A 115,299-nucleotide genomic window follows, 5' to 3' on the forward strand; every position below is an offset into this window, starting at 1 on the left:
CTAATCACTGACCCTTGTCTTTTAATGGTGTTCCCCTACTATCAACATCCTGGGGGTTACCATTGTCAGAAACTCAACTGGACTCACCACATAAACACAATGACAACATCAACAGGTCATGAGCTAGGAATACTGCAGTGAGTAACTCACCTCCTGACTCCCCAGAATGTATCCATGATCTACAAGGCACAAGTCAGGAATATGATGAAATATTCCTCACTTGCCTGGATGAGTGCAGCCCCAACAACACTCAAGAAGCTTGACACCAACTGGGACAAAGCAGCCCGCTTGATCGGCACTACATCCACGAGCATCCACTCCCTCGACCACTAAAGCTCAGAGCAACAGTGTGAATTGTCTACAAGATGCACTGCAGAGATTTGCCAAAGATCATTAAACAACATCTTCCAAACCCACGACCAGTTCCTTTCCAAGCCACTCGCCATACCAACTTGGAAATATATCGCTGTTCCTTCACTGTCACTGGGTCAAAGTCCTGGAGTTCCCTCCCTATGAGAATTGTAGATCTACCCACAGCACATGGACTTCAGTGTTTCAAAGAGACAGCTCACCACCATCTTCTCAAGGGCAACTAGGGATGGGCAATAAATGCTGGCCAGCCAGCGATGCCCACGTCCAATGAATGAATTTTTAAAAATCCACAATATCTTGAGGTGACAGGGAAGGCCAGTAGTTTTTAGTTTAGCTTATGTTATTTAGGACAGAACAATATGAAAATAAATATAAATTAGATCTGTATAGACTGCACTGGGCCTTAGTATTGTTATAATTCAAAGTATTGTGGCCTCCAAAGCATAATAGGGAACACTGGAGAAGAGGGCGGCCAAGTTGGTTCTAGGCTTGGGATCTTTGTGATGGAAATAGACTCGATGAATTCGAATCAATTTGATTGGAGAAATAAAGGTTTATAAGAGATACAGCAAATTTTCTTTTAAAAAATAGTGAAAAGTCGATCGTTTGACATGGATGTGGTTGGCTTAAGTCAGATAAAATACATGAGTAAAACGTTAGGTTATTCTTTTCACAGGCACCGTCCATGGCCACAGACTGTCATTTGGATCCCCTTCAAAAGGATCTGGACAAGTTCCCGAGATGGAATGATATTTCAAGTGATAAAAAAACAGGATGTAAGGTGGCCGAGAGTAAGGAAATTAGAGTTGTTAACTTGCCTTAGGGGATTTTTAAAAACCCAAATGGTTTTGGTTCTTCTAAATTTTTTTTACCTTTCACAAGAGGTTGTGTCACTAATAGAGGTAAGTTATATGCTGAAACATTGGAAACTCTTTACACAACCTTTTAGTTGAACACTTAACAGATACAGCAGTTAAAACTCAAACCAGGTTGTGTATTTTTAATCGTTTTTCTTCCCCTTATTCCTGCTCCGCGAACTGCCTTTGACTTTCTTCTGCATTAGCCTTAATTCTGTTTTGTTTCCCTCTTCGTATTGTGTCACAAATTTAAAAGTAGCAATACATAATAAGTAAGCTTTTCTGTCTCAGTCTGATCAAAAGGCCCTGTCAGCAGCCATGGTAAACTAAAGGTCTACTCACACCATGTACACACATCATCTTATTGACTGCTTCGTCATGACAAAGTGAAATGATAAACCCTTGAGATTTTGCCAGTGCTATTACCATGGCTGCAGCTACACCGGCAAGTTTATCAGAAAATTATTGCTGCACTGGTCGCAATAATTCCATCCATGCAACAGAAAATCACACTGCTCATGATTTTCTGTTAAACTGCTTCTGAGGGTTTGTTAATGCTGCTAGGTTGTGAAATGTTTCATCTATCATTTCCCAGTAACTAACTTCACAAACATCAAAAAAGTGCATGCTCTACAACTCTTGGCCATCAAGTCCACATGGCTTTAGACTTAAAACTCTCGAGCATTGTTGTTTCCAAGAATGAAGAAAGGTACGAATGGATAAAAGCTACTTGCTCACTTTATTCAAGAAAGGCTGCGAAGAGGAGCCTGAGATCAATGGTGGGTGGGTTGTAGAAAGGGATTCTGATAGACAGGATTTACATGCATTTGGAGAGGCAAGAACTGATTAGGGATAGTCAGCAAGGCTTTGTGAATGGGAAATCATGCCTCACAAACTTGGTTGAAGATCACTGAATCATGATCGTAGAATCCCTACAGTGTGGAAGCAGGACATTCAGCCCATTGGGTCCATGCCAAATGTCCAGAGGGCATTCCACCCAAACTCACCCCACTACCCTATCCCTGTAACCCCATATTTACCGTGGCTAACCCATCTAACCTGCACATCCCTGGACACTGTGGACAATTTACCATGGCCAATCCACCTAACCTGCACATCTCTGAGAGAGGAAACTGGAGTACCCCATAAGAAACCCATACAGACACGGGGAGAATGTGCAAACTCCACACAGGCAGTCACCCGAAGGTGAAATCAAACCCAGGTGCCTGGCACTGTGAGGCAGCAGTGCTAATAACCACTGGGCCACCAATAGATGAGGGCAGAGCGGTAGATGTTGTCTACATGGACTTTTATAAGGCCTTTGACAAGGTCCCACATGGCAGACTGGTTAGAAAAGGTAGATCACATGGGATTCAAGGAGAGCTTGCCAAGTGGATACAAAATTGGCTAGATGATTGGAAACAGGGTATGGTACTGAAGGATTGTTTGTCAAACTGCAAGCCTGTGACCAGCCGTGTTCCGCAGAGATCAGTGTTGGATTCACTTTTGTTTCTCATTTATATACACAATTTGGATGAGAATATACAGCATGATTAGTAAGTTAGCAGATGACACTAAAATAGGTGGTACAGTAGACAGCGAGGAAGATTATCTAAGATTACAGAGAGGTTTTGATCAAATGGGCCAATGGGCTGAGGAGTGGCAGATAGAGTTTACTTTAGATAAATGCAAGTGTTACATTTGGTAAAAAGGTCAAAGGCAAGATTTACATAGTTAATGGTAGGGTCACTGGAGATTGTTGCAGAACAGAGGGACCGAGAGGTTCGGGTACATAGTTCATTGAAAGTGGCATCACAGGTCGACAGATTGATAAAGGTGTTTGGCACCTTTACTGCTGAGACCAACATGTTTAGGAGTTGGAACGTCATGTTGCGGTTGTACAGGACACTGGCGAAGCCACTTTTGGAATATTGAGTACAGTTCTGGTCACCCTGCTTTAGGAAGGATATTATTAAATTGGAAGGGGTGCAGAAAAGATTTACAAGGATGTTACCAGGACTGGAGTGACTGAGTTATGAGGAGAGACTGGATAGGCTGGGACATTATCCACTGAAGTGCAGGTGGACGAGGGGTAGCCACATTGAAGGTTGTCAAATCACGAGGGGCCTAGATAAGGTGAATAGCAAAAGTATTTTCCCAAGGGTTGGACAGTTCAAAACTAGAGGGCATAACTTTAAGGTGAGAGGAGAAAGATTTAAAAGGGACCTGAGGGACAACATTTTTACCGAGAGTGGTTCGTATGTGAAATGAATTGCCAGAGGATGTAGTAGATGCAGATAAAGTTACAACACATAAAAGACATTTGGAGAGGTACATGAATAGGAAAGGTTTAGAGAGATATGGGCCAAATGCAGGCAAATGGGTCTAGTTTATTTTGGGAAACTTGAACGGCATGGATAAGTTGGAATGAAGGGTCTATTTCTGTGCTGTATGACTCTATGATTCTATTTACTTCCACCTTAGCCTTTAGGATATTGGTTTTGAGGATTATGTTGCAAGAGTGACAAAAAGCATAGTTCTTTGTCCCAAGGCTGGGACTACAAAACACTGAAGGGGAGAATACAGGTCGGACAAGCGTGTTCAGGAATTTATAACAGCGTGGAACTGGAGGAACACAGCAGGCCAGGCAGAATCAGAGGGGCAGGAAAGTTGTTGTTTCGGGTTGGGACCCTTCTTCAGAAAGCCTATTTCTGAAGAAGGGTCCCAACACGAAATGTCAGCTTTCCTGCTCCTCTGATGCTGCCTGGCCTGGTGTGTTCCTCCAGTTCCACACTGTGTTATCTCAGGCTCCAGTGTCGACAGCTCTTCCTATCTTTCAGGAACTAAAAGTAAGGATATTAATTTTGAATGCATTGTGCTATGAAGTAATGGAAGTGGGAAGATTGGAAATGATGAGAAAGCAGAAATTGAGCTTTGGTGAGTCAGAGTTTATTTATAGGAAAATTTGGGAAGAAAAGGATTTGGAGAAGCTAAGCTTTGGGACAATGAAGACCATAAGACATAGAAGTGGAAGTAAGGCCTTTCGGCCCATCGAGTCCACTCTGCCATTTAAATCAGTTAAAGACAAAGGCTTCATTTGAACTGGAAATTAAAAATAGAGCTGACGTAAGGGATGTTGCAAAAGGGGAGGAAAGCAGTTTTGTGAAGAGGTGAAAAATATAATATGAAGCTCAAATTAGCTTCAAAGCACATGAAGCTATTGTCAATTGCCCATCTTGTCCTCTAATGGCCTTTAAGGAAGAAGATCTGATGTCCTTATGTGGTCCGGCCTACAGATTCCAGACCAAAAGCGATGTGGTTGCTTCCTAACTGACCCCTGAAATAGCCTTGGAAACCACTCAGCTGAATGGCAATTAGGATCAGTCAGCAATGCCGACATCAAATAAAACATACATTCTTGGGTTCAATCTGATGAAACAATCAGAGAAGAGGATAAAATCAAGGGTGAGAGTATAGTACTTTTACCTTTAAGCTTCCTAATGTTAATTTGGATAAGTTCTGGCCGTTCTTATGAAGCTGATTAGTGTCAGCATATATCTGAAAGCTGACTCTGTCTCCATAAGTCCTTAAGACATTGCTTCCTGCTGCCTATTGGTACCACAGTAGCAGCTGTCTTCCAGCACTCGGTCCAGTGCAAATGTGAGCTTTGATCGAACCTGTCCTCAGTTAGGTCCCCAAATACAATCGTATCCAACACGGTTTATGTTACTCGCCTGCAGCAAACACCAGATGATCATGGAGCTCTATAGAAACAGCCTCCACCAATTTTATAGAATATCCCAAACTGTTGCCCATATGAGGATCAGCAAACAAAAGAATTCTTAGAAAATATATCGTGACTCTAATGTTGATAGATCCATCAGAGATGAATGAAAACGGTGATTGGAAGAATACAAAAAGCATGCTCTTATGGCAGGTGTTAAAATGGGAATGTGATGTGAACAGGCAGTGGAGCTCAGTCTGAGCGGCAGTTGGATCAAGAGCAATCAGTGCGAGAGGGAGACGGAGGAGATAGAGCTCAGTGCGAGAGGCAGAGGGAGGAGATAGAGCTCAGTGCGAGAGGCAGAGGGAGGAGCTAGAGCTCAGTGCGAGAGGCAGAGGGAGGAGCTAGAGCTCAGTGCGAGAGGCAGAGGGAGGAGATAGAGCTCAGTGCGAGAGGCAGAGGGAGGAGATAGAGCTCAGTGGGAGAGGCAGAGGGAGGAGATAGAGCTCAGTGCAAGAGGCAGAGGGAGGAGATAGAGCTCAGTGCGAGAGGCAGAAGGAGACAGAGGAGATCAAGCTCAGTGTGAGCGGGAAAGGGAGCGGATTGATCTCGGTGTGAGCAGGAAAGGGAGCAGATCAAGCTCAGTGTGAGCAGGAGAGGGAGCAGATAGAGCTCAGTGCGAGTAGGAGATGCAGAGTGAGCGGATGGAGCTCAGTGCGATAGGGACAGGATTGAGCTCAGTGGGAGGAGGAGAAGTAGCGGCTCGAGCTCAGTGTGATATGGAGTGGGAGCAGATCGAGCTCACTGTGAGAGGGAGAGAGAGAGTGGATGGAGCTCAATGCAAGAGGGAGAAGGAGCGGCTCCAGCTCAATGAGAGTGGGAGTTGCAGAGGGAGCAGATCGTACTCAGTGCGGGAGGGAGAGGGAGCGGAGCAAGGTCAGTGCGGGAGGGAGAGGGAATGGGAGCGGATGGATTTAAGTGGGAGAGGGAGTGGGAGCGGATGGAGGTCAGTGGGAGAGGGAGAGGGAGCCTGAATATACCGAGCTCAGTGCGAGAGGGAGCCTGAATATACCGAGTTCAGTGCGAGAAGGAGAGGGAGTGAACCGCGCGCATGCTGAGAGGTAGCGGTAGAGGTAGAGGATCATGATCATTGCAAAAGGAAGCGAGACTGGATAAAACACAATGTGAGAGGGAGAGAGAGAGGGAGAGGGAGAGGGAGCGCATTGAACTGAATGCAAGAGGGAGAGGGAGCGGATCGAGCTCAGAGTGAGAGGGAGAGGGTGTGGATCGAACTCAGTGTGAGAGGCGGAGGGAGCAGATTGAGCTCAGTGCGACCGGGAGAGGTAGAGGGAGTGGATCGAGCTCAGTCTGAGAAGGAGAGGGCACGGATCGAGCTCAATGTCAGAGGGAGAGGGCACCTATTGAACTCAGAGTGAGAGGGAGAGGGTGTGGATCAAACTCAGTGCGACCAGGAGAGGCAGAGGGAGCGGATCGAGCTCAGTGCAAGAGGGAGAGGGACCGGATCGAGCTCAGTGCGAGAGGGAGAGGGAACGGATTGAGCTCAGTGCGAGAGGGAGAGGGTGTGGATTGAGCTCAGTGCGAGAGGGAGAGGGAGTAGATCAGGCTCAGTGAGGGAGGTAGATGGAGTCGATGGAGCTCAGTGGGAGAGGGAGAGGGTGTGGATTGAGCTCAGTGCGAGAGGGAGAGGGAATGGATTGAGCTCAGTGCGAGAGGGAGAGGGAACGGATTGAGCTCAGTGCGAGAGGGAGAGGGAATGGATTGAGCTCAGTGCGAGAGGGAGAGGTTGAGGGAGTGGTTCCAGCTCAGAGGGAGAAGGAGCGGATCCAGCTCTGAGATGGAGAGGGAGAAGAAGCGGATTGAGCTCAGTGCCACAGGGAGAGGGAGTGAGAACTGAGTGATCTCTGTTGGAGTGGAAAAGGGAATGGATCGAGATCAGAGTGAGAGAGAAAGGGAGCGGGTCGAGCTCAGTTGGAGCGGGAAAGGGAATGGATCGAGCTCAGTGTGAGAGGAAGAGGGAGAGGGAGCGGGAGAGGGAGTGGATAGCGGTTGTGTGATAGGGACAGGGAGAGGGACAGAACTGAGCTGAGTGGGAGGAGGAGAGGTAGCGGATCAAACTCAGTGCGAGAGGGAGAGGAAGCGGATCGAGCTCAGTGAGAGAGGGAGAGGGTGCAGATCGAGCTCACTGTGAGAGGGAGAGGGTGCAGATCGAGCTCACTGTGAGAGGGACAGCGAATGAATTGAGCTGATTGGGAGAGGGAGAGGGAGCGGAGGGACCTCAGTGCGAGAGAGAAGGTGTAGGTCAGGCTCAATGTGAGAGGTAGAGGGAGTCAACAGATCTCAGTGCGAGAGGGAGAGAGAATGAGTCGAGCTCAATGCGAGAGGGAGAGAGAATGAGTTGAGCTCAGTGCAAGATGGAGAAGCAACGGATCAAGGTAATTACGAGAGTGAGAGGGAGCAGATCAAGCTCAGCGTGAGAGCAAGAGAAAGGATTGAGCTCAGTGGGAGAGTGAAAGGGAACGGATCCAGCTGTGTTTGAGGGGCAGGCGGAGAAGAAGTGGATTGAACTCAGTGCCAGAGGGAGAGGTAGTGGGAGTGGAGTGATCTCAGTTTGAGTGGGAGAGGCAGTGGATCAAGATCAGAGTGAGGGAGAAAAGGAGCAGATCGAGCTCAGTTGGAGCGGAAAAGGGAGCGGATCAAGTTCAGTGCAAGAGGGAGAGGGAGAGAGAGTGGATCGAGCTCAGTGAGGGTGGGAGATGCAGAGGGAGCGGATCGAGCTCAGTGGGAAGGGAGAGGGAGTGGATCATGCTCATTGCAAGAGGGAGAGGGAGTGGGAGCAGATCGAGCACAGTGTGAGAGGGAGAGGACATAGATCGAGCTCAATGCGAGAGGGAGAGGGCGCAGATCAAGCCAAGTGGGAGAAGAAGAGGGTGCGGATCGAGCTCAGTTGGAGAAGGAGAAGGAGCAGATCGAGCTCAGTGCGAGAGGGAGAGAGAGTGGATCGAGCTTAGTGTGAGTGGGAATGTGAGTGGACTGATGTCTCTGCGAAAGGTATAGGGAGAGGGAGTGGATTGAGCTCAGTGCGAAAGGGAAACGGAGAGGGATTGGATTGAGCTCTGTGCGAGAGAGAGACGGAAAGGGAGATAATTGAGCTCAGTCTCAAAGGGAGAGAGAGCAGATCGAGCTCAGTGCAAGTGGGAGATGGAGAGGGAGTGTATTGAGCTCAGTGTGAAAGGGAGAGGGAGTGTATTGAGCTCAGTGTGAGAGGGAGAGGGAGTGTATTGAGCTCAGTGTGAAAGGGAGAGGGAGTGTATTGAGCTCAGTGTGAAAGGGAGAGGGAGTGTATTGAGCTCAGTGTGAGAGGGAGAGGGACTGTATTGAGCTCAGTGTGAAAGGGAGAGGGAGTGTATTGAGCTCAGTGTGAGAGGGAGAGGGAGTGTATTGAGCTCAGTCTGAAAGGGAGAGGGACTGTATTGAGCTCAGTGTGAAAGGGAGAGGGAGTGTATTGAGCTAGGTGTGAGAGGGAGAGGGAGTGTATTGAGCTCAGTGTGAGAGGGAGAGGGAGTGTATTGAGCTCAGTGTGAAAGGGAGAGGGAGTGTATTGAGCTCAGTGTGAGAGGGAGAGGGAGTGTATTGAGCTCACTGTGAGAGGGAGAGGGACTGTATTGAGCTCAGTGTGAGAGGGAGAGGGAGTGTATTGAGCTCACTGTGAGAGGGAGAGGGACTGTATTGAGCTCAGTGTGAGAGGGAGAGGGAGTGTATTGAGCTCAGTGTGAGAGGGAGAGGGACTGTATTGAGCTCAGTGTGAGAGGGAGAGGGAGTGTATTGAGCTCAGTGTGAGAGGGAGAGGGAGTGTATTGAGCTCAGTGTGAGAGGGAGAGGGAGTGTATTGAGCTCACTGTGAGAGAGAGAGGGACTGTATTGAGCTCAGTGTGAGAGGGAGAGGGAGTGTATTGAGCTCAGTGTGAAAGGGAGAGGGAGTGTATTGAGCTCAGTGTGAGAGGGAGAGGGAGTGTATTGAGCTCAGTGTGAAAGGGAGAGGGAGTGTATTGAGCTCAGTGTGAGAGGGAGAGGGAGTGTATTGAGCTCAGTGTGAGAGGGAGAGGGAGTGTATTGAGCTCAGTGTGAGAGGGAGAGGGAGTGTATTGAGCTCAGTGTGAGAGGGAGAGGGAGCCAATCGAGTGAAGTGCGAGAGAGAGAGGCTTTGGATCGAAGTCAGTGTGAGTGGGACAGGGAGCAAAGTGAGATCAGTGCAAGAGGGACAGGAAGCGGAGTGAGATCAGTTCGACAGTGAGAGGGAGCGGATCAAGCTCAGTGCCTGAGGTACAGTGAGCAAATAGAGCACAGGGGGACAGGGACAGGGAACGGATCAAGATCAGTGCCGGAGGGTGAGAGCAGCTCGAGAGTGGAGAGGGAGACGAAGCAGTCGAGATCAGTGTGAGTGAGAGTGAGAGTGGTTCGAGGTCTCTGCGAAAGGGAGAGGGAGCGGGAGTGGATCGAGCTCAGTGTCAGAAGGAGAGGGAGTGGATCGAGCTCAGTGCTAGAGGGAGAGGGAAGGGGAGCGGATCGAGCTCATTGTCAGAGGGAGAGGGAGAGGGAGCAGAAAGAGCTCTGAGCAAGAGGGAGAGGGAGCGTATCGAGCTCAGTGTGACCAGGAGAGGGAGCAGGAGTGGATTGAGCTGTGTGCGAGAGGGCAAGGGAGCAAATCAAGCTCAATATGAGAGGGAGAGGGAGCAGGTCAAGATCAGTGCCGGAGGGTGAGAGCAGATCGAGCTAAGTGGGAGAGGTAGAGAGAGTGGATTGAGCTCAGTATGAGCAGGAGATGGAGCGGATCAAGTTCAGTTTGAGAGGGAGAGGGAGTGGATCAAGATCAGTGTTAGAAGGAGATGGAGCAGATCGAGCTCAGTGCGAGAGGGAGAGGGAGCGGAATAAGGTCACTGCGAGAGTGGAAGGGATCGGATCAAGCTCAGTGCGAGAGGGAGAGGGAATGGATTGAGCTGAGTGTATGAGGAAGAGGGCGCGGATTGAGTTCAGTGCGAGAGGGAGTGGGAGCGCGAGTGGAATGAGCTCAGTGTGAGAGGGAGTGGGTGTGGACATGATTCCAGAGGCGGACATGAAGGTGACGAAGTTATAGTGATGTCAGGCCAGAGGATTGGATGTTCTGGAAGCAGCTTTAGAGATTGAGTGAGTCATACTTTGTGGGTGGTAAACTCATTATGTTTGATATCTGCTGTTTGTGAAGAAGAGCTGCACAGTGGTTCAATCTTTCGCACTTCTGGCTCACAGCGCCAGGGACTGTGTTTGATTCCACCCTCAGGAGCTTTGCTGTGTGAAGTTTGCAGATTCTCCCAATGTCTGCGTGGGTTTCCTCCCACAATCCAAACATATGCAGCTTAGGTGAGTTGGTCGTGCAAAATCAGCTAATAGTGTCCAAGGATATGCAGTTGATGTGGATTAGTGATGGGAAATGCAGGGTCACAGGGATAGCATTGGAGATGAATCTGGATGGAGTGCTCTTCAGAGGAGTAGTGTGGACCCCTTGGGCCAAATGGTCTGTTCCCACACTGTAGGGATTCTGTGATGAATGAAAAGAGACAGAGTGAGAGAGGGAGAAATCTGGCTTGGTCAGCAGTGGGTATGTTTGAGAAATTGCTCGTTTATGGTTTGTCACTTAGAAGGTTCACCATGGAGGAAGAACTTGGTTGTGTGGAATGCGCCTCCTGCAAGAGGTGGGAAATCCTGTCCAGTCTCCATGGTGACCGGATAAGCAGGAGCTGTGTTCAGCTGCAGCTTCACATGGTCTGCACAGGGTCGCCTGGAGATGGGGATGGACCCACTACGCAGCATCTGTGAGGCTGAGGGGCATGTCATGGCTAGCACATTTAGTGAGCTGCTCACACCACAGGTAGGGGCTACACAGACAGAGAAGCATTGGGTGACCACCAGGAATATGAGTCAGTGTGGGCAGGCAGTGCAGGAGTCCCCTGTGGCCATTCCCCTCTCAAACAGCTAACCCGTGTTAGGTACTGTTGGAGGAGAATGGCTCTCAGGGGAAAGCAGCAGCAGGCAAAATTTGTGGCACCACGGTTAGCTCTGTGGCACCAGCAGGAGAGGAAAAAGACTGGAAAGAGCTTTAGTGATAGGGGACTAGATGGTAAGAGGAACTGATAGGCCATTCTGTAGCAGCAAACAAGACTCTTGCATGGTGTAATATAATAAAATGTGAGGCTGGATGAACACAGCAGGCCCAGCAGCATCTCAGGAGCACAAAAGCTGACGTTTCGGGCCTAGACCCCTTCAGGGGTCCTTCAGGGTCTAGGCCCGAAACGTCAGCTTTTGTGCTCCTGAGATGCTGCTGAGCCTGCTGTGTTCATCCAGCTTCACATTTCATTATCTTGGATTCTCCAGCATCTGCAGTTCCCAATATCGCTCTTCCATGGTGTGTTGCTTCCCTGGTGCCAGGTCCAAGTGGCTGCAGTGCGCTCTGAAGGGGGAGCCAGCCATTCTGGTACATGTCAGTAGCAATGACACGGGTATAAAAGTAAATGAGATCCTGCAGCAGGAATTGAGAGTTAGATGGTAGATTAATGAGGAGCACCGTTAACATTGTCATCTCCAGATTATTTACAGTGCCATGTGCTACTGAGTGTAGGAATAGTCGATAGGCTGGGGCTATTTTCCCTAGAGTGTTGGAGGCTGACGGGTGACCTTATAGAGGTTTATAAAATCACGGGGTGCATGGATAGGGTGAATCGACAAGGTCTTTTCCCCAGTGTTGGGGGGATCCAAAACTAGAGGGCATAGGTTTAAGGTGAGAGAGGAGAGATTTAAAAGTGACCAAAGGGGCAACTTTTTCACACAGAGGGAGATGTGCATCTGGAATGAGCTGCCAGAGGAAGTGGTAGAGACTGATACAATTACAACATTTATTGGGCATCTGGATGGGCTTACGAATAGGAAGGGTTTAGAGGAATATGGGACAAATGCTGGCAAATTGGGCCAGATCAATTTAGGATATCTGGTCAGCATGAATGAGTTGAACTGAAGGGTCTGTTTCTGTACTGTACATCTCTACGACTCTATAAAAGGTAGGTCAGATGAACACTTGGTTAAAGGGATGGTATAGGAAGGATGGCTTTGCATTTTTAGATCATTGGGAGAGTTTCTGTGGTAGGTGGGACAGATTAGACAAACTGGACAGATTGCACCTGAACCAGAATGGGTCCAGTATCACTTGCTCCTGATGTTGGAAAGGTTTTAAACTAATCTGGTGAGGAATAGGGCACAGAACAGCTGTAAAGTCAGGAGCAAAGTCCAGTCAGATGTAGAAGGAATACCAGGGCAGTCCAGTAGGTGGAGAAGACACGGGCATGACAAGGCAGTGATAATGGGAACTGCAGATGCTGGAGAATCCAAGATAATAAAATGTGAGGCTGGATGAAAACAGCAGGCCAAGCAGCATCTCAGGAGCACAAAAGCTGACGTTTCGGGCCTAGACCCTTCATCAGAGAGGGGGCTGGGGAGAGGGAACTGGAATAAATAGGGAGAGAGGGGGAGGCGGACCGAAGATGGAGAGTAAAGAAGATAGGTGGAGAGAGTATAGGTGGGGAGGTAGGGAGGGGATAGGTCAGTCCAGGGAAGACGGACAGGTCAAGGAGGTGGGATGAGGTTAGTAGGTAGATGGGGGTGTGGCTTGGGGTGGGAGGAAGGGATGGGTGAGAGGAAGAACAGGTTAGGGAGGCAGAGACAGGTTGGACTGGTTTTGGGATGCAGTGGGTGGGGGGGAAGAGCTGGGCTGGTTGTGTGGTGCAGTGGGGGGAGGGGACGAACTGGGCTGGTTTAGGGATGCAGTAGGGGAAGGGAGATTTTGAAACTGGTGAAGCCCACATTGATACCATTAGGCTGCAGGGTTCCCAGGCGGAATATGAGTTGCTGTTCCTGCAACCTTCGGGTGGCATCATTGTGGCACTGCAGGAGGCCCATGATGGACATGTCATCTAAAGAATGGGAGGGGGAGTGGAAATGGTTTGCGACTGGGAGGTGCAGTTGTTTGTTGCGAACTGAGCGGAGGTGTTCTGCAAAGCGGTCTCCAAGCCTCCGCTTGGTTTCCCCAATGTAGAGGAAGCCACACCGGGTACAGTGGATGCAGTATACCACATTGGCAGATGTGCAGGTGAACCTCTGCTTAATGTGGAATGTCATCTTGGGGCCTGGGATAAGGGTGAGGGAGGAGGTGTGGGGGCAAGTGTAGCATTTCCTGCGGTTGCAGGGGAGGGTGCCGGGTGTGGTGGGGTTGGAGGGCAGTGTGGAGCGAACAAGGGAGTCACGGAGAGAGTGGTGTCTCCGGAAAGCAGACAGGGGTGGGGATGGAAAAATGTCTTGGGTGGTGGGGTCGGATTGTGAATGGCGAAAGTGTCGGAGGATGATGCGTTGTATCCGGAGGTTGGTAGGGTGGTGTGTGAGAACGAGGGGGATCCTCTTCCTCCTCTCCATTTTCTCCTCTTTGGTCCAGGCTCCATTTTCTCCCCTTTGGTCCAGGAACTCCCCACCTACGTCCGTGACACCACCCTCTACCTCCTCCAGGACTTCCAATTCCCTGGCCCCCAACACCTCATATTCACCATGGACGTCCAGTCCCTATACACCTGCATTCCGCATGCAGATGGCCTCAAGGCCCTCCGCTTCTTCCTGTCCCACAGGCCCGACCAGTCCCCCTCCACCGACACTCTCATCCTCCTAGCTGAACTCGTCCTCACCCTCAACAACTTCTCTTTTGACTCCTCCCACTTCCTACAGACTAAGGGGGTGGCCATGGGCACCCGCATGGGCCCCAGCTATGCCTGCCTCTTTGTAAGTTACGTGGAACAGTCCCTCTTCCGCACCTACACAGGCCCCAAACCCCACCTCTTCCTCCGGTACATTGATGACTATATCGGCGCCGCCTCTTGCTCCCCAGAGGAGCTCGAACAGTTCATCCACTTCACCAACACCTTCCACCCCAACCTTCAGTTCACCTGGGCCATCTCCAGCACATCCCTCACCTTCCTGGACCTCTCAGTCTCCATCTCAGGCAACCAGCTTGTAACTGATGTCCATTTCAAGCCCACCGACTCCCACAGCTACCTAGAATACACCTCCTCCCACCCACCCTCCTGCAAAAATTCCATCCCCTATTCCCAATTCCTCCGCCGCATCTGCTCCCACGATAAGACATTCCACTCCCACACATCCCAGATGTCCAAGTTCTTCAAGGACCGCAACTTTCCCCCCACAGTGATCGAGAACGCCCTTGACCGCGTCTCCCATATTTCCCGCAACACATCCCTCACACCCCGCCCCCGCCACAACCGCCCTAAGAGGATCCCCCTCGTTCTCACACACCACCCTACCAACCTCCGGATACAACGCATCATCCTCCGACACTTTCGCCATTCACAATCCGACCCCACCACCCAAGACATTTGAGAGGAGGAAGAGGATCCCCCTCGTTCTCACACACCACCCTGCTTTCCGGAGAGACCACTCTCTCCGTGACTCCCTTGTTCGCTCCACACTGCCCTCCAACCCCACCACACCCGGCACCCTCCCCTGCAACCGCAGGAAATGCTACACTTGCCTCCACACCTTCTCCCTCACCCCTATCCCAGGCCCCAAGATGACATTCCACATTAAGCAGAGGTTCACCTGCACATCTGCCAATGTGGTATACTGCACCCACTGTACCCGGTGTGGCTTCCTCTACATTGGGGAAACCAAGCGGAGGCTTGGAGACCGCTTTGCAGAACACCTCCGCTCAGTTCGCAACAAACAACTGCACCTCCCAGTCGCAAACCATTTCCACTCCCCCTCCCATTCTTTAGATGACATGTCCATCATGGGCCTCCTGCACTGCCACAATGATGCCACCCGAAGGTTGCAGGAACAGCAACTCATATTCCGCCTGGGAACCCTGCAGCCATATGGTATCAATGTGGACTTCACCAGTTTCAAAATCTCCCCTTCCCCTACTGCATCCCTAAACCAGCCCAGTTCGTCCCCTCCCCCCACTGCACCACACAACCAGCCCAGCTCTTCCCCCCCCACCCACTGCATCCCAAAACCAGTCCAACCTGTCTCTGCCTCCCTAACCGGTTCTTCCTCTCACCCATCCCTTCCTCCCACCCCAAGCCACACCCCCATCCACCTACTAACCTCATCCCACCTCCTTGACCTGTCCGTCTTCCCTGGACTGACCTATCCCTTCCCTACCTCCCCACCTATACTCTCTCCACCTATCTTCTTTATTCTCCATCTTTGGTCCGCCTCCCCCTCTCTCCCTATTTATTCCAGTTCCCTCTCCCCATCCCCCTCTCTGATGAAGGGTCCAGGCCCGAAACGTCAGCTTTTGTGCTCCTGAGATGCTGCTTGGCCTGCTGTGTTCATCCAGCCTCACATTTTATTATCTTGGATTCTCCAGCATCTGCAGTTCCCATTATCTTTGTATCTACTTTAATGGCTGAAGGAAGAACAGAGCTGGCAGCTCAACATTCCAGGGTATAGGAGTTTCAGGCACAATAAGGGGTAAGTGAAAGAGCTGAGTGCATTGCCTCAGTGATAAAGGAAATCATCACTGCAGCAGTAAGGGAAGATGTTAGAAGGGTCTTCAAATGACACCGTATGGCTAGAGCTTCGAAATAAAAAAAGGGGTGATCAATTTACTGGGATTGTACTATAGGCCTCCCAAAGGTCAGGGGGAGATAGAGAAGCAGATATGTAGGCAAATCACAGAAAGGTGAGCGAAACAGAGGGTTATAGTTGTAGGGGACTTCAACTTTGTTAACATTAACTGGGTTCACATTAGTGTGAAAGGATTAAATGGAATTTTGGAATTGCTTCCAGAGACTTTCTTGTGCCAGTAAGCAGACAGTCCTACTAGGGCTGGGACAGTGCTAGACTTAATCCGAGGGAATGAAGCCAGTCAAGTGGTTACAGTTTCAGTGGGTGAGTATTTTGGGGATAATGACCATAACTCTGTAAATTTCAAAGTCATTATGGAAGAAGATAGGGACAGAGCAGAAGTTGTATCTCAACTGGGGAAAGGAAAATTTCAGTATCATTGGACAGGATCTGTCAAACATAGACCGGGAGCAGCTACTTGCTGAGGTAAGTCTAGTTTTGGAAAATTGGAGTCTTTTAAGCATGGTATAGTGAGAATTTGGGACCAGCTATGTTCCTCTACGTCTGAAGGGCAAAGGCAGCATGTCCAAGGAATCCTAGATGTCAAGGGATATTGGGAATTTGATAAAGAAAAAGAAAGGAAGCATATGTCAGGTACAGCGCATTAAGTACAGGGGAGGCTCTTTAAAAAGTATGGAGAGTGTAGGAGGTTGCTTGAAAAGGAAATTATGAGGGCAAAAAGGGGCTACGAAATAGCTTTGGCAGATGGGATTAAGGAAAATCCTAAGGCATGTTAGAAGAACATTAAGAGTAAGAGAATTACCAGAGAAAGGGTGGAACCTGTGCATAGAGCTAGGGAATGTCGGTGAGATCTGAAATGGATATTTCTCATTTGCATTCACAGAGGAGAAGGAAATTCTAGCTAGGGATTTCAACTGGGGTGCTGAGGTTCTAGAATGCTAAGAGTAAAAAAGAGGCAGTATTAGATATTGTAATGGGCATAAAGGTGCATAAATCCCCACAGCCTGATGGGATGTAGCTCAGCACGCTGGAGGAGGCAAGGGAAGAGATTGTTGGAGCCCTCATGAGAATATTTAATACTTTGCTGGCCACAGGTAAAGTGCTGGATAACTAGGGCATAGCTAATGTCATTTCTTTGTTCAAGAAGGGCAGCAAGGATAGGCCAGGTAATTACATACCAATTCATCTGACGTCAGCAGTAAGGAAATTATTGGGAAAAGTTTTGAAGGTCAGAATTAATCAACACTTAGAAAGGCAATGATTAATTAAGGATTGTCAGCTTGGATGTTTAAGAGGGACATCCTTTCTAATTTAGTAGAGTTTTTTTTGAAAAGATGACTGAATACATTGATGAGGATAGTGCAGTTGATGTGCTTTACATGGACTTCAGTAAGGCCTTTGACAAGGTCCCACATGGAAAACTGGTCCAAAAGATAGGAGTCCATGGGATTCAGGGCAAGTTGGCAAACTGGATCTGGAATTGGCTTGCAGGTAGAGAGTAAAGGGTGATGCGGGAATGTTGCTTATTGTAATTGGAAGCCTGTGACCGGTGGTGTTCCACAGGGGTTATTGCTGGAATACTTGCTGTTTGTTATGGACATTAGTGGTTGACGTGAATGTAGAATGTGTAATTAGTAAGTTTACATATGACTTTAAAATTGGTGGTGTGTTATTAACAGTGAGGAGTATGGTTTCAGGCTACAGTCTGATATTGATCAGCTGGTAAATTGGGCAGACAATGTCAAATGGAATTTAATGCTGATGATTTTGGGAGGTTAATAAAAGAAGGATGTGCACAATGAACAATAGATCCCTTGGGAGTAGTGAGGGACAAAGAGACCTTGCTGTACAAGTCCATAGATCCCTGAAGACATCAGCACAGGTAGACAGGTTGGTGAAGAAGGCATACAAGTTGCTTAGAGATAGTAGGAACTGCTGATGTTGGAGTCTGAGATAACAAGTTGTTGAGCTGGACGAACACAGCAGGCCAGGCAGCATCAGAAGAGCAGGAAAGTTGACATTTTGGGTCTGGACCCTTCCTCAAAAAAAATTGGGTCCAGACCTGAAACATCAACTTTCCTGCTCCTCCCATGTCTGCATGGGTTTCTTCCAGGTGCTCCGGTTTCCTCCCACAGTCCAAAGATGTGCAGGCCAGGTGGATTGGCCATCCTGAATTGCCCATAGTGGTCAGGGATGTGTGGGTTATAGGGGGATGGGTCTGGGTGGGATGCTCCAAGGGTTGGTGTGGACTTGTTGGGCCAAAGGGCCTGTTTCCACACTATAGGAATTCTATGATTCTCTGATGCTGCCTGGCCTATGTTCATCCAGCTCTACACCTTGTTATATCACACAAGAAGCTTGCCTTCATTCACTGGAACAGAGAATGTAGGAGCAGGAAAGCGTTGTTTTAACTTTATAAACCATCGGTTAGGTCACAGATGGAATACTGTGCACAGTTCTGGTTGCCACACTGTAGGAAGGATGTAACTGTACTAGACAGTGTGTACCAGATATTCACCAGGATGTTGCCTGAAATGAAAAGTCTAAGTTATGAGGAGAGGCTGTGTTTGTTTTCCTTGAAGCAAAAGAGGCTGATGGAGGATCTCATTGAGGTTTACAAAATTATTGCAGACATAGACAGAGCAGATTGTGAGAATTTCTTCCCCATGGCAGACATAATTAAGACCAGAGGGCATTAGTTTTAGGTGAGGGAACAAATGTCGTAGAGGAAATCTGAGAACAATTTTGTTCATCCAGAAAGTGGCAGGCATATGGAATGTGCTGTCTGAGAGGGTGGTGAAGACAGCTACTCACACAACATTTGAGAAGCTTCAGGATGAGCACTTAAAGTGCCAGGGCACAGTAGGCTATGGCTCAAGTGCAGGTAAATGGGATTAGTGTAGTTTGGCGCTTGTTGGTCGGCATAGATATGGTGGGCTGAAGGGTCTGTTTCTATGCCATATGACTCTATGACATGGATAAGAATTCTCAAGCATGATGCCTCAGCGTGGACACCAGCACAGAGGAATTGAGATTCTCAAAAGCCACAGCTAGGAAGACAGAGACTGTCAGTGAATGAGGAGGGATGACATTTGTAAGGTTGGGAGAGCTGAGTAAGGTGATGAAGGAATGACAAACATACAGATTTTGATGGGGTTGGGGACTAGAAATTGCCCTCTTACATTCCTCCTCACTTGTCTGTTGAGAAATCCTCACACACATCATCCAAACGGGAATACTCCAGTGTGTTCCTGGACAGAATGCTGGTCTCCATGTACTGGGAACTTCATCCTACACTCTGCTGACTGTGCGCTAACCTAAGCAAAGTACCTTATTGCATTGCAGCAAGAACAACAGAAGAGTGTCAGAGATTGATTGTGCAGTCACATTTCATAAGCATCAGCGAAAGTGAAGATAATCCAACATAATTACCAATCTTAAGATTGGGCTCTTTTGGTTCAAGACAGGGAGAGAAATCTAGCTGGACAAAGTCAAATGTGGTGTTGAGGGAAGAATGAGAATATATTTGGGCATGTTGTCCATAGGCGGTGGAAAATGATAGGGGGTGTGGTTGTGAAGAATACATGGACAGAAGGATCAAGGTTGTATTTGAAGGAGACACGAAGGTGAGTGTTGTCTAGAGAGAGACACAGGAAGTACTGAGGTAGTCTGGAAGCCAGGAAAGGGAGTTGCAGTCCAGAAAGGATGGAGTCAAAACAAAGATGAACTCAGAAGCATCACAGCGGAAACGACGAGAAAACTGGCTGAGGAGGTCGGCTGAGTGTGCTGGTGGGAGAGGAAATTCCAGGAAGGCTGCAGAAGAAAGCAAACAGACGATGTCAATGACAGTGGCAAAGTCCGCAAAGTTGTTTGTAGCCAATAGGAAATCTTATTCATCCACTTACATCAGGGGTTCCCACGTTCAGATAATGTCACGACCTACCGAGTTTCATGGGAAGGAAAGGGGACTGACGTTTGATATTTAAACAAAAATAAGTGGGCACAAGTATTCTAATTTCAGAAAGGGCTATTTTGAGGAGTGGATGTAGACAAATCCCATCCAATGAAGGAATCAGCCCGATTTCGCAGGCTGATGACATCAGACGGTGCAAACCTCTTTCATTCCAGCCAAATTGCAGATGCCGTTGCATTTTTTTTGCATTTGGATATTTGTTAACGTCACTGATGCCGAGACCGGTGTTCTTTTTCTACTTTCTAACAACCCACGATTTCTCAATTTAACTACTGCAAACCTTAACCTAACGCGAAATGTTTCAACTGACATATTTGGCAGCCTTTCGATTTAACATGTGCCTCAGCAAATGTTGATTCTAAATTCCAGCCAAGTAGGAGCCGCTAAGATGGTCCACATAAACGCCACTTTTTAAAGCACTTGAGTCTCTCTAAGGCACGGAGTTGCTGAGTGCAGTGCTGTAGCTGTGTGTGTGTGCGCGCACTGGGTGTTATATTGTTTAGAGAGAAGGGGATTTCCAGAGGCAGAGGAAGTGATATTGACATAAGGGGCTTTCCAGCGAGAAGAGTCAGTCATTGCAGTGAATGGATCCGTGCTAGCACCAGCGGCAGAAAAAAAATGGGGAATTTTAACATTGTGCAATCGGTCATTTTCATTACAAGGCGTTCAAAATGGCAGCAATGAATCAGAGGTGCTTTTCGACTACATTTTTACCAGAAGACGCCGTTTTCCGGTTGGCTGCTCCGCGAAACTGACACGTTTGGGTCCGGGACTGAAGGATAGAGAGAGAACGAAGTGAGTTCGAGGGGGAAGGACTAGGAAACACAAAGGGGCCGACCGTGACTCGGCGCTCGGATGAAGAGCAGCATTTGGGGTTAGTACCGGTTCATGGTCAGTCGGGAGCTGAGGGGTGGCTGGTGGGAGGGGAGTTTAACGTTGTCCGAGCCGCACTGGGAGCTGCCTGCCGCCTGGCAGAACAGGACATTTCTCGCTCGGTTCAGCCAGGCATTTGTGCGGGGAGACTTCTGGGTCCTGTAGCTTTGGTAGGCGGACTCTCTGGCTCTTTACATGAAATTCAAAAAAAAATAACAGACCAAATAGAGAGACCATCATTTATTGAAAGCCCTGTCCGCTCTCCATGGAATTTGGTTTAAATTGTGCTCAGGCTCAACGTTCAGGATTCATCCATACCGCCGTTCAATACCTGTTCTGTTTGAAGCCCTAAGTGCGAACTGAAATTAGATATACTGTAGTGTACAGAATGAAGTGGCCTTTTAAAGATCAGACATACAAGTTACACAGGCTGCGCTCTGTTAAATGGTAAAATGATGTAATGTGAGTGTATCGATTTTAAACATATGTCTGAATGTTCCAGCTTGACCTTATGGTGAAACTTGCCCGACTTTAATTACTTAAAGAGCAGTAGTTAAACAGGGAGGTGAGTGAGGTGCTCTGCATGGAGCCTGTGCCTGGCACTTTGTTGTTAGGTCTGCTCCTGTTACCCCTCCCGCAGGATAGCTGACAGTGCCCCCACCAAATCGCCCTACATTGCTCACTGAAGATGTATCCCCATGTCACATACCTTTTCATCGCTCTTCAGAATCTTTGACACCTGTATTATCAACCAATTCTCTGCATAAGGCCTTTTGCTTTATTTGGAAGGAGTTGCTAATTATCAAGCCTGTGAGATTGCTTTTTTAATGGAGTTGTTGCTGGATCTTGTAAATAAATTGAGGATTCTGCTTCATCCCGAATCCAGTTCATTCCCAGAACAAGTAGAATCTATTAACTCTCTGCACACAGCTCCAGTCTTTATGACACAGATTTGACAACATTTTGCTTGCAAGTTTAATAATGGTGGGAAGAGGCACTTGTTGTTTGTATCCTGTATGCATAGGTACAATAAGACCTGAGATGAAAACTAAAATAGCCATATAAGTAGAATGAAAGTACTTATACTCCAAGGCAAAGAAAAAAATTTACAAGTGGTCCCTCCTTCCTTCTGTCATTGCACCCCCTGCCTGAAACATTCTGAATAGAGTTACATTTTACTGTTGCTCTGTGTTCTGTTTTAAATATATTTAGCACTGGGGATTGCTACAAACTTTATTCGCTACGGTGCTAGATTTCTTTTATCAGCAAAATTTGAAAAGCTAAAGGCTTTAGCAGACTAGTCAGCCTCAGTGATGACAAAGGAAGAATGACCTTTTTGTCAATCATTAACACTTCAGTTCCGTCTATAAATACTGCCTGTCATATTGTGGATTTCCTGTAGATCCTTCTTGTTTCGGTTTTCATATGGGTTAGGAGAGTTTGAAATATGTGGATAGGCCAGGAAATAGTCTCAGGTGTTGAATGATCAATTAAATTTGTTGCGGCTTTGTTTACGGGCTTAATGTTGTCAATCAATCTGGTTCCACAGACAGTACCTGAGCTGGAGATCATGGTGCAAATGCTTGCATTGAAGTTCAATCTTTAAAAATTATTGTTGGTTTTTCCTCATATTAAGTCCGATTTTGTTTTATCATTAGCATTACTGTGTAATAAAATTTGGCAGGGTCATGGATCATAAGTTACAATGGTATCTGGAACATTCAAACACGAGAAATCTTTCCCCTCTTCTCAAACTTTGCCTTCTCTGTGGGCTGTATTGATGCTTTGCATTAGTATAGGTTTGTGTGTGTTGGAAGAGGCCATTTAAGGAAAATTCCAAGCAAAACGCTTGATGGTGCTACTGATCTCTTAGTAAGTTCAGTTTTTATCAGAAGTTGGCGTTGAATTTTCCAGTCAATAGTTGACTGTTGACATAGTCAATCTCTAGTGGATGAAACTTGAACATGACTAATGTTGGCTGATCCAAAGATTAATGATGGAATTAGGATCCATGTGTACAGGTCAGATTGCCTGTTCCTGAATTTGACAAGTAAAGATGGAAGAAATGAAGCCCCAAAGGTTTTGTCAAGGTCAAAAACTCAATCTTTTTAAGTTTACACATTTTCAGGAGGAAGTAAGTTTCATTTCACTAAATGGTACGTTTTCCCTAGTTTTGTATTCTCCCCTCTCTTTCTTTTCTAGCTCTGGTGACTTGTCTTGAAGTAGAGTTCCACAGGTACCACAGTTCTCTGCAGCATTACTGCACAATTCAGAAAAAAGTATTCCTTGGTTACTATTCCCAGATATCTTGTTCCAAATGCCATTTAGTGGAGAATCCTAACACTATATTGGAACAACTTTCAGATTTCCCTATGGCCAATTTTAGTCAGAAAGATGGCACTTTTTGTTGGGGCCAAGTTTTTGTTGTTTCTGATGGTGAAGGGAAAGAAATGTTAAGTAGTTATCTGTTGTCATTCTTTAAATTTGAATCTACATTAGACAGTGTGCAGTTTTTTTCGTTCACTTATGAGACGTTGGGCATCACTGGCTGGTCAGCATTTACTACCTGTCCCTAGTTGCCCTTGAGAAGGTGGTGGTGAGTTGCCTTCTTGATCCACTGCACTTCGTGTGCTGTGGGTTGATCCACAATGGCCTTAGGGATGGAATTCCAGGATTTTGACACAGCAACATTGAAGAATGGCAATATATTTTGAAGTCAGAATGTTAAGTGGCTTCACTGGGAACTTGTAAGTAGTGGGGTTCCCATGTATCTGCTGTCCTTGTCCTTCTACGTTGAAGTGGTTGTGTGTTTGGAAGGTCCTCAATAAGGATGGTCGGTAAATTGCTGCAGTGCATCTTGAAGATAGTAAACACTGCTGCTACTGAGCTTTGATGGTGGAGGATGTAGTGCCAATCAAGCGAGCTGCCTTGTCCTGGATAGTGTCAAGCTTCATGTGTGTTGTTGGAGCTGCACATATCCAGGCAAGTGGGGAGTATTCCATCATACTCCTGATTTGGGCCTTGGCTTAGGGGAGTCAGGAGGTGAGGTGCTTGCTGCAGTATTCCTAGCCTCTGACGTGCTGTTGTAGCCAAAGTGTTTATGTGACATGTTCATTTGACTCCAGTATTCTTCAGAGCTTTATTCTGTGTTTACCAAACATTCTCACAGAGTCGCTGGGTAACAATCAGGATCAGAAATTTTTTTTTTGTCTTCTCAATCCTGGGGACGCTGATGCTGGATTGCAACATCTCACTGCTTGCTATGATCTGCTAACTCAGCATGAAGTTGTGTTGAACTTGGGACCTCTCTGGGTTTTATTGTGTGTTTAATCTATTGGGAAGACGGCGGTTAGTTTACATTTAGAATAAAAACAGAAAGTGCTGGAAATACCAACGATGCCAGGCAGAATCTGTTGGGGGGAGAAACAGAATAAATTATTCAGGTCAATGACCTTTATCGTCAGAATTGATGAAAGGTCACACATCTGAAATGCCAACCCTGTTTCCATCTCCAGACTACTGCCAGACCTGCTGGGTGTTTCAAGCATTCTCTGTTATTTTAGATAGCCACCATCTGCAGTACTTTGCTTTTGAGTCTGCGGTAGTTATATTGTTGAGTTGTATAGAAAGAACATAGATTGTTCAGTTTCATAACTTGGGTTTTAGTGCACAGGGAATGTGAAGTGTAGCAGTCTGTAAAAGATGGTGCTTGTGAGCGGCAGCTCAGACCCGAATGTGTCTACTTCTATTAATTAGATGGGAAAACAATACACTTTATATTTCAGTGTATTTTGTGAAACACAAGCAAAACCAGATCTGCTAACTACTATCATGTAGGATTTTAATATCCATGTCTGGTATGTATGAGCAACTTTTAAATTTCTGTTTAGTTTGTTCAATTTATTTCAACCTCTTTCCTTGTAAGTCCAAGACACAGTGTTGTCACTGGAAGTATCTCACAGAGCTGTCAGTAATAGTAAGTTGAGCAAGAAGATTATTCATTGGTCACAATTCCCAAAATAATGTTTTTCACCTGATGTGTAAAAAACATGATTAAACAAAGATTTAATCTGGTTCTTTAGCTAAAAGCTGACGTAAAAACTAAAAATCCTTCCTAATCTTTGGATCCTATTCTTGTAAAGAAAGAAACTATATATAAATACCTTTCACAATCGTGGAATATCTTAAATGTTTTACACCCAATGACTTTTGAAATGTAGGTACTGTTGTAATATGGAGAGATTCAGACGTCAAGTTGCACCCAACAGATCCCATATAATAACAATGGTGTTGGTGAAAGTAGTTGAAAGGCAAATATTGACTAAGGCACCAGAGAGCACTTCTTATCTTTTTGCCAAATGATGCCATGGGATCATTTACACACAAAACGGCAAACATTGCAGCATTGCACTCAAATGACAGCATATAGATCCAGTTCTCTGGAATGGGACTTAAATTACTTTGTGAGGGTACTTTTGCTGTAATTGGCAAGAAGTGTACGTAAGGATAAGCAACAAAAGAGGAAACCATAATTGTTGAGAAATCTTCAGTCACCAATATTGAAGGAAACTTTAGATTATGTTGCTTTTACACAATTTATAGTATTTTTGTGCCAGAATGGAGGGAGAAATGATTTCAAAGAACAGGGGTGTCTACTTCTTTCCTGTGGTGAGTACCATATATGCGAGCTCTCTCACTCTCTCACTATTTCACATGAAATGAACATTTCATATTACATGCACGTACTGTGTACACTTCTTGTGTGTACACTTAGCGAAACCTTTAATTAGTGGAATAGTTCTGTGCTGTGCATTCCAGGAAAAAACCCAACCGCATTCCTATATCTATTGTGGTTATATGGTCACCGTTGCAGTGATGGCTGATGCATTGTAATTTGCTTAAAAACAACAGAGTTTGAGATTGATGTACAAAATTGTGGAATTTTCACTTTATCATTATCTAATGTCCTTTGGTGAGGTGCTTGTGAATGTTCAGCAAGGTCAGGATGTGCTTTTGTTCATAGTAGTAAAGTCTTCACTAGACTTACTGATTGAAAAGTTACTTTTTAACTGAGATGCTGAAGAGCAGCTCATGTCTCTGGAACCTTATCTTGAAATGTGCCGTCACACTCGAGGGAGAACATTGGAAGGAAACAAATGAAATGAGGAATATCTCATATTTTAGAAGCTGTGCTGTAGCAATTCAGATTGATCTGTGAAAATCACAGTATTAACAACTGTAATTTACCGTTTAACATTGCTTTCCATTTCCCTCTTTCCATGATCTTTGGTGTTCTGTTTTTCTTTTAATAATGTGCACTATTAATTGGAAAACATTTGAAACTTAGTTTCTGTTGTGGCATGCAGTATTGTGGTGTTATGACAGAAATTTAAAAAGATCACTCAGCCCCTTGTGCTTTATTAGGACTGATTTCCCAAAAAAACTAGGGTCATAGAACCTTCTGAAATGGCTAGGATTTTTTTTCATCAATAGCTTGGGGAAGATTCATGTCTTAAATCTTTACTGAAATGCAGTTAGGACAAGAAGTTTGAGACTTTTCAAATTGGTTGACACTACTGGTTAGTGGTAAATTGTTGCAAGGTACATTTTGCTTTTAAAAAAAAGGGTAAAAAGAACAACTAGCTTTTATGAGAAGTATATAAGCAGCCTAGAATAGGGAGAAATTGCTAATTGTTTTTCGCCAGAGTTTAGAAGGACTTTATCAATTGGTACTTTATCAAGTGCTGAATTTGTTATTCTTGACTGAGGTACCTATCAGGATGCCACAACTGGCCAGAAGAGCTGGTAGTGGATGGTGGGAAAGTCAAAGATTCCAGTCTTCTCCTTGAGTTATAATCTTTGGCAAATGTGACAACCAGATAAAATAGCCTCATGATGCTTGCTGAAGAGTTTCCAAGATGAAGAATAGTTATTTGATTGAGGTGTAATGGGAGACTGCTTACATCTGAGAATTGTGCCCTTCAGGAGAAAGGGAAGAAGAAAGAAAAGTGAAAATTGTTTGCACTATTCTGGAATATTGCTGCACCAACTGTGTCATGACTGTGGTACTGATTTTGATGTGTTGATGTTGACTGTGTCATTGAATTATACTGCAACATTTCACTGATAACTGTTGAACTCTGTAACCAGTGAGACTATTTCTGAGTAATGGATCAAACTCTGAAACTAGGGAAAAATATTTGCCTTGTATCTGACATGATTTCTTCTGATCATTTCCTGCTTTTCTCCTCATTGCTACTTTCTTCAAAAGGAGAAGAGCTTTGCCTACCAGTCACTACCATAACTAATTTTCTTGTCCAGAATGCATAACAAAAACTGCTAAAATGGGTGCTGTCTAGATTTTTTTTTTCTCCACTCTTGGTTGCTGTAGGAAGCATTTTAGTGATGCTTGGCAGTGTTCTGAATTGACAATCCCACTTACATTCTAGCACTGGTGACAGCCTTAGAAGCTGGGGTGAATGTGAAATCTCCAGAAGGGGAGAGAGCCTTATTGAGGTGGCTTCCCCAGGATCATTTGATATGGTTTTTAATTGGCACAAATTTTTAGTTCCTTTCTGGCCACAGTGGGGTGGAAGTGCCAGAGGACTGGAGGACAGCAAATATGGCTCCATTTTTTTAAGAAATGTGATAGAGATGAACCAGTAAATTACTAACCGATGAGTCTCACATCAGTAATAGGGAAACTGTTGGTGAAAATGCTGAAGGAGCAAATTAATACCCACTTGGAAAGGCATGGGTTGATCAGTGATAGTCAGCATGGCTTTGTCAGAGGGAGATCGTGCCTAACAAATTTGTTAGAAAACTTGATCGTGTGTGGATGAGGGAAGTTCAGTTGATGTAGTTTATGTGGATGTTAACAAAACTTTTGACAAGTTCCCACATGGGAGATGGATTGAGAAAGCTAAAACACATGGAACTGAAGGAAACTTGATGAGATGGATCAGAAACTGGCATAGTAATAAGACATAAAAGGTAATGGTAGGCTGTTTGAGTGATGGAGGCCAGTGTCCATCAATGTACCACAGGGATCAGCACTGGGACCCTTATTGTTTGTTATATACATAAATGATACAGATGAAAATGTGGGAGGAATGTTAAGCAAATTTGCAGGCAATACCAAGATTGGTCGAGTCATTAATAGTGAAGACAACCGTTGTAGGTTACAGCAAAGTATACAAGGGTTGGTCAGATGGGCAGACCAGTGGCAGATGGCATTTAACCCTGATAAATGCCATGTGATGCACTTTGGATGAAGAAATAAGATGAGTGAGCATTAAATGAATGGTAAGACAGTGGGTAGCTGAGAGGAACAGAGGATTTTGGGGTAATTATTCACAGATACCTGAAGTTGGCAGAATACATGAATAGAATAGTTGAGATGGCATATGGGGACACTTGCTTTCATCAGTTGTGGCAGAGAATATAAGAGCGAGGTGGTAATATTACAGTTGTAGAGAGCATTGGTTAGGCCAACAGCTGCAGTGCAGCATACTGTTTTGGTCACCGCACTGCAGTAAGGAAGCGATGGCATTGGAGTGAGTACAGAGGAGGTGCACCAGGATGTTGCCTGGGATGGAGAAATTGAGCTAGAAGGAGACATTAGGTAGGCTTGGATAGTTTTCTTTAGAGCAGAGAAGACTGACAGGGAATGTGATTGATTTGTATAAGATCAGGAGGTATATTATCACGGTACATAGCAAGTACCTGTTTCTCTTGGTTGAGGGGTCAGTCACGAGATGGCATAATTTTAGGCGAAGTGACAGGAAATTCAGTGGGGATTTGGGAAAAACTTTCACTCATTGAGCAGAGGGAGTCAGGAATGCGCTGCCTGGGTAGGTGTTGGAGGCTGGGAAACTTACAGCCTTTAAAAAATATTTAGATGAGAACTTCAAATATCATAACATTCAGAGATATTGGACAAGTGCAGGAAATTGGAATGAGTGCACTTTTAGTTGTAGTTATTGTCGGTGTAGACTCAATAAGCTGAAGGGCCATTTTCTGCGCTGTATGAAACTATGGTTAGTTGTGGGTAATATAGCAATTACAGCTGGCAGTGGAAGTCTGGCTTTCCAGCAGCAGTCAGCAAAGCAATTTTCTCCAGCCACTAGAAATTTTATAATGTTTTTGACTTTCAAACAATTGTGGAAATCCGAGTCTGAGAGAGGTCACTGTGCAGGCTACAGGAAATCTTGAAGAGCCAGATCAGGACAATATTAAAGAGATTTGGGGGGAGGGGGTAAGAAGGGGGGAACAAAAACAGGCAAATGAGACTAAAGAAACAGCTGGCTGTATTTACAACAGTGGATTTGAATTATGTATTCTATTCAATTCAACATCAATTGAATTCAATATATCAATTCAACATAACTTGTATTCTTGTGATACCTTTTACGTCATTGCTAAGCAAGCTCTCAACCTCTTGTTAAGCTGATGCACAATGCATTCGGTTCAGGTATATGCAAACCTCCTGAATAACTTTCTTTGAATTCCTCTGCATTGAGATCGCACAGCAAAGTACATATATATGAACAATTCATTGGGAATTGATGTGCATTGTAGTGATATTGACTCAGTGGGGGATGGCTTGAGAAATTTCCCTTGTGTTATTCCTCATATTGAGTTTCTGATCTCTGATGTAGTGAGGTACTATACTATTGAGATGGAGAGAAATTAAAATAGGGATGTTGACTAACCGAATGGAACGCTTGGTAGCTAAACTTAAGAAGTCCCATTAACTGAAATCAGCGATCAGTTTGCATGACTGCAGTTTCATTTGAGGAAGCATTCGAGGCAGAGAGGATTTGAGAACAAGGCAATTGCTTCTCAGAAGAGTACAAGAACAGTGGTGTTGCTGTTAACATTTAATTATCGCACAAGGATCTACTGAAGGATCTCTCACTTTATAGTTCTTCACCTGTCGCCAAGAATAAATGAAGCTAATATTGACCACAAAGCGTAGGGAACTGACCCATGCGTACTGTACCATAAAGTGCATTTTTGCTTGTGGCTCGAAGCTTCAATCTGTATTGGAGCCTTGCTTCGGAATCTGTATTACACCAGTAGAAATTGTATGGGAGGTGTCCAATTTGAATTGACAGTACTGTATATGACTCTGACCCTATAATAGGAGTAAGTGGGACAAAAGACATGCTACGTTATCCTGTTTGTAGACATGACTTATAATTCACATGATTTTGAACCACGCATTTGTGAACTGAAAGCAGTTTTTATTTAAATGGTGCGTGTTTACCTTTGCTATTGTAATAAAGAAACCTACAAAGAACCTACAGCACAAAAACAGGCCCTTCGGCCCTCCAAGCCTGCACCGATCAAGATCCTCTGACTAACCTGTCATCTATTTTCTAACGGTCTGTGTCCATTTGCTCCCTGCCCATCCATGTACCTGTCCAAATATATCTTAAATGACGCTAACGTGTCTGCGTCTACCAGCTCCGCTGGCAACGTGTTCTAGGCACCCACCACCCTCTGTGTAAAGAACTTTCCACGCATATCTCCCTTAAACTTTCCTCCTCTCACTTTGAACTCATGACCTCTAGTAATTGAGTCCCCCACTCTGGGGGGAAAAAGCTTTTTGCTATCCACCCTGTCTATACCTCTCATGCTTTTTTAGACCTCAATCAGGTCCCCCCTCAATCTCTGTCTTTCTAATGAAAATAATCCTAATCTACTCAACCTCTCTTCATAGCTAGCACCCTCCATACCAGGCAACATCCTGGTAAATCTCCTCTGCATCCTCTCCAAAGCATCCATATCCTTTTGGTAATGTGGCGACCAGAACCGCACACAGTACTCCAAATGTGGCCGAACCAAAGTCCTATACAACTGCAACATGACCTGCCAACTCTTGTACTCAATACCCCGCCCAATGAAGGAAAGCATGCCATATGCCTTTTTGACCACTCTATTGAGCTGTGTTGTCACCTTCAGGGAACAATGGACCTGAACACCCAGATCTGTCTGTTCATCAATTTTCCCTAGGACTTTTCCATTTACTGTATGGTTCGCCCTTGAATTTGATCTTCCAAAATGCATCACCTCACATTTGCCTGGATTGAACTCCATCTGCCATTTATCTGCCTAACTCTCCATTCTATCTATATTCTGCTGTAATCTCTGACAGTCCCCTTCACTATCAGCTACTCCACCAATCTTAGTGTCATCAGCAAACCTGCTGATCAGACCACCTACACCTTCCTCCAGATCATTTACATATATCACGAACAACAGTGGTCCCAGCTCAGATCCCTGTGGAACACCACTGGTCACAGGTCTCCAATTTAAGAAACTCCCTTCTACTACTACCCTCTGTCTCCTGTTGCCCAGCCAGTTTTTTTTATCCATCTAGCTAGTACACGCTGGACCCCATGTGACTTCACTTTCTCCATCAGCCTGCCATGGGGGACCTTATCAAACGCCTTACTGAAGTCCATGCATATGACATCTACCGCCTTTCCCTCATCAATCAACTTTGTCACGTCATCAAAGAATTCTATTAAGTTGGTAAGACATGACATTCCCTGCACAAAACCATGTTGCCTATCACTGATAAGCCCATTTTCTTCCAAATGGGAATAGATCCTATCCCTCAGTATCTTCTCCAGTAGCTTCCCTACCACTGACGTCAGGCTCACCGGTCGATAATTACCTGGATTACCCTTGCTGCCCTTCTTAAACAAGGGGACAACATTAGCAAGTCTCCAGTCCTCCGGGACCTCACCCGTGTCTAAGGACACTGCAAAGATATCTGTTAAGGCCCCGGCTTATTTCCTCTCTTGCTTCCCTCATAAACCTGGGATAGATACCATCCGGACCTGGGGACTTGTCCACCTTAATGTCTTTTAGGATACCTAACACTTATTCCTTCCTTGTGTCAACTTGACCTAGAGTAAGCAAACATCTATCCCTAACTTCAACATCCGTCATGTCCCTCTCCTCGGTGAATACCGATGCAAAGTACTCATTAAGAATGTCACCCATTTTCTCTGAATCAGTGCATAACTTTCCTTCTTTGTCCTTAAGTGGGCCAATCCTTTCTCTAGTTACCCTCTTGCTCTTTATATATGAATAAAAGGCTTTGGGATTTTCCTTAACCATGTTTGCCAGCAATATCTCATGTCCTCTCTTAGCCCTCTTAATCCCTCGTTTCAGATTCGCTGTACATTCCCGATATTCTTGCAAATCTTCGTCTGTCTTCAGTCACCTAGACCTCATGTATGCTTCGTTTTTTTCTCTTGGCTAGTCTCACAATTTCACCTGTCATCCATGGTTCCCTAATCTTGCCTTTTCTATTCCTCATTTTCACAGGAACATGTCTCTCCTGCACCCTAATCAACCTCTCCTTAAAAGCCTCCCACTATTCAAATTCTGCCTATAATGTTGAAGTTAATGCAGAACTGGTATTTTCAAACAACGGATGCTTATTGCTCTGACTTTATATTCTTAGAACAGGATAAATCAGGACATGTGGCACAAGTTTTGATTTTTAAAAAAAAGTTGGTCCAGATAAACAAAATGTTTAACAATCCTTTTTATATAATGAGATTTACTGACACAGAAGGTTAAGTATTACTTTCCTTGGTTAAGTGCCAGTCATCATAGAATCCCCATGTTGTGGAAACATGCCATCAGCCTAATAGGTCCACACCGACTCTTCAAAGAATATCCCACCCAGACTCCCACCCCCACCCTATCCCTGAATTTCCTACGGCTAATCCAACTAACTTGCATATCCCTGGGTGTTATGGGCAATTTAGCATGGCCAATCTGCCTAACTTGCACATCATTGGACTGTGGGAGGAAACCGGACCACCGGGAGGAGACCCATGCAGTTGTGCTGAGTTCTTTGGAGAATTTTCCACCAGGAGGCCTAGCAAGGTGTTACGCTGTATCTGTTACATTCCAAGACGGATTAGGAGGCTGAAGTGTTTAATAATAGGATCTTTATGAAGATGATACTCACTTTGTAGGCAGCAAAATTAGGCTCCGCTGTTTCGCATCATTTAATGGCTGATGATAGTGTCTCTTCAAGCAATAGTCCACCATACTCACCCACAAGTATCTTACCAAACTTGTCTCAGTAGCTAAACAAAAAAAAACCCCAAAAACTGCAGATGCTACAAGTCAAGAACAAAAACAGAAGTTGTTGGAAAAGCTCAGCAAGTCTGGCAGCATCCGTGAAGAAAAAAAAAATCAGAGGTAATGTTTCTGGGTCCGGGGACCCTTCCTCAGAACGGGAGGGGCTCACCTGGGGAAAGGTCACCAGACCCGAAACGTTAACTCTGACTTTTTCTTTGCAGGTGCTGCCAGGCCTGCTAAACCTTTCGGGGAAAACTTCTATTTTTGTCTCAGTACCCGGCCCCTGTGGTGTCCACTTCTCATCCAACTGTAGACCAATATTACCATATGCCACTCTCATTTCTTCTCTGAGAAGCAGTTCCGGTTTCCCCAGCATCCATCATATCGCCTCATTGCCTGCAGAGCGCACTATAGCAGGATGATATAACGTGCTGTGTCCGGACTACACTGGAGGAACCCCAGACGCCCTGGAAGTGTATCTTCAGCAGCCCCATCACATGTTCCACCACGGTCCTGTTTGCAGCCTGTGCGCCAATCTGGTGAAGGTGTGATGCTGGCTGAATAACTAACAATTTTTATATTTAAAAGGGAGTCTCAGTTGCACTCTGACCCCTTCCCTTCCTAGACCTACATCAACCATTCCATTTTTAATTACATTCAGTACAGTCCTTTGTCATATTTTCGTGGCGTATGATGAATGTTGCCCTCCCACAGCATCCTCAAGCAATAAGATGTTCTTGTACAGTATTGATTTCATTTGAGGTCTTGATGCTGACTTCTGCATCTTTGAGATGACAGTGTCAGATTTACAAATGCCAGTAGCATGGTGCAAATCACCAGCTGAAATGTAAGCATGTTAGGTCTTCATGCATTATAAATAGGCAAGGAAATAATTGCACATGAAATGTAACTGGGGCTTGCAAGCACATTCTTCATGAATTTGCCACCTTCAGTGTTCTGGCGTCCAGCTGGTATGGATCCTGTGCTTTCGCCTGTGGGTGACTGCATTCAGCCCAGGCATTATCCCAGCCATTTTCCAGTTGCATTTCACATTTATTGAACAGCAATTGAAGGCAGGGTAAGTAGCATATGATAGACACCATTAGCATTGAGCTCCACCTGTTCATCAAGTACACCTACTCCCCTCTCCAGAGTCTCTACTTAGATCTTGCTGTACCCCAACAGCCGATTTTCATGCATCCCCCATTCACCCCATACTGATGTAGAGACCCACCATATTTAAACTGTGTCCTCCTCTTCGATCAGTGCTAACATCCCTCTAGACTCTCCCCTGTGGATGCCATGGCAGTGGTCACTGACAATAATTCCCCCTCCTGTGGCCTGCCATGCCTTCTGCTATTCCAATGCCTCAAGTACCCCCCTGCCATCACTGCCGTCTTCTCCACCCTGATATGTGCCTCCCCTTTACCCCCTGCAACAATTAACAAATAGCCCCTGAACTGTAATTGCCCCAGAACTCTGACTGACTTTATTGAATAGCGCCTGACTGTGGTGTTTGCAGCTCCCCAATAGACAATTCCCTTGATTACTTGTGCTGCAGCACTGCCTGTTCACCCACTCCCTGTACTGTAGTCAGAAATGTCTCCTGACAGTAGCCAAGGCCTTGGACTGTGTGTGTGGGATGCCCTAGCAGACAGTCTACCCCTCTCCCTTTGATGGACTGAGGACTTTCACCTACTTTCTGACAAGGTCATTCGGTTTAATAAACATGTTTTCAGCCTGGGCAGCTGGCATTTGCTGTAGGTATGCCCTGATGTGCCATAAAGTACGATGTCCAGCAGCCCTTCTCCCCCACCAATAGATCTCTACACACAAGTAGCCTGAATCTATGACTGTGCAAAAGAGCATGTTAATACTGAAGTGACAACAAGCTACCTGGTTTGGCATGGCCTGAATACTGCAAGCATGTGTGCTGGTGTTAACCAAATAAGCAAACAAACCTAAAATGTTTCAGAGATAGTAGGAACTGCAGATGCTGGAGAATCTGAGATAACAAGGTGTAGAGCTGGATGAACACAGCAGGCCAAGCAGCATCAGCACCGTTCCGAAGAAGCATCTAGGCCCGAAACATCAGCTTTCCTGCTCCTATGATGCTGCTTGGCCTGCTGTGTTTATCCAGTTCTACACTTTGTCCTAAGATGTGACCTAGTCTAATCTGCGAACAGTGTGCTTGTTCCTGCACACACACATCTTTGCTGCAGCCTTTCAATGCTAGTTGTCATGCACCCTATAATAAAACCCTAAGTGTTCTGCAAGTGGCTTAGAGGGGTGCTCAAAGGATTGTGTGGGGAGGTCAAATTTTGGATGCCATTGGCTGTGGATGAGGGCTGCTCATGGATAATGCCCTGAGATGATATTTGGTGCTGAGCAACACAGAGGCACCTCACAACTACTAGTGACCTGAGGTCACCAAGTACCAGGGATTAGAGAACTCTTGAAGTCTAGCACATTTGGTGCATTTTGATATGATAAGAAGGTAAATATTATCAAGGTAAGTGTTAACAAATATTAATGCTGTTAATAAAGTGTTTAGCTATCTCTCATCCCCCTAAAGTGGCAACTCCAGCAGCCCGGCAAGAAACCCGCCTTGCCATTTAGCAAATGGATAAAGATGGAGCAAGCTGCTTGTGAACTCAAGAGGCATAACGGGACTTTCCATAATGACTCTGCAACAAATCTTGCCATTGTCCAGTATCTCTTTCAGGCCCCTATGAGATAGTGCCCAAAGTATTATAGAAGTCATTTGCTAGCAGCTTTTTGTTTTCCCCAACTTGTTGGTCTCTTGGAAGGTTACCATTTAAGTGTTCAGAGTGTTTGGTAAATTCTTTAGCGCTCGAAAGTTATGAATATTATGCGATTCTTTTAAAATTCGTGATGTGGAGGTGCTGGTATTGGACTGGAGTGGACCAAGTCAAAAATCACACAATACCAGGTTATAGTCCAACAGGTTTATTTGAAAGTGCGAGCTGTCAAAGTAGACTTCACCTGACAAAGGAGCGGTGCTTCAAAAGCTTGTGATTTCAAATAAACTTGTCAGACTATAACCTGGTGTCGTGTGACTTCTGACTTCTAAAAATCAGTTAACTACATATTAAGCTTGAATTAGGGTTGGACTTTGGGAATTGTGTAGTTTCTTTAGAGCTGTTATTGATTCATGATTTCTTTGTGTGATGTAAGCCTGTAATTCACACCCAAACATTTGTATGTCTCGCAGAAAAATTGGTGTCGTTTTGTGTTATAATGATCTATGATCATAGAGTCAACATTTGTATGATATGTACTGGCGTAATTCTATTTTGCATTATCGATTTTATCAGAATGGTGTTGATAACAACAGTGGAAGAACTCCTGCTAGTTTAGGTATAATGGACTGAAAGACATCCCACTGTTTCTAGGAGTAGCATCCTGAATTGATATTTGTGGTGAATATTTTTATCTTGAGTATACCTTCAGTTATGACTAGAGTCTGACTTCAGGATTTACATCGAATGCCAAACATTCTTCTCTGTAGGGTGTACTAGCATGTGGGATTATAGAGTTCATTCAACTCTTATCTGAAGGATACTGCAGTTGTCTCAGACTCTGGAATAATGTCGCATGGCAAGAACATCCAAAATAATTCACTCTCAATAAGGAGTAGAGTTATCCTGTGGAAATGAGCCAGATGACACCATGGCAACCTCATTAATATGCTTGATAGTAGTTCATCAGTTATATCTCACCTGTCTGTATTAGTGGAATTTAACTTGTTAAAGATTCAGTGATAAGAAAGAGTTTGAGACTCAAAGGAAGAGTGAGTTCAGGAAATAATTTGATTATGGTTTCCCTCTGAATTTTGTATATGCGTTAAAAAAAATGGGAAGCAAAAGTAGTGAGTATTATGCTATATTCAAATGGTGGGCTAAGTCACAGACTTTATTTAATGGTGTAGCTGTTTTTGAACCTTTTTTTTTGCTTTTGAGGACTGTGGACTAAAATGGGACAGAACTGTTTTAAGACCAGTGTTTGAAAGTCAAGTAACCTGGCATTGGTTGCAGGTATCATTTGAACAAGCAGCAATTGACGTTTAAGTTACAGATGATTTGCAGCTGAGAACATTACTGATGCAGTTTTTGCTGGGAGCAAGAAGCTGATTGGTCTATGGAATAGTGGCCAGTTATAAATTAGAGTTTTACACCTGTCAGTTGTGTGATTGGTTCTCAGGTGTCTGAACAGCTTGGAGATGAGAAAAAGATATATTGAGAAAATTCTTTGCCAGAAATACATTTTTGTGTCTATTTCTTCCCCTCCTTGGAAACAGTCTCTCTGTTCTCTGCAGTTAAAACTCAGTGTAAACCCAAAGAAAACCAACTTATCTTTCCTGCAATTGCTGTTGTAACTGTGACTTTTAACTGGTAAATCTTTAATGGATGAACCAACCTTGTTTCTTACCAGCAGTGGATGTATATGGAGAGATGCCTGAAGCAACATGTTGGCCAGCAGAGAAATCATAAGAATTATCCCAAAAATAGAATGGGAACAAAGATTATGGAACCATCTTTCCAGTCATTCCCCTTTGTCCATAAGCTATTTTATTCTGTCTGTCTGTGTGTATAAGAAGGAGTTTGTAAGGGCATTGGTGATCTAATTAATAGTGTGCTGTCTGTTTATAACTGTTTACCTGTAACTTAAGTCTAATTACTTGTAATAAATTGTTAAATACAGAAAACTAGTTCATGCTTTCTATTAATCTAGGTCTGAAGGTCACATACATGGGGAACTTTGCAAATGTTTTAAAAAAACCTTTCATTTTTGTGATGTCTTTGGGAGTAGTGGGATTTGATTTCCAGTGTGCTATTAAGTGAGTCGTAACAGGGTTGTCAGCTTTTAAGACCATAGAAGTAGAAGCAAGAATGGACAGTACAAGGTCCTGGTCGATCTTGGGCTTTTATTCCAATTTCCTGTTCTCTTCCCTTGTTCGTCTGTTGGAATTTTCAGAAACACTCCCGAATGATTCAGCTGTGGGCAATATCCGATTTATAGCAAAGTTATAACCATATGGTATAATAGTTATGGCCTATATGTAAATGTGGCATTACTGAAATTAATTAAATAATGCAGTTCAACACACATGTCTGATGCTTCAGATGGATAATCTATATCCAACAAATGATTCAGTTAGAGCACAGTACATGATTTGTAAGTCCATGGAAGACAATTAGGAGATTAATGTACTTGTTCACTTGTTAACTCCCATCTACAATATTTGAACTATTATCCACATTTCCAGAATAACCATTCCAACCAGTGATATCCTAAAGGCTTTATGTCTGTGGACTTTGTTCATAGTTTTGTGCTGCTTTGGTTGGAGTATAGGTAAGGTCACATCAATGATTGTTTATGGCAAACATAGTGAATTTCACTATTTCCGTGAGGTCATAATGCTGAAGTACTATCATCTGAAAGGAAATATAGCAGTGGTCAGCATTTAATACTTTCTTTGTAAATATCAAATCGTTTCAGACAGCTGTTTGTTCCCGTTGGATTAAACCCGCTAGTAAATTCATCATTTAGCTGAGGTTCACAAATTGTGTGAAGAAAGGTTTGGCATTTTATTGCCTTATAGAGTCATGAGGAAAAACTCTCTACATTCTGTCTGTGATTATGCAATCCTCTGGGAACCAAAATTTGGAAGGTTTGCTGGCTACTATTTGTGTACCAACTACCTGAGGCAATTTCGATGCTTTTGTAATCAGTTGAGCAGATTAAGTTGTTTTGTGTTCAATCGCAGAAAGATGTATTTAATTCTAGAGGTTTTGCATAACTCTGGTCCAGATTTGTGCAGAATTTTCACCTGAGAGGGTGAAGGTTAATTTAATGCAACTGATTTTATTGAAACTTGTTGCTTTGCTTTTCAGTTCCCTTTCCATATTAGTGCTTGATGCATTTGTTTGTTTAGAGTTCCATTGGAATCATTAGCAATCCTGAAGTAGTTTGTTCGTTCCTAATTTCATAATGGATCTTTTATAATTCACTGTAAGATCCAATAATCAATTTGATTTTTTGTGCAAGATCTCTTCGAACTACTGTTAATGTCCAAACATAATGAATTTGTTAGTGATAATGGCTTGCAGCTAAAAGTTCTATACAGAACTGTCCAGAAGTTTTATTTATAATGGTTAACTTACCTACAGTGTAACATTCACCACAGATAATCTATTTAAACATTCAGCATTTGGCTAGTGAATGCCACTCTGAATGGGGTACCCTTGTAAACTGCAAGACTGTGTAATGTGTATTTCTGACGGCTAAAATCAGTGGTACTTTAAACCTTAAAGTTTAGGCAAGTTAAATTTATTTATATTAAAACTTCTATGACACATTGACCAGTCGTAACCTAAATGAGTAATGGGATGATGTTCGTCAAACCACTGTGAGGAATTTTCCAGTGATATTCAGCTACACTTTCAAACCTGGTCTGAAACTAATGCAGGGTTAGTTCATAACTGTTACCTTATGGCAGATGACCTTTTTTGAGATGCTTATCCTGTAAGTTGAAATAAAACAAAACAAAACAAAGTTAAGTCTTAGAAAATGGTGATGCATCTTCATATCTGTACTCTAACCCACTTGCGACTGCACAGTAATGTATGATCCCAGATTGAAATAAGATGTTTTCCATATCCATTTATTAATCAGACTGATCAACTAGCATGAAATAATAGGGCATGGGTTAAAGCTGTTTTACTCAATGCTGTGTTCATTGTACTTCAGAGGTAATTATATCCATTTGATGTTTTGCCTGCACTTTATAAGTTCAGTCCCTAGCTATTAATTTTGGCAGAATGTTTAATTCCATATATGCATCTTGTAAGTATGGCACAAGAGACATTTTTCCTTTTTGAAATAATAATTTTACTCCAGTCCTTGCTAAACTCCATTGTAATTTGAAAGTTGTTCTATCTGTAAAACCCAAGAAGCGTCAATTGAAAATCCCAGTTTGGATTCTTTTTGAGAATTACCTGTGAAGCTGTAGAGCTTCTGATCATTTTCACTGAAGACTTTTTGGTGAAATTTTAATATTTTATTCTCAAACTTATTAATTATATTAGCTGGAGAGAACCTAGTACTGTAATGAATAGCAGCATGTTAGGAATTTTTTAGTCCCCAATTATTTTAAGCAAGTCTTTTTTTTTGAGAAAAAGCAGCTATTTAATAAGATTGGATAACACTCGAGGTTGGATTCAGTCTGCTGCAATAGAACTGGTTCCAGTGGGGATGGAGCAGTTGAGTAACAGCCTAGAAATGGAAATTGGATCAAATGAACATTTATTCTCAACAATTTAAAGTTTATTATCCAAATCAGATTGCATTATTTATGGCATGTAAATTGCTAATGGATTGTAAGCCTGGAGTGATTTTTTTTTAGAAAAAAACTGTAGGGGGATGACTGTATGGAAATCTTTCAAAAATAGGCTTATTGAAAACATCATGAAGGATTTGCAGAATGTTTGCACCTCAAACAGGTGAATGAAGCCCTAAAATTCCGATTTTGTTCCTAGCTCCTTCATTACCCCTATAACCCGTCTTTTGTATCCAGTTTTATTAGACCTTTTCAATGAGAATTGGAAAGCAGCCTTTTGGTCAATAACAGAAGTTGCATTTATTTAATTAATATTAGTTTCATTTAGATAGGTGCCTTTTATTGCTCCAGATGCACAATATAAGGCCGGGGCAATTGGATTCTCAACCACAGGAGGAGATATTGTAGAGAGGAGACTTTGTTTTAAAAAAAAGACCTGGAGCGGTACAGGGTTTAGGGACAGAAATTTGGAGCTTGCTGTCTAGGTATTGAAAGCATGGGTGCAAATGTTGCAGGAATGAGTGAGGAAATACCTGTGAGGCTGAAGTCATAAACTTTCTCTCCAACATTATTTTGTGCTTCAGGAATGATACTGTGGAGGGAACTGAAATGTGCCAGTATAAGTCAGCAAAGATTGGGCCATTGTGTGAGTCAGACTTGACATAGAAAGCAATTCTAATAGCAATTCTGAATAGTTCAGAAGGTGAAGGATAGGATGCTAGACAGAAAAGGGCTAGTTACATGTTTTACACGATCATAGAATTGTTAAAGCGCAGAAGGAGCCAATTTAATCCATATTGCTTGAACTAGCTCTTCAAATGAGCATCATTACCTCGTGCCAATCTCCTACATCTTCCATATTTGCACACTGTTTCTATCCAAATAATCGTCACATGCCCATACCTCCACCACATTTCCAAGCAGTGCGTTCCGTATCCTAATGATTCACTGTGAGAAATTGTTTTTCTCGCATCCCTCTCGATGTGTTAAAAAAGCGTTTTAAATCTATTCCAGCTTGCTCCAGCTCATTTTACGAGAGGGAACAGTTTTTCCCCATCTATTTCTGTCCGGCCCACTTATGATTTTGAAAACCTGTATCAAATTTTCTTTCAGCCTTCTTTTCTCCAAGGAGAACAATCCCAACATCTTCAATCTATCCTTCCAACACTAAAGATAAATGAAATCTGTCATTTACTGAAAGAATGAAGCCACAAGATTCCACCGCTTAAAAGAAAGGATTTTACAATACAAGAACTAAACAAAGCAAACAGTTCCCAATAGCTGTTCACCTTGGATTATCTACTGTATTTTACCGTGAATCGCAGTATTTTACAATCACTTGTACTTCAAACCTGAAATCCTCTCAACCTGTTCCTCGCTCCTGGCTCAACACTGTGGGTGAAAGTCCCTTCATTTACTACAATTGGTTCTAAACATTTTCAACAATATCTTTTAATGTTTGAAATTTTGTGAACCTTCCTTTCACAGGTACTTGGTAAGTTGATTGCTTTTAAATTATGTTCAACCCTTTGGCACAAGCATGACCCATCCTACTTTCTTTCTTGCTGACTCCATCTCAGAAATACTCTTGATCAACTTCTGGCCTCAAGTTGCTTGGCAGACTTTCACTCTCACTGCCTGTTCCCAAGCTGAAATGTTTCTTAAACGCATAAGTAAACCTCACGCAGATTGCAGGGACCTACATTTCTATCATGGTGTCAATGTAGCGCATCTGGGATGTTCCAAAAAGAAATTTAAGTTAATTATCTTTTACCGTCATAAAAGTCTTTTGACTCAGTGACCCACATGGCTTATTTTCACTTCTAATAGAACTAACCACTCTTTTCTTCAGATTTGCTGATTCCACCCAGAAATACTCATGTTTACAAATGTCCATGCAGACTCAAAATGAAAATACCTGATCCTGAGTTCCACAATAATAATGAACCTCTTGGAAAAAAAACAGGACAATATGGCATATCACTGTCTCTGGTATTCCATCTAATTGAAAGGCATTTGATTATTTAATGGGTTCTACCCATCTAAATCTTGGGGACCTCGAGGCATAGTTGCAACATCACTGGACAAGTAACTTTGAGGCCTTGCCTAATGGTTTGTGGATATGGGTTCAAATCCCACCGTGGTGGGTGGGGGAATTTAAATTTGATTAATACATTTGGAATTGAAAATCTCAGAATTGGTAACTGTGAAGCTATCATTGTTATAAAATAGCATCTAGCTCACTAGTATCTCTCACCTTCACCCAGCCTGGCGTACGTGTGGCTGCAGACCCACAGCAGAATCGTTGACTCTTAACTACCCTCTGAAATGGTGTAGCAAGACATTCAGTTCAAGGGCAATTAGGCCTGGGTAATAAAAGCTGATCTTAGTAGTGATGCCCTCATCCCATTTTAAAAGAAATGTTCTGACACCTGAAAGAACACTTACTGCTATATACTTTGGGTGGTCTAGTAAAGTCTGACTTCCGGAAGCTCAGTTACTTTGCACCTAAATAATTTCATTTTTTCGGAACTTTAAAAAAAAAACTTTTAGATAGTAATGTGAACCATAAAACTAGTTGATTAAGACAGAATAAGCCTTTAATTGTCAAATTAAGATTGTCTTCTTGGATCTGTTAACACTTTGGCTTGATCATCTGTATGTGGCAAATAATTTGGGTCATACCAAAGTTTGATTGCAACAGGTAATGATATTTCAGTATTCTTTATTTGACCCACAGTCACAGTCAAACATTACAATGAACCATTTACTTTCTAGGAGGAACTTAAATGATTTTGTGAGACAAAGTGAAACAAAGTGCATGAACAAACAGGGAGGACTTAATATGGAAATCTTTCACCAATAATCTATCAATTCGATACAACAATTGAAACACAAATGACTATGATGAATGTAATGTCAAAGAGGCTGCTGAATGGAAATCCACATTGATCAGGTTAAATATTCACTATTGAATGTTATCTGCTCAGTGCTATGTCTCCAGTTGTTCTCACTTTGTCCACCAGCTGGCATAAATTAACCAATATGGCTGATCATCTTGGAAAAGTACGCCAATCTACAATGGGTTACCCTTGTTATTGGCTATTGCAGTTGCTTTAACTATGTGAGAAAAGATAGTCGAACAATAGGACTTTTTTTGTGTGTGGCAGAGTAGAAAGAATTAATCTAGTCATTGACTCTGATTAAAGTATCTATATATATCAAGAAACCAGACTAAATGACCTTCATAAAATGTCATTAGGTCTGAACATGGATTGAATCTCGGACCTGCTGATTATTGTAAGGGAGATTTTTGAGATTCTCAGTGTTCAGCCACACCATCCATTAAAACAAACAGCCTTATTTTGGCAAAAAAAAGCAGTGACTATGCAAGTCCTGCGGAAGGTAGTGTTTAAGTGAGTGATTGTGAAAGAGCACTGTGACCTTTACATGAAGGTTGGTGCCTTCCCCTGCAGATACTTGGAAATAGCGGGATGAAAACTGGAGACCTGTGGGAAAAAATGCTTCTTTGTTATTTAAGACAATAAAAAAAGACTTATTCTATACAATGGAATAATTGTGTCATCTCAGCTGCCAACTGATACTCCTGGCGGTATGTTGAAGGGTATGTTTGTGGCCTCTTGTGCACAGTACTCAAATCTGCTATGAGCGTGGGTTGATTTCTTGCTGAATAAAATATTTCAAACTGGTATTGGTGTGTTTTTCAGTTTAAAGCTGAGAAGCATAAGCTGACAGCTGATAGAATGGACTTATTTCACATGTGTAATCTTTTCACAGAAGAGTATTTCTGGTCTCAAGGATTATACTCTTTATTTACAATGATACAAACTTCAGTAGAAGGCTTTGAATTAATATTAATTAACTACCTTCATCCAAGTTTTATTAATCATGACAATTATATTCTCAGAAGGATTTTATAATAAGACAAAACTGTCATTAAATGCTCTACATGTATTTAAGAGATTATGCATCTGCAGCTGTTACTATTTCCATTCAGGGTAAGAAAGCAATTAGGTTTGTGGTTTCCTATACAGAATAATAAAGAGACTTATTCTTCACCTTGTTTTTAGTAAAACCTACCTTTTCATTCATTTTGCCTTGAAAACAGCCACACCCCCTTAACCTTTTGGGCATAAAATTTCCTTTACAACAGCAAACTATTTTCCGTCCTCTAACAAAATAACGAACATTCTCCCCACTGAGGTATTTCTGTTGATACTTTACAAAGGACTTCATTAATAATTAAGATTTCATTTTTTTAATGCTTCAAAGGTGTTGTGCTGACAAATAATAAAGGCACACAAATACTTATGTTCAAAAAGTTTAGGTGGGTGCTGTGTAAGTGTGTTATTGAAACTCCAATTTCAAAATCTGATTTTCCTCCACTGTCTCTAGAATCTTCTTTTTTTTTAAAAGGGAATGGTAGATTTTTGTGGCCGTTAAAGCAGACTTCAATGGTGAGCCTGAGAGTAATATGTTTCCATTTGACAAACAAAAGGAGGTACTTGCATTTCGAGATTGGGGATTTAGTATTGAGTGCCTTTAAACATGAGAAAAAAAATGATTACTACAGGTAATCTAAAATGTTGTATTATTTCATGTCATTTCAAGCCTACCTTGGAATAAGAAGTTGTAGTTTTAGGTCACATTTGAAAAACCTGAGCACATTACTGTAGATTGACAACCAAATGGAGTACTGTGGATATGCTGGCCTCATCCTCTGTCTCACTCCCCCAAGGCAATTTCCCATACATTGCCTGTAACCCATGTCCATTCACCACCTCTTTCCTTACTATCTAGGTCAAGCAGCATTTTATTTATGATAATAAAATGTGAGGCTGGATGAACACAGCAGGCCCAGCAGCATCTCAGGAGCACAAAAGCTGACGTTTCGGGCCTAGACCCTTCATCAGAGAGGGGGATGGGGTGAGGGTTCTGGAATAAATAGGGAGAGGGGGGGAGGCGGACCGAAGATGGAGAGAAAAGAAGATAGGTGGAGAGAGTATAGGTGGGGAGGTAGGGAGGGGATAGGTCAGTCCAGGGAAGACGGACAGGTCAAGGAGGTGGGATGAGGTTAGTAGGTAGGAGATGGAGTTGCGACTTGGGGTGGGAGGAAGGGATGGGTGAGAGAAAGAACAGGTTAGGGAGGCAGAGACAGGTTGGACTGGTTTTGGGATGCAGTGGGTGGAGGGGAAGAGCTGGGCTGGTTGTGTGGTGCCGTGAGGGGAGGGGACAAACTGGGCTGGTTTTGGGATGCGGTGGGGGAAGGGGAGATTTTGAAGCTGGTGAAGTCCACATCGATACCGTTGGGCTGTAGGGTTCCCAAGCGGAATATGAGTTGCTGTTCCTGCAACCTTCGGGTGGCATCATTGTGGCACTGCAGGAGGTCCATGGTGGACATGCCATCTAAAGAATGGGAGGGGGAGTGGAAATGGCTTGCGACTTGGAGGTACTGTTGTTTATTGCGAACCGAGCAGAGGTGTTCTGCAAAGCGGTCCCCAAGCCTCCACTTGGTTTCCCCAATGTAGAGGAAGCCACACCGGGTACAGTGGATGCAGTATACCACATTGGCAGATGTGCAGGTGAACCTCTGCTTAATGTGGAAAGTCATCTTGGGGCCTCGGCCCAGTTCGTCCCCTCCCCCCACTGCACCACACAACCAGCCCAGCTCTTCCCCTCCACCCACTGCATCCCAAAACCAGTGCAACCTGTCTCTGCCTCCCTAACCTGTTCTTCCTCTCACCCATCCCTTCCTCCCACCCCAAGCTGCACCTCCATCTCCTACCCACTAACCTCATCCCACCTCCTTGACCTGTCCGTCTTCCCTGGACTGACCTATCCCCTCCCTACCTCCCCACCTATACTCTCCTCTCCACCTATCTTCTTTTCTCTCCATCTCCGGTCCACCTCCCCCTCTCTCCCTATTTATTCCAGAACCCTCACCCCATCCCCCTCTCTGATGAAGAGTCTAGGCCCGAAACGTCAGCTTTTGTGCTCCTGAGATGCTGCTGGGCCTGCTGTGTTCATCCAGCCTCCCATTTTATTGTCTTGGATTCTCCAGCATCTGCAGTTCCCATTATCGCAGCATTTTATTTATGTTCCTTTTAATCTGAGCTACTGCATTCACTGCTCCCAACATGGTCACCTTTACATTGGTGAGACCAAACATAGACTGGGTGATCACTCTGCCAAACACCTCTGCTCTGTTTGTAGGAAATACCCTGCCCTCCCAGTTGCTTGTCATTTCTATAAATCATCATGCTCCCATGCTTACAATTCTGTCCTTGCCCTGCCGCAATATTCTAACGAAGCACAGTGCAAGCTCAAGGAATAGCACCTTATGACTTTACAGCCTCAAAGCCTCAACATTGAGTTCAATAACTTAAGAAACTGATCACATTGTGTCTGTTTTTCACTGCCACCAACCGCATCCCCCTCCCCAACCCTGCCAAAAACCTTGCCTTGTTTCTTTTGTACTTATTAGAGAGCATCCGTTTGGTCCCTTTTGCATCTTCATCTACACCAATTGCACATCTCTTTTTCTCTTTCACCAGCATTAACATCTCCTTTATCTTTTGCACTGAACCTGTACGCTATCTGACCTCGTGCTGTTCAAAAATGTGTACATAAAATGCTTCTGTCAAAAATATGTGCACATAAAATGTTTTTTTTTTAACCCTGTCAGTTCTGAAGAAGGGTTATACTTGACTCAAAATGTGAACTCTATTTCTCTGTCCACAGATACCTCCATACCTGCTGAATTTGTCTAGCATTCTCTCAGATTTCCAGCATCCAAATGTTTTACATTTGTTAAAATGTAACTTATTGGCTATGAAATATTTTTGGGCAAATGATGATGTGAATGTTATATAAATACAAGCTCTCCCTTCCTTTTTTTTCCCTAATTCCAAGAATGGTTTGGTGTCAGATATTCAATGCAAAGTGTCGGCAATACCAATTGAGGAGCGACATGAAATTAGTGAACACCTCACGTATCACAGATTGAAATGTACAGGATTTCTAAGCAGAATAAGAGAGGTTGTGATTCAATGTGGAATGATATCTCTAATATGAAAAGCAAATGACATGTAATAGCCATTAATGTCAACAAACAAGCTAAAAATGAAGCTTTTCTTGACTTTTAAGTCTAGATACATTTATCAATATTCATTTCTAAATTATGCAAAATGGCAGAGAAGTAAATGACAGTAAGCAAATATTGCAGCTACCTTTTAAAGTTCTCTGTATCTTTCCAGTTAGTTCTGTCACTGGTTTCTCTACTGTGCAAGGGAGAGAGACCTTTCAAACTTGTTTTCAGTTCTACTAGCAAATCCTCTCTGTTCTGCGTCCTAAAACCCCATGGAATAGCAGTTTGCTTGCATTTTTCCATTTTTACTGAATTAATATTTCAAGTTTGATAATTGCAGAGAGGCTTCTGCTTGAAAGAAAACAAAACTGCAATGTGGAAAAGATTACTGAAAGCGGTAAGACAATCCAGAAGTTTGGGAGAAAGCTAACAAAAAGTAACGAGAAAAAAAGGGAGAACATAAACTTGCGAGTAATACAAAGATGGTCAGCAAGAGCTTCTAGAAATATATGAAAAGGAAGAGAGGAGCCAAAAATAACATTGCCCCTCCGACAACAAGAATGGGAAAATGGCAGAGGAGTTGAATAAATACTTTGCTTTAGACTTCAGTGTACAAAACACTTATAGCATTCCCAAAATAGTAAATAATCAAGAGGCAAAGGGAGGAGACTAAATATGAACATAGGAATGAGGGTAGGCCTCTCAGCCTTTTGAGTCTGCTTTACATTTCAGCTCTGCTGCTGATCTGATTTTAACTTCAACTCTACATTCCTGCAAATCTCCTGGAAAGCTTCATCCTCTTGCTAAGCAACACTCCTCTATTTCCCTCTGCCTTTAAAGATGTTTCAAAGATGCTGCATGCTCTGACTTTTGAAGAAGTGAATCTCAAGGGTTCACGACCCTTGGAGAGGAAAAATGATTTCTCATCTCTATCTTAATTGGGTGGCCCCCTATTTTTAAACTATGACACCCAAGTTCTAGATTCTCCCACAAGAGAAAACATCCTTTCAACATTCACCTGCTGAAGTCCAGAAACAAATACAATAACTATAAATAGAGAAATAACGCTGGGGAAACTAATGGAGCAGAAGTAGGCCTTTGAGCCTGCTCCATTATTCAATATGATCATTGCTGATTGTCAATACCGTATTCGCTCTTTCTCTCCATACCTTTTGTTTCCTTTAGCCCTAAGAACTAAATCTAACTCCTTCTAGAAAACATTCAGTGTTTTTGGCTCAACCGCTTTGCCTGGCACAGAATCCAATAGCTCATCACTCTCTGGATGTAGAAATTTCTCCTTGTCTCAGTCCTAAATGACCTACTTTGTATCCTTAAACTGTGACCCTTGGTTTTGGACTACAGTCATCAAGGATAGGTTATGTTTAACCTGTCCAGCCCAATTAGAATCTTATCGATTTCTATGAGAACCCCTGGCATTCTTCTAAACTCCAGTGAATACAGTCCTAACAGTACAAGTTTCTCTTCATACATCAGTCCTGCCTTCCTAGGAATCATTGCACTCTGTCCGTAACCAGAAAATCCTTCTGTGGATAGAGGTGCATTTGTGATGCCAAGACATTCAACACAATGGGCCGAGTGCTGGAGAATGGGATTGGAATAGTTTGGTGGGTTTCTTTTGATCAGCACAGATATGATGGACTGAAGATCTGTGTTTTAGATTGTTCTGATGAGGAGACTTGGTTTTTTTTTTGGAAAAAAAAGAGTTGCCCTACTCTCGCTTTTGGATTTTTCATAACTGTCTAATGTTTATGACTTCCAATTCTAGGCTTGAAACTTGCCCGCCCAAGTGCAAACGTCTCTAGAGAAAAGACCACCATGGTCTATTCAATGTTTCCTAATAGCTTTCAGCTTTGCTGTATGCCTGTCTTCCCAATGAATCTTTCTCTCATGCTCTTTAGTACATTTGATGCGCATTTTCTTTGGTGACCCAGGTCAGGAAAACTCCTCGTGGGACTGCTTTTTGGCAGCAGCCTAGGTAGTCATCAATAGGTCCAGACAGTGAGCTTTTTAGCTGACTCAGCCTGACATTCTGCCTATGTTCTATGTTCTGTCAGGATGCTCGAAGTCTTCTTTGATAGGTGTGTGCTAGGAGTTGCTGTGGAGTCTGATCTATGGGGATTTCAATTGAGTTAGTAAGTTTCCTTTGGAATATTAGTTTATTCTGTTACAGTGGGTTAGAAGTCCACCTTTCAAATGGGCACTTAATTCATTGTGTCATCCCAAAGAGAGAGAATACTGAGACCAGAATGGTATGCAGTATGACCAAATGTGATCTCACCAACAATCTATTCAAATTTACCAGAATTTTTCTGCTCTTCCAATTTGCTTCCTCTAGAAATGAATTCTAGTCCGGTGAGTTTTTTTTTCTTGAGCTAATTAATCTTTGCCACTACTTCTACTGATTTTTGTATTCACACTGTGGTTCTTTAAAAATCTTGTTTGAAAAAATGCTCATGGTTAAGTTAACATTAGCCCTTTCATTAACTTGCATTCAGTCTGACTCAATTTCTAGGGCACATTTCAAATAATTCTTAGAGAATTTTTGTAACATGATCCAAACCACAGAGAGCTGCCACCAATATGAGACTTCTGAATAATTACCGTACTGGTGATTAATTAAATATTTTACTCTCCTCAGTTTGCTGAGTTAATCTTGTGCTTAAAGGAGGAAGAGGAACTTAAGTTTAGATAGCACCTTTGATGACATCAGAATATTTCAAAGTGCTTTTTGCCAATAAAGTATTTTTTTTGAAGTGTGGTCATTGTGGTAAAATAGGGAAACACAGCAGCCGATTTCCCACAGCTCGGTCCCACAATCAGCGTATGCGCCAAATGACCAAGATTTCTATTTTAGTGATATTGGTTGGGGAATGAATATAGGTTGGAACATTAGAAGATCTGCATTGTTCCTTTTTTTTGTTTTGAATGATTTTACACGAGAGGGCATGTGTAATCTAACTGCATCAAAAGGTGACACCTATAACAACGCAGGGATCTCTCAGTATTATGTTTGAGCCAAGATCTATGCTCAAGTCTGAGATTTGGTTTAAATCTACCGATCTAATGAAAGGTACCATTAAGCAAAAAAAAACTGATTCCTGCATGTGTTAAATATTTATTTCATAAATGCAAGGTTTGAGTTGAGCTGTTTTCTGAAAGTTTTGTGAATCTGGTGAGTGGGAGTAAACAGAACTGTGAATTATTTCTACTGCATACATTTCTGTTTTAAAAGATTGCTTCTGTTTTTTTATTAGTTTACACATAAGGTTGAATTTTGCTTCCCTGGAACTGACAACCTGTTTATTGAAATGGAGAGAAGAAAACGTGTCTGTAGATTGCTCAAAGTGTAATATTAATGGTTTGTTTAAATGTATGTTGAGCTGCAGGGAATTAAATGAAATGGTCATTCGTAGAATAATGTGAGTGAAATTGTTTAAAAAATAAAATAGTTGTTTCATTAATACTCTGTCAATGGGAACTTCTTTAGGATCTTCGTTCACTTGTATTATTTATATAAAGAAATCTAAAGCAAGTAATTACTTTGAAACTTGTCAATTGGTTAACTAACATGGTAATGGTGTTAATGTACTAATTACATGGAAAATCCCCAACAGTAAAAATATTTTTAAAAATTATATTCGATCTTCAAGGTAACCTAGAGGCATTATTTATCTTGTGACTATTTAAATGTTAATACTCAGTTGCATGTATGGGAGATGATTTGGCACCTGGCATGTCAAATTGTATGCCACTAGAGAATAAACTTACCTGAAAGTAGGGATATCTCATAAATTACTCTTTCAGTATTGTCCTGTGCTAGTAAGGGCAGGAATAGATCATATGGCCCCTCAATTCGATAAAATGGTGGTTAATCTGATCTTGGCCTCAACTACATTTTTTTCCTTCCCAGTCCGTATCACCTTTAACTCTTCAAGTATCAAGCCAATTCAACCTTGAATATGGTCAATGCTTCTGTGGGATTGATTCTTTGGGGTTGAGAACTTCAAACCCCTAGCAATCTTTAAGAGAAGGAATTCTTCGTGATTTTCATCTTAAATGAGTGAACCCTTATTCTGAAACTATTATCACAGCTAATTCGATTACTCCATGTACCCCAATAAGAGGGGTATCCTGTATAACCAATTTATTGGAGTTCTTTGAGGAAACAACCTGAGCTGAGGATAAAGTGAAACCGGATGATGCAGTGTACTTTGATTTAGCCTAATAAGATGCCTTCTGGAAATTTAATGTTATTGCGAAAGATAATAGCTCATGGAGGGGTGGGGGGTAACATGTTGGCTGGCTAACAGGAAACAGAGTTGGCATACATGGGTATGCCATTTCTTTATCTAGAAGGTTTTACTTCAGCTGTAAAAAAATTAAACTATTCCCTTCCTGTAAAACTAGCAAAAGCAGAGGTACGAAGAGTCCTAACCCTTTGTGAGTAAAGTAAGTTCTCCTCCTCTCTATTATAAATGAACAATCTCTCTTATTTTGAAACAGTGAGCTCCAGTTCTAGATCCTCCCACAAGACAAAGCATTTTTTCCATGTGTAGTATTTCAAGATGTTACAGGGTCTTGTATGTTGTAGTCAGTTATTTTTATTCTTTTCAAGCACCATACGATACAGGCCACTGCCTGTCCAACCTTTCCTCATTAAACAATCTTCCCATTTCAGGTTTTAGTCTAGTAAACCTTCTCCGAACTGTTTCCAATACATTTACGTCCTTCGTTAAATAAGCAGATCAATACTGTACAGTCCACCTGATGTTGTCTCAACAATACATTACATAACTGATTCATAACCTGTCTTTTGTATTCAGTTCCTCTGGTGATAAACAATAACGTTCATCTTCCTGATTGATTTCTACCTTGTTTTGTGATTCACGCACTATGACATCCAGATGCATCTGCATCTCAGAGATTTGCAATCTCTCGCCATTTACGTAGTATGCTTCTCTTTTATTCTTCCTGGCACGTTTACACTTTCACTTGTCACATTTTTGTCCTCTCACTTAACCTATCTTTACCACTTTGTAGCCTCTTTGTGACTGCTTCACAATTTAATTGTTTACCTATCTTTGCATCATCGATAAGTTTTAGCAGCAATACCTTTGGGTCCTGTTTTTTATAAGTTGTTTAAAAAAAAAGTCGATGTCCCAGCACTAATCCCTGTAGCATACCATTGTTACCACTTGCCAAATAGAAAGTGACCCATGTATGCCAACTCTGTTTCCTGTTAGCCAGCCAACATATTACTCCGCACCCCTCCATGAGCTATTATCTTTTGCAATAACGTTAGATTTCCAGAAGGCATCTTATTATGTTAAATCAAAGTACAATGCATCATCCGGTTTCACTTTATCCTCAGCTAAGGTTGTTTCCTCAAAGAACTCCAATAAATTGGTTATACAGGATTCCCCTCTTAAAAAGCTGACTCTGCTTGATTATCTTGAATTTTTCCGAGTATCTTGCTACAACATGTTTAATAATAGTTTCTAACATCTTCTCTATAAAGACATGACGCTAACTGGCCTGTATTTTCTTGCTTTTTCTTGTGTCTCCCTCTCTCTTTTTTGAATAAATTGCATTTGCAAATAGAACCTTTTTGCAAATTGGGGGAAGTTAAAACTGAAGTATCAATTGCCTCATTAGCTACTTCTTTTGAAATCCTAAGGTGAAGTCCATGAGATGTCTGTGACTTGTCAAGTCGACAGCTGCAAAGATTTGCCCAGCACCATTTGCCTGGTGATTATCATTTCCTTGACATTCTCTTTAGCTTCCAATTCCTGATTCACAAACTCTGTACGGTCATATTCCATACAATAATACCTTATCCTATTCCCTTGTGGAAGAAACAATTGACTATTATGAGAAAAAAATGTTTGGAAAGTATTTGCGCGTCAAATTATGGAAAAAAAATAGTTTTCAGTTCTGACATTTATGTATTCCAACAGAGAGCATAAATGGAAAAGTGTGTTTGTGCCCATGAGTTATAAAGTTGCTGAAGAAATAGATCACGCTGCCGGTAAATATGATATGAGAAATGTTCCAAACAATCCTTCAATTAGAAAGTTCATTGCACTTTTAGGAAATAGCTCCTAACATTTACATTTCTCTTGACAATGTGGAGCTCTTGATCATACTCTAATATAGTTAACGGCATTTCTTGGATAAAAGTTCAAGCTGCAGAAGAAAGAGCTTATGTTGCTCTGGGAACTTTCCCCAAATAGTTTTTCTGGGAGTTTTTATACAGGCCATCCCCGGCTGTACCAGGAACTGATCCAGCCTAGGAAACTCCCTAATAAAATTTCTAACGTCTCTGAAGTTCTGTTTATTGCTCTGTTTCATCGGGTGGAAGTGCAGAAAAGCAGTGTCTTCATGGTAGTGTTTCCAGGTCAGTACAATTTTTTAAAATAATGAAATGTTGCTTAGCAATGAATAGCCTAGGCTAGAAGAATGCTGGATTGATTAAATATTTGTTACTAAGCTTTAATTTGCAATTCAATAGTTTTTCCATATGATGTATGCAAATTCAGAGGAGATCCTGTAATCTTTTCTTAAATCCAGGCTGGTGCGTGTAAAGATTTTCTGTGACATTTCTGGTTGAAAAGAATGTCCATAGTTTTCAAAACTTAGCATTCCTTTGAAAAAGCTACTGTATTGTTTTACATTTAAATTTTACATTTTACATTTTTTAACTAAATATGAAACTGTGCCATGCAGGGGTGATGAATTAACAAAGAAGCAACTGGCAATCATGTATTCTTCATAATAGTTGACCCCTAACAGATTGAACACATTTTTGCCACTGAATGTCAAACACAGAAAATTGCAGCATTTCCATTAGATTGGAAACACATTTAAAGGGTGTGACATTACAACATGATTAAATTCCTAGATTGGATTTGGGTATCTGAGTTAATCTAATGCCAGTAAATTAATGTGTTGACGCTGGTATTAAAGCAAGTTTAAGCCTTTGACTATTTTTAGGTAGCTTTCTGTTAGATAACTTCCCATCAAATTCAATGTGAGTTGAGCACTGATGTGAAGTGATTTCAACTTGACGTGAATGTTAAGTATATTCACATCCAGTGCTAAAACCTGAACAATTAAAGGCTCCTTCCTTCATGTCAGGTCAATCAGTGCATGATGTAAAACTGAATTTATACTATAAATGTTGTGTCAAGGCAAAGCAAAATGACTGCTGTGTATATGCTAACGTTGTAATATAAATTGGACTAATGTAGTTCAAAACTTGATTTGATGTTTTGAGTTTGTCTTATTTAAGGTGTTTTAAATGGCACTGAATTGAGGCAACGTCACTTCCAAATTGTTTTAACATTAAATCAGTTGTTTCTGTAGTGGGGTCGGCTTTATCTGATCAGACAATTACTCACAATGTACACTGACTACTTTTGGTTTTTGCTGTACTTCATGCAGATACTGTCTCTTGCTACATGCATTTGGAATAAAGCCTTTCAACCAAGTGACCTTAGAGTGACTTGATGAAGATACCTGTGTGCAATATAGACCAGGGAGTACAACTTCTTCACAAGAGGGGCTGCATGCAATTCAATAGTCACTCAAGGGGCTGATAACCAAATTTTGGAACAAGAGGTTTGGCACAACAATTATACACGCGAGTTTCAAGAAACAAGCTTGAGGAATGATGAAAATGTTCAAAACCTGCTGAAAGAAAGACAAGGCAGCAAAGTAAATTTTTTTTCAAAACTGAGTAATTAATCAAGATGACCATTTAAAAGTGCAAAGCTAATGAATAGTACTGTTTTTTTTTAAACCTACAGTTTAAGACACGGAGCTAGAGAGAGACAGACTCAGCCCAAGTTCTGATCATCAGGGACAGGAATGGAACTGGGACCAGGGGCAAGCTCAGGAGTTGGAGTTAACTAACACTGCCCTCATATTTGCCTCTGGTGGCGCAAACTGAGAGTTGGCCTCAGTACAATCCAAATGAAATTGGGGATTGGAAACAGACCACCTTTTCAGCCTTGGTTCAGCTTTTTTGCCCCGTTTGGACCAAAGCTGTAATGAAATCAGGAGTGGCCATAACTGAACCCAGTTGAACATCAGTGAGCGTGTTGTTGCTAAGCAGGTGCTGCTTGATAGCACTGTTGATGACCGAGGGTAAACTGGTCATGCAGTAATAGGCTGAATGGATTTGTCCTGCTTTTTGTGGACAGGACATGGGCATTTTTCACATTGCTGGGTAGGCACCAGTGTTGTAGTTACACTGGAACAACTTGGCCAGAGGCCCAGCAAATTCTGGAGCACAGATCTTGTACTATTGCCAGAATGTTGTCAAGGCCTGTAGCCTTTGCAATATCTGGTGCCTCCACCTGATTCTTCATATCATATGAGAATGAATTGAATTAGCTGAAGGCTATAACTTTTGAAGTTAGGATATCTGGAGGAAGCCAAGAAGCACCATCCACTTGGAGCTTCTAGCTGAAGAAAGATGCAAATGCTTCAGCCATGTCTTTTGCAATGATGGGTGCATGTATCTTTTAAGAATGGAATTTACTGCACCATTCCATTTCAAAAGTGCCATCATCAACTCCTCTTTCATTAGAAGGCACTGCACCTACCTTCCACTCTCCAAAGTTCCTGAACATGGCACTTTCTAAAGCCAAGTCTATATTTCTTGGAGTCGGTTCAAAGGAGGTTTACTCGATTGAGTAAACTGGAATGAATGTAATGACTTGTGAGGAAAATGTGAACAGGCCGGGCTTCTTCCCCTCGGTGTTTTAAAGAGCAAGGGGTAACTTGATTGACGATCCTCAATTGTTTCAAAATCGTTACAGTGCAGAAGATGGCTCCCCAAAAGTGCATTAAGACATTGTGCCGTCGTCCTCCCCCTTTCCCTATAACCCTGTAAATAATCATCTAATGCCCTCTTGAAAGTTCTGGTTGACTGGAGGCGTGGTGGAGGCAGCTGCAGTGTGTTCCAGATTGGAAGCATGCAATGTGCGATCAAGTTCCTTCTCACGTCGCATTTGTTTTCAAGCGACTATAGATCTGTGCTGCCTTGTTCTTGATCAGTTGACAAGCAGCAACAGATTCTCTCTGAATGCTCTTTCCAGGTGCCTTATGCTTTGAAAACTTGAATTAAATTTCTCTTGACCTTCTCCGCTACTTTCGTAACTAAAGCTTCTCATCTTTGGATTCTTGTACATCTCTTCTGCACTCTTCAATGCATTCTTGTCATTCCTAAAGTGTGGCACTCACAACTGCACACAGTATTCCAGCTAAGTTCTAACCAGTGTCTTGTGCAGTTCAGCATAACCACCTTACTCTTGTACTTTTTGCCACTTATAATAAATCCTCTGATATACTGTGCTTGCAACCTATCCTGCCACCTTTTTAATGACTCCCACACATATTGTTCTTTGCTCCTACGTACCCTTTTAAGGTAGTATCTTTACTTTTTACATTCTCTCCATGCTCCTTTTACCAAACTTACCACCTCACACTTCTGTGCTGTGAACTTCATCTGTTCCCTGTCCACAGTGCTATCAACTTGTCAGTTTCCTTTTGAAGTACTGTGCTTCCAAGTTCAGCATTATCAGAAAACTTACAAATTGTCCCCTGCACTCCAAGGTCTAGATTATTGATGCAAAATCGGGAAAAACAATACCGATCCCTGAGAAATGCCGCGAGAAACCTTTCTCCACCCTGACAAATACTTATTAATCTTTGCTAAATAAAAATCAGAAGAACTGCGGGTGCTGGACCGGAAACGTTAACTTTGATATTTTCTTCACAGATGCTGCCAGACCTGCTGAACTTTTCCAGCAACTTTGTTTTTGTTGTTGTTGGATTAAGCATTGCTGTCTGTTTCCTATCACTCAGCCAATTTTGTATCCACCTTGCCACTGTACCCTTTATTTCATGACCTATATGCTTGCTCACAAGTCGGATATGCAGTGTTTCCCACTGACAGTACAACATTCCAAATTGAACTGCACTGACTAGAATGATTTGGGGATTCTCTATGCTGCATTAGCTTCTGTTTGCTGATCACTATCCAGTGCCTTATTGAGGTCTTAGATGAAATCGCTATTTGGATGGGTGGGGTGGCAGAGGGCAAAAAGTGATGTAAGAACATAAAATGCTGTTGAACAACCCCTGAGGTCAGTATGGAAATTGGACTTAAAAATTATTTAGTTATAAACTTAGTATAACTGGATCAGCACGGACTGGGGACTGAACAGAGATTATTAAGGGAAAAGCAATAAAGACAAATTCTGACCACAAAATTCAAAGTCAGGAGGAGTTGGTTCATTTGGCCAGAAAGTAACTTTCAATTCTGCTCAAACTGTGTCTACAAATAGCCCCTTCACCCTCCACTGAACAGACCAGCCATAGTTATTTTCACAATGACCAAATTACAAGCAGAGGGGAATCCCTTCGGATCCATAGCACTGAATTATGGTAACAAGCACAGATTTCCGAGCACTTCAACTTTTCAGGTACAATGAAACAAAGCAGGTTTGTTAAAAGCTTTACACTCCATTCAGCACATCACACACTACCATGTGGTCATCTGCTGCTTGTTAGTATTATGCTTGGGTATTAAACTTATTTTTAGGCTCAGTTTGCCCTAATTATTCAATCACTTAATGATTGATGGACAATTTAAGTTTAAACTATTATCAAATTAAGAATCCCAATTATTTATTGCCTAAAAAGCTTCAAAAGGTCCAATGACAGATTTTGCACCATAGAAAAGACAAATGATGAATGTTGACATATACACATGATACTAATTGATTCCATACATACTTGTTAATGCTTAATGACACTTTAGGATGCTCCATATAAACAAGATAACCCCATCTGTCAAGGAACAAGAAAAGTGAGCAACAAAGAATCCCATCAATAAGCTACACTCTGATAGTCATGTAAGAAACTAAAGAAATACACAAAGATTTGCTAATGGTTATAGACTTGAGAGACTAAACGGCTTGTTCCTATTCCTAAATATTTAGAAGGCAGATCCTTAAGCCACAAAGGGCCATAATAGGAATATCATTGGTTTAGGTGAATGTGTTCCAGCATTAAGCAACTCAATATTTCGAAAGGTTAAAGGAAGAGCTCTGGCATTATTCAAGAGATGGTTAAATGTGAAGTAGAGGGCACAGTCTGTTCCAAAAGGATGAACAGGATGAATCAAATGCCTTTTTTGTCTGCACACAAAGACAAATATCAGTTTCATAAATATGTTCATGAACTTTAATACTTCATTGCCAAGTGGTTAAGATCATGGAGTAGCACAGTGCAGAAGCAGTCAATTAATAGAAGCTTTTGACTTGGGCATAGAAATAATTTTGTCTGCTCTATTTTCAAAATGCTATGATTTATGCAGAGAACTTATGATTTAGACAATTAGTACTTGCATAGCATCTTCGAGATACCAAAATGCCCCAAGATTCAAAGCTAGACTTAAAGCAGGATTAGAAAAGAAATTTGAGGAGGTGTCCAAAAGTTAATGAGTTTAACGTAAGATAGCTATTAGTGAAGTAAGGAAAGATTGAAAGAGGATGGCATTTTTTTTAGTTATTTAGTCCTGGGCTGAGGCGTCACTGGCTGCACAAGCATTTATTGCTCATCCCTAATTGCCCTAAAGAAGGTGTTGGTGAGCTACCTTGCTGAAATGGTGCAGTTTTTGGATTGAAGGGACACCCACATTTCTTGGTGGAGGGTGGGTGTGGGGTTACAATTTTTACCCAGCAATCATGAAATATTTGTGATATAATTCAACTTCAGTGTCAGCTCAACAATGTTGTTAGATAGGAGGTGAGATGGACCTTAGGATTAGGGTAAAAGTTCGGCACAACATTGTGGGCCAAAGGGCCAGTACTGTTCTATATTCTATGTTCTAATATTGTGTGAATATTGTCAGGACCTGTAAACTTTAAAATATCCAGTGTGTTCAGCCATTTCTTGATATCATGTGGAATCAATAGAATTGGTTGAAGCCAGGCATCTGGGGTACTTGGATCCTTGGGAGGAGACCAAAATGGATCAACCACTTGATAATTTTGTCTATAGACATATGAAAGAAACCCAGTGAAGCAGTTTTGTATTTGGAGAATGTCAGTAGCTCAAGGAGATAGAAGAGCAAGGAGTAAACATCCTTTCTACATCCACCTTGTCCACACCATTCAAGATCTTGTATACTTCAATCAAATCAGCACTGAACTTAAGTGTAAACAAGCCCAGCTTGTGCAATCATTCCTTATAGATAGCCCACTTATTCCAAGTATTAATCTAGTAAATCTCCACTGACCTGCTTGCAACACATTTATGTTCTTCTTTAAATGGGGAGACCAAGACTGTAACACAATATTCAAGCTCTGGTTTCACCATTGCCCTATATATCTGAAGCATAATATCTTTACTTTTGTAATATGCCATCAGCCTTCCTGACTGTGTGTGTTGTACCTGCATACTAATCTTCTGTCACTCATGAACTAGAACACATATGTCTCTCTGCACCTCAAAATTCTGAGGTGCATTCTCAATGTAAGCCTCATCCAAAATAATGATGTTATCGCTGGAGTCTTCATAATCAATTTGCCACTTGCACAATGAAAGGCTCAGGTTTATTAACTGTCTTGGCAATCATTCATTTGATGTTGTATGTGTATCTGCTCCCACAAGTGTATGAAGCTGAAGTCCCAATAGTGAAAGTACCTGAATTGATTGCAGGAATGGAAGAATGGCTTGATTTCATTCCCATGTGGGATTCCCCTAGACTGATATGTATCAATACTGCATTAGCCAAATACCTTTGAAATTAGAACAGGAGCCAGCTTGTCTGGAATATTTTTAAGCATTCAAACAGCACAAGTGGATGGATTGATTTTTTTAAAAATTTCTTTCTACCATTGGAAACATGCTGTATAAAACAGGTAACAGGAATTATAAACTAGAACTGTGTGTTTGTAATGTATGGTTCAGGGAGCAATCAAGAAAGCCAAGACGTTTGTTGGTTTCTCATCTCCAGTTCAAGAATTTGTGGCAACCAATTTTATGAAAGTTCAGTTCTATGCTAGGAATGTCTTAACAAACGAGTAGCTGTAATTAGCAAGCTCATGAGAAAATAAAGGCTCTGAGTGTTTTCTTAAATTTCTAAAATTGTGAAATAAAGTTTTAGAAAGGATGTTTCATGAAGTTTGGAAAGTTGATGGTTGCTTACGTTGGTTCTCTCCATTGTTGTGTTATGCTTTCTTTGGATTTTGTAATCTCAGGAATAGCAGCAGTGCTTTGTCTGGTCTCCTGTCATTCCTGAAAGCTTCTGTCTTGGATATTCGGGGAAAGTAATGCCACTTGGACAGTGTTGCTTTCTACATAAAGTGCATTTCCTATTGACATCATCCTGAGCACGTTAATTCATTAATATGTCAAGTGTATTGATAATCAAAATAGCGTTGGAGTCTCCAGGTCAGTGTCCCAGACATTGCTGTGAGTGAGGACTGTAGGACCTTCAAACAATGAAGATAGAAAATGAGGCTGTTTTACTGACAATCACACAAATGGCCAGCAAACTGCGTCCTTGTTTTCTATTTAGTGTGGGAAAGTGGAGTGTTCTAGTGTAGACATATTGGAATGCAAGCGGCTGGATTGTGGGGGTGAAGTAGCTGGAGAATTGAGTGGAGATTTGTCCTTGAATTTGACCTGACATTGGCAGCCCTACACTACACTGATGTGAATGAGGCAATGATCAGTTAGAGTATTAGCAAAAGTTCCAGTGTTTTGAGGTGGACGGAGGAGGGAGATAATTACAATGAAGGAGAAGTTACAGAAGACATTCTGGCACAGAGTGATGAAATCTTGTACACACCTGGGACAGTAAATACATCTTAGCAGCACACAGAACAATATCTCTACATGTTCATCCTCAAGAAGTACCTGTAGCAGCAGTTTTACAGAGTTAGTTTTTTTTATATAATCTTCAATGTTTGCATTTTGTTTTTAATGACCTCTTTGGAAACCTTCCCACTGTTGCCCATTTGGTCTTAATCCTGTTATAAAAGTTTCACAAAGGAATTTTGAAGACTGACTAATCGATAAATTGTTGTTTTTGCTTTAGTTGTTACGTTGAGTTCCAGACAATTAAATGAACTTTTATCAATTCACAAAGGAATTGTGGAATTACAGCCAGGTGAACAGTGAAAAGTGTCATGAAAATTTTCATGCTTTATAAAGCAAATAAAGCATTTGCAATTATACAACCAACAAAGACTTCACAAAACACTTGGTGGGCAGTTAAGTACTTTTGAAGTGTACTTATTGTAATGTAGGAAAGCGAAGCAATGCATCTGTGATGCTGGCTCTCAAAAGCAGCAATGTGATAAATTGAAACAACCTGTTTTATGATGTTGGTTACTGTTGTTTAACACTGCCCCAAAGTGCCAGGAACCCAGGTTCAATACCACCCTTGGGTGACTGTCTGTATGGAGGTTGCAGGTTCTCCCTGTGTTTGCATGGGTTTCCTCCAGGTGCTCCAGTCTCCTCCAACAGTCCGAAGATTAGGTGGTTAGTTAGATTGACCATTGCCCAAAGTGACCAGAGACGTGCAGGGTAGGTGGATTAGCCATGGGGATTGCAGAGATAGGATAGTGGCGTGAGTCCGGATGGGATGATCTTCAGTGTGGACATGATGGGGCCAAATGGCCTGTTTCTGTACTGTAGGAATTCTATGATTCTGTGAATTAATTGGTCAGGGTACCAGGGTGAACCACTATGTTCTTTGAGCAGTGTGACAGGATTTCTTGTACTTATCTACCTGAAGGAGAAGATGGTATTTCAGTTTAGCATCTTGTGTGGAAGACAGTTCTTCTGTCAGTGCAGCACTCTCGGTGCTGCATTCGGGTTTTGTGTTAGATCTCCCAGGCTTTTGTAATGTAGCTCGAACCATTCATAAATGTTATTTTAAAAAATTATCTTCAAACATTAATTCATTGTAGAATATGTTTAAAGCCAGAAGCTTTTATCCATAATTTACAGTTCTTTACTTGTCAGTTAAGTAGTTGCTGCACATTTGTAAAAATGAAAAAAAAATCTTTTGCATTTACTGGAAAGGTTACAAAATTAATGATGTGTCAATGTCTCCTGGGGCAGTAAGTTCTGATCTACCTCAGCCAATGCAGTAAGTGAACTCGGAGGGGCTTTCCCATTCCTTCCCTTTTTCTGCCTCCAACTGTACACAGCCATCATCTTCCTCCTAAAGGTTTTCACATGAATGCAGTCCACACCAATGCATTTGATAATAAGGAGATTATTATTTTATTCTATTTTTCTTTTCCTGTTTGCCCATTCTTCCCTGTAGTCACTGGGTGACTCATGCAGTCCAAATTCTTGCAAACTGTTTGATCCGGGTGAATCAAGACAATGGGTTTGGTGTGGTCTCCCAGCTGAGCCTGTTCCTTCCGTAAGTCAATATATCCCTGCACAGATATCGTAGGAATTGCAGACGCTGGAGATTCTGAGATAACAAGGTGTGGAGCTGGATGAACACAGCAGGCCAAGCAGCATCTTAGGAGTAGGAAAGAGATCCCCTGAGGTTTGGCTGGAGGGAGGAGCACAGATTGCAATAAGGATCACTGGATGTAGAAATTCTTTCTGACTTTCTTCCCCCTTCCTTTCCCACTCAGCTTCCTAATCCTGAGAGTAGAGAGGTCATTTTGAGTTTTCCACTCCTGTGTTTGCTGAGTTTGGCTAATATAATGCTGGATAACTTCCTTGTCCTTCATGACTCACTATTTCACCAGAAATACACCATCCATACTAATTATTGGGGAATCCCTATAGCTATAGGTTCAAACTTACTGCAGGGGAAGAAGGACCATGTTGTGAATACTCTGCACCAGAGGGGGCAGAAGTAGCAAAAGTGGGAGAAATGGGAGGAATTAAAGGTGATGAGAACTGATCCAAGATCACAGAGCTTCTGAGTTAGCATTTGAACAAGGCTGAGCATTATTGATTACCAAGTGTTAGACCTCATGTTAATCGGATTTCATTTCATTTGTTCGGAGAATGTGAGCACCACTGGTCAGGTCAGCATTTATTGCCCATCTCTCATTGACTCTCAAATGCCCTGTCGGCACCCTCATTGCTATGGGTCTGCAGTTACATGTGGGCCAGAACAGGTAAGGACAGCAAATTTTCTTCCCTAAAAGACTTGAGTGACCCAGCAGGGTTTTTATAACAATTGATTGCCGTTAGGCCAGATCTGTCTTTTAAATTTTGCTGAATTCAAATTTCATCATCTGTTATGGTAGGATTTGAACCCATGTTGCCAGAATATTGACTGGAGTTTGTGGATTGCTAGTCCATCACCGTGCACCCCCTCCCCACCCCCCCCCGCCTTTGAATTTCCTGTCTCCTTAGCAGGACTATGCCATTAACAGGAGTGATGTTTGAAAAAGGGTGCAAAGTTAGTGAGCATAAAATCCTATAGGACTAGGAAAATTTAAACGTGAGTGAAAGCCTACTCAGTTGTTTGGAGTGTGGTCCTCGGGGTATATACATCCGAGCCATGACTAAATTACAACAACACCAATAAACCAAGAAAAGCTGGAGATGTAAATAAATGTTATTAATACCAGAGCGCTGAGTAATGGGGAAGTAGGAAACTTACACATTATTGAATGCATTCTACTACTCCTTACTTTGTAACCTTGATTTAAGATCAAGTTAACTCCAAGTATGATGTGTACAAGTAGCAGAAAAAAAGTAGAGCATGCGCTATTGTAATCCATGATAAATTTGTTTTGCAGTTGTATGGTTTATTTTGGGATACGGGACTTTCCTCTTGCAACTTTTACTGAGTCCTGGTATTTAACTGTGGAAATCCAGAAAGGCATTCTGCCAGCGAGGCTGAGTGTTCAGTAGATTTTGAACATGATACAAGTTCCTTGTTAAGTCAGCTCACATTCAATTGAGAGACTAAGGAAACTGAGAGCTAAAGAAGTATCTGTCTGGTAGGGAAATCTACATATAAATGGAACGTATGGCTGCACTGAAATTACAGGCTGTGGAAAGTGATAATCTTTGTCAAGTTATTCTAGTGATTTTTTTTCCGTAAAGCAAATGATTTGAGTGTTTGCTAACTTGTAGGTGCTCAGATATCATGTACTATTTTAAAGTTAGAATCTATTAGCATTGGAGGGTTTTCTGTAAAAGTTCACTGGAGTTAGATAGGTAATGAAAGGAACAAACAGCCTATCCGTGCACCTCCAGGACCTGAAATTGAATCAGTGGAAATCCAAGTTTTAAGGAAAACGTGCTTTGCACTTCACCCGTAAGGAACAAGCAGTATGAGCTGCTCAGACTTCGAACATTGTGTTCAGCTCTTGATACCTTATTTAACGAAGGATGTTAAAGCCCTTTAGAGAAAGGAAAAATTAAGACAGGCTGGGCTTATTCGTCTTGGAGCAGAGAAGGGTAAGAGGCGACCTATTTGGAGAAAATTATGAACAATTTTGACAAAGAAGAACATTCTGTTTCCACTTGTAGAAATGTCAGTAACTAGGGCTCACGATTTCAAGATTGTCAACTAGGGGTGAGATGAGGAGAAACTCATTACCCAGAGAATTGTTTGGATTTGAAATGCACAGCCTGAGAGAATGATGGAAGTGGAATCTGTGATAACGTTTGAAAATATATCTGGATATGTATTCGAAAGTGATGAATTTAGAGGGTTGTGGAGATAGGCCTGGAGAGTGTGACAAGCTGGGAAGCTCCTTCTGAAGCTGGTACAGACACATTGTGACTCAGGCTATCTTGCGTACTGTTAAATTCTATGATTTTTCTATAGTGTTGAAATGAAGCTATTGTTGAATCTGTATCACTGCTTTTAAATGTTATAAAATCACATTTGAACACATATCTCTACCACATTTACCAGGCAGTATCCATTTGTTAAAGTGTAATTGGAACCCTACTGCTCGTGTCTAATCTCCACTGCTGAAAGTTCCCATCCCTGTTTGTTTGCCGACAAACAGAGTAACACGGAGGGCTGGATGTTAAGCTTCCCAACCGAAGGATCAGCACGGAAAATCCAATGTATTTAATCCCATCCACCCTGACCAATCTGTATTTACCCTGCCCTGCCACCTTCCCTGTTATTTGTCAGGCAGACTGTCCAACCTTGGGCCTGATTGAGGCCCATGAGTGACCATTTGATGGCTTTGTAAAGGCCACCTCCCATTCCTACTAGTATTTTACCTACTCAGAGCAAGATCTAAGCTATGTGGGAGGCTGGTGTTAGGCCAGGAGGTGAGGGATCATCTTACTCAGGTCCCGTTTATAGACACACCCGCCATCATGTTGCTGCTCCCTTTAGTCCTCCTCCTGGCCTCCTGAACCCGATCCCACCTGCCAATCTTTGCTCTGAGACTCTCAGCTCCTCATTGTGGTGGAACTGCAGAACTGCCAACCATCCAACCGATTAATCATTCTTTAAGGCTGTATTTCCTCCATCAATGGGTAGAAAAGCCTCATCTTTGAAGTGATTTGTGAGATGCAGCCACCAGCATTAACAGCAGGGTTAAACAGCACCTCCCCTGCCAACCTCCCGACCTTTAATTGGGGTGTGAGAGAACTGCGGTGCTTGGTAAAATCCATGCCTGCCTCCAAACAAAGTGGACAGATTTCAGTGAAATTTGATGCACAGGTCAGGTATCATGCAAAAAAAAGGATTGATGTTTTTAGCCAAGATGTGAGTTTGTATCTAGACATAGTTTTTAAAAGATCCATTAACGTTGTGAGATAGTGAATTGACATTTTTTTAAAAAAAGTTGCATTGTTTTATTTGCAAAATTGTTTCTTGTTTTTTGTATTTTGTGAACGGCCTTGGCTAATGTGTTGAAATTTGACATGTCAAAATGAGTGTTGCTGAACAAAGACATTTGTCGAAGGAGGAGAAGAATGTAAAGGAAAAGATCATTTAAACTGTGTGAAAGGAGAGTGCTGGTTGTTTGGCAAGTGGACTCTGATTAGTAGAGGTCAGAGATAATGGGAACTGCAGATGCTGGAGAATCCAAGATAACAAAGTGTGAAGCTGGATGAACACAGCAGGCCAAGCAGCATCTCGGGAGCACAAAAGCTGACGTTTCGGGCCTAGACCCTTCTTCAGCCTCTGATAAAGGGTCTAGGCCTGAAACGTCAGCTTTTATGCTCCTGAGATGCTGCTTGGCCTGCTGTGTTCATCCAGCTTCACACTTTGTTCTATGTTCTACTAATCAGAGATAACACAGAACATAGAACATAGAACATTACAGCACAGTACAGGCCCTTTGGCCCTCGATGTTATGCCGACCTGTCATACCGATCTGAAGCCCTTCTAACCTACACTATATTCCATGTACGTCCATGTGCTTATCCAATGATGACTTAAATGTAGCTAAAGTTGGCGAATCTACCACCGTTGCAGGCAAAGCGTTCCATTCCCTTACTACTCTCTGAGTAAAGAAACTACCTCTGACATCTGTCCTATATCTTTCACCCCTCAATTTAAAGCTATGCCCCCTCGTGCTCACCGTCACCATCCTAGGAAAAAGGCTCTCCCTATCCACGCTTTGATTATTTTATGTGTCTCAATTAAGTCACCTCTCAACCTTCTTCTCTCTAATGAAAACAGCCTCAAGTCCCTCAGCCTTTCCTCATAAGACCTTCCCTCCATACCAGGCAACGTCCCAGTAAATCTCCTCTGCACCCTTTCCAAAGCTGCCACATCCTCCTTATAATGCGGTGACCAGAACTGTACGCAATACTCCAAGTGCGGCCGCACCAGAGTTTTGTACAGCTTCACCATAACCTCTTGGTTCTGGAACTCAATCCCTCTATTAATAAAAGCTAAAACACTATGCCTTTGTAACAGCCCTGTCAACCTGGGTGGCAACTTTCAAGGATCTGTGTACATGGACACCGAGATCTCTTTGCTCATCTACACTACTAAGAATCTTACCATTAGCCCAGTACTTTGCCTTCCGGTTACTCCTACCAAAGTGCATCACCTCGCACTTGTCTGCATTAAACTCCATTTGCTACCTCTCAGCCCAGCTCTGCAGCTTATCTATGTCTCTCTGCAACCTACAGCATCCTTCGTCACTATCCACAACTCCACCGACTTTAGTGTCGACTGCAAATTTACTAACCCATCCTTCTATGCCCTTATCCGGGTCATTTATAAAAATGACAAACAGCAGTGGACCCAACACTGACCCTTGCGGTACACCACTAGTAACTGCTCTCCACGATGAACATTTCCCATCAACTACCACCCTCTGTCTTCTTTCAGCAAGCCAATTTGCAATCCAAACTGCTATATCTCCCACAATTCCATTCCTCTGCATTTTGTACAATAGCCTATTGTGGGGAACCTTATCGAACGCCTTGCTGAAATCCATATACACCACATCAACCGGTTTACTCTCATCTACCTGTTTGGTCACCTTCTCAAAGAACTCAATAAGGTTTGTGAGGCACGACCTACCCTTCACAAAACTGTGCTGACTATCCTTAATCAATTTATTCTTTTCTAGATGATTATAAATCCTACCCATTATAACCTTTTCCAACACTTTACCAACAACTGAGGTAAGGCTCACTGGTCTGTAATTACCAGGGTAGTCTCTACTCCCCTTCTTGAACAGGGGAATCACATTTGCTATCCTCCAGTCGTCTGGCACCATTCCTGTAGACAATGACGAGTTAAAGATCAATGCCAAAGGCTCGGCAATCTCCTCCCTGGCTTCCCAGAGGATCCTAGGATAAATCCCATCCGGCCCAGGGGACTTATCTATCTTCACCCTCTGTAGGATTTCTAATACCTCTTCCTTGTGAACCTCAATCCCACCTAGTCTAGTAGCCTGTATCTCAGTATTCTCCTAGACAACATTGTTGTTTTCTAGAGTGAATACTGTTGAAAAATATTCATTTAGCGGTACATTAGTAAGTGGTCTCCAGGATGAACATTTCCCATCAACTACCACCCTCTGTCTTCTTTCAGCAAGCCAATTTCCGATCCAAACTGCTATATCTCCCACAATTCCATTCCTCCGCATTTTGTACAATAGCCTACTGTGGTAGAGGTATTGCCATGGTGAATGCATTGGTTAGATGATGAGTGACCATTAATTGTCAAACGCTGGCACACTTTTACAAAAATATAATCCTTTATCCAACTTTGACTGTAAATTTCGAAATAAAAAAGCCCTTAGAATTGTTCATTTTTGACTCAGGCACCCCAACTCATTAAATAATCTATAAACAAGGGCATATTTCCTATTTATTATAAAATAATTTGTGGTGTAGCTCAGTATTATTCTCAGATACGCAGCGAAGTACAAGATCCTCAATGGTACGTTAGCTCTTATTTTATACTTTTCAAATATAATAATAATCACTGGACAGGCTAACAGGGTTGGTTGATATGTCCCATGTGTCTGATGGGTTGTATTCTTGTATTTTATAGTCCCAGAGAATTGAATGATGTGACATCCTTAATCAAAAAAGGAGAGAAATGAAAAACGGGTAACACTAGGCCAGTTATCATAGCATTTGTATTTCAGAGAATGTTAGGGTTTATTATAATGGAGGTAATGGTAGAGCATTTCAAAATACATAATCGAATGATTCATTCTAGTTTCATGAATGGAAAATCATGCCTGACAAATTTATTAGAATTCTTTGAGGAATTAATAGGCAGGATGGATAAAGGGGAACCAATGGATGTAATATATTTGGATACCCAACAGCAGGGAGAAGTCGCCTTATGTGTGGTACCTTAAAAAGATCAGATTCTAATGTGCTGGTGATAGTATACTGTATTATATTGGCTAACTAATAGAACAAAATGAGTTGCGATAAGAATTGAACTTGCAGGATGGCAACTTTTAACTAGTGGAATGCCATAAGGATCAGTGCTGGGGCTACTGTTATTTATGTATTAATGACGGTGCAGGGAAGTCAATGTGCAATAGCCAAGTTTGTGGACAGCTCAAAAACAAGCAGGAGTGCTAGGTGTGACAATAAAGCAGAATATGGACAAGTTAAGTGAGTGGGCAAAAACTTAGTAGTTGGAATATAATGTGGATGATGTGAGCTTATGCAATTTGGCAGGAAGAATAGAGGAGCTGAACATTATTTAACTGGACTGCAGAGAGTTACAGATCAGTGTAATTTGAGGTCCTCATGCATTACTCTCAAAAAAGCAAGCATCCAAGTTCAACGAGTAAGAAGGAAGACAAATAGACAGTTGGCCTTGTTTCCAAAAGGAGTGGAGTTTAAAAATAGGATAATCTTGCTCAGACTATACAAGGCATTTGTTAGATCACAGCTGTGAACAGTTTTGTTGCCAGTTTCTATTGTCTTAGGAGGAGGGGTTGAGTAGTTTGGGCTTGTACTCAGTGTTTAGGGGAATGAGAGGAGATCCTTATTGAAACATGTATAAAGTTCTGAGGGGGTTTAATGGAAATGATGCAGAGAGTTGCTTTTCCCTTGTGGGGAAAATCTAGGATCAGAGGGCTAATCTCAATGTTAGGAGTCACTCGGTAAAGACAGAGATGAGGAGGAATTTTTCTCCGAGGGTAGTGAATCTCTGAAATTGTTCTTGGCAGAGGTTTGTTAAGTATGATCAAGGCTAGGAGTGACAGATTTTTAATCAGCAAGGGAATCGAGAGTTATGGTGGTATGGCAGAAAAGTGGAGTTGAGGGCTATCAAACTAGCCACGATCTCATTGAATAGTGAGCAGACCTGATGGGCTGTATGGCCTACCTCAGCTCCCATGTTTTGCTATATTTTTGTTGCTACATTGCTGATGAGCAACTTTATTTTTCTCAGAGACGGTACTCGCAGGGGCAGAAAGCCTAGCAATGTGTTCCCAGAAGGCCATGTTTCCGGCATCACGTTTGATTAAGTCAGTGTCTTTAACATTTTACCTACAATAAAATTTTTATCTTTGGTACGGAGTTTAGAAGAATGAGGCATATTGATTGAAATATATCAAATCCTGAGCAGCTTTGCCAGGAGAGATGTGGACAGGGTGTCACCTTTTGTGGAAAACCTTGAATAGGAGCCACCTATTTCAAAATAAGGGGTCACCAATTTATAACAGTTATGAAGATAATGTTATTCTTACAGAAGGTCATAGGTCATCTAAGTTCTGACTTATGGAGCTGAGTGGCCCACCCCTGCTCCTTGTTTGTATGCTGATAAAATAGCCATAACATAGAATTGTTGCAATAAGGTGCTTTAACACTGTTTAATTGACTTGAGCTTGCTTCTATATAAAATATAAAGTTTGCATTGATTTTAGTTTGGAGAAGAAAGAATTGATTCGGGCAATTGTATGTAAATTGTGCATTTTTGCTTTTGTTTGTAAACACTTTGTCAGAGTAAGACTGTGCATCCAGTGACCATTTGTGTCAAATTTATAGAGTCCTAGAGTTATACAGCACGGAAACAGATTCTTCAATCCAACATGCTGACCAGGTATCCTAAACTAACCTAGTCCCATTTGCAAGCATTTGGCGCATATCCCTGTAAACCCTTCCAATTCGTATACCCATCCAGATACCTTTTTAAATATTTTAATTGTATCTGCCACCACCACCTTCTCTGGCAGCTCATTCTGTACACGCACCACCCTCTGCATGAGAAAGTTGTCCCCCACGTCGTTTTGTTAGGTCTTTTCACTCTCACTTTGAACCTAGTTTTGGACTCCCCTACCCTGGGAAGAAGAGCTTAGCTATTAGCCCTATACATACCCATCAAGATTCTACAAACCTCTGTAAGGTCACCCCTCAGCCTCAATTCTCCAGGAGAAAAAAATCCCAGTCTATTAAGCATCTCCCAATAGGATTTGTTCATTAATGGTTTATGTTCTTTGAGTCTGTGCATCAGTACTGGAATGAGGTTTAATAAAGTTTTCTATTGCCATATCTGTTAAATTCACTAATTGAAGCTGAGAAATTGATCTTTCACTTTAATGTTTACATTTTGATCACTGCTATGAAACCATGCTATTTTGAGGAACGTGCAGTCATTCTTCAAAACAATATTGCATAAACTGTGCGACCAACTAGAAAGGAATCCCTAAATTAGTAAGACTGCTTTTTCCTTTGTTCCATATCCCTGGAGAAAATTCTAACCTAATCTTTATTGTTCTTCTCCTCTCCCTGGTATTTTGTATTAACCAGACAGGAACAGAGAAGCTTCCCTGGCTTGAGTCAATTAATCGGAATGATATAAACCCAAGCTCAATCTTTTTAGTTTCCTGGTGACTTTTTAAATACTTGAGATAAGGGTGACCCAAAATGTGGAACTCAGTAAAGCGTAGGATTAGTTGATGCAATGCTCTAGGAGAGCTGCCTGTACTAAAAGCATATTTTGTTACAGATCTGGACGGCCATTGGCCATGGCAACTGCAAGAAACATAGAGTCATCAGCCCCACAACTCTCCCTGATGCAGCAGGCCAATGTGGCTAATGTTCTGAATAGCAGGCTGTCATCTCTAAACATTGAACCAGAAGATGGGGGCTTCAAGGAGAAATTTGTGCTGAAACTGGAAAATAAATATAAATGTGAATATTGTCATCTTGCACTCTGCAATCCCAAACAGACTGAGTGTGGCCACAGATTCTGTGAAAGTTGTGTAAGGAAAATCATTGGGTAAGGAATTCTTTATTAGAATTTCTGATGTATAATTTTGATTAAAACGAATGACCCCCCCCCCTCATGTATTGCAATCATAGTTAGATGTGTTGACTAACTTGACATATTTCAACTTGAACTTATCTGAATAAAAAATTTACAAACATTTTGCAAACTAGTATCTATGCGATGGTGAAAGTGAAATACCAAGTTGAACAAGGAAAGATGTCAATTATTAAGTTCTTGTTAATTGACTGACTGATTCTTGGGAATGAATAATAACAGTGTGATAGCAATCCAATTTCATGAGGAATAATTATTCCATGATTTCTTTTGGAGTCAATTGGGACTAATAGTGGAACATCACAACTTTGAGTGTGAGAAAATATCATTCAGACCAAAGGCTTATCTTCTGTTATTGAAAATATTGTACTTAGTATTTTTTCTAGGGATTTATTGGGGATTGATTTACAGTTTACATCCATGGTCATAGTTTTAGCAGATTTAAAACAGAGAGGAGGAGAAATTACTTCTCTCAAAGGACTGTGAGTGTATGGAATTCACTCCCTCAGTGTGGTAGATGTTGGGACATTGAGCAAATATTAAGAAGGAGACAGACAGATGTTTAATTAGTAATAGGTGGAAGGGTAATGAAGAGCATGCAGGAAAGTGGAGTTGGGGCCAATGTGAGATCAGTCATGATGGTATTGCTTGGTGGAGTATGTTTGAGGGGCTGATTTGTCTACTCCTGCTCCTAGTTCCTATGTTCTTATGAGGGGTAATTTACTTGTCAAGTTTTCAAAGAAATAACAATTGAAAATGAGAGATTCTGATCTAGACCTTCAAGAGATAGATCAAATCTAGAACATAGATGTATTAGCATTAAAATAAATATATAGATATGGTGATAGGAAACCCCTACAGTGTTTTTTGATGCACTAATAGAATCTAGAGAGGAATGTTTCTGGTAATTTTACTTGAATAGTGCTACAGAACTAAAAGAAAAATGTGCCCTTTTGTATGTCTGAGTTATGTAACCAAAACATAAACTCTGTCTCTCTCTCTCTCTCTCTCACACACACACACACGCACACAGATGCAAACACACACACACACGCACGCACACAAATGCAAACTCTCTCTCTCACGCACACGCACAGATGCAAACACTCGCGCACACACACGCACACAGATGCAAACATACTGTCTCTCTCTCACATACACGCACACAGATGTGAATACATACAGAGATGCAAACACACACTGTCTCTCACACAGACGCAAACAAACACACACACACGCACACACATGCAATCTCTCTCTCTCTCTCTCTCTCTCTCTCTCACACACACACACACGCAATCACACAGACGCAATCACACACACACACACACAGACGCAATTTCATGCATGCACAGTATTTCTATGCCATTTAGGATTTAAATTACAGTGGCTATTTATGTTTATTTGATGTTTTATATTTCTAGGAGTCCAAAACCAGTTTGTCCAGTGGATAATGTGCCTTTATTTGAGAATACGGTAGGCAATCAAGAGAATTGTATAATAGTTCTTAAATTCAATTTTGCTATTTAATCTAGACTAATTTTGGGACATGGCATGTCATTTATTGTATTTTCAAAGATTTTCAAGGATATCTGCTGTAAAAAAGAAGTTCTTGCACTTCACATCTTCTGTAGGAATGAGTTAAATGGCTGCAAGAAACAGCTACCCCTTGGAAATCTTGAGGTAAATGATATGATTCAGCATCTAACAACTTGAAAATTCTTCATTTTGATTTATTTTTATATAATGATTGGACTGACATATTATTAATTATTAATTTGGTTTGTAGAGTTCTAAAGCCTCTTTGTTAATTCCTAAACTATTAACGTGTTGCATGTAATTATAATATGTGCAAAAATCAAAATGTCTAGATGTAGTGACCACTGACGAGATTGTGTCATGAGGGTTAAAGTTTGAGAATTTAATTAAACAGTTTAAGAAGGTATTCAATGCATCACTAATGCGATAATTGTGTGGTCCTTGGCTTATTGTTTTTTTTATATGCATGTATTATAATCAAAGTGGATGTCACTGGCAAGACCAGCATTTAACATCCATCCCTAAATACTCTTGAGAAAGTGGTGTTGAGGTGTCATCTTGAATTTTTGTTATTCATTTTTGGGATGTGGGCATCGCTGGTTGGGCCAGGATCTATTGCCCATCCCTTCTTGCCTTTGAGAGGGTGGTGGTTAGCTTTCTTTTTGAAATGCTGCAGTCCATGTGCTATAGGCTGGGAATGCAATTAGGGAAGGAGGTCCCAGATTTTGACCCAACAGCTGTGAAGAACAGATGGTATATTTCCAAGTCAGCATGGTGAGAAGCTTGGAGGGGATCTTGCAGGTGGTGGTGATCCTATATATCTGCTGCCCTTTTCCTTCTAAATGGTCATGGGTTTGGAACGTGTTATCTAAGAAGCCTTGAAAAATTTCTGCAGTGCATCTTTGCATATTATGCAAAGCTGCATTTAACTGAGTAACTCACTAGGCTAGCTCAGAGGAAAATTAAGAGCCACTGGTATTGCTACGTGTGTGGAGTCACACAGAGGCTAGACTGAATAAGGATGGCAGATTTCCTTCGTTAAAGGACACAAATGAACCAGTGGGTTTTGTTCAACATCCATGTTTTCATAGGCACAGTTCCTGATGGTCATCTTTTGTCCCGTTTGATTTTAATTAACTGAATTTGAATTCCCCTGCTGCTATACTGGGCTTTGCAGTCAGAGTCTCCAGATCAGTAATATAACCAATATTCTACTATATCCCCCAAAATCAAAATTATGTTTCCATATTGGAGGAAATAACGTCAATGCCAACATTTTTTTTATTTTTTCTCTTTAAAGGGTCACTTACTTGAATGTCCTCACCAGGAAGTCTGCTGTGCACGCAGGGGATGCACAGAAATGATGCAAAGGAAAGATTTAGCTGACCATTTAAGTTCAAGCTGTAAATATCGAGAACAAACCTGTAAATACTGCAGGAATGAGATTGCTATTGTTGATTTAAAAGTAAGAACACCATTGAAATAAATTTATGTTTGTTTGTTATTTCATCTCTCATCAGCAATGCTCTTTATGTTTATGAGATCTAACGTTCCAAATATATTGAAGAACAACTAGGGTCCTGCTGAAAGTTTTGGAGTAAATTATTGTTATCAATTAATAAATGTCTTTCCACATTCATATGCCACCATCTTGGTTGATTCCGTGAATGCTAAATTGAAAAGCAAAACCAAAAAAGTAATTATGTCTTGATTATTACCTGAGCCATGAGCTACTTGGCACAGGGTCAACAAGGTTAAAGGGGTAAAGCATGACTGAATGATTGGTGTGGGAGAAACAGGTTCGAATCCATGGAGTGTTGGATCCAGTACTGAGGAAGGAGGGAGCTCTTCCGATGAAATGGATTCCACTTGAATCTTGCTGGGACCAGAGGCCTAGCGAATCACATAACTGGGCTTGTGGGTAGGACTTTAAACTAATTAGTTTGGGAGGGGGTAAGCGGTGGATGGTTAGTTTTATGGAAAAAGTTAAAGGGAGGGAGGGCTCAGCAGAGGTTATTAAAGTTTCCAGAACAAGGAATGGGACAGAGAGTATGGAAAGAGTCAGGAATCTATCTTCAGTCACAGCAGATCAGGGACACTTATGAAACAGGGTTTTGGGTGGTGGGGGGAGCAGAGCGAGTTGTACGTAAATGCACACAGTACACGAAACAAGATTAAACAGGGTTGTAGTGCAGATTGAAATTGGCACATACAATGTTAAGGTATCACACAGATGTGGCTGCAAGGGGATCAGGGTGGAAATTAAATATCCAAGGATATGTCTCCTGTTGAAAGGACAGAGGGTTGGTGTTATCTTGTTAGTAATAAATGAAATTAAATTGATAGTAAGAAGTGACATGGAATCGAAAGGCACAGAATCTGTCTGGGTCCAGTTAAAGAGTCGCAAAGGTGAAAAAATGTACAGGCCTCCTAGCAGTGGTTAGGATGTGGAGAAGAAAGCAAATCAGGAGATAGTGCCTTTTTCTGTTAGAATAGTTGTGGGGGACTTCAATATGCAGGTGGAATCCATTGGTTGACAAGGGAAATCAGGGACAGAATGAAAGCAAAAGTAAAGGAGGACATTGTGGTCCTGTTATTGCTGCTCCATCATCTTCCCTGCTAGGCTCCCCTTCCAATCAACTCTGCCCAGCTCCTCCATCGTGAGCAGGTACTTGATTAGTAAGGGGGTGAAGGGTTACAGGGAGAACCCAGCAGAATGGAGTTAAGAAATATATCCGACATGTTTGAAATGTGGAGCAGACATGATAGGTCAAATGGCCTGATTCTGTTCATATATCTATGGCCTTATGGTGATCTCAGTTGTTCCTTATGTCTTTTAAATGCCGGTTAAATAAACAAGTCTTCTACGCTGAAAGAATAAGTATTTCTGTCATTGGTCATTAGCGCGGTCACTCCTTGACCTAGTGAAGAGTCTTCAGGCGTTTAATAATAAAGATGCTAAACAAGTATAAATATTTATTCTCCGAAAATGAGAAGTGCCCAGTATCCTTCAGGAAAGGGAAACTAAATCAGAGCATTGTTTTTACACCCTCCCTTGCAACTCTAAGTGAAAATTTAGAAACTATATGAGATGTTGTATCAAAAAAACAGTAACCACCTCAACTGCTGAGAGTTATTTTTTAGTTTAGTTCAGTATTGACGGCGACTGAGATTTGCAAAAGGCTTGAGTAATTTTGTAAGAATGCTTCTGATTTCAGGCATAAGCTGTGGTTATTTCTGTCTTGCATAACAATACTTGACATTTTATTCCCTATCTGGCTGTAGTTCTATGTAACCAGCGATGGTAGGGGAGGTGTTAACCAGAATAGTGAGAATTTGATCTCAAATTAGTAACGCTGGTGTAAACCTATGACCAAGGTGATGCTATTGGCTTTCTTTTTCTAAGCATTTGAAAGTGAATAATGACCTTCGGGGATGGTTTTTTTAAATTTGCTTTTTGTTGATTTTGTACAAAATAAATCACTTTGGAATCAAAACCAGGTTCTAATTCTTCTTTAATGGTGACTGTCTCTGCCTCTTCCAAAACACATTTCTGCCCTTTCCTGCCTAACCTGAGGTAGAAGCACTGACCACTTTCAGAGCCACACTAGATCTGCAATTTATACAGGAATGCAGACAGTTGCTTCCATATAAAACCTTACATAAACCTGTATCCTGCTGTACAAAACAGAATTTTTTAATACCTTTTTCAGTCAATCACATACTGTTTTAAGTGCATAGCATGTTAATCAGATCTGTCAGCATAAAGAAACTGCCAGAGCTGCAATGTATCTTGAGTGAGATCATTTGGTCAAGTCCTGGGAAACTAATGCCTGTGGCACCAATTCTCAGCCAAAACCAACTTGTTCAGAAGTGAGAAGAATTTTTTTTTGGGTGGGTTAGAGAGGTGGTTGGGGTTGGGTGGGGGGAGGGGTGGTGGGGGGGGAGTGAGACCGATTTAAACATAAGCTGCTGAAAGTGAAATGCAGCTAAATTAAAACATTGATTCAATGCAAATGATTGACATTGAACATTTCTGATCAAATGTCTTCAATTAGTCATTGCCCTGGGCAGTTCAACATATAATCTTGTAACTAATTAAAATCAACTGCATTTAAAACTGTACGAAGATTTCATGACTGGAAGTAAACAGATTGGTCTTTAACCTTAAACCTATGTATACTCATGTACAGTACAATGTAGTGTCTTTTGAAGGGAGTAGTATTTGGGGAAATTGAAGGTTTCTCTTCCTTTTTGTAGAAACATGAAGAGTTTGACTGTCCGTCATTCCCAGTGCCATGCCCCAATAAGTGCAATACTCGTATTCTGAGGGGAGAGGTAAGTGGATGTCTTTTAAATTCCTTGCAACACAGCATTAAGCTTTAGCAGCTGGATATTTCAAGTAGATAGTGCAAGGAGAAAATCACAAAATTCAGGGTGTCCTTTTGAATGAAAGTGTCGAGCCAACATTCCTATTGATGGAAAAGGAGAGGAGGAAGCAATTTGTAACTGAAAATAGCCACTTCAACAGTGGATTTCTGTTGTGATCCCTGGATTTTATTTTTAGGATTTACTGAGTGTGCATCCTAATCTGGACTGTAAGATTACAACAGTCTCTTATTCCCTTCCTAAATTGAAGCTGAATTATTGAGATAGTGATTTGTCATTGCTTTCATGTGCTCAGCCATAATGCTGTCTAATCTTTATTGCTAAAAGCCACGGTAGGCAATGCACTGTCTCAACTGTGCTTGAATGAGAGCTAAATGCTGTTTGATTACGCACAACATACAGTAGAAATGCTGGAAATCTCAAATAAAGAAAAGTACTGAAAGCACTCAGCAGATCTCGTGGAATCACAGAAGGAAAACTGCATTAATGTTTCAGGTTGATGCACCTTCATGAGAATTTGAAAGCAAACTTTCTAATATTAACACCAAAATTTAGAACATCTTAACAAAGAAAAGCATTCTTAAACTTATTCAGTAGTTGTGCATTGCTACTTCTAATGCTTTGACAAGTTTCCACAGTAAAGTGCGTTTCTTTGTTATTGTCTTCTTCTGATGGGTGTTATGAATCGCCTTCCATTTTCATTGAGACTATTCCTCTATAAACGTGTTTGATTTGAGCTGCTTACCATTGCAACACTTTTATCAATAATACTCTGCTTTCTATTTGCAGTTAAACAGTCATCAGTTGCAGTGTCTCAACGTGATTATGGCTTGCCCTTTCTCTAAGTATGGATGCAACTTCCAAGTTAGTACAAAGTCTTATTGATTTTGCTGATATAAAATCCTTACTGTAAACAGAGGGGAAAATGTCAAGAAAATAGTATTTAAATTCAACGGTGGATCTTCTTTTGAATGAAAACAATTCTTGTGGTTTTGAAGTTGCAATAAAAAGAAAAAAGTTCAGTTTTTTTGCTGCACTATCGATGTTATATTTACTATGCAACATGAAAAACTGAAGCCATACTTTCATGAATTCACGTAATATATTTAGTAAGAAGCTGGTTCAATTCGCTGACATTGTTTGGTTGAACATTTTGGAAATAAAGACTCACAGCACTTTCCGTACGTGTTCTGTTGAACTTTATTGTTTACTGTTTTAGGGAACCAACCTGGAACTTAAAAAGCATGAAGCTGAAACTATGGCTCAACATTTGAACTCTGTGTTGATGAAGAATGGAGATCTTGAAAATACGGTAATCAGAGCAATGAATGCTGTGAATTTGCTTGATTCATTGAAATGTTTACTTTTTGGGATTAATTATTTTTAAAGGAGCATGCTTGTTCTGTTGAGAAACTGGAAAGTGTGTGCGCTTGATCGCTTTTGGTTGGATGTCGAATGTAACAGGAGTCACAAGACTTCAGCCAGCTTTTTTTTGTTGGTGGGGTGGGTGTTGCGATATGTCAGGCAAGGACAGAGGAAGAGATCAACAAGATTGCTTTCATTTTAACCAGCCAAGATAAATGACTGGTACACGTTTTGAGAGACTGGTACAGGTTTTGAGAGCCTGGTATGTGTCTTTATTCTTGTGAATCCAGAATTGCTACCTGTATCAAAAATGCATGACATCAATGGTTTCAAGTCATATGTAGCAGCAGGAAAAAGTAGACCATCATTAGCCCTGATGCTTCTCGTGGTGCACCCACTGATCCCATGATGTAACAAATTGTGATCACAAACAACAGTTATACTGTTGTTCAAATGGTATATTTTAAAAATCAATTCAAAATATAACTACAAATTAATCGAAATTTGTCTGGTGCTGTACAAGCATGTAACAGCAAGTTACGTTTTATGGACTAAATATGAGGTCACCAGGAATCAGAGACCAACACATTCAATTAATTGTGAAGGTTTTAATTCCATCCCAGTAATTAGCAAATTGAATGCGAGTTTTACATCTTGCTGTGGAAGCAAGTTAATTCAAGTTAATTACACTTATAATGGATCTCAAAACAAGAACATTTTTCTGGCATGGCTAACAGAAGTAAAATTCCATTCTGAGTGATAGGACAGTAAGCATGCAGCTATTGCAGGCAGTCAAGAAGGACAGTCATATGTTGGTCTTCATAGCAAGAGAATTCAAGTACAGGAGCGGAAATATCTTGCTACAATTATACAGGGCCTTGGTGAGGCCATACCTGAAGTATTGTGTGAAGTTTTGGTCTCCTTTTCTGAGGAAGGATATGTATGCTATTGAGGAAGTGTAGCGAAGGTTTACCAGACTGAATCTTGGTGTATAGGATTGATCTATATAGAAAGAAGGGATGGGTTAGGACTGTTTACTGGAGTTTAAAAGAATGAAGGGGGATTTCATGGAAACCTATGAAATTGGTAACATAACATGATTAGACAGAATAAACACAGGAAGGATGTTCCTGATGACCAGGGAGTCCAGAACTAGGCGTCACTGTCTAAGGACATGGGAGGCCATTTAGGACTGAGTTAAGGCAATTTTTTTTCATGTGGAGAATGGTGACCCTGTGAGAGAAAGAAGTTGAGGCCAAACCATTGAATGTTTTCAAGGAAGAATTAGATATTGTTCTTGGGGCTAAAGGGATCAGAGGGTATGGGGAGAACTGGGAACAAGGTGCTGAGTTGGATGATCAGCCATGATTGTGTTGAGGGGTGGAGCAGTCTCTAAGGGCTGAATGGCTTACTCTTGCTTATTTATTTTTACAGTTCTATGGCATTAGCTTTTCAAAATATTTCTGGACCAAATAATCACTTTATCCAATTGGGTGAGGAAACTGATGAAGGGTCTAGGCCCGAAACATCAGCTTTTGTGCTCCTGAGATGCTGCTTGGCCTGCTGTGTTCATCCAGCTTCACACTTTTTGTTATCTTAAATTAAATATGTCACCTTTTTTAAATTCGCACTTGAATTTTTGGTTTGCATGAAGCAGAAAGTCTAAAGGAATGATCCAGATTTGTAGACTCTCAGTTACGTTTTGACTCTGTAGCGCATATAGCTAGATCAATATGAATGATTAAGCGTGCCCAGATGTCAAGTATGTTTTGCAATGGGCTCCCATCAGTCAGACTGCAGCCTCCCACTGCCACACCATCCTCGGCTGATATCGGCCCTGCTGCCCACCCTGTGCACGTCTGTGCCCGCCCACGCCAGAATAATCAACCCTGTGCAGGTGTTTGATTGATGGATAGTGCTGGTGACTAATGGAAAGCCAAAAGCTCCCATTAAGCAAGCACTGCTCTCCCATCCTGTTCGTGATCTTCTGCCCCCCACACCCACTTGTCAATGGTACAGGAAATAAGTGGGAGGTGGTAGTAGGAAATGAAAGCTGACTTAACCACTGAAATGATTAACTAATGATGCACAGTATCAATTTTTCAAATAGAAAGTAACTATTTGTCAGTACCATATGTGTGGAGAATATTGCTCAAGCCTAGACCACCCCCTCCTCCTGTGTATAGACCCCCTGGTTTTGCACCTAGTGCACCCCCTCCCTTAGGCCATGAGTAAGCAAGAATGCTGTCCTTGGTAAAATTACTTGTTTCAATGTTTAGGCCATGTTTGCAATAGTTTTTTAAAAAAATCAAAACTCCTGCTGTGGGCTATTGATGTAATGGAGTTCCCTATTGCAGATAAACTGTTGTCTCATTCCAACTCTCATTGTGGTTTTATTGTTGTCTATCCTGCATAAATATGTCTATGACATGAATTCCATTTATAACACAGCTAGATCAGGCTGTGCAGTATTTTATGGCTTACTAAGGTAAAAAAAATCTATCTTGTTATCATATCACAGACCCCAAGTTTGATCGATGGTGTTTGTTGATTTCTTCCAGGATGTTGGTGGACCCTTAGCTCTGTAATCTCATGGTGACCTCTAATTCTGGCCCCTTGTACAATCCCCAGTTTTGATTGCAGCGTAGTTTTCTTTTCCATAATCCCTACAGTGTGAAAACAGGCCATTCAGCCCAACAAGTCCCCGCCAACTCTCCAAAGAGCATCCCACTCTATCCCAGTAGCCCTGCATTTCCCATGGTTAATCCACTTAGCCTACATATCCCTGTACTGCTGGAAGAAACCAGAGCATTGGGAGAATGTGCAAACTCCTCAGACAGTCGCCTGTGATTGGAATTGAACCTGGGTCCCTGGAGCTGTGAGGCAGCAGCGCTAACCACTGAGCCACTGTGCTGTCCTACAGCCTGAACTCTGGAATATCCATCCCGCACTTCTCACTTTCCTCCTTTAAGACACTCCTGAAAATCTACTTCTTTGAGTATTTGCTTATCTATCCTAATATCTCCTGGTGACGAGGCTTGATGTCATACGTTGTGATATTGTGCCACTGTGAAGCGTTGAGGGAAGTTTTAACATATTTACGACACAATATAAATAATTGTATTGTTGCTAACATAGGTTTTGGAATATTTAGTTATTGGTCATGTTGTGTTTAAACAGTATACATTGTATTAATTGTGTTGAGTGGTACAATCACTGTGCTAATTGGAACAGACTTTGAACAGATCTAGTAACTCAAGACTGAACATCCATGAGGCACTGTGGGCCATCACCAACAGCAGAATTGTACTCCAGCACATTCTATAACCTCATGGCCCAGCATATCCCCCATTCAACCATTACCATCAAGTCTGGGGATCAACCATGGTTCAACAGAGGAGGTCATGCCAGGAGTAGCAACTGTGTATAGCCTGGTGAAGCCACCAAACAGGACTACTTGCATACCAAATAGCGTAAACAGCAAGTGATGGACAAAGCTAAGTGATCCCACAGCCAAAGGATCAGAACTAAGCTCTGTAGCCCTGCCGCTTCCACTCGTGAATGGTGGTAGACAATTCACTCACTGGAGGAGGAGGAAGCTCCACAAATATCCCCATCCTCAATCTTTGAAGAGCCAATACATCAGAATGTAAGACTGAAGCACTTGCAGCAATTTTCAGACAGAAGTGCTAAGTGGATGATTCATCATGGCATTCTTCAGTAGTCCCCAGAGCACAGATGACAGTCTTCAGTCATTCAATTCATTCCATGTGATAACAAGAAATGGTTGGACACACTGGATAACGTAAAGGCTATGGGCCCTGAAAACATTTCAGCAATAGTACTGAAGGCTTGTCCTCCAAAACTTTCCATGCCCCTAACCAAGCTGTTCTCGTTTAACTAGAACATTGGCATTTACTGACAATATGGAAACTTGCCAATTAATCCTCTGGTCCCTCCCATCAGACTACTCTCAATCATCGGCAAAGTGGTGGAAGGTGTCATCAACGGTGTTATCAAGCAGCACCTGCTCACCAATAACCTGGTCAGTGATGCCCAGTTTGGATTCCACCAGAACCACTCAACTCCTGGTCTCATTACAGCCTTGGTTCAAACATAGACAAGAGAGCTGAATTCCAGAGGTGAGGTGAGAGCAACAGAGATCAAGGTTGCATTTGACCAATTTTAGCATCATGAAGGCCTAGCAAAACTAAGCTTTGCAGTCCTGCCATATCCATTCATGAATAGTGGTGGAGAATTAAACAACTTACTGGCGGAGGAGGCTCCACCAATATCCCTGTTAGTTTGTGCCATACCTGACACATAGGAAGTTAGTTGTGGTTGTGTGAGGTCAGTCATCTCAGCTCCAGGACATCTCTGAGGGAGTTCCACCAGGTAGTGTCCTAGGTACTAAAATGTGAGGCTGGATGAACACAGCAGGCCAAGCAGCATCTCAGGAGCACAAAAGCTGACGTTTCGGGCCCAGACCCTTCATCAGAGAGGGGGATGGGGGGAGGGAACTGGAATAAATAGGGAGAGAGGGGGAGGCGGACCGAAGATGGAGAGTAAAGAAGATAGGTGGAGAGAGTGTAGGTGGGGAGGTAGGGAGGGGATAGGTCAGTCCAGGGAAGACGGACAGGTCAAGGAGGTGGGATGAGGTTAGTAGGTAGATGGGGGTGCGGCTTGGGGTGGGAGGAAGGGATGGGTGAGAGGAAGAACCGGTTAGGGAGGCAGAGACAGGTTGGACTGGTTTTGGGATGCAGTGGGGGGAGGGGAAGAGCTGGGCTGGTTGTGTGGTGCAGTGGGGGGAGGGTCCTTGGTACGACTATTTTCAGGTACTAGCCTCCATCACGAGGTCGGAAGCGGGAATGTTCATGGATGATTGCTCAATGTTCAGCACCATTCATGATTCCTCAGATTTGAAAGCAGTCCATGTTCAAAAGCAGCTAAAACCTGGATAATGCCCAGGCTTGGGCTTTCATTTGGCAAGTGTCAATCATGCCACACAAATGCCAAGCAATATCCATCTCCAATAAGTGATAATCTAGCCAAGACTCCTTGACCTTCAATGGTGTCACCATCACTGATTGCCATACTATCAACATCTTTGGGGTTACCACCATTCAAAAACTCAATTGGACTCACCTCATAAACATCAGAGATAATGGGAACTGCAGATGCTGGAGAATCCGAGACAGAAGTGTGAAGCTGGACGAACACAGCAGGCCAAGCAGCATCTTAGGAGAACAAAGGCTGACTGATGAAGGGTCTAGGCCCGAAACGTCAGCTTTTGTGCTCCTAAGATGCTGCTTGGCCTGCTGTGTTCGTCCAGCTTCACACTTTGTTATCTCGCCTCATAAACATAGTGGCTACAAGAGCCAGGTCAAAAGCTAGGAATACTGTGGTGAGTAACTTGCCTCCTGACTCTCCACTTGCCAGTCACCATCTACAAGGCACAAGTCAGCAGTGTGATGGAATACTGCCATCTGCCTGGATGGATGCAGCTCTAGCAAAACTCAAGAAGCTTGATACCTTCAGGATAAAGCAGCCCACTTGATTGGCACCGCTCCATCCCCAATTGATGCTTAGTAGCAGCAGTGTGTGCTATCTACAAGGTGCATTGCAGAAATTCACCAAAGATCCTCAGACAGCACCTTCCAAACCCACGACCACTTCCATCTAGAAGGACAAGGGATTACCACCATCTGCAAATTATCTTCCAAGCCATTCATCATCTTGACTTGCAAATATGTCGCTGTTGCTTCAGTGTCACTGATCAAAATCCTGGAACTCCCTCTCCAGTGGCATTGTGGGTCAACACATCGCATGCAGACTGCAGCAGCTCAAGCAGGCAGCTCACCGCCACCTTCTCAAGGGAGACTAGGGGCAGGCAAGAAATGCCGGCTAGGCATGTCCCACACCTGAATTTAAAAACAAAATTAACTAATGCAAGAGGTACTTTCAGTTTCACTTTCCTGGAAACAATAACTTTCATGATTGAAAGATTTGATGCAAATAATTCTTTTTACAAATGCAGATTCACACTGCAAAAGACACTGTCTCCTAACATTCCTTTCCAAGTCTGTCACTCACGCCCTCATCCAGTGTTTCTCTTTTGGTTTCTTGTTCTGTGGTGCTTTTTAATCCACTGGAAATCCCAGGACGTTCTGCTGCTTCCTCTTTGACATGAGATAAAGGAACACTGTAACTGTAAACGCCATCATTTTTGTAAAAAAAGTGCCATTAGTGAGTATTCAGCTACCTCATTAACATTGCTGCTTCCTCCTCCTGCACCCCCCGCCACCGTGAGGTCAAAGTTTAAATACTTTTGTAGAGATTCTGTCTATCCCATGGTAACTCAGTTTCATCTTGTAAATACTGCATGAAATGAAATCAAGCAATGACCTTTTGTACCAAAATGAATAGAACTTCACATCAAAATGTAGCTCAGACCAGCTGACTGTTATAAAATACAAGGCGCTAATGTCATGATTTAGTTAGATGCTAATGTATGCCAAGATAGACAGGTGGTGCATAACTGCTACTCTCTGGACTCCTGGGTTTATTAGCGCTTTCTTAATTGTATGAAATGAATAAATTGCAACTGCTTCAGACGCTGTCTAGTGGCCTGGTTGAAGTTAGTAAAGTCAACTGAGTTTGAGCGAACTGGGAACTGAATCATCCAGGAACAGTCTGATTCCGCCTCTTGTTAACCAATTCCCCAATGCTGAAAAGGTCATGCTTAAGTGGCAGTTACTTATATCCACATTGACCAGTTTCCATTTGAACCAAGATTTAATTTAATGCTTACTGATCAGACTATTGTACCTGCTCTTGTTTTTCTTTGTGCTTCGTTACTCAATCTTCAAATTAAGAAGTTGTTCCACAATTAATATTGCGTAATTGCCATCCTGTTTAGTGCTTTCACGAATACCAATTTCTAGGCTTCACGCATTCACGAATACGAATTCCTGTTGAATGTTGACAGTAACAGCAGCTGTTGAGTTTGTGCCTGCTGTGTTTGACCTTGGAGTGCATCTAATTCTTCCAGTTCTAAGACCAGGATTTAAATCCAACACAGCTCTGGCTTGACTGTTTAATGTCCATTCACTGAATTAAGTTAATTGAATTTAAGTCGATAAGAAAATGTAATCATTTCAACCCCCATTCTCTTTTCCTTTTCCTTTACCTCTTGCTCTCTGTGTTTGTCTGTTAGTGGCATGCTCATGTCTAATATTGTACAAAAGAAGTCAAAGGTTTTAGCTTCATGAATTCTTCTGCCATTTGAATCAAAGAAAAGTGTCGGCGTGAACTCTGAGGTGGAGATTTGGGAAACCTCTTCCAGCCATCACATGTGGGGGAGAGATTGTGATTGCACAACATATTGTTAGCAATGAGGTCTGTAATAATCATACAGCAGGCCTTATTTTTAGATTGCCTCCAATATACCCTGTAAGCCCTTGTGACGACTCAAAAGTTTCTATGTAGGCTGAGCAGAAGTCTTTTTTTTAAAAAGAACTAAGCTTCAGTGGCTGCACAAGAATAGTAAAGTGTACTTGGTGCCTATCAGATTAGATACGGGCTTAAAAAATAAATATTAGTTACTTCATTGTTAGTTTGTTCAACAAAGTCTTTCTAAAAAGTTATCCAATTGATTGGCATCTATACTTCCAATGAAATTACACTTATGAGGTGCCTTCACAACTTTGCAGCTCAAAGTGCCTTGGAGGCAATGCTGGATTTCTGATGCAGCCACTATTATAAGAGCAAGCAACTCTATCTGTGACTCCTTAGGTGTCAGGCACTTGACCACTGGCACTTTCAAGATGGGCTGCAGGAAGCATCGTTTGAAACCTTGGCTAATGTGAATTGATGATGCCTGAGATTCACAGGCTGGAAGCTGATCTACTAGCTATTGCACGGAATTCTTTTTTAAAAAACACACAAAAATGTGGGGGGTGCCCTTAATTTAAAGTCTTCATTTAGTACAATCAAAAGAGAAGTTTCAACACCTCTTTTATTTCACTCTTGTGAACTGCTGGACACCTGCTGACCATCCCCTCTTACTGCTGAGTCTCACTGTAACATCACCAATCCTCTCAAAACAATGCCTTCAAGAACAAACCAACACATGGGTTGTAATTTTATACTGTTTCAGAACTAAAGTGAAGGCAGCTAAGCTCATTAAATCATCTGCCCACTGAATATCTGACATTCCAGACTGTTATTGGGCTTTTCAGAAGCACTGAACCTGATGGAATTTTTCTGTTTCCCGAGTGAAATACTTGGGCCCCTGAGCAGATTCAGAACTGCAGAACTGAATCTCCAACTCCAGCAAATTTGATATTCAGTGGATCGCTTCAGTGAAGAATCCTTGTGGGGGACAAGTATATCAAAAGAAGGCCCGGATTCGATTCCCTGTTAGGGAATAAAAGCCCCACTCTATTTTTAGTCAGGCGGCCCGGTGGCTCAGTGGTTAGTACTGCTGCCTTACAATACCAGGGACCTGGGTTCAATTCCAGCTGCAGGCAGCTGTCTGTGTGGAGTTTGCACATTCTCCATGTGCCTGCGTGTGTTTCTTCTGTGTGCTCTGGTTTCCTCCCACTGTCCACAGATGTGCAGGTTAGGTGAATTGGCTGTACTAAAATGTACATAGTGTTTGGGGATGTGTAGATTAGGTCGGTTACTGGGGGACAGGTCTGGGTGGGATACGCTGACATTCGGTGTGGACTTGTTGGGCCGAATGGCCTGTTTCCACACTGTAGGGATTGTATGAGGAAAAAAACATGGAAGATGCTGGGCTTTCCAACAGGTTGGCCAGTACCTGGGAGATATTTCAGTTATTCTCCTTTATCAGAAGTTCACAACAATTCAAGGAGATACTGTTGAATTAATTTACTAACATAGAGCAATGATTTTCATGGATTAATTGATGGGATCATGGGATAACGATCCACAAAATACTGGGGAACGGTCCATAATTGCATATTGTAAAAGAAGCATTTGAACTTTACACATTGTTAGGCACAATGGAACTTATGAGTGGAGGATAATCCGTAAGCATAGTAAATATGTCTGAATGCTCTGCAAGAAAAAATCCTTTTTATATGATTCTACGCATGATAGAGAGGGTAGATTGCTGTTACTGCATCATGCAATGGTCTAAGGACTGATTTCAAGAAAAAGATGGGCTGATAAGTGAGGAATCTGAGAAGAGTTGTGTTTTGATTAAGGCTCATAACTTTGTTCTACATTATTTTTGATGCAGATTCATCTACTGCTAATTTCCAACATTGCATGTTTCATCTTAGAGTCGCAGCTTTCAATTTCCATTCATCTCACTTATCAGCACTGCTGTGTCCCGATGGTGCAGTAAAGTCTCTGATCGTTGAGCGTCATTTTTTGGCTTCCTTTCTGTTATCTTCTGAATCACAAATGTAATACCAGACATTTTACAATCTTTCAACTTTAACACTGCTTAACATGAATTTAGCTTTAATTTCTTTTGGATTGTTAGTGCTCTCAGCACAATTCTCTATATGTGGTCAGCCTTGTGAGCTACACATCTGGGGACTACCTATCTTTTCTGACTCAAAGGAATCTTCTGTTTGTCAAAATTTTCAAGTTCCCTTCCTCCTCTGCTGTTTCCCTGTAAAAGTATAGACATTCTTGGTGCCTGTGACCTGTTTGTATTCTTGTCTGTTAATGTCTTCTAGTTCTCATTGAACATCAGTGGTATTTTATGTTAACCTATTCCTGTCTTCACTCGTGTTATCTGACCTTCTGGGCATCTCCAGCATTTTCTGTAATTAATTTAGTTGCTCTTGTGAGCTACAAAACTGGTTAAACTGGTTTGGGCTTAATTTAATTTAAACTGTTTTTATAATACATGAGCCCCACCTTAGGCTGTTTGTGTACAGATATCTAGTTGAAGCTCCAACTGAAAAATAAAATATTTAGGGTTGCTGACAGTAGCTGACCACGTGTTCTGCAATTCCTACTATCTCTGACCATGTGTTAATAGCCTTTTAGAGAAAAAATGGCAAGTTTATTTTTGTGATTAAGTTCTGATGCATAAGGCTGACATCAAAAACTATAAAAATGTAGCTTCACAGTGTTGCTTGGGCACTTTGAGACTTATATTTTAATGTATCTCCAGCCATGAAATTCACGTCATAGAAACGCTAATTCGATGTCTGACAGGACTTTGTCATTCTGGATAAATATCACTCTTTCCAGCTCTTTTGAGTTCTGTTGAAGGGTCACTGGAGTTGAAATGTTAACTCTGTTTTTCTCTCTCTTGATGCTCCCAGACCCACTGTGTTTCTTCAGCACTTTCTACTTTTGTTTCAGATCTCCAGTGTTAGAATTCTATGTGTTATTTTTAATGACAAGCTTGTTTAGTTGGGGCTGAGAGAGACCATGGCCCCTGCGCTAATGCCCCATGTTTACACTGTCATCTATGCTTTTTAACGGCCGAGAGTCTCAGATTTGAATCAAGTGCCAGTGTGGGAATTGTTTTCTTACGTTGTGTTGTGAGTGCTGGGATTCAGCCATTGTGATCAACACCCCCCACCCCCTGATGTTTTAATATGAAAATGTAAAAAAAAATGACCACATTGGTTTGGGATTCCCAAAAATTGATGTGTTTGAGCGCTGTAAGCCAGCAGGGCCGAATCTGTTCCTTATTGACATTTGAGGCAGTGGTCCATTTAAGGATTGGAATAGGTTCAGGATGCTACTCACACTGAAATTCTAATCTCATGGCAAAAGTAGACTCCACATATTTTAACTACAACAATTGTTGGAGAAAATGTGAAAAATGTAGCCTGCTTTGTTATTTAATGTTGAATTTGATGCCTTACATGGTTAGGTACATTGTACAGTGTAGAGAATTTGGAAAATAAGGTGCATTCCTTAGCATCTGAGAATTTAAAACAGATTTGCACTGCATATCCGAGCAATTTTATTGATGAAAACCAAAGATTAATTGAAAGTATTTGCTTATGGAAGAAAACGTTTCGGGAAGAACCAGCCAGCATTTGTAAATTTGTCATGTTATTTGGCAATAGAATGAAGATTCCTCCGATTTTAAAATGTTGAGTTTGATCTGCACTAAGACTCTAAATGCAGTGGCCATTAAAAAAATCTGATAAGAGTGCAAACATTATGTGGAATCCTTAAAATGTATCCATGGCACAGCTTTGAAAATAAAAAGAAAGATTGCTCATCTGTTTACTTTAAAACAGAGGCCAGAAGGCCAATGGGTTTAAAATGAAATCACACAAATCATCACAAACAAATGTGACAGTGTTTCTTTTAACAGCATAGCACATGGCTGGCCTGTTCTTAAATTCACATGCTGAATTCTGAATTGGAACATTAAAACAGATCCACAGTCAAATACAGGGAAGCATTGTGTTATTTTATGTAAAGTTTGTAAATCACTGATGAGTTTCGATAAGCTACACCATGCTTTGTCGTATTGGACTGTGGATCTGTTTCAATGTTCCAATTCAGAATTCAGTGTTTGAATTTAAGAATAGGCCAGCCATGTGCTATGCTGTTTTAAAAACTGTCACATTTATTTATAATAATTTATATGATTTTAATTTTAAACTATTTGTCTTCTGGCCTCTGTTTCAATGTAAACAGATGAGCAATCTTTTTATTTTTAAGGCAATGGCATGGATGTATTTTAAAGATTCCACATTTTGGAAGGTTTGGAAATCAATCATGAAATGTCAGCTTTTGTGCTCCTAAGATGCTGCTTGGCCTGCTGTGTTCATCCAGCTCCACACTTGTTATCTCGGATTCTCCAGCATCTGCAGTTCCCGTTATCTCTACACTCTGAATACATGTGATTTCAAATAAATCTGTTGGACTATAAGCTGATGCCATGTGACTTCTGACCGTATCAAGGCAGAGTTTGCATCTTTTTGACTGAGACATTAAAAGGCAATCCCATCTCTCTGCTTAGATGGAAAGCAAGATTTGCAACAAAAACCAAAGTTGCTGGACAAGCTCAGCAGGTCTGGCAGCATCTGTGAAGAGAAATCAGATTTACTGTTTCAGGTCTGATGGCCCTTCCTCAGAACTGATGGTAGCTGAGAAAATGTCAGTTTATATGCAGAAGATAGGGTTGGGGGGGAATGAGGTAAGGAGTAAACGATAGATGGGGATAGAGCCCAAAGAGAGTGAAGAACAGTTGGACAGACAAAGGAGTGGATAACTGTCTGGATATGAGGGTGAACGGCTGTTAGTGGCTAAAAATAGGTAGTGTGTAATCGCAGATTGTGTGATCACCAGGCCTGGTGTGTGAAGTAGGGGGCAAGGACATGGAAGAGTTTAGGCCCTACAAGTATTGAACTCGATTCTGAGTCCGGAGGGCTGCAGGGTCTCCAAGCGGAACATGAGGTGTTGCACTTCAACTTGTTATGAGCTTCGCTGGAACGCTGCAGCAAGCCTGAGACAGAGATGTTGGCCAGGGAACAGGGTGGTGTGTTGAAGTGGCAGGCACCTAGAAGCTCAGGGTCATTTTTGTGAGCAGAGCATAGGTGTTCTGCAAAGCAGTCACCCAGTCTATGCTTTGTTTCCTCAATGTAGAGGAGACCACATTGGAAGCAGCGAATGCAATAGAGTAGATTCTCAAAGTGCAGATGAAGTGCTGCTTCACCAGGAAAGTATGTTTGGGACCTTGGATACTGGGGAGGGAGGAGGTAACTGGGCAGGTGTTGCACCTTCACCGGTTACAGGGGAAGGTACCGCAGGAGGTGTTGGGGGTGGGGCAGGGCGGGGCGTGGTGGCACTTGTTGGGTATGAAGGAAGAGTGAACCAGGGTGTCCCAGAGGAAACAGTCCCTGCGAAAGGCAGACAAGGGAGGAGAGGGGAATATATGTCTGATGGTAGCATCTCATTGGAAGTGATGGAAACGGCAGCTTCTGGATGTGGATGCTGGTGGGATGGTAGGTAAGGACAAAGGGAACGCTTTCGCTGTTGCGGGAGGGAAGAGAAGGGGTGAGGGCGGAAGTGTGGGGGATGGGTCGGATTTGATTGAGAGCCCTGTCGACAATGGTGCTGGGGAATCTTTGGTTGAGGAAGAAGGTGGACATTTAGGAGGCTCCCTTGTCAAAGTTGGCCTCACTAGAACATACACAACAGAGATGGAGGAACTGGGAGAATAGAATGGAGTCTTTACAGGAAGAAGGGTACAAGGATGTATATCCAGATAGCTGTAGGAATTGGTGGGTTTAAGGTGGATATTAGTGGCCAGATTAGCCACAGAAATGGAAACGAAGATGTTGAAGAAGGAAAGGGAAGAGTCAGAGAGACCCCGTGAAAGTGAGGGCAGGGTGGAAATTGGAAGCGAAATTGATGATTTTCTTTTCCAATTCTGGACGAGAGAGGGAAGCTGCACTGATGCTATCGTCAATATACTGGAGAAAGAGTTGTGGGTGGGGTAGGAATAGGACTGGAACAAGGAATGTTCCACATAGCTCATGAAGAGACAGGCATAACTAGGGCCCATGTGGGTACCCGTAGTCACCTGGCTGACCTGAAGAAAATGAGAGGAATTAAAAGAGAAGTTGTTGAGGTTGAGGATGGGCTGGGCTGAGCAGAGGTTGGCGGATGGGGATGGTCAGGCTTGTGCTCCAAGAAGAAGCTAAGAGCCCTGAGACCATTCTGGTGGGGGATGGACATGTAGTGGGATTGCACATCTGTGGGAAAGAAAAAGTGGTTGGAGCCTGCAAACTGGAAATTCCGAAACTGGTGTAAAATATCAGCGGAATCGCGGATATACACGGGCAGGGACTGAGTCAGGGAGAAAAGACTGTTCCGCTGTTTCTCTTGAACTCTTTCCACTAAACATACATAATCTTCCAGTTCTCCATCAAAATGTTTATGGAAGCCGTTGTTGATACTTATATCATTATCATATTTAGTTTGAAAATTCAAAACAGAGGTGGCTTCCCTCCACCTGTCATTGACTGTCATTAGGTGTGTGTTTTAACGTACATTGCTCTTTGTTTTACTTCTTGAACATCTCTCAAATACAAGATGCTCCAATATTTTGATTTACATTTGCTTTACGTTGCTTTAATCCAATTTATTTTCCTTTGTTTTCCTTTACTTAGAAGCAATTAGCTTTTTGACACAGTAGGGTGATCTCAAATGATATTCCGTTAGTAATTTAACGCCACGGTTTTCCTAACTGTAAAGTGTGGCAAGGAAGAATTGTTTTTGTGCCATTTTGTGGTCTTTGATCTGTTTCGACTGCAGTTAGCCAAAACCCAATGGATGCTGTACATTATCATTTAAGATATTTTTGGGTGTTGTTCCAGCTATAATCTCCTAAATCTAGACATCTAAGAACTATTCAATAAGCAGTGACACACCCATTCTTTTTCTTCTTCACTCTAAACTCAGATTTCTTCACTATGTGAAAGAACACTGGTGTTAACTGGGATTGATTTGTCCATTTTGAGTACAGGTTTAGCCATTAACTGGCTCATATTCAATTTATTTAGCCCAGTACAAAATTGTAAAGTGTATGCCACAACTTTCTGCTTCTAATTTAACTTAGATTCAGATATTTTGTGGAAATATTTAGATCATTTTTCCAGTTTTATTTAACATCTCATCTGAACATCAGTTAGAGAGTAATTTCACTTCTAAACGTTTAATTTGTTTTATTAAAGCACCGATTGAGTCGTTCCAGTGTCTCCAATACAAAAGCAATTTGACCTATGTATGTCAGATTATTACAATGGGAGGTATGAAAATTCAGGCAAATTAATAGCTGCAGTAAAATTCAATCCCAGCTTGCTTTTGTTCCCCATATCACCAAGTTGCTGGTGCTTTCCTTCCAAGAGAGAATTGAAAATTTGGTGGCATCAAATTTGTCTGAAACAGTGATAACTCCTGTCAGGTGATCATTGTGTCTATAAGAGAACCTGAGGCTCAGGTCACCCTGCTCTCAATAGGCAGATAAAGTCTCCTTGTGGATTTTGTAAAATAAAAAAGATCATTTTAATAATCTCTGCAACTTGTGACGAATCTGAAAGTGCCGGTTCAGTCCGGACTTGAATCCATAATCCCTTGCGAACTGACATATATTGCATGCTGGTTTATGAGGGACTGTTTAGTATAACAGCACTTTTTTTTGTCTCATTGCAGATTTTAGAACTTCAGAACAAATTGCAGGAAAAGTCTAAAATGATTGACATTATGTCAGCTCAGATAAGCCACTTGGAGAAGGAACAAAGTAAATTAGCACAGCTCGCAAGTAAGAATGAAAGTCGACTTGGATACATGCAGGTAAGAGCTTTTGACGTAGATGAGGAATACTTTGGTATCTGTAGATCCGAGTTAGTGGGAAGCTAAGAATACTGTGACAAATAAATCACCTCCTGATTCCTCAAAGCCTGTCCACCATTGACAAGGCACAAGTCAGGAGTCTGATGGAATACTCCCCACTTGTGAGGATGAGCGCAGCCCCAACAACACTCAAGAAGCTCAACACCATCCAGGACAAAGCAGCCTGCTTGATTGGCACTACATCCACAAGCATTCACTCCTTCCACTACTGACGCGCAGTAGCAACAGTGTGTACTATCTACAAGATGCACTGCAAAAATTCACTAAAGATCCTCAGACAGCATCATCCACACCCATGACGACTTCCATCTAGAAGGACAACAGCAGTGGATGTACGGGAACACCACTACTTTCAAGTTTCCCTCCAAGCCACTCACCATCCTGACTTGGAAATATGTCGCCGTTCCTTCGCTGTCACTGGGTCAAAATCCTGGAATACCCTCCTTAATAGCATTGTGGGTCAACCCACAGCAGGACGACTGGAGCGGTTCAAGATAGCAGCTCACCACCACCTTTTCAAAGACAACTAGGGATGGGCAAGAAATGTTGGCCAGCCAGTGATGCCCACATTCTATAAATGAATAAAAGAAAAACTTTCTTTCTTGCAGACTTAGTTCTTTCTATATTTTAATGTTTGTATATCCAGTGAGCTACTTCTCTTAACTTCATGTGGGGCTTTTATAGATCTTCCTCTGTAGTTTGTTTTGCTTTTTTCTCCCTGCCACTTTTAAATAACGAATTAGATCATTTAGGGTCATGTGTATTTAGTGTGAACCTATAAATTTTGTGAAAGTATTCATTCTGCATGCTCAGCATTATAGCTTGATACATTTCTCACTTCTGGCTTGGAGTTCCCTCATTTAGGGATGGGCTAGTAACCAGAAGGCAAAGTACTGGGCAGTAACCAGAAGGCAAAGTACTGGGCAGTAACCGGAAGGCAAAGTACTGGGCTAATGGTAAGATTCTTGGTAGTGTAGATGAGCAGAGAGATCTCGGTGTCCATGTACACAGATCCTTGAAAGTTGCCACCCAGGATGACAGGGCTGTTAAGAAGGCATACAGTGTTTTAGCCTTTATTAATAGAGGGATCGAGTTCCGGAACCAAGAGGTTATGCTGCAGCTGTACAAAACTCTGGTGCGGCTGCACTTGGAGTATTGCATACAGTTCTGGTCACCGCATTATAAGAAGGATGTGGAAGCTTTGGAAAGGGTGCAGAGGAGATTTACTAGGATGTTGCTTGGTATGGAGGAAAGGCTGAGGGACTTGAGGCTGTTTTCATTAGAGAGAAGAAGGTTGAAAGGTAACTTAATTGAAACATATAAAATAATCAGAGGGTTAGATAGGGTGGATAGGGAGAGCCTTTTTCCTAGGATGGTGATGGCGAGCACGAGGGGGCATAGCTTTAAATTGAGGGGTGAAAGATATAGGACAGATGTCAGAGGTAGTTTCTTTACTCTGAGAGTAGTAAGGGAATGGAACGCTTTGCCTGCAACGGTAGTGGATTCGCCAACTTTAAGTACATTTAAGTCATCATTGGACAAGCATATGGCCGTACATGGAATAGTGTAGATTAGATGGGCTTCAGATCGGTATGACAGGTCGGCACAACATCGAGGGCCGAAGGGCCTGTACTGTGTTGTAATGTTCTATGTAATGTTCTAATTTGGGTAGATTGAAGATTCCCAACAGAATAACCTGCCAGTTCTCACATATTCCTCTTCCCTCGTCGAAGATTAAATTTTCTTCCTTGTGCTAACCAACCTACCCATTGAGTTAAGTGTAAGTTATTTTATGTTAGGCTGACTAACCAGAGTAGGTGAGTTTGTAGTTTTCTATATCCGAGAAGAGCAATTTCATTTACCTCCCTGGTTTTGAAATGCTATTTAACCTTTTCCATGCCAATCTAAAGCCCTTAATTTCCAGCCTCTGGGTTAAACCATATTTCTGACTATCCCTGCACTCTCAAGTTCCTGACTATAGCAACAGCCTTCAATATGCAACCTTATGTTTCCACTATTTCTGTACAGCTTCCTATTAATTGACCGTTGTGTTTATCTATTTCTGGTCTCTAGTTGATGTCTGTCAATCAATACTACACTTGCCTGTTGACTGTCTCTGAGCTGCCTTGTTTTGCTCCTCATTCTCAATTATCTATTCTAAATGATTCTCTGTTGCCGTCCAAACATTTTTTGTGATTGTCCTTAACTCGAAGTGTTTCCTGTTTCTCCTGCACCAGTGAGTTCTTTTTTTATAAAAAGGGCTTTCTGTTATTTATAAAGTAATATCATCATTTGTTTCACCTTCCCATTTTACTTCACATATTAGAAATGTACCAGCATGTGTTATTTTGCTTTCTAACATTGAGTTTGGTCTAATTCTCAATGTTGCGATCCTAGGTTAAGATTTATTTAAAAAACAAATCCTTCACATTGTCTCAATAACAACTTTAATTTGCTGCTTTTTTTTTGTAGAAAATGTTAGCTAGTCAGACGGATAAATTGATGAATATTGATCAAGCATCACAACAGACATTCCAGAAACAGGAGGAGTCTGTGAGAGAGGTGAAAACTTTGGAAGAATCTGTAGATAAACTCCAAATCCAACTGCGACAGCTGGAACTAGCAGGCAGAACTGGTGGGATGGGCACAGGAGCAGGAAGCCTGAGTAAGTATAGAGTCATAACCCCATTTCTAATGTCACTTGTTGCAATTTAGGAGTGATCCAACTGGTTCCATAAGAAATGTTGAGTTCACAGCCTAGGGCGCATTAACAATGTGGCAATCCTCAGGGTAATTAATTAAGTTCAGTTAAAAAAAGATTTATTTAGTGGCTGGATCTGACCATAGCAGTGGCTTTGTTGCAGTACTTTTCTAAAAATAAAAATGCTTTTATTGATCTGCTGTCTCCCCAATCTGGAGTGTGTGGTTATAGAGTCATACAGCAAGGAAGCAGACCCTTCGGTCCATGCTGACCAGTTATCCTAAACTAATCTGGTCCCATTTGCCAGTATCTGGCCCATATTCCTCTAAACCCTTCCTATTCATGTACCCATCCAGGTTATTTTTAAATTGTAATTCTGCCTGCCTCGACCACTTCCTCTAGCAGTTCATTCTATACATGCATGCCCTCTGCTTGAAAAAGTTGCTCTTCAGGACCTTTCTTGATCTTTCCCTTCTCGCCTTAAACCTATGCTCTCTAGTTTTGGACTCCCCCACCATGGGAAAAAAGACCATGTCTATTCACCCCCAACCATATTCCTCATGATTTTATAAACCTCAATACGGTGACCCCTCTGCTTCCAATGCTCCAGGGAAAATAGTCCCAGGCTATTCAGCCTCTCCCTATAGCTCAAAAACTCCAGCCCTGGCAACGTCCTTGGAAATCTTTTCTGTACCTTCTCAAGTTTCACAGCTCTTAATGGTTTGAAACAAGTTATCAGATTGTTTTGCTCAAAGTTGCTTGGTTCAGATAAAAGCTTTTTAAGTTTAAAATATTTTCTTCTTGCAGCTGCATTGGATAACCAAGTGAAACGACATGGCAGCTTACTCAGTGTACATGATGTGCGCTTAGCAGATATGGACCTACGCTTTCAAGTGCTCGAAACTGCAAGCTACAATGGAAAACTGATTTGGAAAATCCGAGATTACGCTCGCCGAAAACAGGAAGCCGTCAGTGGAAAGACATTGTCCTTGTATAGCCAACCGTTTTACACTGGATATTTTGGCTACAAGATGTGTGCTCGGGTTTACCTCAACGGAGATGGCATGGGAAAAGGAACTCACTTGTCACTGTTTTTTGTCGTTATGCGGGGAGAGTATGATGCACTGTTACCGTGGCCTTTTAAACAGAAAGTAACGTTGATGCTATTAGACCAAGCGCCGGCAAAAAGCCATTTAGGAGATGCCTTTAAGCCAGATCCCAATAGTAGTAGTTTTAAGAAGCCAGTGGGAGAGATGAATATCGCTTCAGGCTGCCCGCTGTTTGTTGCACAGACTGTCTTGGAAAGTGGGACGTATATTAAAGATGACACTATCTTCATAAAAGTAGTTGTTGATACCTCAGATTTGCCAGATCCATGACCCATGAATGTTTCAGCCATGAGGAGAGTTACAGTTACACGGGGGAGGGGGGGGGTCTACCTCAGTGGAGTCCAACACGTTGATTTTCAACAGAAGGACATTCCTCCCAGATGTCTCAAGAGCTTGAGTGCTTCACTTGACCATCTGGAAGCTCAAGAACTTTGCCTCTCACACCAAAAGAGGTTATACTGGAATGCTGACGATAACTTTACAATGTCAGCGTTTGGTGGTAATCGTTCATTCTGTGGGGTACTTCAGGAACTGTGTTCTGAAGTGATGACTGACAACATTGACTGTCCAGCCAAATTGAGAGTTGCTGCTGGAGCCATGAAAGGCTCTGTTGCATGTTGTTTGTTAGCATTACAGTCTGGGTACTCTCTGCTGCAGCAGTGTGGCCAAATAATTACCTACATTTTTAAAAAATTTTGTTTAGCTTCAAGTTTAATAAGATTTAGTTTCAGAAATGATTTATGACAAAGGGAATCTCCAGCATTGCAACAGTGTGACTGCAGGTCATTGTCTGGAAAACTCCCCAGTCATTTTTTCAGTTCCAATTATTTGAGCTGCTGTGGTTTGGTAGGAGGGGTGTCTGAGAAGAGATCTGTAACTTGACAGAGAGTCAAACTGGTTCTTCTTGTTTTGTTTCTTTAAAAGTAATTGATGTAAGGGCAGTTCATTTTAAAAAAGGTTTTGATTGAATGAAAAGCAAAATAATATTTATGTCAGCTATTGGAGTATCAGCATGTGTAGTTCCTTTTTGCACTTGTCCGGAACAAATAAATCTTAGAAGTAACCATCTGATCAGGTACTCAATTCGAGAGTTCCTGCATTACTAACAGGATGCTACAGTGAAACATGGTGATATAACTTATCATTTAATTTGGCTTCAGCAAATTTGAGTAGAAGTAATGAGTCATATTTGGTCTGCCCATTAAGGCAATCAATCAGTCATTTATCATTGTATTCTCAATTGTCCTAGCTACATTTGAGGAGGGAGTGTACATTCAGTTTGAGTTTAATTGTTTCAAAATGTGTAGCTAAAGATGCATTTCCTTCATTCACCTTTGGCCTGCTTTAGTTTCATCTGGCACACTCATTCAGACAATTCTCATACAAATGGTCAATTCCCATGATGGTTAGATGGGTAAATGCACTCCATCATGTGACATTAAACCTACAACCTGGAAGGGTACCTGGTCAGTCTCTGGTTTATACTGAAGTATCTGATCAGTAGTGCATAGCAGTTGGTCACAGTGTTGCAACATGAAATGGTAAGAATATTGGTCGCATTTTCAAAGCTCATTGATCCAGTGCTTCCTGCTGGCTGATATGAATGTTAGTGCGTCTGGGTTTGAAGACTTTTGTGATGAATTAGCTGAGTCATTTGATTGAGGACTGATAACATAAGTGGAACTACCTCAAGTGTGGGGAAAATTTCTTTTAAAAAAATCAATTACTGTATTCAGTAAGTGATTTAGTACGCATTGATAAATGGGAAATGGCCGGCAGCAATTGGATACGTCCCAAAACAAAAACCTGTGGATGCTGGAAATCGGAAACAAGACAGAAATTGCTGAGAAAGCTCAGCAGGTGTGGAGAGAAAGCAGAGAGAACTTTTCGGGGTCCAGTGACACCACTTCTCCCCACCCCCCCCCCCCCCCCCCCCCCTTCAGAATGGATGTGTCCCATTCTTTGTGTTACGGTGAAAACTCAGCAAATATTAAACAAGAACAAGATGGTGATTCAAATTTTTTTTCTCCCTAGTTTGTAACCAGATAATACATAGTGAATTTGTCATTGTCATGAATTTTGCATTATTAACTACTGTACCTTGTCAAACTTTATTGTAAGTGAAGACAGTTACAATAATTTCAATATTGAGATGCCTCTTGATCTAAGGTTTGGCCATGAAGTTTGCAGGAGTCATTGCAATGCAAGAAGTAATGACGGGACTTACTGTTACTTGTTGCGGTGTTCCTTTCACTTTTGCTTTATGTAAGCATCCAAAGCTGGTTATTTGTTTGACACAGATTACCACCAAATTACTGTATTGTTTACTACAAGTCCACCAGAGCAACAGTTTAATGATTGGTGTAGAATAAGGCTTTGATTACAACACTGCACTAAATCAGTCTGTGCTGTTCAGATCCTGACACAGGATAGGCTCTTGAGTTTTTTTCCAGTAGCTCTCTGTTGTAACTCATTGTGTATGCTGAAAGGTTGTCACCAGTCACCTGGTGTTTATTTACTTTTGGTTCCAGGATGAGTCTCCATTAACTATGGCCCCATATTCTCATTGTTAAATCTGCCTCCTTCATCCAGCTGGCAAAATCACATACCCATGTTTACAAACTGTTCTCAGGATATACAAACTAGAATCCGTGCTGGATTTGTAGGGAGCTCAGATTTAACGGCAGAAATGTATGGAGTTAGGAATTGAAGCTGAAATCCAGGCAAAACAAGCGCATGTATACAAGGCCCTTGTAAAGAATGAGCTGATGAAACTGTGAAGGCGTTGTAATGATTGAGAATATCGCTTCTGTCACTGCAATGTACCCCCTGGATATTGTGTGTTCAATTCTGAGAATCTACAAGCCACAAGCATTTCAAATTGATTTATCGTTTTGAATAAATTATTTTATTAAAATTTTTCAGGTTATTGCAGTGTTTACCTTATAACTAATTTAACATCATTTTTAATTTTACTGAAAATTATATTATTTAATGACAAATTTGTTGTCTGACTTTTTTATTATTTTTATTCAGACTAGTCAGCACCGTGATGTTATAATTTTTTTTATAAGATCTTCTTTCTCTGTCTTTGAAATCCTCATTTTTTTGAACTTCCTTCGTCATCAAGTGGGTGTGAAACATTAACTTTGAAAACAGAGATTTTATCCTTTCTGGAGAAATACCAATTCAATAAGTACAGAGATACTTCGACTCCAGGTCATGCTTATTCACATATTGTAAGCAGCAGAACAACAAAAGCTACTTGCATTTTGATGCTGCTTGTGCAATAAAACATCCCAAGGTGCTTTTTAGGTGTACTTCCAAATTAAACTTGAGACTTCGCTGCATGAGATAATGTGGTTGATGACCAAATAGCTTGGTCAAAGAGCACATCAAATGATGATAAAGAGGTAGAAAGTTTAGGAACGGAGTACCAGAGTTAAAGACTTCAACAGCTGAAGGCATGGCTGCAAGTTAAGGGACAAATAAAACTAAGGATGCATAAATGGCCAGAATTTGGGACGGTAAGATACTTTGAGATGTTGGGAAGATCACAGACCTGATTTCAATTTGAATGCAATCACATCAATCATTCTATGTGCTAAGTCTCTGTCCTTTCCCTGCAGTTCGCCTTTGTGGGATTCCAGAGGTAGGAAAGGTGAACCCAGGAGAGGGATTTGAAAAAAGGATGCAAATTTTACGTTGTACTATTATTTATGCAAGAACCAATATATGTCTGCCAGATGACATATGAGTTAAGATGCAGGCATCCAAGAGTGACAGATGCGAGATTAGATAAGAGTGCATTTGTATGGTCAAGTCTAGAGATAACCGAGATATAACTAACTCTATGAAAATGGAAATAAAGATGTCCTGATGATGGCATAGATCATTCATCTAGGATCTAACAACAACCTCTGATTGTGAACCATGTAGTTTAGCCCCACACTGTTGTCAGGATTTTTTTTATTTGTTCACAGGATGCGGGCGTCACTCGCTACGATAGCATTTATTGTCCACTGCAAAATGCCCTGGAGAAGGTAGTAGTGAGCTGCCCTGTTGAACTATTGCAGCCCTTATGCTGTATGGATGCGCACGGTGTTATGTGGAAGGGAGTTCAAGGACATTGACCAAGTGACACTGAAGGAACGGCAATATATTTCCAAGTCAGGATGGTGTGTAGCTTGGGAGGAGCTTGCAGGCACTGGTGTACCCATGAGCCTGCTGTCCTTGTCATTTGAGGTGGAATAGGTAACAAGTTTGAAAGGTGTTGTCAGAGGAGCCTTGGTCGATTACTGTAGTGCATCCTGAGGATGGTACACGCTGATACCACTGAGTGTCCTTTTTTCCTTTATTCATTCACGGGATGAGGGTGTCTCTGGTTAGGCAGCATTTACTGTCCATCCCTAATTGCCCAGAGGGAAGTGAAGAGTCAACCACATTGCTGTGGGTCTGAAGTCACACATTTATGACAATCGACAGTGGACTCACTGTCATTGTTAGGTTCTAAATTCCAGACATTTATTGAATTCAAATTCGAACCCAGGTCTCCAGAATGTTATCTGTGTCTCTGGATTAACAGTTCAATGATGATACCACTAGGCCATCGCCTCCCCATGAGTGTCAGTAGTGAAGGAAGTGGATATTGAAAGTGCTGGGTGTGGTGCCAATCAAACAGGCTGCTTTGATCTAGATGGTGTTGAACTTCTTGAGTGTTGTTGGAGCTGTGTCCATCCAGGCTAGTGGGGAGTCTTCCATCACATTTTTGTCATGTGCCTTGTAGATGGCGAGCAGTTATGAGGAGACATAAGTTGTGTTATCTACTGCAAGAATCCTAGCCTCTGACCTGCTCTCTGGATATGGTGTTTATATGGCTGGTTCCACTTGAGTTTCTGGTCAATGGTGACTCCCAGAATGTTGTTAGTGGAAGATGCAGAAATGGTAATACTATTGAATTTCAAGGGTGATGGTTGGACATGCTCCGTGCACGTATCACATCTTGTAGATGGTAGAAATCCAAAGTTTGTAGTAAAGACAAGGATGGCAGAAAGACACATTGGCTATTATCAGTGTTTTCATTAGATTTGGTTCCAATTTTATGCAGTGACCCAAGAGAGACCAGCAAAAGTGTAAGTGTCACATTGGACTCCAATTCAACATAGGGCATCCCTCTGAATAAGTGCATACTGTATTCTACCCTTGAGGTCAATAGATCTATAAGGCCAGATTTTTCTATTTATAGGCTCATATTTTCAGAGTTTTAAGGTAGATATACCATCATGGCCCACAACACCCTTCCTCATGCTATCTTCTACTCCTTGTTGTGCAATTAATCAGGCAGACAACAAGCTCAACTATAATCTATTTCAGATATTGCAAGCCAGGAGCTACCTGACACATTGGCCACTGGTATGTACCACCATCTTCTCCCTACTACCGCCAGCTCACCCAAACCTCATTAACGCTCATGGACTACCAATTTCACTTTGACATGCAGCATCTCCACTCATTGGTTCTCACCCACCAGGTCCTCCACAAACACTCACCGTTCCTGCCCTGTGGCTGAAGAACTATGCAACCCTTAGAGGCTGACAGTTTCCAATATGTGCAAAGTGAATGATTTGATTGCCAATAAAGCCACAAGATTAAACCTGTATGAGATGGCTATGTCCTTGTGCACAAGGTAACCTGGCAGGAGAATGCTAGTAAAAGGTGCTCTTGACCTTCAAAAGTGAAGTCCTGAAGGTCTGAAGTGGATTCTGACCTGGACCAAGATCAGACATGATAATGTGAAGTGGCTGGTTGTTTGTTGATTTCAGCAGATGAAGGATGGAGGAAGGCACTGTCCATGGGTTGTTCCAGGATGTTGTTAAAGGGGCTTCAGATCAGAGGCCGCAGAAGCAAGTGACAAGCTACAGCTGCCAGGTAACCATGCTGACTTTCAAATTGGGAATAATTACATCTAGTTTCTCAGGAGAATTGTAAGCTGAATAGAAATCAAGTGTAATTAGCTAATAATGAGAAACAAATACATGAGAAAAAAGTAGTTGCTGTTTGGTGAAATTTTAGAATTCGGCACTAATAGCTTGAGGTAATGGCTCTTTTTAAGCACAAGATCAATTTTTGAATTTAAATGCGACCCTGAATCTACCCCAAAGAAAATATGGAATAAAAGGCTTTTTTTCAGTTCTATATAAATCTGAAATGGAGTAAATATAATTATTCACTTTGTCTTCAAACCACCAAGACTCAGTGTGACACCTGTGACTATACATTCTCTCCCAATGCCTTGTTTATGTATGCCTTGTATACAGTCCATCAAATGGGCTTCATATTCTGTCTCGCAGATGTATGTAGAGTCAAAGTAAGTTTTCACTTTGAAAGCACAGGATGACAGAACCGTGTATTTTTCTCTGTTTGAGTCCCCAGAAATCATGATCCTTGATCTGAATTTCAGCTCCATATCATTTTGCATAACAACTTTGAAATTTGAACACCTCATGGAATTTGGTAGCCAATTCACCAAGGTCTACTTTGAAGGGATGGATTTGAGACAAATGTAATGATTTGTTCCATCATACCTAACTTTTGAAATCGCATGTTGATTTTCTCAGCTAACTTCCTCAGGTGTGCACAGCTAGTTTGTAAGTGGAACCATTTCTCTTTGACTTTTTTCTCCAATGTTTTCTCCAGACTCAGTGTTGTCACATTTTACTTTTTAGTTGGGAAGATTGCAAACCCCGATTTCAATTTGAATGCATTCACAGCACTGATCCTATGCTCTTAGTCTCTGTCCTTTCCCTGCAGTTCACCATTCAGCTTGTTATGTCTGAGGCATCCAAAAGTTGAATAACTGCGCAATGCCCTACTGTACACTTTATTCCCTGTTTTAAGAAAAGTAATGATTTCAAGCAATAGATGTAAAAATTTACAGGATCTTCCCTTGACTTAACTGCCTCAACACTGCATGAAGGATTAGTTTATAGTAGACAGCATCAAGCTCATCGACTAAGGATTTAAACAAGTGACGCTAAAGGGCTTTTGCTCCTATTAAGTTTACATTCTTTGCAACTTTTATTACATGCCAAAAATCCATAACTTTAATGCTTGCTGGTGGATTATGCAGTGGTGATTGACAACAGATGGAAAATCAGGATCATTTCTGCAAAACGCAGCACAGCTTACATTTACACTGAGCATGTCTGATACATGATCAGTTGAGATGGAAACTAGTTTCTTGATTGGAACGTTTATCTCAAGTACTTATCTTTTGAACCTGTTGTAGATATCCACACCCATTGTTCTTAAGTACCAAAGGGGGAGATGGTCCTCCTGAGTTATTACATCATTAGAGATCATGCACACAAAAACAATCATTGGGCTGTGTTGATCATATCAACGGATTCATCAAACTGCAGTGAGAAGCATTCCCCGTCCTTCGGGTCCTGCGGTAGTTGCTGAAAGTGTGTTTGGACAAATGTGCCACTGGCTACAAGGATGCTCCAAGAGATATGCTCTGGATTGTCATTATTATTGCTTCTTTGTTCTTGAAGTTTTTGAATACAGAGAGATTGGCCACAGTCATCACTTTTTAAATTGCTTCACCACCTGTGAATGATTACTTGTGTTTTGCCAGAAGATGGCAACCTCAATGATGCTTTGTTGTAACCTTGTATTTGAGTGTTGAAATTTCAAAATGACCTTTATCTCTCATTGTCAGACACATGCTCTTCAAAGGAAAATTATCCTTGGATTTATTATGCATCATTGTTTGGTATTGTGCCAAATTCTCCTTTTACTTGTGAATATACTCCGGTAAAATGCTCTTATACAATTGTGAACTGAAATTCATTTTCCCTTCCAATATGACAGCTGCATATTTTTGTTTTCTTCTTCGAAGTTACAGGTTTGCCACCCATCACAAGTGCTTCACCTTGTAGTCTGTAACATGAGACTGCTACTGGCCACACTGCAGGCTGGCTTCCTGTTCTGTGCTTCTGCAATATCTGAAATGTTGCTGGTTACTGTAGGCACGGGAGGTCACTTCTATGGTTGTGATTTGTTTCCAGGGGCCTTGGGTGTCTTACGTTGGTTAGATATTAGATGTGGGGGGTGACAACAGCCCCCATACATTTTTCTTGTGTTGCATAGACCTAGTCGGAAAGGAGCTGAAAAACATACTGCAGGTCTACAGTGAATGGGCAGAGACGGATTAGCTGAGCTGCTGTTGCAGAGAGTCTATGTGGATATAATGGGCTAAATAGCCTTCTATGTTTCTCATATCGTAATACACTAGCTTCACACATCAGTAAGTTTGTTATTGATTTGTTTTACTATCCCAAAACTTGCTTCAGCTTCTATTGATGGTTCATCCTGATGCAACAAGCTGGCAAGGCAAGTTAACAGCAAACACTTTTCTTCAGCTGCATGGCTCCTGGATAGTGAGACTGATTGTTAGAGACTCCCTGATCGTCCAGTCAATTGCAATCTACGTGCTGGAGGGGAAATCAGAGCATACTTTTTCTTGAAGTCAAGATTCAGATGTTTTCAATCTCTCAGTATTTTGTTGGTAAATTTTCACCAGTGCTGACATCACTCAAGGGCTGGGCAAACTGCACTAGTAAAGTAAATTATTTGGAGGTTTTTTTTAATATGAGCTCTCTGTTTTATATTACAAAGCCAGAATCTCAAAAATATAGATTGGTGGCAGAATCCAATCAACACATCTCTACCTATTCGTTCGTCTAAACATAAAGCTTCCATTATAGGGTCTGACTGCCTCTTGAATGACTTATGAGACTGTGCTTCATTCCAGATCTCAAACACACTTTACTGCCCAGTTTTCACCCACATCACAAATGTAACTGTTCTCAAAAGGAAAATATTGACAAGGCACTGCTGAGAGAGCAACGGATGGGCTAACTGGATAATATTATAATTTTAGCAGAGACTTAACATTTAAAAAGATATCTGAATTTCCCAAGTGTAAAGAATCGCACGAGATTTAACGTTTTAAAATTTTCACTATAACAAATAAACGAGAAACAATATCGAATTTACTTTATTAATTCACAGGATCTGGGTGTCATTGTCTCCCTGACTCCCCCCAATGCTAGCAGTTATTGACCATATCTATTTACCCTGGAGAAGGTGGTGAAGAGCTGCCTTGTTGATTTGCCACGGTACTTGGGGTGCACAAGTTCCTACAGTGTTAGAAGGGAGGTTGTAGGAATAGTTCCAGCGACAAAGAAGGAACAGTGGTATAGTTTCGGGTCAGGATGGTCTTTGATCTGAAGGGAAATTTGCTTGCGGTGGTGGTCCCAATTATCTGCTTCCCTTGTCCTTGGTAGGTAGTAAAGGTTGCAGAGTTGGATGGTGGTGTCAAAACAGCCTTATTGAGTTACAGATGGTACACGTGGCTGCCAGTGTCCATTGATATTGACTGTAGTTAGAATTGGTAGAAGGGGTGTCAGTTAAATCAGTGCTGCATCTTGAATGATGCAGAGGATCTCTAGTGTTGTTTGAGCTGCACTTACCCAGGCAATCTCACTCCTGACCTATGCCTTGTAGATGTTGGAGAGGCATTGGGGAAGAATGAGTTCAGTTACTCGCTGAAGAATTCCTAGCCTCTGTGTTTACGTGGCTATCCAGTTCTGTTTCTGGTCAATGGTAAGCCCCAAGATGTTCACAGTGGGTGTTTCAGTGATAGTAATACTGTTAATTACTGATTGTATTGCTGTTGAATGCCAAGCGCAATTCTTGGAGATGATGATTGCTAGAGTTATGACGAAGAGTCATTGCCCAAAATAACTTGAGGATTTTTGTTTTGAAAAATGATGTATAGGACAGAGATGGCTCTCAAAAATTCCTGTGTTGATTACACCCAGTAGCAAGAGAGACCCTGGAATGTCACATGGGAGCATGTAAAGGAACCTCAAAACAGATATATTTAAAAGAAGAGATACAATACAAAACCTGGAGTCAAATGCTGAGAGTTTATCCTTTGTGGACGTAACGTAATGTAAAAGGAAAGCAATCTTGCCAAAAAACATGTCCTTGCCTTGTCAGGAATAACTAGGCAGGGTTAAAAACCTGTGGTAGATGAGTCTGGTGTTAATTGTGTGTGTCTGGTATTTTATTACTACTAGGCTAGTATGTGGGTTGTTAAGGTTACCCTTGAAGAATATATACTAAAAGTTTTAAAAGTTTGCTTATATAATATGGTCGTCAATGTGGGCCAGAAGTCACATGTCAGCCAGATCAAGAATGAAGGCAGATTTCATTACAGGAAAGATGTGGAAGCGTTGGAAAAGGTGCAGAGGAGATTTACCAGGATGTTGCCTGGAATGGAGGGAAGGTCTTCCGAGGAAAAGTTGAGAGAGCTAGGGCTTTTCTCTTTAGAACGATGAAGGATGAGAGCTGACTTGATAGAGGTGTACAAAATGATCAGAGGTATAGATAGAGTAGACAGCCAGAGACTTTTTCCTAGGGTGGAGGTAGCTATTACAAGGGGGCATAGTTTTAAAGTGAGCAGAGGTAGATATAGGGAAGATGTCCGAGGTAGGCTCTTTACTCAGAGAGTGGTAGGGGCATGGAATGCCTTGGCAGAGAGGGTAGTGGAGTCGGCCTTATTCGGGGCATTTAAGTGGCTATTAGATAGGCATATGGATGATAGTATAAGGTTAGGTGGAGATTAAATAGACTTTAGGATTAGGGTAAAAGTTCAGCATAACATCGTGGGCCAAAGGGCTTGTACTGTGCTGTACTGTTCTATGTTCTATCCTAACGGACATGAGTGAACCAGATGGGTTTCATAACAGTTGTCAGAGGTTACATAGTTGTCATTGGGCTAGCTTTGAAATTCATATTTTTTGTTGAATTCAAATTTCACCTTCTGCCATTGGTGAGATTCAAACATCTATTTCCAGAATGAATTGATGAAGCCTGGGCTTCGGAATTACAATTCCAGTGACAGCGCCACTACACCACCACTTCCACTAAAAGGTAAAAAGAAAAAGTGGGAAATATCGCTTTTTCTCTCTCTGCTGAAAGCAAGTTGCCGGGCAAAAGCCAAATAATATGTTTCAGCCAACTTGCAGAACACAAAATCTCCAAACCAACTACCCCACTGCCTGAATTAATGCTACCGGAATTGCTCAACGTAACAGCTGCACTGTTTCAGAGTCTGATTCCATGGATAAATCAAAGACTGGTTCTTGTCATGAAATCATTTTTTAAATTTCACTTAATTTGTTACTATTTCACTTGATTATCATTTCTAGTCTTTCTGTATGTGTGTTAGTTTTATTTTTGTCCTTTAGTAACTGAGAAACTCACTGAGGAAAACCTGGTGAAAATGGCTCCTCCCACAACATAAATTTAATTGGAATTGGGAAAGAAATGCATGAGGGAAGGAATCTTTTATAATAAGTTAACCTTGTTATGACCAAAAGAGGATGAAGTGGTGTCTGATGATGTGGAAGTGGTATGATTAGAAAAAGAGAGCGAGTTGTTTCCTCCCTCACCCAGGAACATAACAAATTTGGGACCATTGTCTGGGAGCAATTGTGACACCCGGCATTTGTGTGCCAAGAATTTACCTACCACTTCTCGGTCTAAGCCCGGATATTGTCCAGATCTTGCTGTATATGGATGTTGACTTTTTCAGTAGCCAAGGAGTTGCAAATGGTGCTGAACAATGTGCAGTCATCACTGAACATCCTACTTTTTGACAGGGTCAGGTAAGGAGGATCATTGATGAAGCAGTGAATGATGGTTGAACATAGGATGCTATGTGAGGGACTTGAGCTTGGAATTTGTTTCCCACCTGCTCCTGAGATGTTACCTAACGCTTTGAAGAGATTGATTATAAAATTGCTATCCTGAGAAACTCCTGCAGAGAAATATTCTGAAGCTGAGCTAATTGACCTCCAACAGCAACAATTGTCTCTCGTTGTACAACTCCAACCAGCCCTGTTTTCCCCCAGTTCCCATTGGCACTGGTTTTGCTCGAGTTCTTCAATGCCACACTCAGTCAAATGTTACCTTACTATCAAGGGTAGTCAACGTCCATAAGACCATAAGACATAGGAGTGGAAGTAATGCCATTCGGCCTATCAAGTCCACTCCGCCATTTAAATCATGGCTGATGGGCATTTCAACTCCACTTCCCTGCACTCTCCCTGTAGCCCTTCGTCACGTCACGCGTCACATCCTCCAAGTCACACCACTTCTGGAATTCAGCTCTTTTGTCCATGATTGGACAAAGACTGTAATGAGGTCAGAGCTGGTAGAATCCGAACATTATCATTGCGAAGGATGTTCCTTTGCAGAAGTTGCTTGCTAGCACTGTCAATGACCCTTTCCATCACTTCGCTGAAGGTCAAGGGTAGATTGATATAGTAGTAGTTGACCCAATTGTATTTGTCCTGTATTTTGTGTATAGACATTCTTATGGCTTATCTCAGAACAGTGTGCCTATAGTCATGCCTAAACTATTCTACAACCATAGCGCCTTAAGAAAAAGGAACAGGAGTAAGTCATTCAGCCCTTCAAGTCTGCTCTGCCATCCAATAGAATCATAGCTGATCTGACCGTTCTCACATCCACTCTCCTGCCGGTTTTCCCATAATCCTTGATATGCCCTACTGATCAGCAACCTACCAACCTCAGCCTTAAATATACAGAAGAACTCTATACCCACAGTTCTCTGTGCAAGGAGTTCCAAAGACACACAACCCTCTGCGAGAAGAAATTCCTTATCATCTTAATTATAAATTGGTACCACTTAATTCTGAGACTGACCAATCTGATCCTAGACTCTTCCATGAAGGAAAGTATCCTCTGAGTGTTTACCTTAAGTCCCTTAATAATCCTATATGTTTCAATGAGAACATCTCTCACTCTTCTAAATTCCAATGAGTAGAATTCCAACCTGTTTAGCCTTTGCTGATGAGACAACCCCTCCATACCTAGGGTCACTGTTGTGGGCCTTTCCTGAACTGCCTCCAATGAAATATTTCCTTAAACAAGGGGCCAAAACTGCTCACAGTACTCCAGATATGGCCTCACCAACGCCTTGTGCAATTGCAGCAAAAAGTCCCTACTCTTATACTCCAATCTACTTGAAATCCATTACATGAATCTACGATATGTACAAAGCGTACAAAATCTCAATTAGAACACCGGTTTGCCTGAATGATTGCTAATCCAGACAAAAGCAATTTACACCGGTTTTTGACCTTAACAGAAACTATCTCTAATTTCGTGACACACAACTTGAACAGATGGCAGAGAAAAGAAAAGGTTCCTAACATAATTCTATATGGCTTGAACTGTACCTTTTTAGGAGCCCCATGAGTACACACAATTATTCACGATTAATATAGCCAAAAGACACAGATAACATGGGTGGAAAAATTATAAGCATGAAACAAAAACCTAAAATCCAAAAACAAAATCAAGAATCCAGATCACGAGTGGATTAACTTGTCTCTCACAGTTCCTTCTGATTTTGGCAATGATGATATACTTTATCTATAAAGCAATAGTCATTCTTCACTTTGGAAGTTGACTGATTGGGCCTGGATTTTGCCTTATTAGAGTTATTTCTTTTCAGCTTCCTTGATTTCTTTTTTGGTCTTTTCACTCACAGCCCCAGAAGAAGCAGTAAGAGAGATCTTTTTAGTTTGCCGTCTCTGGTTGCTCTGCACCTACAAATTTGTACCAAATGGAGCTTGATCAGTCTGAGGGCTGTTGTCTGGCAATTTTCCCTAACCACTGTGTCTCTAAGCAACATTCCAACATTTTCAAAAGGAAAAGTTGTTATATGTAGCTAAAAATGTGCACTGCTTGATTTTCACAAGTTGGAAATTTCTCCTGCTATCTCAGCGAAACAGCAGTCTGACTTCAATTCCATCTTTTAGCCCAAAAAGGAAAAAATATAGTCCCTTAGAATGTGCCTGGGCAATTTTCCACATTGTCAGACAGATCCTGCTGTGGTAACTGCTTTGGAATAACTTGGTTAGTGGCTAGTTCTGGAGCCCAGCTTTTCAGTGCTATTACGCAAATGTTTTCAGGATCCATGGCCTCCGCAGTATTGTGTCATTTTGTGATATTGCACGGAGTGAATCAGTTTGGTTGAAGACTGATATCTGTAATTCTCAGGACATCAGAGAGGAGATTGAGATGGATCATCAACTTAATGCTGCACCATTCTCAACCTATCAGTCTTTCAGGTTTCTTTCTGTCTCTCCGGGTTAGTTCGACCTTAGTCAGTCAATGTTTTTTTTTCCAATATCCACCATCTTGCATTTGTTTCAAATTTCATCATCCAGAATCTTGTTCACCTCCAGCTTGGACCAAACGTTTCCTGTATGCTTCGACTGATTCCAATTTCATTCCCTGCTATAATTTTCAAATGTGGTCAACTTTCAGTTTTGGAAGATTGGTGTTTTGGGCTGTGATCTTGAAAACACAGTTAATAACCAAAGTGTTCTGTTCCTGACTCAGTCTATATATTTGATTCAACATCATGTGAAGAACCAGATGCTATATAACACTGCATGTTACGGAAATATTTTATCCATGGAGTTTATAGAAATTGTAATTGAACCTTAAATATTGTAATAACATGCAACTTTAAGAAAGCAAATATTTGTAGACGGGTATTGACTTCTGTAACTTTTATAGGATAGATTAGGTGTACACATGCTCTGGTTTTATTTGACATAGAGCTGTATACCACAAAGGAACACAGGCATTGCTCTTCACTCTAGAGATAGACTGTTGCTTATGGACAACATGTGTGTAACTTTTCTGCAAGTATATTGTCAGGTGAGGAATTCGTATGAACTACCATAGCAGTAATGCAGATTGAACTCTGCCATTGGCTTTATTCTGCGCCACACTTGAGCTAACTGTGCTACATAATCCCGCAGTTTGTACTGAGGTACTCTAACAATATAAGGATAACTGTAGGGTTAGGATTATCTTCCATACTAAACTGGAAGTACCCAATTTCTACCCTCCCTCGACCTCTTTATCTCCAACTGCCGTCGAGACATTAACCGCCTCAACCTCTCCACCCCCTCACCCACTCCAACCTCTCCCCCGCAGAACGGGCAGCCCCCCACTCCCTCCGCTCCAACCTCAACCTCACCATCAAACCCGCAGACAAGGGTGGCGCAGTGGTAGTATGGCGCACTAACCTCTACATCGCCGAGGCCAAACGCCAACTCTCCGGCACCACCTCCTACCGCCCCCTTGATCATGACCCCACCCCCGAGCACCAAACCATCATCTCCAACACCACCCATGTCCTCATCACCTCAGGGGACCTCCCACCCTCCAACCTCATTGTTCTCCAACCCTGCACGGCCCGTTTCTATCTACTTCCAAAATTCACAAACCTGCCTGCCCTGGTCGACCCATCGTCTCAGCCTGTTCCTGCCCCACCGAACTCATCTCCACCTATCTGGACTCCATTTTCTCCCCTTTGGTCCAGGAACTCCCTACCTACGTTCATGACACCACTCACGCTCTCCACCTCCTCCAGGACTTCCAATTCCCTGGCCCCCAACACCTCATTTTCACCATGGACGTCCAGTCCCTATACACCTGTATTCCTCATGCAGATGGCCTCAAGGCCCTCCGCTTCTTCCTGTCCCGCAGGCCTGACCAGTCCCCCTCCACCGACACCCTCATCTGCCTAGCCGAACTCGTCCTCACCCTCAACAACTTCTCTTTCGATTCCTCCCACTTCCTACAGACCAAGGGGGTGGCCATGGGCACCCGCATGGGCCCCAGCTATGCCTGCCTCTTTGTAGGTTACGTGGAACAGTCCCTCTTCCGCACCTACAAAGGCCCTAAACCCCACCTCTTCCTCCGTTACATTGATGACTGTGTCGGCGCCGCCTCTTGCTCCCCAGAGGAACTCGAACAGTTCATCCACTTCACCAACACCTTCCACCCCAACCTCAAGTTCACCTGGGCCATCTCCAACACATCCCTCACCTTCCTGGACCTCTCAGTCTCCATCTCAGGTAACCAGCTAGAAACTGATGTCCATTTCAAGCTCACCGACTCCCACAGCTACCTAGAATACACCTCCTCTCACCCACCCTCCTGCAAAAATTCCATCCCCTATTCCCAATTCCTCCGCCTCTGCCGCATCTGCTCCCAGGATGAGGCACTCCACTCCCGCACATCCCAGATGTCCAAGTTCTTCAAGGACTGCACTTTTCCCCCCACAGTGGTCGAGAACGCCCTTGACCACGTCTCCCGCATTTCCCGCAACACATCCCTCACACCCCGCCCCCACCACAACCGCCCAAAGAGGATCCCCCTCGTTCTCACACACCACCCCACCAACCTCCGGATACAATGCATTATCCTCCGACACTTCCGCCATCTACAATCCAACCCCACCAGCCAAGACATTTTTCCATCCCCACCCTTGTCTGCCTTCTGGAGAGACCACTCTCTCCGTGACTCCCTTGTTCGCTCCACACTGCCCTCCAACCCCACCACACCCGGCACCTTCCCCTGCAACCGCAGGAAGTGCTACACTTTCCCCCACACCTCCTCCCTCACCCCTATCCCAGGCCCCAAGATGACTTTCCACATTAAGCAGAGGTTCACCTGCACATCTGCCAATGTGGTATAGTGTATCCATTGTACCCGGTGTGGCTTCCTCTGCATTGGGGAAACCAAGTGGAGGCTTGGAGGCCGCTTTGCAGAATACCTCCGCTCGGTTTGCAATAAACAACTGCACCTCCCAGTCGCGAACCATTTTAACTCCCCCTCCCATTCCTCAGACTTCTGCATTCTCTGCATGACGGATGAGGTTGTGGGATGTCATTACCAGGTGCGATGGGTCTTTGACAATGTTGGTCTCGTTTCCGCCCATCATGGGCCTTCTGCAGTGCCACAATGATGCCACCCGAAGGTTGCAAGAACAG

At 42.0% G+C, this 115,299-nt stretch overlaps 1 protein-coding gene across 2 annotated transcripts; it reads left to right on the forward strand.

The window, feature by feature from the left end:
- The first annotated feature begins 19,781 nt into the window (after nucleotides 1-19,781).
- traf3 (TNF receptor-associated factor 3) lies at nucleotides 19,782-101,202 on the forward strand. 2 transcript variants are annotated; one of them, XM_048537050.2, is made up of 11 exons: nucleotides 19,782-20,495; nucleotides 71,537-71,809; nucleotides 73,279-73,330; nucleotides 73,433-73,537; nucleotides 74,694-74,858; nucleotides 77,654-77,731; nucleotides 78,572-78,646; nucleotides 79,002-79,094; nucleotides 94,325-94,465; nucleotides 96,998-97,190; nucleotides 98,034-101,202. In XM_048537050.2, the coding sequence occupies exons 2-11, from the start codon at nucleotides 71,556-71,558 to the stop codon at nucleotides 98,603-98,605; spliced, it is 1,728 nt and encodes a 575-aa protein (XP_048393007.2). In that variant the 5' UTR covers nucleotides 19,782-20,495; nucleotides 71,537-71,555; the 3' UTR covers nucleotides 98,606-101,202. The 2 variants fall into 2 exon arrangements, with proteins under 2 accessions (XP_048393007.2, XP_048393009.2); XM_048537052.2 differs by lacking the exons at nucleotides 73,433-73,537; nucleotides 74,694-74,858.
- Nucleotides 101,203-115,299: the final 14,097 nt, after the last annotated feature.

The sequence above is a fragment of the Stegostoma tigrinum genome, chromosome 10 (assembly GCF_030684315.1).
Source record: "Stegostoma tigrinum isolate sSteTig4 chromosome 10, sSteTig4.hap1, whole genome shotgun sequence".
NCBI classification, from domain to species: domain Eukaryota; kingdom Metazoa; phylum Chordata; class Chondrichthyes; order Orectolobiformes; family Stegostomatidae; genus Stegostoma; species Stegostoma tigrinum.

Coding starts and splice junctions, on each gene's coding strand:
- traf3 (XM_048537050.2), top strand. CDS start 71,556: ATGGCAACTGCAAGAAACATAGAGTCATCAGCCCCACAACTCTCCCTG. Junction 73,538..74,693: donor TACCCCTTGGAAATCTTGAG/GTAAATGATATG, acceptor TTCTCTTTAAAG/GGTCACTTACTTGAATGTCC. Junction 74,859..77,653: donor TTGCTATTGTTGATTTAAAA/GTAAGAACACCA, acceptor TCCTTTTTGTAG/AAACATGAAGAGTTTGACTG.